At 39.5% G+C, this 144,179-nt stretch overlaps 1 protein-coding gene across 1 annotated transcript; it reads left to right on the top strand.

Moving 5' to 3' along the window:
- The first annotated feature begins 37,508 nt into the window (after window positions 1-37,508).
- Window positions 37,509-141,996, top strand: LOC135697752 (hyaluronidase Tab y 2.0101-like). The gene is made up of 7 exons (XM_065217556.1): window positions 37,509-37,671; window positions 91,897-92,189; window positions 92,257-92,396; window positions 111,593-111,777; window positions 112,388-112,595; window positions 141,573-141,661; window positions 141,725-141,996. Exons 1-7 carry the CDS (start codon window positions 37,511-37,513, stop codon window positions 141,837-141,839), a joined length of 1,191 nt encoding a protein of 396 aa, XP_065073628.1. The 5' UTR covers window positions 37,509-37,510; the 3' UTR covers window positions 141,840-141,996.
- The last annotated feature ends 2,183 nt before the right edge of the window (window positions 141,997-144,179 follow it).

The raw sequence follows: 144,179 nt of genomic DNA, 5'->3' as shown, positions 1-144,179 counted from the left end.
CCGAGCCGGAACTGATGGCGGTTCTCAATTTTTCTGGCCGCGGTATCGGTGCTGCTCGAACTTCAGCCAGAAGGGAGTTGATGATCGCCACCGGTCGTCCATCCAAAACCCGCAACGTGTTGATAATTTCAGGAACGTTCGACGGGTTAAGGAGAAAGCTGCTTACTGATTTCCTCGCGTCCCCTTTCAAGCATCGCTGCAGTCGCATCAGGTTCTCCGAATCGTCCACATCTGCGTGGACGTCTCGTAGCTGCTCCAGAAAATCGGTCGTTCTGTTGGATCCCCAACAAAGAACGGCAGGTTTTTGTGAACCACATGGCGTGCTGCCAACTGCTGCGCATTCGGACCGTACGATGGCTGTAACCACCCATACTGCAATATAGAATTTGGTACCGCTGGTATGGGTATTTGGTAACTCGAGACACTCACTACAGGAGTGTCCCATGTTTGCGATACAATTGGTATCTGCAGCGAGGGGAACATTCTGAGACACTATAGGGTTCGAAAACCTGGATTTATACTCAGGAAATAGCTATCGGAGGACACTTGCGGTTCGTATCTTGATATTTGGGGGTGCCCTAACTGCTCTAGTGTTGGCGGGAAAGAGGTTGATTGTTGGACCGAGTGCTGTTTGGCTGACTCAACAGTTCTTCTAGCATTGGCTTCTGGATTGGTAGTACTCACCATAGTCGACGTAGGTACTGTATACGGATTGTACGACCAACTCGAGGATCCATCCAATGACGTCGCTCGTCTCGTGGTTGATTGTATCCGCCATATGATACCGATACAGGAATCTGAGGAAACATCGTACTGCCACCAACTGTTTTTCCTAAACCCTGAACCAGCTGCTTGATTGCAGACGGAATCAGATTGGAATTCGCTTGCCACGTTACTGTCGGTTGCACAGCTGGAATACTCGCCAGCGATACAGGTGCTGCCCGGGGCGTTGATTGAAGCAATGTTGGAAGTGATAGGGCTGGATTTGATCGCTTCGTTGCTGGTATCTGCTGCGACTGGAACTACATTCGAGCTGTTTTGCGCTGTGCTTGCTACCGGCATCAATTCCGTTGGCACGATGTAGCCACCCGCTCGCAATATGAGCCCAGTGGAAATAACTTTTCCAGATTTGGCACTCAGGATCACTTGGTGGATGTCGATGCACTGTCACCGCGAAACACACTCGCTCTTGAACTTGCCTTAGCATCCTCATCCAATCACGCGTGAAGCAACTTGAATTTCCAACCCATAAACTCCTTCTCATCAGATCCTCCATCATCTTTTCTCTCCTGTCCTTATCCAATTGCAAAAGCTTTCTCCTGCATCTCCTGGTCCTGTTTCGCTTTTACCGCCATCAGCTTGGCTTGAAACTCCTTTCCAAGTGTAGTTTTGCCTCTTTTGCTCTTGCAGTCGTGTCGATCCTACCGCTGACGGTTCACGGGAACCCCTTGGTCGGCATAGCGTACATAGGTAGTTCTGATCCTCTGCCTCGATGCTATCACCGACACCAGGGCACGAAAAGTGGTACCATCGGCTGCATCCATAGCACTGGACCATCTTCGCATCCGCCGCATTCGGTCGCCTGCATAACATGCATTGAGCATAGGCTGGGACTTCATTCGGCATCGGTGGAACTCCAGGCATAGTAGTTCAGTGTTGAGAAGTCGAAATTACTTTCAAGAAATAATTCCTAAAGTTTTTTGATGCAGGAGTGGATTTTGTTTTTGGACCTCTTTAAGTCAAACTCGTAATTCTTGTTGTGAGTTAGCTTTAAGCTGAAATTCAATTTTATGTTTTACTTTTTTGAGGATAGATTTTACATTCTTAGGTTAAACTACAGTTATTGTACCTCTACTATAATGAATTCGTCGTGCTTAAACAGCTTTTGTTCCGATTTGTGCATCTGTTGTATATTTTAATATTTAGATGTTAGGCATGTTAATTTTTCTATGACAACTCAATTGCTTAAGCAGCTTAAAGATCCTTGTTGTTGGTTTGATATTGCAATAATTAATTTTGCTATTATTAAATTATAGTTATAGCTTTCCAGTTATTATTTTTGATGTTTTAACTATCATTTCGATCAAACCAAAAACAAATTAAGACGTTCTTATATTCTATTTTTAATAGTAAAACTTGCTAGTGGCTTGAAAGTGTCTTCTACTCGAGAAGTTCAGACCAACGTAAAACATTAAATTAGAAGTTCGGAACTAAGCTTTATAATGAAACGTAAAATAAAGCTATAGCAGAAAAAAATCCTCCTCAAGTCCCGGGAAAACTGATTCTCAATAGCACTAGTAAGACCAAAACTGAAATTATGGGAACTCTCGAATTGCTTAGCAAGTTTCTGAGCGTTTTCCAAATTTGCGATCAAAATTTTACCACCTTCTTTAAGCGCTGGAATAGGATTTTGAGTTGTTTTTTTCAAATTGTATGTGAATTTCCACAAGGGTTAAGACGGATCTAATTTCAAAACGTGATTTTCAAAATTGTTGTTCCTCAATCGCTTTTGAATTTGTTTTTGGAAATCACACCTGATAACTTTCATGGCAGGATCGCGTTTTTTTATATTGCCACCTACGGACATTTTTCAGACGGATCAAGAGCTGAAGATCTTCGTCTAATATAATTGAATCGAATGTAATCTCGCATATTCGTAATGAGGCAGTTCTTGCTTCAACTGTAGAAGAAGTCAGAGATTCAAGAGCATTATCAATATCATTGTTTTTTTAAAGAATATTTGGATCAAAGTTATATGTCATAACTGTTCGGTATTGCTCCCAATCAGCTCTATGATAATTGAAAGTAGAGCTGTTGGGATTAGAAATTATTTCTTGGGATGTTTCAAAAGTTACTGGAAGGTGATCAGAACCGAAGTCAGCATGGGTAACCGATTGGCTACAAATTTGACATGAATCAGTTAAGACCAAATCAATAGTTGATGGATTTCTTGCTGAAGAAAAGCATGTTGGGCTGTTTAGATATTGAGTAGTGTAATATCCTGCAGAACAATCATCAAACAGAATATTACCATTGGAATTGCTTTAAGCATTATTTCATGAGCGGTGTTTTGTATTAAAATCACCAATAATGAAGCATGTAGATCTATGTCGGGTAAATTTCTGGAGGTAGTTTTCTAAATTTAGTTTCGACAGAAACTCTCAAAGTTTCAAAAGCTTTGGTTTCAAATGAAGAAAGAATTTAATGTTTGATACGTCTATGAACAACGATGGCAACGCCACCACCGGCTCCATCAAGACGGTCATTTCGATAAATGAAATTGCGTCCCTTTGAACCTCATGGTCATGTTTAAGGAACGTTTCAGTTATAACGGCGATATGCAGGTTATGAGCTCTACAAATTAAAATATCGAGTATTCTAATTCAAAATTTGTATTGATTTAAAATCCATTACTCCATTACTGAATTTCAAAGTCATGAATATGTTATTAGAAAATGTTACTCCAGTTTGAATAGCATCAAATAAGGAATCAGTTTTTTGACATAACAGTAATCATGTCGATTAATGATTTCTGTAAAAATTCAATTTTAGGAACAGTACTGCTACGTATTCCCGGTAAAATAATGTTGGCTAGAATTTTTATTTCGATTTCAACCAGCTACAATAGAAGCATGGGTAGCTCCATTTACTTGCTGAACATTGTTAACAGCAGGTATAGATGAAGAATTTGAAGCTTGTGAGCTGTTTGTTCCTACTGGTACGAATGTAGAATGTGTTCCTTGTTGAAATAGTACCTGGTCGGGAACGTGGAGCGTTTCCTACCCACATTTAAATTTCTTAGGATCTTCCTTCACAGGACAGTTGTTCTTTGTGACGTGTAGCAATGTTTTGTCCCGTGACCTCATCCCTGGCGCTTACGGCTCTGGGTGAGGAAATTTCTTCCAGCCTTTCAGAAGTGTTTCCACTTCACTCGGACATGGAGCATAAGGATAGCTTTTTCTAATGCCTTAAGGTTGTTTAGCTCACTAGACATGAAGTGAACTAAATGAAAATTCTTAGAAACCCCGATGCACAAATCGCCAGGACGGGATTTCATTTTTATTTTGATTACTTGGACTGTCTCAACTTAAACTTATTTTGTAAATATTTCTTTGATCTGATCCAAAGATTCACCTCTGGGTAGATCTTTCAAGGCAAGTAAGATACTTGAGAAAATGTTTAAATCCGTCCAAGGTTTCAGCTCATACACGGCAACTTGAATTTAACAAAGGTCCGTGCGAAGAGCATGGCAATCGGAAGTGGTTACCACAATAGGGGGGACCTTTTCCTTCTTGGCATTAAACCGGGAAAGTTTAGTGGACTTTTGCCTAGATGATGGATCATTCTCATCATCCGTGATCATATCAAACTGAATGCTCAAAAAAAATTCATCATAACTAGAACAACATGTGAAAAGGGCATACAAGCTTTTTGTAAACAAACCTTCTTATGCCCTATTCTCGCCACCCATATGACACCAACGCAAACCTTTAACATCACCGGGTAGGGGAAACTTTCCCCTTCCCGATGATATTGCTGGTTTGCGTGGGCGACCCTCGGTTGACGAGAAAAGGGCCTACGTAGGTTTGTTTACAAAAAACTTGTATGCCCTTTTCACATGTGGCTCTTGATAAGGCGGAACAAGAGATTTCCCTTTTCTTATGCGTTTAGGCGGCATGGAGTTAGAAGAAACTTTCTTCAAATCGACTTCCAAGCAGATTACTATGAGAATCCAAAGGATTTAAGGGGAATTTTCCAAATCGATATCCAACCAGGATTACTTTGGGCATGGTCCAAACAAGGATCGAAGCGAAATAAGCAGAATATGGTAGAAAATGTGCAGTGAGAAGTGAGAAGTGCTGTTTAAATTTGTTGTGGCGTTAGGTAGCAGTAACATTTCCTTCAGCAAGAATCAAATAGATCCGCACGGCAAGAGAGCACGGCGAGTTGATGGCAAGTTGATTATAAACAAGCTTTGCACGTATGAAAATTCAACGAGTAACCAACTCTTAATTTACCATGACATCGCTGTCACTAGCGTGCAGAGGAATCTTGTTAAGGAGGGGCAATTTTTTTTCTATGGTGCATTTAATATGGGAATGAGGAGTACTCCAAAGTGTGTGGGAGATGGTGCTGTCCACCCACCACTGTTTCCCTACTGTGTTGCTCCGGTTCATCTTCTTCAATGCAAACTGCTTTCAGACAGCAATTTAATCCCATCCACGATGTCGATGATGAACCGTCCCAAAGTACCGCCAGTAAAGGACAAACCCAAATTTATTGCAATGCACACAAACAGCTGTAACATTTTAACCACGGTAACAAATGAGTTGAAATTTTCAGAGAAGATTCTTAGTGGATTTTTTAGTAAGACAACCATAAACCAAGGTTCAATGACAAACTAATACCCACTTGTCAATTAAGGAATCCAAAAGCTGTCTTTAAACTTTGTACAGTTGCGAAAAAGTTCGTCCACAGAATTCCCTGAGGTTCTTTTCAAAAATTTTAGAACTCTATGAGCTCTTTGGAAATTTTTCTCAGAAGTCCTCTGGAACTATTTTTAGAACTCTTCTTGACTTTTACTCAGAACACTTTGGAACTGAAATTCCCTTAGAGTTTCAGAAGAATTGCCTCAAAAAAAATATTTCCGGAATGAGCTAGAAATTATCGGTACTCCCTTGAAATTTTCCTCAAAATCCCTTTGGAATTTCACTCAATATTTAATATTCTCGGTATTCTTTTGGGAATTATCTTGGATTCACTAGAGATTATACGCAGAATTTTCTTGGAATACTCCCCAGAAATTGGAACTGTCATTGGAATTGAATATCCTTGAGGTTCTTCTCGGATTTTTTTAGAACTCTCAGAAGAGCTCTTTGGAAATTCTTCTCAGAAGTCCGCTGGAATTATATTTAGAATTCTTCATAATTTTTTTCTCAGAACACCTTGAAACTTAATGAGCTAGAAATTATCCTCGCAATATGCTTGAAATTTTGCTTAAAATCCCTTTGGAATTTCACTCAAAATTTGATTTTCTCGGTATTCTTTTCGAAATTATCTTGGAACTATCTGTAAGATGCACTGGAAATTATCCACAGAATTCTCCCCAGAAATATTTTGGAACTGTCATAAAAATTCAATATCGTTGAGATTCTTCTCGGAATATTTTAGAACTTTTTTTTTCTCAGAACACCCATTCCCCTAAAGTTTCAGAAGAATTTCTCTGCATTCTCCAGAAATTCTTCCCAGAATGAGCTTGAAATTATCCTCGGAATTCCCTTGAAATTTTTCTCAACATCCCTTTGGAATTTCATTCAAAATTTGATTCTCTCGGCATTCTTTTCGAAATTATCTTGGAAGTATCTGCAGGATTACCCCGTAACGTGGGTAGATCACCTTTTTGTGGTACGTTACGGGATGTAAGATCTACCACTGATTCCTAGTCCTGACTACTTCAAACTAGGGGAACAGGATTTTTCAGTAATCCAAGGAACACATCTTAGTCCTTATTACTTGTTATGCCTTGTTGATAGTGACAAGACTCGGTTTTGTCTACCGAGGATGATCTTGAAACAAGGAAAAAATGAGTTAGTTGTCTTCATCTATGTGATTCCTAATCTTCTATTCGTTGTTCCCTAGTTTGAAGTGGTTAAGACAAGGGTTCTGATGCATGGTCATTATCGGTGTCATACCTTAATTTTGTTGCTAAGGAATCCAATTTTGACTGACAAAGGGGCCCGCTTTTGGAGGGTGTTTCAACACTCCGAAGGGTATAAATAGCGGGACCTTTCAATTAGAGTCGGATCCTTGCGATAAATGCAAGAGTGGCAACTGTAAAAAAATCGAATACTTCATCATTTCTCAATAGTGATGGAATAATACGACATGCACTAAACTAAGGACACGGGATATACTACAATAGATCAATTTACTGGTCGCAGTAGTGTTTGGTCCCGAACAGAGGAAAAAAAATCATCCCTAGAAATCTTTTCTTTTAGAACTGTCCTCAGTATTCAATACCCTTGAGGTTCTTCTCGGAAGTCAAGTTTATGTTGCCCGTCCATTCACCAAAACGTTGTAGTTTTTCTACCAGAAATGTTCAATAAAGCTTGCCCCATCCATTCACCAGAACTGTGCCATTTTTACATTAGCAATTTTCAATTCAGCTTGTCTCTCCATGCAGCAGATTTTTGCAAATCTAACACCAGAAATTTTCAATAAAAACATGCCTCCAGAAAATTTTACACCAGAAAATTTCAATTGATCAGAACAATGCAAATTTTCCACCGTTAATGTGCAATAAAAATTGCTTATCCAATATTCTGATTGGCGCAGATTTCCTTTTTCCATTTTCCACCAGACATTTTCAATATAGCTTGCTTCTCGTATAATCAGAATGTTGCAGGTTTTCCACCAAATAAAGCTTGCCCCTATTTTCAGATTGTTCATCATAAAGTTTCAGCAAAGCAGCTTCCCTCCAATCATTAGAATGGTGAAAAATTTACACCAGAAAGTATTATTAAAGTTTGTTTCTCTATTCAGCAAAAGGATGCAAAGACCAAAAATTTTCCAAAAGAAACTTGCCCATCCGTTCACCAGAACGATGTAGATTTTCCACCAGACATTTTCAATATAGTTTAATTTTAAATAAAGTGTGTGCCTTCATTTACCAGATCAGTGCAAGTTTTCCACCAGAAATTTTCCGTTCATTTCATTAAGCAGAGTGATGTAAATTTTGCACCATACATTTTCAATAAAGCATGCTCTTCAATTCACCAGAACGGTGCACTATAATTGTAAGTGAAGTTTGTTTCACCATGCACCTTTGTGGTGCACTTTTCATGCTTTGCCTCTTCATGCACCAGAATGCTACAAATTTTCCACCATAAATTTTCAATGAAGCTTGCATTCATCAGAACGATGCAAATTATGTACCAGAAAAATGAATAAACCTTGTTCTACATTTACCACAGTGTTGCAAATTTACCACCTGAAATTTTCAGTTAAATGTGCACCCCCAAATTTTTAGCATGATTCAATTTTTCCAATTTTCATTTTGATTAGTCCCTCCATGAACCACCTTGATGTTATTTTTACACCAGAAATATTCAATCGAAAGCTTTTTCTTCGATTTACCACCACGAAGGTGAATTTTTTCAACCTTTAATTTACCCTCTTCTTTAAGCCCTCCATAAACGACTTTGAAAAAAAAAATACACCAGAATTTTTTTGTATGCACCACTGCACAGTGGTACAGAATGCAGATTTAGGTGGTATTTTATACGGGGATGAATCACGGGCGTAAATTTCGGGTTTGCACTTAACTGATACGGCGCGGTTACAAAAAAAAACCGATTTATTCACTTTTAAAACTAATTACTTTATTTCACTGTCGAATAATTTTTCTAGCTATGGGTGATGGTGACCGGTCCGCTCATGTGGCAATTTTGGAAGAAGGAAAACTGATAGAGTGATAACGGAACAAATGAAACGAGCTACACAATAGCGAGAGAATAACAACTGTTGGAGTGCGTTTTCATTCTAATCAATGCACTGCGTTTCTGACGCCAAAGGATGCACAGGAGATGGATTCCAATTTAAATTTAAATTGTTTTAGCTTCAAAGTGATCTAAACCTAACATAGACCGGCCACCGAAATGAATATTTCGTTGAGAATTACTGGTAATGCATAATACAAATTCAATTACATCAAGTTTGAGTTAAGCTACTGATCTGCTTTCTCCGTGACATCTCCTTCGATGTCGTCCTCCATCGTCGAGGGCAGCAGGCATAGCTTCGAAGTAGGTCGCTTGAAGACTCCAGCTACAGTACGTACGGTTGCAACACGTACTACGTCGTCTTGTCCTGGGTGAAGTTCCATAATGCGGGCCAAAGGCCAGCGTACCGGTGGAAGCTGATGATCTTGCAGGATGACTACTTGGCCAACTTGGAAGTCGACTTTTCGTGGGTTTATCGCCGTTTGACGTTGCAGCTCTTTCAGGTACTCGGTCCTCCATCGGTACCAAAAATGCTGCACTTTCTGCTGAGCTAGCTGGTAACGGTCCAATCGGTTGATCGGAATCTCTCTCAAATCCGGTTCCGGGAGAGTTTGCAGAGAAGAGCCAACCAAAAAGTGTCCGGGTGTTAGCGCTTGAAGGTCATTAGGGTCATCAGATAACACGACCAGAAGGCGAGAGTTCATGCAGCCCTCGATTTGCACCAACACTGTTTCGAGGTCCTCTTGCAGCAACGAAGTGGTTCCAACTTGACGAAGTAGGTGCTTTTTTGCTACTTTTACAGCAGCCTCCCAGAGCCCACCGAAGTTAAGAGCACGAGGTGGGATCATGTGCCACTTGATTCCATTCGTTGCGAGACAGGTAGCGATACGAGCATTTTCGGTTTGGTTGTTGACCATTTGGTAGAGATTATGGAGCTCGTGCTTTGCTCCGGCAAAGTTCGTGGCATTATCCGAATAGATGTGTTCGGGTAAGCCGCGACGAGCAATAAATCTCCGCAATGCAGAGATAAAGGATGATGTAGACAAATCTCCAACCAGTTCAATATGAACAGCTTTAGTGCTGAAACATACGAACAGTGCGATATAGGCCTTGGTAGGGGCACCTTTGCGGAGTTTAGCCTTTACGTACACTGGACCACAGTAATCTATGCCGGTTGAAGCAAATGGCCGGCTGGGAGTGATTCGCGCAGTAGGAATTTGTCCAACAGGTTGCTGGATCGAACGGGGATTTGTACGAGTACAGCGGTAGCAGTTCCAAATTATGCTACGAACGGCTCTTCTGCCGTTGGTTGGCCAGAAATCGTCGCGAACCACGGCAAGAGTGAGTGAAATGCCACCGTGTAATAATTTACGATGGTACGACACCAAGAGCATTCGTGTGAAGTGATGGAACCCAGGTAGAAGAATTGGGTGTTTGGTACCATAGGATTCTTCAGAGAGTCTAAACCGGCCACCAACGCGTATAATTCCAGAAGTGTCCACGAACGGGTTCAGCAGCTTCAACGTGGACTGGTTAGTAACCGGTTGACCTTTCTTGAGAGCACGCAGCTCTTTTTGGTAGCACTCAGCTTGAACCATTTTCAGCAGAGTGGCTTGTGAATGTTTTACTTCATCGACGGAAAGAAACATTGTGTTTTCTCGTTCTCCCTTACGAGCATTTTTAATAAACCGCAGACAATAGGCTATCGTCCGTACCATGCGGTGGTACGACGAAAATCGGGTAATCAAGGGGTTCGGTGGTGGTGGTGGGGTTTGAATTGCCAGGCACGTTGTCTTGCGCTCAAGTAAATCGTCGAATGGAGCAGTCAGATACTTGTTCTGGCCAGAGATCCTCTCCCTCCCGCAGCCAATCGGGTCCTTTTCTCCAAAGCTCACTCGTCGTGAACTGTCGAATTTCCATACCCCGCGATACCAAATCTGCGGGATTCTCCATTCCGGAAACATGCCGCCACCTGGAGCCGTGAGCTAGGATTTGAATGTCGGCCACACGATTTGAAACAAACGTTTTCCATGTTTGCGGTGGGGAGCGAAGCCAGTGCAAGACCACCGTCGAATCTGACCAAAACCAGATGGATCCAGGTTCAATTTCCAGCGCATTGCGGACTTTCGTAGCTAGATGAGCAGCGATTTGAGCAGCACATAATTCCAACCGTGGAGTACTACGCTTCTTCAGCGTGGCCACCCTCGATTTCGAAGTTAGCAGTTCAACCTTCACTTCTCCGTTGATTCCAATTGTACGCACGTACAGACACGCGCCATAAGCAACATCGGATGCATCGGCGAAACAATGTAGTTGCACATCCCCCTCCTCAAAAAAAGTCATCCATTTGGCTTGGATCTCGGTGGGTACCTCCTCGTCCCATTCCAAAGACAGCATCCACAACTGTTGCATCAATATCTTGGCCCGAACGATAATCGGTGCAATCAAACCAAGCGGATCATACAGGCGTGCGATCCCCGACAAAATTTTACGTTTGGTTATCGGTCCTTCCTTCATGCTCACGTTTATGCTGAATCGAAACTGGTCGGTCGATGGTTCCCAGCTGATTCCCAACGTTTTAATTGTCTCTTCGGGATCGAACGATCGACTGGATTGAGTGGCTAGGTCATCCTCCGGAATTCCTTCTAGGACCGCTTGGGAATTGGAACACCACTTTCTCAGTCGAAAACCTCCACGTTTGAGTAACTCAGTTATCTCTCGTCGTAATTTGATCGCCGACTCGACGCTATTCTCTCCTCGGCGCCTCTGCAGCGCGGGGAAACGAATCGCCTTCGTCTTCGGCAAGCTGATGAAGCGTGCGGGTTGCCAGAAATGATGACGGAGCCAATCCATACGTCACTGTCGTTAGAACGTATTTGGTGATAGGGTGAGCTTTGCCGAAACGGAAAAGAATGCATTGGAGGAACCACTCATCAGGATGCATGCTGATCATGCGGTACATCTTCTCGATATCTGCAAGTAAGACTATCCTGAATTTACGAAATCGGAGGACAATAACGTACAGTTCGTCTTGGATAACGGGGCCGACCAAGAGCGCATCATTCAGTGAATTTCCAGAACTGGTTTTCACGGATGCGTCGAACACACCACGGACCTTTGTGGTCGTGCTCGACTCCTTCACCACCGGGTGGTGGGGAAGATAGCAAACTATAGCGGGTTCTTCTTGATCTGGGGAGACTTCTCGCATATGTCCTAGATTTATGAATTCCCTCATGAATGCGCAATACCTCTCCTTCAATTCCTCGTTCTGATCCAGTTTCCTTTCGAGACTCTCCAATCGTTGCAAGGCATTGCAGTAGGAGTCATCAATCATACGGGAAAAGCCTTCCTTTTTGGGATATTTGACCACATATCGCCCAGTCGATTCCCGGGATACTGAGCGTTTGTAGAAATCCTCACAGCACTGCTCGGTTGGTGACAGAATTCTGGTATCTACTTCCTCTATTCGCCAAAATTTCTCGATGTTCCGATCGAGTGACTCCAAGGTAGAAATATGGCATAGCGGGGGGTGGGATATCGTTTCATAGGATGACTTTCCCGATACTAGCCAACCAAACACGCTCTCCACAAGCGTGGGTGATGATTTCCCCAAAGTGATCCGGCCACCCTTCAGGAACGTATAGAAATGTTCAGCACCAATTATCATATCTATTTTCCGTGAAACGTTGAATTCAGGGTCTGCAAGGTTAATGCCCTCGGGAATGGTCCAATTGTTCTTTGGAATTGATACCGCAGGCAGACTTGTGGTTGCGAAGAACCAAACAATCCAGAGAGACCGAAAATTCGTCGATTCTAGATCGAATTTCTGTGGAGACCGAACCAACAGCCCGAATTTGAGATTCACCGACGCCGAAGATGGGTTGGTTTATTCGTCGCCGAACCAATCGCAATTGTTGGCAGAGTCGTTCGCTCATCAAACAACATTGTGAGCCCGAATCCAATAGTGCTCGTGCAAGATGCTCTCTCCCATATCCATCCACAACGACGAGTACGACAGTTGATAGGAATACATTCACACTTCGCGGGTCGGATACAGAGTTGGAGGAAACCGTGTCTTCAGTAATAGTTTGTACCATTTCGACTTCACATCTAGCAACGTTGGAGACTGGATGGGATTGGGAACTTTGACCTTGACCGTGATTAATGTTTCCGTTGCCAGTTGCCGATGTTTCGAATCCAGGATGCAGCAAAGTGTGGTGTCGCTTTTGACAAGTACGACAGGAAAAATTGGAGGAACATTTGCGGACGAAGTGATCTCCGCGGAAGCAATTGCTGCAAATTGTCTTGGTGTTGACCACGTTCAGCCTATCCTTCAGTGACATTTTCTCGAATACAGGACACTTCACCAGGAGATGATGTTGATTGCATGCGTGACACATAGGTAGGTAATTTTCTGTTGCAGCGTAGCTACCAACCCGAGAAGAAAGAGGACCATGGGACGACTTTAATTGCTTTGAGAGGGGAATGTGTTTGCCTTGGAAGGATGGTGCAAATTTTTCTGCAGTGATTGACAGGGACTCCAGTGTGCGTATTTTCTTCGTGAGGAATTCGACAAGATTGGTGTACGTAGGATCTCCATCAGCGGATACGAACTCCTCCCAATCCTTAAGGGTTTGCTCGTCGACTCTTGAGCAAAGTAATTGAACCAACAAGCTGCTCCATTCTACTGTGGGTTCGCCCAGTTGACCCAAAATTTTGACGTGCCGTTGGAATTCTTCTACCACGGCGCGAAGTGTTGAAGCGGATTTACCCAGAACCTTGGGTTGGAATGTAATGGCCTGCAAGTGCTTCTTTTTCAGCAGGTATTTGTTGGAATACCGATTCAACAGAGACTCCCAAGCAACACCGTAATTGTTTGCAGTGATAGTCAGGGATTCAATCAGCTTGAGTGCATCACCTTTCAAAACTGACCGAAGGTATTGGAACTTTTGTATGCTTGGGATTTCTGCCGATGAGTGTATTAACGAATTGAACGAATCGTGAAACGTCAACCACTCGTTTAAATCTCCATCAAACTGCGGTAGAGAAATCATCGGAAGCTTTACGCCACTCAAATGGGAAATTGCTGGAACTGCCGGTGCTGGTTGAACTGGTACTGGTGTGGAGGGAGGGACCTAGCACATTAAACCACCTTTAACCCGATAGTATTGTTCTTCCACCTTTGCTCTATGCTCATATTTGCACCCACAAATTTGTCGGAATCATCGAATGCTTCATATTCACCTTGTATTGCCTCGAAAGTTTCTATCAGCATATCCAGTCTGCTCAATCGTATCGCTACCTCCTTAGAGTCTCGTTCGGAGTTGAAATTGTTCAGGAACTCGTCGATGCGGTTTATCGAATCCATGATGTTTCGTCGCTTCAGGTCCTTCTGCTTCATTTTCGCCTCCGACATGATGTGGGTTTGATCACTTCCGATGTATGGCTGGAATGATCGAAAGACCCAGGAAGTACCGAAAGGAGGGTTGGAAAAGTTTGGACAGACACTCACCTGTGCCCGTCCAAAGACAGGCCTTGTTTTATAATTAAACTGGAACCTCCGATACAAATCGAACTACTTCCGTGGATGAATGGCAGGAGGCGTTTGGGGCGCTTGGAGCACTAGCAATACAAGGTGCGGGCTGCACGCTATTGCTGGTTACGATTCGGCGATAATCCTTCTTCTTAGAAAAAAACAGTTTTTCTTATTTCGAATTTCTCAGCTTGTCAATATCTTTCGCCGATCAAGAGTTATTGACGTTTGTATACTAAAAATATACACTTTTCAAATGTTAATATCTCTAGTTGGGGCAAACAAAAAAAAAGTTTTTTTTGCAGCATTTGAAAGGGCGTATGTTATTCTAAATGAAATGAAAAAAATGGAGGAAAAAGTTCTTTTAGACAAAGTTGCTTGAAATTAGCTCAGCTATAACTTTGCCCAAGAATGTATTGTATACCTTAATTTATTCAAACAAAAAAGTTAGATTTTTGATTTAAATGATAATAGGAACCACCCTAGAATTCATTGTCATGAAAAGGAGGGCCTTACTATAAGGAACAACTTTGTAGAAGAGACTTTTAGTCTAAAGTTTCAATTTCAGGCTCAAAACATATCATTCCACCTAAATCTGCATTCTGTACCACTGTGCACTGTAGTGCAATTTTTGACCAAAAAATTTCATTGAAGTTTGTCTCTTCATGCATCTTTGTGGTGCATTTTTCATGCACCATATCAAAGGAATTGACGCAATAAAAGGTTTTCAGTGTCCTTATTTTATGAAATGAAGTTATTTTACCTTCAAATCAAGTTATCAAGAAATCCAGTTATTTTATATCATAATTTTGTAAATGTGAAAATAAAAATCTTATTTATAAAAGGGGGGCAATTGTCCCACCCTGTGCATGCCAGTGATTCACTGTCCAGGATTATCGGTTTTGATATGGACCAGAAACAGCTATTGATTTGCAGATTCAATTGTGCATCATTTCCATAATTAACTCATGTCTCATTACCCTCATTTATAAATTGAAGCAACAAGTGCGATAACAGCTCAAAGATCAATATTGATGCAGCTGGCTGCATTTAAATAAACACTTTTGGTTCCTTATTCCGAAGCACCAGTGTTTCACCCAAACGGAGGATAAAAAAACCGCCAACAGTCAACTTTCAATCAAGTACGCGTCACTTGTTTCGCTGCATCGGCAAGCTCTCGGTTTCGCTCTTCAACGATAATTGCAATAAAAACAAGCGCACTTGAATGTCGATTGCTAATGAATCGTTAATTTCTGACAATAGTGATCGCACTCGCGGCAAAACAAACATTTTCCATGCTCACGACGCCGCCGCCGGTTCCTCCTTCCATGGCCTTCATACAACTCGTATGCTCTACCGCTTTCATTCACTCAATTCATTGTCATTACCAACTAAGCAATTACGCCAAAACGATCAATGGGTGTCGCACGGAACCGGTGGTCCATCCGATGATGTAATTGCTGGAAATAAGTTGAATGGAAAATAAAGCCTAAAAAATTACATGATATTTTATTATAAAAATATCAAAATTTGTAAATTGTTAAAATTTGATTCAGCATTCGAATTTGCATGTTGCTCAAATGAAGCAACCCAAATTGTCCAGAAATCAACCACCAACGTAGCAATAGCACTACAACCGATGACAAACGACGAAATCGTTAATACTTTATTAAATTAATTAACTCAAAACGGTCCCGCACAATCACGAGACTCCCCTTGCAAAACGGAATGACGTTGGCGGCGGTGGTTGAACAGTATGAAGCAAAAAAGAACCACAGCATCAATTAATAAACTACAAGCGAGCAGATTCGTGAGTTGAATCAGAATCGAACGCTTTTCGGCGGGGAATGGGATGCGACAATGGCAGAACTCGGGGATGTTTTGTGAAATGTTTTGTCCAGTCAGGTAGAGCCATGCCCGATGAGAGATATTATACTGGGGGAGCAGAAAACATGAAAAGTGATTTATTTGCGGAACCAATATGTTATTAAAAGTGACACATCGCAAAAAATTGTTGACAGGGTAAAAAGTTCTGAAAAGAAAAAAAAATGTGTTTGTGACCTCAGCATGCAAAGCCTCTGGTAGCCTAGTCGGTACAGGCACGGTATTACCAAGTCGTAGGCGGTGGGTTCGATTCCTTGGTCCGGTCCGGCATGCTTGGCATGCACAAATGTACACACCCACTGCTCATTTGTTAATAACTTTTCATTCAGCTGTTGAAATTTCTTTTTCTTTAAAGTAATTGATAGATTATGATCATAGTTGTAAATCTTAACATTTGAATCAACACCAATTAATTTTTACACTTGAAGTCCGAGATATGCAGCGAACATTTCTCACTTTATTTTTACAACGCTAAAACAAAAACCAGTTTATTAAAAGAATTAAAATCTACTTATTTTAACGTATCTATAACAAGCTTAAACTATATTCTATCGACTGCTTCAAAAAGAACTATGTTTCGTCAACTGTGTGCAAAGTTATTAGCAAATAAGCGGTTCGTGACCAATACTGGGTATGCCAAGCATGCGGTCCGGTCGAGGAAATCGTTCAGTTCATGCATTGGTTGGCTTAGAACGCTCTCAATTAATAACTGTAGAAGTGCATCTAGAACACTCAGTTAAGAGCCGGCAAAACGCTCGCTACATGAGTGAGAAGCCGAGAAAATGAGAAAAATAAGAGTTTCTGATTCCGTCGTTCCTCTGGTTTCGAAGACATCGTTCTCGGACTGATGGCAAAAATCGCTAAGGGCTAATCTATTAGGTATGTCCAGAGTTGGAAAAGTTCGCAATATTTCATGAAATTCACCATGAAAACCGTTCGTGAGTTTTCGAGATCTTTTCCATTTGACCAATTCCACGCCAAATCGGTCAGTCACCAAACTTGACTATCTTCGATCTGGATGATACTTGGCACATATTTTCAGTATGATAGACCAAGTATTTTCCGCAGGAGAGGAGACCCTTTTGACTCAAGGGTAAGTTTTGAAAAGGGTGTATGTGTTTTTGCACACATACTTTAAAAAAATATATAGTTCGAAAACAGTTGGTTGTAGAAAAAAATTTACTAAGAAGGAGTTGTAGGAACCTAATAAGGCAGTTTTGGGCCTATCGAGCAGAAAACTTCAAATAAATCCATGATTTTAGAGTTAACAAGTCAATTATTCGTTTGGTACGATACTTTAGTTAATAAGCTATGTAACGAAGTCAATGAGAACGCGTGATGTAAAGGTTTGCACCGATTATTTCCAAAAACAAAAGAAGCGCTCCGACCGAATCCATTTTTATCTTCATCCGATAGGCCGAAGTGAATTCATTGGAGTTTCAATGCGTTAGGCCGAGTTTAGAATCCGTAGGCCGAGTTTGGCGTCAAGAAGCAGTGTTAGAATTTTGACAATATCTATGACGATTGGTTTCTCTTTATCAAATTTTACGGTACATACGGAGAGGCAAATAAATTTGGAAGCCATCAGTAATAATAACATTCCGTTTGGTGCTAAACTGCGCTAGACTAAGAAAGACTAAGTGCGGGTTGTGCTTATTAGGCCGAAAATGGGGTATTTAACCCTATACACGGATTTTTTTTTTCGTTCTTTTACAAAAAAAAATAAAAATAAACCTCAAAATTCAAATAACAAAAAAAAACGAATTTTTCATTTTTTTTTTATTTTTTTTTTTTAATAAAAACTTGAATAGAATTGAAGTTTGGAGTTTTGAAAACAACTCCAGCATGGACAAACTTTTAATAAAAAAGTTTTTCTAAGAGCATTGTTTAAGGCATTTTTGAAACTTTCATTATTAACGGCAAAATGTTCAGTTTGATGTCAGTATATGATTATAAAAATCATTTCAAACGATAGTGCTCATATCGATAAACTTCCTAAATGGAACCGTTTTCGAGATATTTAAAATTTACTTTCATCATAATCAATTTTTTGTAGAAAATATGCCCTTTTCGTAAGTTATACGTGATTGTCCATCAAATATGAAAAGTTTTGCAAGATATGCATGTACTTACCTTAAACTTACCCTTCCACCAATAGACTATTGGAAAATTGGTTTTAAACTTATAAGATAAATAAGATAAATAAATGAAATACCCATGCGTTTTTATTTGCATCTTACATTTATTACTTTCGATCGTCTTTAATAATAATAATTTGTACATAAACCTTTTCGTTGGATATATTTTTATTTGATGAACTTTTGATTGGCATGTTTTTATATGTTATGAATGGTGCGTTCTTCGTCATTCGAGAATAGTTTCGTTGATATTTTATTTTCGGAAATCGGAACAAGACAGTGATATTTTCTTGTACCTGGGATTGTTTTGGCCTTTTCAAAAATCCTTTTCCATTCTGCAGCCCCCTGTTCGTATTCCTTTTGTGGCACAAAACAAAATGACATTTTTGTTAAATAATCATTACTCTTCTGGTTAACCCATGCATATAACTCTGCTGCACTTGTGATTGGAGGTTCGTGTTCTACAGCCACACTTGCGTTCCTTGCCATTCGTTTTAATGTGCCACCAATCGCGTCACATGGTCCCTTGCCATGCGAAGTTGCAAAAAAAGTGCCATTCAACATCAATATTGTACTTCGTTTTAAATTTACAAAGACTTGCAAAATTTTTGCAAATTTTATATTGGGATGCAGCTCCATCAGACATAAACATCGCTTTTTTTACTTGTATTTTTGTTTGCAAAAAGGTCAGTAATTTTGAAATAAATAATTGCATCGCAATTGTATCGTGTTTTAAAACTTCAGAGATTACGATCAAACTGAAATTTGTAATTATACCTGATTCTGAATAATAAATGCAAAAAGGATGAATAGTAGCTTGTTGATTATTCCAGTAACTACTTTGGGCAGCATTTTGGAGAACAAATGAAAAAATTTCGGAAAAATCACAAATTATGACAACTTCTCCATTTGTAAGAGTATTTTTTGTATTTCTCAAGAAACTAGACTGCTGAGTTTTAATATAATCATGGGATACCAGTTTATCCAACTAAAAATAATAAAGGAACAAATCCATCTACTGGTTTTACAAGTTTCTCTAAACTACACCGATCAGTTGAAACCCATTGTTCAAAACATATTTCAGACATACCCTGTTCCTCGAATTTTTCTGAAAAACTTCTTTCAAAATCTGAGAGACCTGGACAACGTTCGCATTCGCGGAGATAACAATGTTTAGTTCTGGATGATGAGCTGCATAATATTTCTTCAAAATAATGGTTGACAACTTTTTCGAATGAATATTTTCTAAGACAATGAAGCATTAAATTAATATTTTCATGTATGGTACAAACACAAATATTGTGAGAACCTGAACTACCAAGTAATTTGCAATGCTTTGGTTTTAGTGCTGCAAATGAACTAAATCCAATGCTATTTATACTAACTTCTTGAAATGTAATAAAAGCTTCTCGCAATGTACAAACTAAAAGTCGCTTTTGAATATGAATCTTCTTACCTTCCTTCTTCGCTGAAACGTAATCGTTTAGTCCTGGCGTGGCTCTGCTTATCTGGTCGCTTTCGAAGAACTGCAATACCTCGTTTTTAATTTCGGGATCCAAACCGTGTCCTAACCTTTCGTTGGGGGTGGCCAATACTCCTTTCCCGTTTGCCAAGCATCGAGCTTGCAATACAATGTATTTATTTGTTTCAAACTCGTCCATTACCGTTTGCGTTGACCAAGATTTCGGCAAAATCGTCAGAATCCTTATACGATCGTCTCTCGATGAACCTGGATCAGAAAATCTCTCCTTCAGTTGTCCGATCATCTCATTGTGTTTCGCAGCTTTCAATTTTAGTTGATACAGGTCATCTTCTTCCGCTTGAAAACCGAAGATGCGTTTCTTAATGCCATTGGTAATGTCCATATACTTTCTCAGGAGATAGTTAACAGTCTGGATTTGTTATGCCCTTGTTGAATAGCTCAATATAATGCGTCCTGGAAAATTGTTGCTCTACACTATCCTGAGATGATGCTGTTGTTATTGACGTAGTTGATGGTATTTCTTCGAGGCCATGTCGAGATGTAGATGGCTGCGGCTCCACGATGTCCATGACGGACGGTTGCACTTCTAGTTCCAGATTTTCATCACATGGTTCGATTCTATTTAAATTCAAGCGACACGTATCACAGATTGATAGAGATGTATCCAAATTAAATTTCCACTCTAGGAACTTATGTTTTTCAATCAAATTTTCGGATAATTTACGAAGCTTTGACAAACACCGTTTATTAGGAAACGACCTTCTTGAATTCCATATTCAAATTATACTTGTTCACTCAAAAAGATTTTTTTAGTGATGTCTGTTTTCAAAAGGATGGTCATGCTTATATACAAACGTAGGTACCATTTGGATATTCAGGTATATATATTGTTTTGGTATTGAAGCTACTCTAACAGAGAAGCTCTTTTTTCCATGAAAAATACCATGGAAGACATTATAATGTACCTAAAATAATAAGATGGATAGGTAAATCAATATTAACAACTTAAATAGGATGAAACTACGCTTGATAATGAAAATAAGTGCAACTTAACTTGTGTTGGTTTCTATATTTAAAATAATAGTGATTTCATTTCCCCTGTAAATTCTAAACGGGTTGTCTGATCGTTCAATCGTCAAAAGACAAATTGAAGGTAAATATATGTGTATCTTGCTAAACTTATCAATGCTGATGGATAATTACGATTAACTTATGAAAATGGCTTATTTTCTACAAAAAAATTGATTTTGATGAAAGTAAATTTGAAATATCTCGAAAACGGTTATATTTAGGAAGTTTATTGATATTAGCACTATCGTTTGAAATAATTTTTATAATCATATACTGACATAAAACTGAACATTTTGCCGTTAGTAATGAAATTTTCAAAAATGCCTCAAAAGTTGCTCTTAGAAAAACGTTTTTATTGAAAGTTTGTCCATCCTAGAGTTGTTTTTAAAACTTCTGCTTCAAGTTTTTATAAAAAAAACTTCTATTCAAGTTTTTATAAAAAAAATATAAAAAAAATCAAATATATATTTTTTTGTTATTTGAATTTTGAGGTTTATTTTTATTTTTTTATGTAAAAAAACGAAAAACAAAATTCCGTGTATATTTTTTTTTATAATGCCTCAGTAGTTTCCTACAACTCCTTCTTAGTAAACTTTTTTCTACAACCAACTGTTTTCGAACTACATTTTTTTTAAGTATGTGTGCAAAAACACATAGGCCTTTTCAAAAATTACCCTTGAGTCAAAAGGGTCTCCTCTCCTGCGGAAAATACTTGGTCTATCATACTGAAAATATGGGCAAAGTATCATCCAAATCGAAGATGGTCGAGCACGATTTATGAGTACGTCACGCTAAAGGGCGAACACGAAATTATTGCGACACCGAAAATGTCATGCCAATTTTCTTATAATGTTTAGAATCAAACCAAAATTTTAGGGTAGTTTTATACATATATTTACTTCAAAAATCAAAAGAAAAGTTAATCGATGGAGCCTTGAGTGTAAAATTGAACGCATTTACGCTTGATGCCCTCCATCAAAGTCTTTACAGTGTCATCCGGTACCAGTCTCTCAGTTTTTTTTTTTCCATTTTCTTAACATGTCCTTCTCGTCTTTGACTGTCTTCTTGCTCTTCCGAAGTTCCCGCTTCATTATTGCCCAGTACTGCTCCACCGGGCGCAGCTCCGGACAGTTTGGCGGATTCATGTCCTTTGGAACAAAATGGACAGAATTGGCCTCATACCACTCCAGGACACTTTAAGAATAGTGGCATGATGCCAAATCTGGCCAAAATAGCGGAGCTTCGTCGTGTTGCTGCGAGAACGGCAAAAGGCGCTTCTCGAGGCACTCAGATTTGTAGATCTCGCCATTTACTGTGCCCTTTGTCACGAAAGGCTCACTCCTCAGTCCGCAAGAGCAGATGGCCTGCCAAATGAGATATTTGGAGGCGAGCTTCGACCTTTTCTTCTTCTTAAATTTGTCGTTCACATCGAACTTGCTCTTGCCGGTGAAAAACTCCAACCCCGGAATTTGCTTAAAATCGGCTTTTATATACGTTTCGTCGTCCATCACACAGCAGCCATATTTTGTCAGCATCTTCTCGTAGAGCTTCCGTGCCCGAGTTTTAGCCGTCGATTGTTGCCGCTCATCGCGGTTTGGGAAGTTCTGTACCTTGTATGTATGTAGTCCAGCTCTCTTCTTTGCATTCTGGACGTAGCTCTGCGACATGCCGATCTTTTTAGCCAAATCACGGCTTGAGACGTTGGGATTTGCTTTAATCATCCGCTTCACCTTTCCCTCCGTCTTTTTGTTCTCCGGTCCCGGTTTTCTTCCAGCTCCTTTGCCGTGGTCCAACGTCAACCGCTCCTGGAACCGCTTCAACACTCTGGAGACGGTTGAATGGTGAATGTTCAACATTTTTCCCAACTGCCGGTGCGACAGGTCAGGAAATTCCAGGTGTTTGGAAAGAATTTGTTCTCTCAACTCGCGTTAGTTCACCTCCATTTTCGTTGAATCGAAAAACACCACTTCGAGTTTGACAGCATGTACACAATACACATCAATGAGAAAGTGTGCAAAATTTGGTTGATTTTTACCCAATGGTAAAAAAGTTATGCCCTGTTGAATGTGTCGCAATAATTTCGTGTTCGCCCTTTAGTAGGGAGAGTTTAGAAATGTGTGACAATAATAGCGATAAGCTCCATCAAGGATAATACGCAATTTCATCCAGATTTTCGAAAATTTTACCACTATGCAACCGTGCGGGAAACTTCATGACGTAATTTTAAACTTGGTGGCTTAAGCGCCACTCTTCCGAAGAGAGACCACCGGTCGTGTTCAACTTGCCCGACTAATTGAGACTTTATCTCAGAGGATTCTCGAAATACCAAACGAAACAACACCAAATTTCCGCTAACGCCTGAGGTCAAACGAACACTTTTATCCGTACTTCCTTTTATCCCGAAAACCTGCAACCCCGATCGAAGGCTCAATAAGTATTAGACTGTTGCAAAATTTTAAATGTTCGCTCCACAGTGCTCATATGGTTCCAAATCGGGTCCTGATTAGCCTCCCAAAATTTAAACTCATTTAGGAAGTATTTGACTTGGCACAAACTAATTTGGAACCTTTTTTTTCTAGGACTGAGAAAGTTGACCATATTTGACTTTCTTGTAGACTTCTGAGTAAAAGTCCTGAACATACCTATACCCTAACATGTCCTAATTTTGTGGTACCACCCTCTTTATGAAGTTTGGTATGTTGTCTCGATGTCGGTCGTATACTGCCTAACTAAAGCATGTAGCATGAAGAGTTTTCTGTAGAAAATTACTTGAGGAACATTATTCCAGAACATTTAAAACCGATATCTTGTTGTCTCATCCCTCGTTTGGGTGATTTTTTTTAAATTGGGTACCCTCCCCCCCCCCCTAAAAATCTAGAATTCATGTAAAATTACTGTAAAACCCATAGAATGAGCTGGTATGTTGAGATTTCCATATAGTAATTATTTTAACAACCCAAAAGAATGAAAACATTCTTAATTCGAAAGCGGTGCCGGTGGTGTAGTGGTAAGCGTGATTACCTCTCAGCCTAGAAGGCCTGGGTTCAATCCCAGTCGGCGCCGCCGGGATGTTCTGAGGCATAACATCTCTGATCACGCCTTCCTTCGGATGGGAAGTAAAGCCGTTGGTCCCCGGTTCATGAGTTGATGGGTCGATAGGTAGGGTCCAGGTGTGGGAGATGCCTCCCTGGCGTCGGTAGCATTGGTGCTCAGCACGGAAAACAAGATCAACGGAAAACAAATCAAGGAAAAAAAACTCTAAATTCGATGATTTTAATCATACTTTATTGTTATTTTATTCAATTTAAAAATATGGTTGGACTTTCCTGATCATAAAAATAACACAACTTTCAAGGACTGATAAAATTGACCATATTTGACATTCTTGTTGTCCCTGAGAATAAGTCTAGAGCATACTTTCATCCTAACACGTCCTAATTTTTTGGTACCGCCATCTTTATGAACTTTGGTATGCTGTCCCGATGTCGGTCGTATACTGAAAACTGATTGGAAAATGCGTGGACAACACCAGCTAAGGAAATTTAATGTAATCTACCCACCACTCGTTCCCAGAGACTCCATATTGCTTCTTTCCCTTCATATCAGCTAGGGATAGTTAATTTTTTATTAATTCATTGGACAAGAAAATACCAGCGTTTCTATGTTTGCGTGACGTGTTTCAGAAACTAAGGCCAGCTAAACTTAAAGAAGGTAGCAAGTAAATATATATATGATAGAATAATCTTAATTTTATTCGTTCGGCAGGAATACTTAATGGCCCAGATTTCAGGAAGCTAGACAAGAGTACAGTCTTCGAAAACAATATTTTGCCAAAGGAACAAGTTGCTTGGAGATGCATTAAGGTATCGAATTTCGGGAGTTCGTTCACGATGAAAGGAGAACGCAGAATTTTCGGAAACCGGTACTGCACATAGATTCTGGTCCAATGAGCAACGCCTAGAGTCAGCTGAACCAAGCACCTCGCCTAACTAGCGTCTTGTGACCCTGCCAACATTCGCGGTGATTCGACCGTATATTATCAAAACGTCCGAGGCTTGAGGACAAAAACTAACGCTCTACTCCATTCGCTGCTTTCTTGTGATTTTGACATGGTGGTATTCACTGAAACCTGGCTTCATACCGACATTACGAATGCTGAACTCGCAAGCAACTACACAATCTACCGCTGTGACCGGAATTCTCGCACCAGCGCACTGCGACGTGGCGGTGGCGTCTTAATTGCCGTGAAATCCGAGCTGAAGTGTAAGGCTTGTGGGCGTTGAGAGCCAATCTTCAACTGGAACGTACTCACCAAATCAATACATCCGGGAGCACATTCCCGATGCTTATTTTTCTCTCGCATGCTCGTCGTCGTCGAACGGCAAAAAAAAAGGAACTCGGTGAGCAATTTTGTGGTACGGAATTTTCACTGAACATAAACCGCGAATTTACGAATTTCACCACTCCCAACCGCGAAGCACTTTTGGTACACTTTCGATCAATTTCTTTCGAAAACACAAAAAAAAAAGTTGCAAGCGAGCCAACATCAACACCCGAGTCAACACCGATTGTGCCGAACTCTTTCACGCACCTTGTAGCGCGTAAATAAACTCACATCAATCGATCTTCCTGTGCTGCATCTATATTCGACCAAACAGTCAGCTCGACATTTTCACCAAACACACTGAGTCCGTACAACAGCTCCTTGGTATGGCGAACCCTCACGATACAACAATAGTTGTGGGCGATTGCCAAATCTAGCTTAAGACTTCGATGAGGACGTCAGAGGATTTCTGCCTCTCAATGCTTCATCAGAACAGGAACTCGCTGTGGTGGAGTCCATACTGTCTGCTGGATTGAAGCAAATCAACGATCTGGTGAAAACGAATGGTAAGCTTCTTGACCTGGTTCTCGGCAGTGACTCCGATTGCATCGAGCTGTTTGAACCACCCTCTGCAATTATGAAAGTTGATTGTCACCACAAACCGTTGGTTCTAAAAGTTGACTCACATTCGAGAGATCATCCGCTCCCGTACCCAGCAGCCCGCAGTGAGTATAATTTTGCACAATGTGATTTCGATGTTGTTAACACGAGGATTGCCGCCTTGGATTGGGTACAAATACTTGACCAACCCACCATTGATGCCACCGTCTCCGTATTCTACGACAACATCTATAAAGTAATCCAAGATACTGTTCCGGTGAAGACACGAAAATCTTGTTTGCAATTCCAACAACCTTGGTGGAATCCGCAATTGCGTAATCTGCGTAACCGTCTGTGTAAAGCTTGAAAACTTTACTTTCGTTCCCGGACCGCAGCAAACAAGTATACGGTGCAGCTAGTAGAAGCAGAGTAAAATAGTTTGCAGGAAGCTCGCTTTCGTGAGTACGTCGACAACCTCCAGAGGGGTTTCAAGGAAAATCCATCGTCGTTCTGGTCCACGGGAATACCAGCTGATCTTTTCCGAGAGTTGATAAAAATCAACTCTCGGAAAAGATCAGCTGGTATTCCCGTGGACGTCACCTACGGTAGTAGAAGCTCCACCACCGACACCGCTTCTGCTGACGTTTTCGCTGGCTTTTTCCGAACCCGATCAAACTCCTCCACCGCAGCAATACATTGATCAGCTACCAAGATACGATATTCACTTGCAGCAGCTCATCTTCAGTCAAGACGCTATTCTCAAAGCCCTTTGCTCAGTCGATCCATCGAAAGGTCCAGGCCCGGACCGTATTCCACCGTCTTTCGTCAAGAACTGTGCAGCATCGTTGGCCACTCCCGCTATGTCTATTTTCAATCGATCGCTTAAGGATAGCGTTTTTCCGGATGCCTGGAAGCTCAACTCAAATACTTCTGCATGAAAGTCTTCTGCATGAAAAGTTGTATCCAGCTGTTCAACCCATAATCTCAGAGCTTCAGCATGGATTCATGAAAAAGCGCTCGACAGTCTCTAACTTGTAAGTCACGAACACTCTTATAGGTAGCATCGAGGAGCGTCAGCAAGTGGACTCCGTTTACATCGACTTCTCTAAGGCTTTTCACAAAGACCTAGCCATTATGAAGCTAAACTGCCTTGGTATATGCGGATGATCTTAAGCTGTACCGTGTGATCAAATCGATCGTGGATTGTTGCGCACTACAAGCTGATATAGAGCGATTGTCATCCTGATGTCAGATGAATGGAATGCAAGCCAATGCTGCCAAATGCAAAGTGATTACCCTTACCCGCTCTCACTCTCCGATCATTTTTGATTACTCTATGAATCAATCGCCGCTGGAAAGGGTTAATGCCATTAAGGATCTTGGGCTCATCTTGGACAGCAAACTACGGTTTAACGAGCACATATCCATGACAGTTGCAAAGGCCAACTCCATGCTAGGATTTTTGCGCCGCAATACTGCACAATTCGACGACGTGTACGCCCTGAAAGCGCTGTACTGCTCTATGGTCCGCAGTGTTGTTGAATATGGAGTACAAATTTAGGCTCCATATCATGTTGTTCATGTACTGCGCATCGAGAGAATCCAGGAACAGTTTATAAAGTTTGCATTACGACGTCTGCCATGGACAAATCCAGATAGCTTACCTCCGTACGAGCATAGATGTGCGCTTATTGGACTGCAAACACTAACAAATCGGCGAGTCTTTCTCCAGAGGATGTTCATATTTGACATGATTAGTAATCATATTGACTGCAGTTGTTTGCTCGGGAACATCAATTTCCACACTCCAGCTCGCCGTCTCCGCAACTATTACTTTCTGTGGACTACCGGACATTGTACTGCTTACGGATATAACAATCCTCTCGATAGATGTTGCAGACTGTTTAATGATGTGTGTGATGTTTTTGATTTTAATATAAGTAGACCAGTTTTTAAGAATAGGATTAAGTCACTTTAAACAGTCTGTATGGCTAAAATGTCAAAGATGGTGGTTAAATAAAAATAAAATAAAGATGTGATTCATATTTGTCCTGGAACAAATCGGTCTCCAAGATTCATATAGAGGGTGGTACCAAAAAATTAAATCGTGTTAGGGTATAAGTATGTTCTAGGCTATAAATCAGAGGACAACAAGAAAGTCAAATATGGTCCTAGAAAGTCTTGTTATTCTTATAATCAGGCAAGACTGGTAAAGTTATTAAAATGAATAAAATAACAATAAAGTATGCCATTTAATTCCACTTAATTAATTTTGGTATCCATGACAGATACGTATTTCGACTACAATGTGCAGTCTTCATCAGTGTCATTCCCACTAAAGAACTTATCAAAATCTAACCCCCTTAAGTACTCATCCCCTAGGTATAAAAGTCAAGATCACAGGTATATAAATGAAACTACAATGTGTTGAATCGGAACCTACCTAACTAATTAAAACCAAAGATTTAAGTAAGCTAAAGGAGAAAAATCTATTCAACTCTCTAATAAGGAAAATCCCAAAGGCTTGGTAGCCATCATAATGAAGTAATGAAATTGGGTTGTTAGCGGAATGCTTTAATAAAACAGCAAAAAAGGTTATCTTCCATTTAATTCCACTTAATTAATTTTGGTATCCATGACAGATACGTATTTCGACTACAATGTGCAGTCTTCATCAGTGTCATTCCCACTAAAGAACTTATCAAAATCTAACCCCCTTAAGTACTCATCCCCTAGGTATAAAAGTCAAGATCACAGGTATATAAATGAAACTACAATGTGTTGAATCGGAACCTACCTAACTAATTAAAACCAAAGATTTAAGTAAGCTAAAGGAGAAAAATCTATTCAACTCTCTAATAAGGAAAATCCCAATACAACCGACATCGGGACAACATACATTACCGATCATAAGTTTAAAGACACCCCCAAAAAACCATGCAAATATGTTTTGCTCAATAATCTCTCACTTTACGTTCAATTTTCGATCTCCAAAGGTTATTTGAATGGTATGAATGGTATGAATGGCATAGCATAAGTGTTCTACTACTACTTTTATTTCAAAATTTGGCCAACCAATTTCTGAGAAAATCAGTCACGATTCTTCAGAGTAAATTTTGAAAAATATTGTAACTTTGGGTAAACTTTTAGCACACAAAATTTGGAAGTTATATTAAACAATTTGCCTACGAGAAAAGTTCCATTCAATACCTTTCAAATGATCTAAAGAGAACGAAAATTGGACGTAACATGACAGAGATATGAACATAACAAATTTGTCATGTTTTTTTGGGGGTGTCCTTAAACTTATGATCGGGAGTGTACAAAAATTCAAAAATGAGGTGTCAAAACCAGTTTTGGAAAAATCATTTTAAAAAAAAAAGTTCTATCACAGCTCATTGCAGAAATAAATCCCAAAGGAACTTCTCACAAAAAGTTCGCGAACGAGAGATGGCAAAAAGTTCATGAAAGCGTAGAGCGAGAGAAATTTTCATTTCGTATCGCGAAAGATCTTTCGTCTCTCCATCTCACACCATTTCACACGTACTCGTGATTCGAACCAACCAAATATCTCCTCAGCTTTGTTCTTTTTTTCCAGCGAGTAAAGGTAGGCGATGATCACGCGAGAGTGTCTGTTTGTTTTCTTCTCTTTCTATGATATTTTTCGCATCCTTCACATTAAATACCATTTCCAAAGAACTTTGAGATTTGGGCGTAATTGCTTTTGTAAACAAACACGTCATTCAACGATTTCTCACGAATCAAAGCACAATCTAGCGAACTATACTATACCAAATGAATCATTCCTCTACCTGTCTGTGTTGTTAGTTTTTTAGATTGAACTTTAATTCACGAGAAATCATAATAAATTACGCCCTAATCTCAAAGTTTTCCGGATTTATTTATAGTGTTAGTTCTCAATGCAACCAGCTAATAGTGGATACCTGTAACTATTCACCAAGAGTCTAATCTTTGCTGACCAAATCATTATTTGTGGCTGTACTCTTCGACAAGAAGAACTATGCTATTAGTGCGAGGTACAGTTAGACCACTGAGATTGGCGCTTAGACATGATTAGTGTAAGCTAGCAAGCATTCTGTTGATTAGTCTTACTGCATTGAGAACATGCTTATTAGGGTGGTTCAAAATATCGGCTTTGCTTCACTAAGCTCAATCGATTTTTAATCAGGTCCAGATAATTCTCCCAAAATTTGAGCTTATTGGGTTGTGATCTCATTCTGCACTGGCCATCTAAAATTTATAAAGGTATTACTATGGGAAAAGTGATTATTTTGTTCACCTCGTCTTTAAATTTCGCCATAATGATCTACCAATACGTTAGCCTTGTGTACTCATAGGAAATTTTCTCAGCTACATCTTTTTCTAAAGACCACTTTTTAATTGAACGTTGAGGAAATTAGTTATTAATTGATTTCTAATCTGCTAACTTTCTGATTTGATCACTGGACTGCATTAAGTAGAGGGCAGCAATGTAACCCAGTAGCTTGAATTTCCACACAATCTTGAATGAAAATATTAAATTTGCTGGTCACTGGCTACTGTAACTTTTTTCATGGATCTCAAACTGCAAAAAAAAAATCTATTTAACATCGATTCTAAAGAAATAGTTAACTTGATAATTTTTATTCAGCATGTGTATTCACTTGGGAATCCATCACTTCGCAAGTTGAAAGTATTTTGAGATTGTCTGTTAATTTCAAGTCTTGCAATACTTGTGGATGAAAAATTTAGATCGTTCTCAATCTGTCACTATATCAAAAGCTCAAGGTACATGGTACTTTGATTAATTTTGTGTTCATTTCCAGCCAACTGGTAACAATTTTTCGTTTTCTTTTTTTTCTGCCTATATTTTTTGCAGTTTTAATGGACATTGAATAACCTGCTTAAATTTTTTATCATCCTAAAATGCACACTAAAAAGATGTTTTTGTCAGATCCTTGGTCAGCAAATAAAGCGTTTTGAAGTTCAGCAGTGCAGCAGTCCCGCATACCTTATGGTTTTACATAGGGAGGGTCTAGACCCTTTCTAGTTTTACATTGTTTTACAAGGATTCCCAGTCATGGGAGAGGACAGTAATAGCACAGTGAAAAAGTTCACCACCACCTATATTCCCAACCATCCCCCCCCCCCTGCATACACGGGAAAAAAAGAGTTCCCATATTCGTGAACCACAGCCGTGAACCATAGTTCACGGTGTATATTTGAGAAAATTTTGTTCTGGATAGCTGGCCGTGATTTTTAGTTCACGGTTCGTTCCCGTTTTTTTTTTTTCCGAGTATAATTATTGCATAAGAGCTTACAGGAACGATATTACGAACACTAGTGATGAGAGGAGCCATGCATTAACTGTATTTCACGAAACTGAAGATACATTAGGCACTCCTCCTTCCGCACTCCCCCCCCCCTCCTGAGGAACGGTTTTAATATAAAAATTGCTAGTCACAAAATCTTACACTACCCTCCCCGTTCCTCGCTAATGCCGCGTTGACACTTGTGCTGATTCATTCATTTTTTTTTTGCCAGAAACTAATGCACCAATCAATCAGCTGCACAAAACTGTTCACATCATCCTGATAACGGTTACTTTAAACAACAGGCGCCAGTAGACAGCCAGCTACCAGACTTATCAGGCTTTAGAGATTGTATTGATTTACTCGGGATAGCTTTCTGTCTAGAATCTTTCCCTTGTGAAATGTACGGTGCAATTTTCAAGAACGAATGTGGTGTAAAGAGATAGAGAGAAAAAATGATCTGATATTTTCCGTATCCTCGCGTTGGTGATTCGAGTTAAAAAAGTTCGCGATATCTCATTCTCTCATCCCAGAAAGTTCACTCAGGAAATATTGGAGTGTGAAACTAGTGAGGGAAAGTTCCCAGGAGAAAACGTATCGCAAGCGAAAATGATATTTTGGTGAGAATTCCATCACTGGTCAAAACATAAAATCACATGACCGAATACTGAAAAGTAAATTCATGAGTGATTTTTATGTCCAAATATATGTAAAATTACATGATGCCTAAGCTCGGCAACAACGAACCTGAAGGCAATAAGTAAAGTTTCAATCGTCATCGGCAACATTAGATCCGGATCGGACGCGTTGCGACAATGTGACAGCTAGATCTATTGTTTAACAGTCGAATTTACATCAACGCAAAATGAACAGATGAACTAGCCATATGGCTAAAAATCTCTATAATAGAGACAAAAAAAACGTCAACGCAACGCAAGCGGATTTAATGTGGGTGGCGGTACGGTACACACTTAGAAATACCTAATCTTACACGTGATGGAATCCATCTTACGTTTGATTGAGCTGAATTTCGCGTCTATTTGGACTCAATTTTATGTCAAAATTGAAGGTCATATATGTCAGTCTCAGAGCACCTAAATTTACATTATTATATTTTAAGTGTGTACGGTATAGAAAAAAATGAGTGTCCGGTGCAATGTATGTGGTTTGGACTGTGCGAATTCCACATTTTCTAAAAAAAAACACATCCGGCTACATAGGAATTCGCAAATCTTTAAGTGCGCGTGCAGATGTAAAGTGATGTTAAAGGTGATACGATACGTCACGACTTTTTGCTTTTTTTTTCTCTCGTTTCTATGTGTCAGTGAAATGATTATCATTGATGCTGTAGGAGTGTGAGTGTACATCATGCACTGTCGCAACTACCGTAAACATAGCTGCTAGAGTTCGTTATTAATAGGTCGAATGTCTATTTATCATCCACAATTGACACCATTACTACATTTCTATTCAATTTGCCAAAATTAACGATCTACCACCTCCCAAGGACATCCCTTTCTATACAGAAAAATATCATACGCCTAGCCACCAAGACCAACCAAGTCAAGTAATCATAGTAGTTGATTAATTCAAAGCCACACTTTGTTCACTTTGGTTACACACGACCGGTCCAAAAATGAGCACTCAAACCTCCAGGTACATGGTAAGAAAAAAGTACCCAAATGTAAGTTATTTTCACACATCTCGACTCTTTATTGCAGGAAACCAAAAGAAAGTAAAGTGAGTCAAAGTAGTTTTCATTCACTTGTGTTTAAATCTTATGGAATTGAAAATTCGCTTTCTACCCAAAATTAAGTCAGTTACACCCAAAAGTAGGCGAATATGATCGTGATTATACTCAAAGTCGAAAGTAGGTAAATGTGAACTGGCCGCTAGGATACGTTTTTTGTTATCGTGTATGCTTATGTTTTTACATCATTCTTTTCCCGCCTTTTTAATATCAGCTGATGGCTTCGACCAGTGCAACCAAAATGACAAATATTTTTTCTATAGAAGATTTGTAGGTTTATTTACTTGCATTTCTTTTCAGGAAAATCAAAATAAGAAATTGTTTTTAATTTGTATTAGTGATGGTTTCTAAATTGAACACAGTTGAAGAACCTTCAAAAGCAATAACTACATTGTTTTTAAACACTTTGTTTCAATTAAATTGACAAAACTGGATACGATGATAGATGGATTCGTACACACACCTTCGTAATGTGGTGTGTAGAAAAAAGGTAAACAAAACAGTTTCAGCTTACGAAATTATTCGCGGCTCGCGTTTTTAGCGATGCAAATGATATTGTTCAAGTAAATATCATCTTTAAAAGTGAATTAACTTGAAAGTGCTTGTAGAAGCACGTGTCGTAGTTGTTTTTAATGTGGTTCTAGGAAGTGAGAGCTAGTGAAAACAGTTATTTTAATTACATGCCCAGAGTAGAACAAAATCGACTGATCGTACTTTTTAATGCAAATATTACGAATGTGTGAATAAATTGGCAATATTTTGGTGAGAAAGTGTACAACTTAGTATCCAGATCTTGTTCATACAATTTTGGCCAATTATTTAAAGTATGTAATTAGTAATTTACTGTTTTGTAGGAAGATGTCTTTCGTACGCATACCAAAACACGTTTATTTAATGATTGTGGGGACAGCCATTGTTGCATGACGTGCCGTATCACCTTAAATCGTTTGTGGCATATCGGCAGCACTTGAGGCAGCGCCATATTGAACGACAGAGTGAAATTTTACGAATATCCAATAATGTTCTGCAGTGTCAAAACAAATGATTTAAATCAATCACTAAACATGCAATGTACCACATATCAGCAGGAGAGTCTATTTTTTGAATTGCCAGAGAACCAAACCATTCGCAACACCAAACAGATTGAGAATCCACAACAAGTGCTATAATCGAATGGGTTCCGAAAAGAAAAATTCTAATATTTGTGCAGAAAATCCACGTTTAGATGAATACCCCAGTACTCAAATAGTGAAAGACAGTTGTGATGAAAATGAAACAAACTGTGGTATCCGGCAGTCAATTGAAATTAAGTTTGACAATCTATTTTTGAAATTGGTCTCACAAAATCACGTAAATGAGAACATTGTGCAAGACAACAGACAGTTTTTGCTGTCTTTCTGAATATAGGTATAAGATGACTCATTACATTTAGGCTAGTAAAGGAAAATTATGTGTAAAAAGATGTAAATTGCAGGTTTTTTGAAATATTATCTAAATCAGTAAAAATAAGTACAGTGACTGAAATTTACGTCAGGACATGTAAAAATATGTCTTTAGTTTGTGGTTCGAGTAAATTTAAGAAAGGACGTAAATTTAGGTCAATTAAGCCACTTCTTTTGAGTACATCTAAACAGATTTAAATTTACATGATTTTTTTTTCAAGTGTGCGGGTAACACTGTATTCTGCAATGTGACATAGTAGGCTATTAGTAGCCATGATTTTTGTCCTCTATTTTACGCGCCAGAAACACCAAATTTCAAAATTTAACACTCTTACAATATAACCACAAACAAAATGACAGACGGAGCGGCTCGAAATTTGATTTGACGCACTTACGTTTGAAATTTTCGAGTGTACCTCACGACAACACTATTAACTCATATGTAATAGCCATTGGCGCAGCTAGAAAATTTATCTGGTGAGGGCCTAGGGAGGGCCTGTTGCATTTATGTTATTTTGCTGAACTACGGTTAAATAAAAAATCGCGAGATGTTATTCAATCAAATTGCGTCAAGGCAACTTTTTGTTGGGTGTGACCAACAATATGACATTGAGCCTCAATGTAAAATAACATTAAGGCTCAATGTCATATTGTTGAAACTATGGTGAAACAATAAACTTGATTATGTTTATTTCATAACAACAACCTCGATTGGGGGAGCCTTAAAAGCTTTCTGATGTTTGACACAGTATTTTTTAAGGGAAAATTCCTGTGGATAAGAAAGTAAAAAAAACTAAAATGCAAAGATTTCGAAAAATCTAGACATTTGACAAAATTATAAAAAATCAGGTTAAAATTTCAATTTAATCAGGTTTTTAAGATACCAGCCTTCGAATGTCATGCATTAGATTCAATTCGCTGAAAAACTTTCGTATACTTCCTGAACAATGTACAGTCTTGAAAGAATACTTGAATGTTTAAAAGTTGGAGATCCTCAGAACTTGATCAACCTGAAGTCTTGGAAAAATGTCCAGAGAACTTTACTAATATGTAGATTTTTTGAATATTTCCTGCTGTCTAGGAAGGATGGCTCGAAAAATATCCTGTAACTTATACAACGTTTCCTGACATCTACAAAACTCCCTTAAGATTTACACAATTTCGTCAACTGCTACGAAGTTCCCTGAAATTATTCCAAACATTATATTTTCTTTGCATCTCTCGTAATTCTACGAAGATCTATGAACAGATTTGCACTTCTGGAAAGACATCTATCATCTACAAATATTTTTGAACACCTGGAAAGTTCCTTGAAATTTAACGAAGTTCCCATAACCTCTAAGAAGTTCATGGAGCTTTTTTGAAGTAAGATCTCTGACAAACTGCAACGAAGTTCCCGAGGCAAGGATTCCTGAAGGTCTTAGAAGTTTATTGAAGTTCAGCAGAAGTTCAGAGTTGCACTTTATCATTACGTAAAATTTGATAATAACATACAACAACAACAAGTGCTCATTTTCCTCCATATCCGAGGGGCAATTGACCACATTTCCCTTCCTCAAATCTGGCCATTGATTTTTTTTTCTTTCAGAAATACCGTTTCCGTGCTACATTTTTTTGAAAAATTTCAACCATGCCATTTTGAAAATTTTACAAGATCTAAAATGGCAGGATTTTAGCAAAAATGTCAATCATTGCCCATAACAAAAAAATACGTAATGTTTCATACAAATCGGAACAGGTCGTTTAAAAAATGCAATGTTTTTCGTTATTTTACCTGTAACTGCTCCAGACAGAGATTTTTTTCCGAATCCTAAGTTCAAAATTTCACCTATTAAAATTCGGCCTTGTGGCTTTCGGCCTAATCACCCATTTGGCCTAATGGTCCTACACCCTATTCACTTCCTTTTTGTACAGAGAAAGAATTACATTCCACCTTTGGCGCGCAAAAACGTGTGCCTTCACCACGGTAGCCGGTATACATTCAATTCAAAGAGCCATGAAATGAGCGATTCTAGTTAATTAATTTAGTACCATTCTTGAAGCTTGAATAATTTTATTGAAGCCGCCCTGCTCCACCCTTCCAATAAATTTCATATCCATTGTTCTTCCGAACCAGGAAAAGCACCGCTGCTGGGTAAAAACCGACCGACAACAAGCGCCACACGGCTATAAAATGACCATGTAGAGTTATAGTAAGTCTAGCTGGCAGCAACCCATCATAGTTAGCAGCCTAGACAAAGCAGCATTCTCCTCTCTTCGCATCATCAGCGGATTCGAATGGGCCAGACCACCTTCCTATTTTCCCTGCTAGCGGCAGACCTTTTTTACTCAACGCAGAACAATGCGGTAGCAAAACATCATCCAACCACACCGCCACCCGACGCTCTTGGTACCTAAGTACACACTACTTATTAAGTCACAAAGCCTCATCCGAAACGGTAGCAACTACGACGACGACGACGAGTTCGACGGTGGCGGTCCAATTTGCATAAAGATAATTCCAAGAGTACGCTCGGATGGATAGGCTGGTGCGAACGTTGAATTTCCGATCCTATCGGAATCGATGAAGTGATCAAGATCCGAAAAGTTCTCCATTTGTACCAGCCTACCAACCAAGACTCGTCACTTGACGTGGGTCCACACGGTTGCTCTAATTGTTTTCATTGTAAATTGTGTGACCGACCACATTCTTCGAAGGGGCAAACTACTCATGCACGTTCCACACTCGCCCCAGACTGCATGGAGATTGTCCGCTCGGCCACTTGGGCCTAGATCTAAGATTGAATCAACGCCGCCGGGATGCGCCGTTCCAGCTGTGATGTGGCGGGAATTATTGGAAAAAATTCGAATCTCTTTGATCACTTCGTGTGACTCGATTCGGTTAACAGCGGATGACGGCCGTTTGAACATACACAGAAGCTGCGATGCGACCGACTGAGTGAGAACAAGACTTTTGTTTTTAATGGATTTTAAATATGTTCGGTGCCCGGTTCGGTGAACAGCGAGTGACGGCAGCGGCGGCGGCGGCGGTGGCGACGTCGTTGTCACGAGAGATTCACAGTTGACACAGTTGACAAATTTGCAGCATTCGTTGGTGGTGTGTCGTCGGGGTGGACGGATCCGTTGATGGAGAATCAGATTGTTTTTTTTTTTTTCGGGAAGTCATCGAATGAGGGCAGCGAGCGCGCGCGGTCAGTGACACGTGTACGGGGGTGATTTGAAGCCATTTTCGATTGGAATCAAGTGTTGTTGCAACTTTGATTAAAGTTGGAGTGTTTTGAAATGTTTACAGTAAAGTGGTCTACGGAGTGATTGTGTGAAAAGGTTATGAAAAAGAAGAGCGAAATTTCACATTTTAGCGTGAGAATAAATTACGCAAAGTGAACGCCAGCAAGCGAGGGAAGAAGTCATAAAAGTGTAATCGTAAATCTAGTTCAGAGCAAGTTTGTGGTCTATAAAAGTTTAACTTAGAATGATGCGGTGGATCAACGGTCCAAGACGACGACGCCCGGTACCTGATGGTGGTTGCGACAAAATGTTTGATAAGTGCAAAGGAACGACGATAACGGCGATTCACTGCAGCGGGTCGACTCTGCTGGCAATAGCAGTCGTGTGTCTCAACTTGACGGGATCCAGGTGAGTTGGAATTGAATGTCAATTGGCTATAACATTCTGCGTCCTTGAAGGTCGTCTGGCGTCTGTGTAGATACCGGTTGTATATTTATTCATCAGTGAGTGGATGGAGAGAATCGAAGCTTCGAGGTCAGCTTAAAGTGAATTAACACATGTGCCTAACGAGGTTACCGTGTGGTTGCGCTAGAAGTAAATCCAAGGGCGAATTAAGGGCAACGGATTAGAATCTTTCAGTCTCTGCTTTATTTTGAAAAAAATGGAAGATACTGAAAGCAAAGCACACATGATCGGCAACCATGTGCGTGTGTGAGAGAATTAGTGATAATTTCTACGGAAACCGGTGGGAGGATTTTGAATATAGTAAACCTACATGTATCAACGATCATAAGGATAGCATTGGTATTATCTGAAAATACCGTTTTGAATGTGAGATAGGGTAGGGGGCTCCATAGCCTAGTCGGTAACGGTACGGTTAGAGCTTCCATCCCGGGATGTCCCGGGATGAAAATCCCGGGATTGTGACATTTTTCGGGATTACCGAATCCCGGGAAATAAATTTTTAAATGCCGGGATCGCGTGAATTCCGGGATTTTTTTTTTCTATCTTGGAATATCTGTAGCAGAATTCAGAACTTTCACATCTTATGAAATATATTTCTTCCCTTCGTTTGTCATTCATTCTGATTTATCGAAAGTATGGCACACAGACATCACTTATTGTATATGATCGTTGCACAAGAAGCACTCGTGAAAAATACGATCTAGCAGTTGAACAAATCGTAAAAATTTTTATTAAATTTTATAATCGCGTATCTAGATGGTTCATAGACGAAAATCAGGTTGAGCGTTGTGAGATGTCCATCATTCAAAGTTGATCGAAAAACCATTGAAATGCATTGTTATGATGGTTGGAAGTTCGTAGTACTAGTCTCAACTGATGCAAAAATTCAGTATTTGCAGTTTTTAGAGACCTTCCTTAGATTAGCGAGCTGAATCTTGTAAAATGCTTACTCCTTCTGGATTAACTTCTATATGTCACCGTTTTCTATCCTGGCTTCCATAGCTCTCCATCGCTGTCATTTGTTACGCACAAAGGTATGCATTACCTTTACCAGTTAGTATGTAATCTATGTAATCCTAAAGCACGACAAAATAGGTTTTACAAACACATTCATGAGAGAAATCATCCACCATAATCACCATGATCTGTACGCACTATTGTGAAATTTGGCTGACAAACATAACATCACGTCACATTAGGGAAATTCTTAGATATCAAGAGACATTCATTTGATTTCAGAGAACTTCATAGAAGTTCGTGGAACTTCGTAAAACTTTAGGGACCATCATAGATCTTCAGGATACTTCGTTGAATGATAAACAACTTCGTGGACGATGATTACGGAACATCGCATGAATTATTTGAAAGTTCAGCAAGCTGGGCTGAAATTAAGTTGTACCTATCGAAAAATTAAAAGATGTAACCTATGGAAAAATCTTTGAAGTACTGGGAGCTTCGAAGAAGTTGACGGAATATCCCAGGATTTCGTCGAATATTCTACACATTCAGAGAACTTTATATAGGCTTTGAGTTCATGGAACTGAGTTTAGGTTCAAGAAACTTCTTAAAAGTACAGAAATCTTCGTATAACTGATATTCACGGATTTGCGATGATATCTCTCGATATTATTCAAGACTTTTCAACATAATCAAGTAATGTTCAAAAGATCTGCAATTGTTCAAAAATTCAAACGACATCTTTAAGACATCCTTCCAAGATGGAGGTTTGACTAGAGAGTATTTAAAGGATATGCAGTTGGTCCGAGATTTAAAGATATTTTTCAAGACTTCAGGTTGATCAATTGTTATTCTTAAGATATTCAACTGTTCATTAAATTCAAATAACGTCTCTCAAGATTGCTGGTTGGTCAGATATTAGTGAATTCAGGTTGATCAGGAAATCTAAAGATCTTAAACTAGTCAAACATTCAATTGGCTCTCTCAAGATGGCAGATCGTTTAGGTAGTACTTAAAGATCTCCAGCTGATCTAAGATCACAATAAAGTCCTCTGGATATTTTTCAAGGCTTCAGGTTGATCAAGTTGAGAAGATATTCTCCCAAAACTGTACGTGGATCAGGATGTATTCAAAAGATCTCCAGCTAATCGAATATTTCAGTGAAGTCCTGTGAATATTCAATTGGATCAAGTTTTATTCAGAAATATCCGATTTTGGTTACATTATTCATATTCAACATATTCAGGGAGAAGCTTAAAATATGAAGTCACAAACTTCATTTATTTAACCAAAAATCTTCATATGCCAGCTTAAAATTAAAAAAAAATCCATCGGAAGCTTGCTTCAGCTTCCGCATGTCTTGAAAAAACTTCACAAATCATTGGATGTCTTCAAAATGTCTGCATGAAAAAAATACCTTCACAGAATTTTCAATGTCTTCAAAATGAAGATATGTCTTTAAATCTGGTGTCCCTAATATTGAAGGAACCTTCATTTTTTAATCTTTCTTCGAAGGGATGAAACATACGAGTATTAAAACAATTTACTATCATTGTTCACTTCCCGGGATTCCGGGATTTCCCGGGATATCAAATAAATATTTTTTGAATCCCGGGATGGTGGAAACCACCGGGAAATGGAAGCTCTAGGTACGGTATTACCAAGCCTGATGTGGAAAACTTTCATGTTGGAAATTTTCTGGAGGCATTCGGCTTCCCTGGATATAGAGCATCATTGTCTTGCCAAACAATCTACAAATTCATGCAGTTAGCGTTAGCGCTGTTATGTTAGCGTAAATTGCATACTAGAGACACTCACTACTCATTTGAAACTCTCAGTTAGACTACTTTCAGCTAAGCTAATAATGGTAAGGAGTACACATTGATTCAAATTTAAACAAGAATACCCAGAAGCATGGCTGTCGCTATTCCCGGCCACGTTCATCTCTACCATAACTAGAGATAGGGATGGAAATGTTGATGTAGTACTTACTTAACGAGAGGCCACCGACTTAGCGACACCCTCATAAGTGCTACGGAGATAGAGGGTTTCGGTTTTCGCCTCAAGTTGGCGATGCAACCAAAAGTATGTAGGGGAAATGGATGTAATATCGGCCTAAATGTCCCTAATTTGGGCCAATTCATAAATTCAGCAATCGACTAAATTTTCAATAGCGACCTAAAATATCCATTAGTACAGTCCCAATGACGCGTTCATTAAGATAAAATTGATAAATAGCAAATTTTTAGCGATGGGCCCAATCTTAGATCCATAGGCAAATATAAGAGCCATTTCCCCTATTATCTATGTCTTGCTCATTTAATCTCTCGATAGCCGACTACCGAAAGAAAATATTAATTTTTTTTAGTCATCATAGATTTTAAGAGTTATGACGGATAGCTTGGGATTAGCAAAAACGATCCCTGCAGGGGATCATCGAGCATCTCAGAACCATAACGCTCCGCGACAAAACATCATTACGTTTTCGCTTGGTATGTAACGAACGACTGAAATACGCGATAAAGCAAATAGTTCCCGAGGGTGATGGGTAATATCAAATATACAAATGAAGATGGCAATTTATTGTGCTGTGGAAAAGCTTGGGGTTAAATCCATGATTTTCAGCAAGAACGATCTCTCCAGGGGTATTGATCATCTCACAATCCACAGCGCTTAGGGTCAAAGTACGATTATGTTCGCTTGAGGTATGTAACGAACGATTAAGATACGTGATAATTCATGTACTTTCTGCGGTCGATGGATAACTTAAAATATACGAATAGTACTGCCAACGACGACGATAATAGCGAATTTGGATCTAACCTTTTGCCAAGGATAAAAACACCTTGGCACTTCTACTGGATCCTCATGTGCATCTATCATTGCCATAATAATCCTCATGTGCATCTATCATTGCCATAATATCATTGCCATAATAGAGGTAACTCTAAGACCAGATGGTCCCGAAGAAACGTGCTCAACTTTTTGGCTCAGCTCTGGTACTATCTTCGGTCCCAAACTAATCTATGCACCCCTCGAAACATAAGAAAATCCACGAATATATGTCAAACTTTCATAGCCAATCAAAACAATTATAGTGTAGTACTAGAATGGGGTACGTTAATCGATTTGCTTGGGACCAATAGGCTAGTCAAGTAGTGACCCAATTTAAAATCGTTAGTTTCGAATTGATTGTTGATAATAATCCGTTACATCCTGCCTTTTCATGTATCAAAATCTTATGAATAAACGCTTTCACTTCCCGGATGGCGGTCCGCTTGATTCACTCCATCACGATGACCTTCAGTTTGCCTATCAGCATCTGCCACTTTTCGTCCTTCAGAAACAAAATGCAACACTTTCTTTTGTGTGATCTTTTTATTGATGAAATTGATGAAATTTTTAGTAAAACTAGTTAACAGTTTAATGTTTACAAGTGTAAAATCTCGTCACAATCTGTCAAGTAGTTATCGAGATGGCTTCCAAGCAAGAAGGGCTTCGACAAAAAATTATGGGAGCGGTCGTGGAAAATCCAGGCCAGTCCCACAGGTGCATCCACTGAAAATGTATTTTCGTTATTTCTCTGAAAACCGTTTCGTAAAAATGAATATCGTACATACAACACATCTTTCATAAATGGTACGAAACATTCGTTTTCCTGTCATCTGGCGCAATGTTAATATTACGCCTTATTCGTATAATATACAAATACATCTTCGTACAATCAAACCAACAACTGCGCTTATTGTCTCCTAAAGTGCTGATTGTGTGTTGGAGATGGGATCTTTTTTTTTTTGAAATATTGTCGGTTTGACCAATACATGCAAGCTACCACAATAAATCATCGCGGTGGTTTTATGTTAGAGAAAAAAATACATGCAAGCAGCAGAAAAAGCAAGAGAAATCGAAGTACCGCTTCATGAGTGCTTTTTATTTGCCTTTAGCTTTACCATTTTTCATAGCATAGATAGAGCAATGGATAAAGTACAGATCTAACGATTGCAAGGTTCATTAGTCGAGTCTGGTCGAAGCCTATTTTTATTTTTTTGTCATATTTATTTCTTCCAATGATGAAGTTATTTTTACCCATCCTCACAAACACACTCCGCATTTTTCGGTTTCCACAACCAACACTTGTGGACCGCTGGTTGGGTGTAGCGATCCATACAAATCCATTTCGTTGCAGAAAACAACGAATAAATTTGTAGAACAAACGAGCGATTTCGTTGTATAAACGAAATTTTATTTTCAGTGTCGCGAAACATTTTCGACATTTCGACCGTGTCCCGTGTGGTAAAATCGTTCAAGGAGACCCAGCCCAAGTAACCAAAAGTTCCGCATTCAACGATTCAAATCACTTCCAAGTTCCATAAAGTTCAAATAAAGTTCCGACAGAATTTTCAAGTTCCATAAAGTTAAAATAAAGTTCCGACAGAACTTTCAAGCGATATGAAATAATCCGCACAAGTCTTTATCAGCAACTAAATTTAATGTACGTAAATATGAAATGATCAGTGGCTCGAATAAATCATAATTCTTATATTTATGCAACATTCTATCCAAACATAAAAAAAATTAAAAAGTAATTTCCAGATCCAGAACCCGTGTTTTTTTGGGGCATGCGATCTACGAACGCTAACCATTGTGCCACAAATATGTTGGAACACAATGCGGGCCAACACCAATTTAAAATTCATCAAGGTGTTGTGTTTCGTATTCAAGTCAGTCAGCTGGCACTGAAAACTCCAACAGTAGTTGAGACAACAGCTCACTTTAATATATCTCAGATGCCGTATCGGTTCGTGCTGGGGCTCTCACGCAGAAGGATTGAGTTTAGTTCCTCAAACAGCTTCCAATTCTACTACTAATGCTTGATAAATCAATAAACATTAATACCTGCCTTTAGAAAAATAATTTTAATAAAATTGCGAACTTTTGATAGGGTTACGGTATGTAATGTGGGTCTAGTCCTTTCATTCGGCCTATCACGCAAATAAATAATTAATTAAGGAATATTACACAAAAAATAAGGAAAATATTGATCACTGATGGTTGATAAATGTGTACCACACACAAATCAATTTATATCACAACATTTCAATACATTTTCAGCTCTCGTAAGTAATAAAACTGGTTGAGAATATCACAATGTTCGGAGTTTTTAGCCGCCATGACTTATAAGGTTAAGATGGGAAGGTTGACTGACGATCATCAAATGGCCTGATTATGGCATTTATTGATTGGAATTACCTGATAATACACACTAGACGTAAAACTTACAGTTGCTGTTTGAATATTTTATGTTTATTTTAATTGTTTAACAACGTTTTCACAAGTAAAACATGGACCCAACTTTAGGGACACATTTCTTTTCTATGTTCCTAACTATGGCCCATGAAATTCATTTGACAGCATATAGCAATAAGAGTAACGTCAACAATGTTGTTTTGCATTTGGATGATAAGGAACGAACAGGAAGGGAGATTTTTTCTGCCAAACCTGTATAATGAACATCACAATGTTCTGATTTAGATATTCTGCGGTCAAAAGACGATAAGCGAAATTTTTAATTTTTAATTTTTAAATTGAGTGATTTAATGTAGTTTTCGTAAAATTTTCTCTAAGAAATGTTTTGAGGAATGAAGAGCATTAAGTTAACAGTGATAGTGATAAAAAAAATACATCAGAAAACGTTACCAAGAGCGTTTTTTTGAGGATCAAACAAGATAGGACGAAGTTGCATCCATAAATAGACCCAATTTGGGGACAATAGACCCATATTACATACATTTCCCTCGTGAGTTATTGTCTTAAAAAAAGTAAGTTTTTCAACTTTTCGTGGTTTCTGATAGCAAACGACATGATAAGCATATCTAAGCATACCATTTAGCAGTAGAATATCGTTTGCAGGTAAATTCATTGATGAGTTATGATTAAAAACGTAATCGATGGCTGCATATTAGACCGAGGTTAGGGACGTATACCCTATATAGAATTGGTGCAGAGGACAAAATCCTTTTTTTTTTAATTTATTTTCTAAAAATTCCGTTCAAGTTCCGCCAGAGGCTGCTTAGAATGCTCTTCAATTCTGGTATCGGAACCTTCAAGTTCTTATAACGACTTAAAAATGAGGCTGCTTAGAGTTCTATAGACCACCTTCAACCCAGCTGCTTAAGTCATAAATAGCCTTTTATCAGAACTTTTGGTTACTTGGGAGGCGACCCAGCGGTGAGCTGGAAGCGGAAAAAAAGCGAAGACGACCGACCCCGTGAACGCAAGTAAGGTGAGGGATTACTTCAAGCGCAATCCGATCCTTTCGATTCGGGACATGACCAAGAAGGTGAATTCTCCCGTCTGGTTCGTCCTGCAGACAATGAAGCGGGCCGGACTTCATGCCTTCAAGGTAAGGTGCCAAATCCTACGCCAGGAAGCTTTACCGCGAGTGGTTTGTGCAGCTGAAATGCATCGTAATGGATGACGAGACGTACATTAAAGCGGACGCCAAGCAGATCCCCGGCCTGGAGTTTTTCGTCGGCAAGTCCCGCCTGGATGTTCCGGAGAAGTTCCAGAAGATGAAGGTCGACAAATTTGCCAAGAAGTACTTAGTGTGACGTGCGATCTGTGGGTGCGGCAAATTCAACAAGCCGTACATAAGGACCGGCACCATCAACGGCCAAATACATACAGAAGAATGCCTCCAGAAGCGCCTGCTGTCCTTCCTCTGGTCCCACGAAGGTGACACTCTGTTTTTGCCGGATCTGGCCATTACGCAAAACCGGTGATGGAGTGGTACGAAGCCAACGATGTTGTTTTTGTGCCGAAGGAAGCAAATTTGCCAAACTCACCAGAACTTCGCCCAATATAAAAATTCTGGGCGGTTTATGAAAGTGCAAGCTCCGGAAAACAGGGAAGGCCTTCAAAAACTACATGGATTTGAAGAAAGGGTGGATGAAGGTGTGTGAGAAAGATGGCGCAAGTGTTGCACAGGATTTGATGGGTAGCGTTAAGTCCAAGGTGTGGGCATTTAGCCTAGAAGAGGAGGTTGAATAAACCAACTTTGCAAAAACATAGCTAAGATGTGTTTATATATGCTCTGAGAGCTTCAAAAATATCCGACTTAAAATGAATTTTTGGTGATCATTTTTATGTGTTGCATTTTTTTTTCTAGTACAGTCTTTATTGCTTGTGGATAAAGCAAATCATATTTGGTTCACAATTTTTGGTTTGTTTTCTTCTAGAATTTCATCTGAAATTCAAATTTATCGAGCAAACACAAAATTCATACATTCATTACATATGATTCGTAGTCCTAAACACATATGCTGGAAGAATTTATCTTTGATTGTCAAATCCAATTTGACATAAAATTTTGACAACCAGTTTCCCAACTAAAAAGCAGCCCAAGTATTAAAAGCCCAACCAGCAAATTTCGACTTTTTTTTAGGAGGTCGGCTAGTTGCAGATCATTCGAATGAGATCGTTTCCATTTATTTATTTAAATTTTATTCAATCTTTACCAAATAACATATCGAAAAAAATCATTGACGAGCTCGGCTAGCTTGATGGCTGCGCATTTTCTTACTGATTTGAAGATCGTCGGCTTAAAACGTGTTGATCGGAAATCTATATCAAATCCTTTTCAAGAGCAGATGGTGTCGTCTTCGGTGAGATTGCCTCCGGGACCAAGATCTAGTAACAGAAAATTGAACGGGAACTTGATCGTAATTGTTTTGTGATAAAAGGAGCTCGGTGGCCTAGTGGCAACCGATTTTGCTTACTGACCAGAACATTATGGGTTCGATCTCAAGCTCCTTCACATTATAGAGTTTAAGTGTAAATCAGATTTATTTTTAATATGAGATAAACCGTATTGGAGGAACGAGCACGTAAAATAAATAATATTTAACCTTTAGGCAAGACGTGTTCATCGGAAATCTATAACAAATCCTTCTCAAGAGCAGTTTTTATCGTCGTCCGTGAGGTAAACCGTAGCGTGAACCGCCAGGATCGAAATCTAGTAACAGCAAGTTCAACAGGAACTTGGGGTTCAACATCTTTAATCGCATTTATTCCCTTAACTAAGGCCTAAATCGCGAGCCAAAAATTTGAGGGGTGTTTAGAGGATTTGTATTTGTATTTAAAATAATTCCTCTGACAATTTAGTCTTAATGAATAAAATTAAAGCTAATTTAGCGCAGACCCAAACCGATTTGCAAAACGTCCAGTTGGTTCATTGATCTCGAAAAACTCTTCGACAGCCGTGAACGTACGAATACACGCTGAGATTGGTTCGTTGTTCCCATACATGGTTCGGTGATAACTTGATTGCAGAAACGTTGTATTCCGAAGAGATCTGCTCGGCACACGCGCGACCGTACCGAACAAATTCTATACAACAGAAGCTCAAAAAAAAACTTTTGGTGAACTCTACCGCATTGCGAATCACTTCTGCGTAAGCTCCGTAGACGTAGGCGCGTTGATTCCGACAGCCGCGAAAAGTTAAACATGCATCAATACCACATAGAAAAGATCCATTTTACGTAGCGCTTAGTTCATAGATTAAGGTACCATTTGGTAGTGATGAAAACGTCGCTAGAACTATTCCACAGCCGCAGTCAGTTTATGAGCAACAAGAGGGACGCACATTTTTGCCTGTGGACTTGGAGACATACTTCAAGTCCCCGCGTACATCGTACGGGCTAGGCAAAAATGTGCGTCTATCTTGAAAACTGTCGCTTTAATGGCCCTTCGCTCATTTTCAACTTCTATTCAATTTTCATACTGCCGTACTCTAACGGAACTATCCACCTACCCTCTTCTAAAGATCATTCTCTAGCTAATAAATCATCACACTAAAGCTTCATGTTAGCATTTCCAACCAACACTAAGAAATAAGTTAACTCAAATGCTTTAACCGCATATATAAGAGATTTCGCGTATTACAAGAATAATAAAGTAATCAAGTACAACAAACTCAGGGGAATACAAAAGCTCCAAAAGTTTAAAAGTTATTAATTGTCACATACCTCTACTTTTACTTATTTCCTAAACTATTCCTCTCCTTGTTAATCTGCTTAAGCATTGGTCTGCTTGCGTTTTCTTTTTAAAGTTCAAGACTAAATAAGTAGATTTATTCTACAACTTTAAAGGTTAGTTGCCTCCCTAAGCGGACCCCCCGCATCCTAATTCTTTTGTTAATCTACTTAATGTCATTAAACTTTCTGAAGTTTCTCATTTAAGATCATTTGATGATTATGATATCTCATTAGTCTAATTTAATAAATTATTAAAAGCTCTAATTCACCTAATAAATCATAACCCATGCTTTATTAAGTACCTGCACTTGTGCTTGTATTCAAAAATTAAACGTGTTTCAAGTACTTTTGATTTAAGCCTATACCTATTTATTATATCTTAGTTCGACCCAGGTAACATCTTCATGTGACTAAATGCTTCATTTTGAAGTTAGTTTCCTAGCTGATTTTTAAATTATATAGGGTATATGCTCCAAATACGTATGGGTATGTCACAATAGAAGCACGCCACAGTGGAAATCCCAAGCCATAGTTCAAACACTTATCCCAAATCAAAATGAAGCACATATAAGATTAGTTACAATACCATGTACAAAAATGATGTTTAACATTGTTTCCTGAACGGCGCCGGTGGTGTAGTGGTAAGCGTGATTATCTCTCACCCCAGCAGGCCTGGGTTCAATCCCAGTCGGCGCCGCCGGGATGTTCTGAGGCATAACATCTCTGATCACGCCTTCCTTCGGATGGGAAGTAAAACCGTTGGTCCCCGGTTCATGAGTTGATGGGTCGATAGGTAGGGTCCAGGTGTGGGAGCTGTCTTCCTGGCACGTCGGTAGCATTGGTGCTCAGCACGGAAAACAAGATCGATGGAAAAAACAAACCAAAGGAAAAAAAAAAATTGTTTCCTGAGTAACACTTCGATGAAAACAACAATGAAAGCTTGTCACGCAAATAGAAGGAGGACCGTTGGGCACTTTCTGAAATATTTCAATAGTATAATTCCCATGCAAACCCAAATAAATCTATATGCGTAAAAATAAATAAAATAAGAGTCATTTGCGGCAAAACCCGCCAGTATCACACCCAACGTCAGTGCCTATACATAAGCGTACTACGACGCGGCTCTCAATTAAAGGAGTAACAAGTGTGATACTATCACTGCTAGACTAGATCTTTGGTTCTCACATGCAGTGGTTTATCAGAGAGGGGAAGCTTAGTAATTCCCATTGCCTGCCCATGACGCCATTCTATCGCGGCATGAGCCAGTAACGCCTGCCATAAACCTACCGTCTCCAACACTCCACTATAAAGCATGAAATTAAACCCGCCCACCAACAGCAAGGTGCAAAAACTAGCCAAGGGGAGGGAAAATATTTGAACTTCGCTGAAGTTTTAAAACTTTTTCTGAAGATTTACGAATTTCTCTGAAGTTGTGCAAATACTTCTAAAGATCGGCGAACTTTCCCGAAGTTCTGTGAGTTTTGCTGAAGTTTTGCAAATTTTTCTAAAAACGTACAAACTTTCTGACATTCTATAGTCTTCTCTCAAGGTCTACGGTCTTCTCTGAAGTTCTTCAGATCTATTTATTTCCAACTTCCATGGAGTTCTGCAAAATCTTGTACTTTTGTACTTCGCTGTGATTTGTTTTTGGAATTGAGGTACGAATTTTTCTGAAGATCTCACATTTTTTTCCTGAAACTGTGAAACTTTCTAAAAAATTCCTTCAAATATCTTTAAAGTTCTGTAAAGTTGTCTGAAGCTCCGTTGTTCTATTCTCAAGATCTACGAAAAAAATCTTCAGGCTCAATAAAATTCTCAGTAGATCTGCAATCTTCTTTGAAGTTTTGTAAATTTCTCTGTAAGCTCTCAGGCTACCCTGAAGATCTTTTAAATTACCTAAAGTTCTCAAAATGTATCTGAAAATATTTGAACTTCCTTGAAGTTTTAAATGTCTCTCTCAAGATCTACAAATTTCCCTAAAATCTAATAAATATATATTGTCTTAAATCGCCGAGCTTCCCTGAAGTTCTTTAATTTTTTTTAAAGTTCTGTAGCTTTGTTTCGAAGATCTACGAACTTTTCTGATGCTGAAATTTTTTTCATTAGTTCTCCAAACTTCTGTGAAATACTTTATACTTCACTGTAGATTCTTGGAGTTGCCTGAAGCTATGCGAATTTTCCTGAAGATTTGCAAAATTTCGCTTAAAGTTTTACAAATTGATCTGAAAATATTTTAGCTTGCTTAAAGTTTTGAAACAGTGTTCACTCGGCTGTCGACAAAAGCAGGCCACTCTCGATGTGTGCTACGCGATCGTCTGTTTACTCGGCAGCAACCATTGTGTGGTCCTCCTCATTGTTCTTCATCAGCAGTTCTTTCGGTCGATGCGTCGTCGACTTTGGAAAGCAACCGTTTCGTGATGAGTGTGTGAGTGCTGACCACGTTTTGCGTCCATTGCTGCAATGGACGCGCTCTGACCCTCGTTGGCGTACAACAATTTGCCATACAATGAAACCACTGGAAGCGACTCCAGTTCTGATGGACGAGGCTTTTTGGATAGCGGAAGATAAAGTGTTTATTGTGTTGTACCTTTTGACTATAGCTTTAAGATGTATTGTATAGTGACCATGAATCCTCGGCTCTGTTAAGTTAATTCGGTTGAGCCTTATCAAATAAATTAATATACCACATAAAGTTTTGAAAATTTTCTTTGAACATTTATCTGAAGATCTTGTGATTTCTTTTTATGAATTTCTGCAAATTTCTTTTAATTTGTTTGTAGTTCTGTTCTCAAGATCTACGTTCTACCCTGAAGCTCAACGAATTTCTCAGTATATCTCTGAAGTTCTATAAAAATTCTTAGTTGGCTCTCAGACCTGCTGTCTAGCATGCTTATTCATATACAATACATGCTTCGTATTATATAAACACTGTTTTGTTGATAATGCCATGATCAAAGTCGTTACGGCATCTTTCTGCCAATCACACTAGAAAAAAAAAGTCAAACCATACACAGGACATTATTGAATAGTGAAATCGGTTTACCTTCCCTAATAAAAAATACCATACCCGAACGATAACCCATTTGATTGAACTATTACACAAATGATTTGGATGATACCCTGATCACGTCGTTAACCAAATAACCATACATATTTTATTAGGGTTGCTGCTGGAAGCCATCAAAACACAAATCAAGCGTTCTTTAGCGGTTCAAATCCGTGAAATCTAAGAAACAAATCAATATTTTCACCTAACTTGCGGCTACTTTGCTGGATGAGTCGAATGAAAATTAAACGCAAACCTATTTCGTTCGACAAATCAAAAATCAAATCTAATCATCTTGTTGAAAAAGTGTGAACGCATCCAAACATTGCATCCGACAAAATTATCGAGCAGTTCGCTCGAATCAGACCAACAAATCAGATAGTCTAAACGTACCTTAAGCCCAACAGTCGGCATCTATCAGGATACGGCGGCAAATTGTCAGGATCACTCCACAGCAAGTTTCTCAGTGCCAGACGAATGAACCATTTCTGAACCCGCTCGATCCTTATGCACCACGTGACATGGTGAGGATGCCAAACGACGGACGCATTTTCCAAAATTGGAGACGGACAGTACAATGACTTCCAACCATGTGGGTTCGAAAAATCCTTCGCAAGCCCAACTGTCGCGTTACTTTGGATATGATCGATAAACGGTGTAAATTAAAAGTCATTTTTGAGTCAAGTTGAACCCCCAGATCAGTTACACTGGTAACTCTGGTAAAAGTATCGCCGTCGATATGATAGTCAAACAAAATTGGATGTGCCATCGATGTCATCTTTGCAGAATCCTCTTGCGTGCGCACCACAATATACAGATTTAGATGATCTGAGCCATCCCGTAGGCATACTTCTCCGGCAGTATTACCGCTTATTTGTGGGAGCAATTCATTTTTTTGTTAATTGCTAACATAATAAGACTACCCGTTAATAATAATTCCATTACCACGTCGTCCGTCGCTAGTCTATTGACTTGTTCAATTAAAAATCGAGTGAAAATCAGAAGCAAAACAACACTCTCACAACGACCTAGATTCCGACAAATCACCTCCAGCACCATAACGCGGTAGAAGAAGCAGATCCGTTCGGCATTCATATTTCCCGATACAGAACACTCATTATAAGTACATCGATAGAGCAAACGAATGAACCCATTGATTTGGTTGATGAAGTGAATGTGTGTGGTTAGCTTCACTACTGATGGCCTCTGGTAGATCCAGAACCTCTACTCTGCTAGAACGAAGCTGATCGACCCCTGTCTAGCAGCATCATAAACTGTGGAATCACAGTGAAATTTTATGGATTGCATCGATAGCGGTAGAACACATGTGCTGTTCCATTTGTCTTATCCTACTCCTCTTCGATCTAAATGGACTGCAAACCGTTGGGGACAGGGAGAAAGGGAAATTTTCACATCATCAGTTTCAGTTTGCATTGAATTTGATTATAAATGCAAGCTCCACCATTCACACACTCACTGGCGTGGAGCTTTTGGGGAACATTTGTATTCATTTTTCGATAACTTCTTCCACATGTAGAACGCAATATAGATACACGTGCACTTTTTCTCTTCCTATCGCCTCAATGAATAATTTAGTGAGTGTAAAATTTGATCCTTGTAAAACATGCATCCAACGGAGCACAATTTTGTTATTGTTGCTAGTTCGAATATATCGCTGGTGTTTGCTCTTGTTGATTGGATTAATGGTAAATTGAATAAGGGATAGCATGCTCGTGGATGCTGATGCCGTTGCTGCTCGACATTGATAAAACTGGATAAGCTGAAGATGAGATCCGATGAAATAGTGCTACTGGAGGGTGGTCAAAGCTGATGGCCGCAAAAATATACTGTTTGATGAAACGTAAATTGACTCGGACGCCTAATGGGATACATGTGATGAAACAAATGCGTGAGTAACGGTGTCACAACATTGATTACAATATTTGGTGTTGGGTATGAAAAAGTAATATGACTTCGCATACTTGGTTTAAATTCAAACAGTAGCTGACTGACGATGACTCAAACATTTCCGATCGTTGATCGTTGAAGTTCATTGTAATTGTCTGAATGCCTCAGAATTTCGATACGTTCCCACACAATTTTCCTGAAATAAACAGAACTGCTTTGAAGTTTTTGAACGTACTCGAATGCTCATGGAACTCTTGTATGTACAATATTTAAACTTTCATGGACTTCTCTGGACATCCCAAGAGTTCCCACATTTTTCTGGAATTCAAAGAAGTCCCTGAAGTATAAACAATTTTCCATAAGCTCCTGAAACCTTTTTTCCTTGATTTGTTTTCCGTCGATCTTGTTTTCCGTCAGATCTTACACCTGGACTCTACCTATCGACCCATCAACTATCATGGACCGGGGACCAACGGCTTTACTTCCGAAAGAAGGTGGGATCAGAGATTTCATTTCGACGCCGACTGGGATCGAACCAAAGCCCTTTGGGATGAGAGCCAGCACCGATGGGTTCCTCAAACTTCTTTGAAATATCTGTAATTTTACTGAAGCTAATGGAACTGTCCTAAGATTCTCTGATCTTTCCTGAAGTTCGCGGTATTCTCCTAGAATTCCTAAAACTCTCATGAAGCTCTTATTACTGCCCTGATCATAATAAAACAGTCCTAAGAAACACTTAGCTTCATTGGTAACCTCTGAGCTTCGGTGGAGCTTTCAAAAGTTTTAATAAGTTTTCTGGGCTACTTGAAAATTTCGAAGTGTCTCTAAATTTTCCGATATGTTCCTGAAATTAATGGAACTGCAATCATTTGAAGTTGACGCATTTTCCTGGTGCTCTCATTGCTCATGGAACATTCATGAAGTTCTCGGCTCTAATTTTAAATGTTATGCCTTCGAACTATGAAGTTCCCGAGGTTCTCTGGACTCCTGTATTTTCGAAGTTTTCTTAAAGATTAACAACTTCGATTGAGTTCTTTGAAATTCCCTGAATTTTTTATAACTTCTTTAAGGATCCCTTGTTTTAAAAAAATACGAAGATCTCTAGACCACAGACAAACAGACCTAACACACACAATCACATTCTTCGCAAATAAGGTTTCAGTTCGGAATGTGCTCGCATTTGTCATGGTGGCGCCACTGAACCATTAAGCAAGGCAGCACATTTTGAACTTATCAGTGGTGCCAGTTCGTTTTCAGGATAATTTAGTAGATGTCAGCTCTTGAAATAAGAAGGCAACGCAGCAAATCCCCTTTTCATTGTTTCTTGGGAAGGCATGCTAATCTGACGAATACAGAAATAAAAGTTATTGATGGTGATGATGATAATTCCACCACTTACCCCTACAAAGATTTGAGCTATAACATTTAACCAGATTAGCAAACAAAAACAAACTGGTTACAGTTACAGATATAAATTACCTCAACACAGTTGCTTCACAGCGATTTAAATGTGAAAAGCTTCGGCGTTCACCTCTTTGTTTACTCTTTTGTCCACCTTAAATATTCACAAGCATTCCCAGCAATCAAGAGTTCATGAATAAAACACAAAGCATTATAATACACTAGCAACCCCGCAATCTGATGCAATCGTAATTTTCAACTGCTCATTTGCTAATAACTTTGCACACAGTTGACAAAACATAGTTCTGTTTGAAGCAGTAGATAGAATAAAGTTTAAGCTTGTAATAAGTACGTTCGAAAAAGTAGATTTTAATTCTAGCAATAAACTGTATTTGTTTTTGCGTTTTAAAAACCAAGTTAGAAATGCTTACTGCACATCTCGGACTCAAAGTCTAAAAATGCATTGGTGTTGATTCAAATGTTACGATTTACCTGCTCTTTGCATATCAGTTGTAAGCTATGATCCTAATCTATCAATTAAATTAAAGAAAAACAAATTTCAACAACTGAGTGAAAAGCTATTAGCAAATGAGCAGTTGGTGTGTACAGCTGTGCATGCCAAGCATGCACAGGAATGCATTGAATATAACATTCTAAATGCTGCGTATTGGTCTTTCCGCTTGTAGTGTAATATTACGCTATACGACACACACAGATTTTTACAATAAATCATTTTGATGAGTGTAATATTATATCCACTTTAACCATTACATATGTGTAATATCTATTGCTAACCCATCTCTGGTTCCATACCGTAGGAATTTAAGTAAAATTAACAATACCGATGGTTAAATTGTTGTAAATTAAAAAAAAAATCGACCATAAAAATATCTTTTATTTAACACTCAAATTTAAAATTGTCTACGGCTATAAAACCACTCTGAGATGCAAATAGTATCTTCATGATACTGAAGAATGTTGCAATAGAGAATGATAAGTATGGGTAATTATCAACGATGGTGTGTCGTTATGAAGAAAGGTCGTTATAGCGAAATGTCGCAATACAGAAGAGGATTTCTATGATAATTTTAAGGGACCTATGGAAATGTCGTTATAGAGAGATTTGTCACTATACAGATGGTCGTTATAAGGAGCTTCTACTGTAATTAGTTCAATACATCATCATGAATAACATTGATTAATACATCTGGCATAACATTTGATAACGGCACAAAAGCATTGTTAAACTAACTTTCTAATGGTCTTTACACACGAACGCAAATCAAAATACGTCCACGCAAACCAATACCACTTTCGGAAAGGTGATAGTTGCCCCTAGCTGATGATGTTGTTGGTTTGCGTGAGCGTACGTCGGTTCGCGTGTGAAGGGCCTTAAAAATTTTGTTTACAAATGCTTCTGTGCCATTATCAAACGTTACGCCTAACATTTTTTTTTTGCTGTGTAGATATTAAAGTGATGGGCGGTGCTAGAAAGGTGATACATTATCACGATCAGCGTTGGAAAAGATCGCGATATATCACGAAGTTCACGAGTCATAGTAAGTTTTGGTGAACTTTTCCAACACTGATCACGATTAAAAACTTGTTTCCAGCAAAATAAAATCACGCAAAACAAACAAAACAAATCCCTTGAAATATACTGAGCTTCTGTCATACGGGTCCGTATTTCTGATAAATTCAATGAATACTGAATATTTCGTAAAACTAGCATCACTGACTTGTATTTGTTTTGTTTTTATTCAACACAGCTGACGCGTTGACAGACCGAGGGAAAAGCAACTAGTGAAAAAATGCATGGACGAGGGATGCTTCGGTTGCAAATCAATGCTTCGGAATGTGCAAGATAGAGGGTGGTAGTGTGCACGCTTGACGATATTTTTCGAAGAATTATCTTCTAAGAGCTATGTCTGTTTGTCTGTGTCTAGACTATGCTTAAATTCCTGAAACTGCCAATAAATTATCGGATCTAATTATCTAATTCACATTAGAATCCGGATCTGATGCGTTGGGGTAAAGTGACAGCTAAATCTATTGCCTAGTTGTCAAATTTAGACCAACTCAACGTAAACGGATCTGATGTGGGTGAGTGGGTTATATTTTCAAATGATCCGGAAGTTATATTGGTATTCATATAACTTCATCAGCAATTTTCGGAACATTCCTGAAATTCACGGAGTATTCCATAATTCTTCGGAACTCCTTCGAAGTTTCTGGAATTTTCCTGAAGTTCAAAGGACTGCTCTAAGGATCTCTAATGATCCTCGAAGTGCTCGCAACTTCGCTGAATATAATTAAACATACTAAAAATCTATGATCTCCAATACTTTCTTTCGAAGATTTCAGAACTTCTTAAAAACTCTTCACTGAAGCCCCCGCAAATGTTGTTTTAAGTTCTCGTATCTGCCATTAAAAACAAGAAATTTCCCCTAAAATGTTGTCACATTTTTCTCATAAAATTCCAACAAATTTTATTAAATTAATTGAACAGCCCGAATAATTATTGAATGCAAGCTTCCTGTGCCAGCCAATGCATGTATTTGTAAATTGTGTAGCAAACACAATGATACTGTATGTCCAGGGAAGTCGAAAAAATTTCAAACCCGAAAAATTTCATCGCACAGACCGCACCCGCCGCCTCCGGAAGGAAATATCGCGCTTTTACTGAAAAGGCTATTTGAGCCTCTTAAGTTTTTGGTAATGTCCCGAAAACCTTCAGAAATCCCTGAAGTTCTCTGGGCAACTGTGAAGTTTCCGCAACATTTCTGATATTGTGCTAAGCTCTCGGCATTATCGGAATTTGCTGAAATTTCCCGAACGTCTTTAGAAAAATAACAGAAGTTAATGGAACTGTCTTGAATTTATCAGATATTACCCTAACAGCTAACACCTAAGAGTCCGGAATATCCTAATCATCTTGAAACATCACTAAAATTGCAAGCGGCACCAGTGGTGTAGTGGTAAGCATGATTGCCTCTCACCCCAACAGACCTGGGTTTAATCCCAGTCGGCACCGTCCTTCGTAAGGGAAGTAAAGCCGTTGGTCCCCAGTCCATTGAGTTGATGGATCGATAGGTGGGTTTAAGGTGTATAAGCTGGCTTCCTGGTGTCGGTAGCATTGGTACTCAGTACGGAAAACAAGATCGATGGAAAACAAACCAAGGAAAAAAAATCACTAAAATTATTAGCCTGCATCTCTGAAAATCCTTCTTTGTTACTTCTATAAAGTTAAAAAATGTCAAGTTCTCTTTTGATTTTTCAGAGCTTCTATGGATATCTCTTAACACTCCTAATACGATGCCTCCGAAAAACGTGTAACGGCAAGTTTGCAATGCAATAACTTAGCCATTTCTTAATGAATTTCAAAAATTGTGGTACCTTTAGAGTTCCTAAGGTTTGTAGATGATTTAATTGCAAAAAGATTGAAAATAGAGTCGTGTACTTTTTTTAAAAGCGAAAAGAGTTGTTACACGTTTTTTTGAAAAGTGTGTTTGTAGGGTTTTGCAAGTGGCGCAAGATCTGTAATTTAGATTAATGGGCACAAATGTTCACAATTAGTCAGAAAACAGTCATGGTTCCTATATATGGATCCTGGAGACAACGGAACGGTCCTCAAAAAATCCGGAACATCCATAAAGGTGGTCAATCCTTGAACCTGATCCTAGAGCCCTGCGGTTTTTTTTTGAAAACATTAGGAACTGTGATATAAAAAAAATGTTTGGTGTCGTGACATAAACATGTACTTGGATGGCCATGGGACCGTCCTCCGGAAGATCCGGAACATCCGTAAAAGTGGACAATCCATGAAACTAAATTACAGATCTTGCGCCACTTGCAAAACCCTACAAACACACTTTTCAAAAAAACGTGTAACAACTCTTTTCGCTTTTTAAAAAAGTAGACGACTCTATTTTTAATTTTTTTTTGCGATCAAAATCATCTACAAACCCTAGGAATTCTAAAAGTACCACAGTTTTTGAAATTCATTAAGAAATGGCTAAGTTATTGCATTGCAAACTTGCCGTTACACGTTTTTCGGAGGCTTCGTAGTCGGCGTAAAGTTTTTTACCCTCCGTATTCGGAGTGTTAAAATCTCAGAACTTCTTAAGGTCTGAAGTCAAGCTTCTAACGGTTCAATTTAAAATTACCACGTTTAACTGTTAAATAACCTCGTGCTGCCTCCTTCAGAGAGTGAGCGAGCGCTGGCAGTGTTGCCAATATAATGGTAAAAAGTCAACAAATATAATAATTACATTCAAAGAGAGATTAGAAAGCCAAGGATTTTATCCCAATTACGAAATGCACGTACATTTCAAGGAACTGTTTGAAACTTTGAAGTAAATAATTTCAAAGATTAAAACAAGTACACTATGCTACAATAATCCTTAGTGCATACACAACTTTTGTCAGGTGTAATTCTCGATCCTTCTCTAACAACGAAAAACTTTGAGAGAGAGGCATAAAGTCACTGAAATATGGTTCCAGAAATGGTGGCAAAACGTCTTTTTTTTTAGATTTGGAAAGTCCAAGGACTCAAACCATTTCACAAAAGCAGCATTCTTTGGAATAATTTGGAAATATTGTTAGTGGGATTTTTCTATCATCAACTAGTTTTTCAATGAACCAATAAAAATGGCGGACACGTGATCCAGCAGTTTCCCTGAAGTTGAAGTTCCCAAAATTCTCCAAAAGTTTTCGGAACTTCTCTTATGTTCCCGACGTATGTTTACGAAACTTCTGTGATATTCTCGGCCCTTTCCTTTCATTATTGAGAACATTTTTAAAGTTCCTACAATTGTTGAGAAGGTAATGGGACTGTCCTGAAGATCTCCTATCTTTCCTAAAGTTCATGCAACTTCCATGAAGTTCTCGCAGTTCTCCCGATCATGTTCCTGGAAATGCCCTGAAATCAATGGAACTGCCCTAAAGATCCTTAAACTTCCCGGAAGTGCAGACCATGAATATCTTGGAGCTTGCAAATTCTCGAAATGTTGCTTAAGTTCACTAAACTTCTTGGGAATACCCTTAAATTATTGGACCTTATCGAAGCTGCTGTTTTCCTGAATTCATGTTACTCCCCTGAAGTTTCTAGAACTGGCATGAAATTCACTAGAAGAATCATGCAGTTTCCCTGAAGTTGTTGGAAATTCTTAGAACGTTTTATAGGGTACCGAATTTTGCCTGATGCTTATGGATTTATCGTATGAAAACCAACCAATCATTCACAAGTTAAAATTGTTTATTTAAATTCTGATATGTAGGCAGTTCAATATGATCAAAAATGATTTAATCATTTAAAGCTCACGAGACTTATCTGAGAGCAAATGGAACATTCCTGGATGTGGCACTATCGCTCTGAGGGGTCTGGCTTTTAGTCTAGACTTAAATAAATGTTGTGCTTTCTTACACTGTTATGTTTTCAAGATTTCGATTTAAGCACTTAGATATTTGTTAAAACTATTCAGACTTATAGAACTTTTTGTGAGATCTCAGACAGTGTTGATTGTTTTTTTTTCTGGAATAGAAGAAATTTCATTCATCCTTTGAAATTTGAATGATTCAAGTTTGGCAAGCAATTACAATGCAGTGTTTGTTATTGAATTCCTTCTTTAAAAAAAAGAGCAGTTCAATCAAGTTTCGGAACAAACTGGACTCTGTTGTCACTGTACTATTGTTGTACTTCCCAGCTGTAGTGCCTCACACGATCCGGCCAGAATGTCGTCGGACTACCATGTGATTGAATGAAGGAGACCTCCGAGTTAATCATTATCTCAGTGACGAAAACCTCTGTCTTCTGACCGCAGATGCAAATTCCCTGCCAGATTATATATTTGCGTGTGAATTTATCCACAAAAACAAATTCTGCCAGGGACACCTCCTCGAGCCTTCGCCTGGTCCTAGAACTGGCGGAAGTCAGTCTGTACATAGGTTTCATCATCCATGAGTATATGCACCCACAAGACTTGGTCAGCATGTTGTCATACAGCTTTCGAGCACGGGTTCTAACTACGGTATTTTGCTTGAGTGATCGATTTGGTTGCTTACTGGTGCGGTATACTTGTAAGCCTTCACGGTAGCGAATTCGCTGCTCTGCACTACGGGCGGTATCATACTTTTTACTCAATTCGCGATCGGACATACCTGGGTTGCTTCTGATGGACCTCACGACCCTTCCATGGAGCTGACGGTTGGCAGTTCCACTCCGGCGTTTATTTTGAGGCTTCCGATTTGTCGTCAAAGTTTCCCTGTACGTTATGAGCAGCTTGAACGTAGACCACGATGGATTTTCCAGGTGACTGTGCACGATTTTTTTACTACGCTCCTCTTGCATGGTGACTATCTCCAAAACAAGAGCGTTTTATGAACTTAAAAAAATACACTGTTATTGTTATTACTGTTGTCAACAAATAGACGTCAAAAGCTTCCGAAAACATCCACTAGGAACGTTTTAATAAGTAAAAGAGTTTGTTCCATTACTAAGTGGGCCATGGTTTAAGAGTACAAAAATTCAATTTCTTAAAGTTTCGAATGCCACGTGAAAGATCTTGAAAATTATTAAAGCGTCACATTAAAAAAGTCAAATTAATTATTTAAAGTCCATAATCTTACAAACATACCAAAGCTTGGTAGTACAAATTCGTCTTTTAGTTTAGGAACTTGAAATCTTCACACGTTCCAGAATCTTGGAAATATCTCCATGTCCGGAATATTTTTAAAATCTTCCTGAAGGTTGAAGATTTTTCTTAGTTCAGGATCAAAAAAATGTCTTGGCATGAAATCACAAAATCTATTAATTTATACCATTCGTGCAAAGCCTGGATCTTGATCCTTTTTTTTTGTCGTCCAGAATTTCGAAAAAACAAATCTATGCTGGAATCATCCTGAAAACCTTGGAACTCTTTACAAGATTTCTTCAGTATTTTCAAAAGGGTTTCCTTAAAATCACCTCATAATACCCCCAAGAGTAAATCTTAGACCTCTTTCTGGAAGACCCTCAACATGCTCCACAACACTATTTAACATCATTTACAGTTTCATAAGAGTTCGCTTGCAGTGAATTATAACATTCATTTAATTTCTTGTTGAAAATTATTTCCCATTTAAACAAAACTCTGCTGGAATTATTTTTCAAGATCCTTTGAAGTTCTGCTGGAATTATTCTAAGATTTAATTGTTATCCTTAGTTTGACAAAGCCCCGAAGTACTATCCGAAAGTGCCCATGGAATAATGCTCCGGATATTATTTCCCCTTGAAACTTCTTGCAAGTATCTTCAAAATTCTTTTGGAGCTCTTCTTTGAATTTCCTTGGAGTCCTCTTCAGAATTTTTTATGAATTTTCATAAAAGTTTCCTACGAATCCTGTTGAGGTCTTACTTGGAATCCTTCTCAGAACTACCTTATTATTCTCCTCAGGTTTCACATAGAATTTGAAGTTCCTCATAACTACCATGAAAGCAGGTTGTACTTAATGTTTTCCTCACAGTTCTTCCCAAAACTCCCTTGGAATGAGTTCCTCATCAAGTTTCATGAGACTTGAAAATTATACAAGGTTCTTAATCTTGATGTTTTTCAAATATGTGATCTTGGAAAATACTCATTGTGAAAATTTGTCTTCGATCCAAGTTCTTGAAAATACGTGAAGTTAGCGATTTTCAGAGTTGGTTGGAAATGCTAATTTATTAGCTAGAGAATGATCTTTAGAAGAGGGTAGGTGGATAGTTCCGTTAGAGTACGGTAGTATGAAAATTGAATAGAATTTGATAATGAGCGAAGGGCCATTAATGCGACAGTAGAAAGACGAACGCACATCTATTTCCTAACCCGTACGATGTACGCGGAGAGTTGAAGTATGTCTTCAAGTCTACAGGCAAAAGATGTGCGTCCTCCTTTTGCTCATTACTGACTAGCGATGTTTCATCACTACCTAAATCCCCGGTCGTTGAAGGCTCGAATGGTGTTATATAAAACTGTTTATATTTCTCGGCTGACTCGTTGGCCGCAGGAGTAACTAGTTTTCGACTAGAGCTAGCCTTAACATGTTCAATAAAAAATGAGATACGTGTATTTCGTCTACTACCTGCAGACTTCATCAGTGCCAAGTACTCAACACCACTGTGTCAAAAGATAAGCAATTATAACGGAATTTAAAGGAAGAAAACCAACCCACTCAAAGCTCTTCATAAAAAAAAACATAATGTTTATTCTTCAAAAAAAACGTCAATGAATATTGGAGAAGGGGCCCTGGTCAGCCATACGACGCAACTTAGTCGCGATGCTCTCACAAGAGCGCTGGACGGTATTGAAATCATTCTCATTTTTTATTGAACACCCGTTACAACTGCCCATTTCGCATCAAGACTTAACTCAAGAAATCGTTTACACTGTCCTTTGCATGTGATGCATTCTATGATTGGAGCAGACGATGGTCCTTGAACAGCCCGTGTCTTGGCCGGTGTTGATCGGGAGCGTTCTACCTCTGTGTCAGCTCCACGACCCTTTTGAACGCTGTATTAAGATTGCATAACTGCACTAGCGTCTTCCGCAATCGAATACAGCCACTGACTGAATTGGAAAAGATTTGGCGCTGGGTTGTTCCTAGAATACTTCGCCCAAACCAGCGCCAAATATTTTACACTTCAGACTCATGCGATGTTCTTGGTGAGGGGTGAGCCGATGCGTTTTCACGCAACAAGCAGACTGCAGAAAAGTTTAGATACGAACGGAGTTCCAATTTCCTGGTCAAGTCAAGTTAAATATCTTGAATTAGTACTTGACCAAAAAATTACTTTTAAAAATTACATTGAGGGCATTCAAGCCAAACGTACTAAATATATAAAATGTGTGCATCCTCTTTTAAACAGGAAATCCAAACTCTGCCTGAAGAATCAACTTCTAATATTTAAACAACCAACATGGTGTGTCAACATGGTCTAGTTGTTGTCCAGGATCAATCTGGAACAGTCCCGCAGAAAAGTTCAGCTTGTAATTCATGATTTAAAATTGTCGCAAACTCATTTGACAAATTAGCTGCCGACTTCCGAAAACTAATTGAAAAATTGGATTATCCCGAACGAGCCATCAGACTGAACTGCGATCCATGCGCGTCCACTTCGATACAACTTTCCGTAATAATGTCATTATCCCATTGTAAATTGATAATTAAAATATAATTCCATCCACCATCCCGATTACACCGCAATTCCATTCGCATAACCTCTCTTTCCCTCTCCTTCTCCCTCTATCCGAAAACGATACCAATTTTCATGACGACGATGAAATAATAGCTCCCAAAAGTCGGCTTATGCCAAATTATTTTTTTTTACCTTTACCGAACGAACGCTTAGTCATTTGACTGCTCAACTTCTGCCGTGTCTGTGCTGCTATGTTTTCCCAGCATCGACAGTAAAAGTCGTAATTTAATTAAAACTATTCAACGTTGATTTTTGCCGAAAAGGTTCCTCTGACTCGGCAGGGGCTGCCATTCGTATTAGGAATAACTTTTCCTAGATGTATCAGCCGGTTTTGGTACTCTAATTTGTAATGGGAAACTTTTTCCCCATACGAGGTTGAGCAGGAAACCGGTATGACACGATGGGGAGGGGGAGGTGTGTTATTTTCTCAAGTCGATTCCGGAGAATGATATACATGATCCAATTACAGCAACGCTTCCATATATGCGGTGGGTGGCATCGTCCACCCACCGCTGTCCTTCAACCAATTACGCTGATTGTTTGTATGTGATTAGTTTCAACCACAGTCTACTGAAAATCAGCACAATATATGAAGGGTTACTGTATGTTTCGCTTTGATAGAAAAAAAAAACGATTCTCGATAACAAAAAGAAATGGAGACATCAGCTCCGATTCTGGTTAATTTCCTAGAGATACGTAGGTTAGTTAGCTACAACTATTTCATTTATGCCCAACATACTAGAAAGTACAAATTCAGAGAAATCTAGGAACATTCTCATTGAGATATTCCGAGAATTAGTTAGCACATCGGCAACACAAGCTTCTGAATAGGAAACCCTCCGTCCCCATCATCCTCGTCGAGAGTAACTTTTTCTCGTATTAATTAACTCTTCTAAAGTAAGTTCTATTTTTTTTACCATACCAAGGCTGCCATAATTCACAAAGTGACGGCGTGTGTGCGTCAGGAAACTATGTTCTCCGGAGTTCTAATGAACTTCTCCGGCAAAGTAACACCATCAGCGGTGACACATAGCATTATGCAAACGAATGCAACAATATTTCATCTCATTTCATTTATCATCGCCAGCCACGTTTCCCGTTTGCAATTTCTCTTAAGTTTAAGCTGCCTGCCAAGCCATCTTGGGCTGACAGCAAACAGCAATCTTCATTAGAAGTAAAACCACCATCAGCTCCCATAGACAGCGACGGATAGATACGGTAAAACTTGACAGAGTCACATATCTTATGCCGGTGTGTCTTGAACATGAAACTGCGAAAAGTGGTAGGTACGTGTGAATTGTTGGAACAGATGTTGCCTTCTCCGAACGGGAAAGCACAGGAAATGGAGATGTTTTCGGGGAAGTTTAGAATGAATTTAGATCAGCGTTTCGGGGCGAACAAAGGGATGTAAATTTGAATTCATACATAAACCCGATATAACTCTAGGAATCCACGAAAGGTTCACTGTTTACAAATGAGAACAGTCGGAATTCGGAATGTAAGCAAGTCAGAACTTTGTCTTCCAGCATAGGGATCCTGAGCAACTATATTTAGTTCCTACTCCTTAGGGCCCACGTGAAAAACTTCTATCCTGGGCAGTTTCTTGCTTTTTTCTTAAAGCCTCTGTCAACTGACTGCTTAAATTTCTTCGATGAGGCTCCACCACTATGAGCGTCTGCAAACTTTGTTTCCGCCATTTCGTAGTATGTTATGTTCAACAGCACAGGTTGAAAATTCAAATGTTAACACCTTAGGAACATAAAGGGACAAAACAAACGACAAAAGGTCGAATTGAACTTAGAAGGACAAATCATCTAATTGAACTTAGAGTAGGGTTACCATATGGTATCCTAAAGGAGGACATGTCCTCCTTTTTAAATAATTTTTCTACATCCTCCTTTTGCCCGAAAATGTCCTCCTCTGTACTTGGTGCTACACTTGGTGAATTTTAACTTATATTTGACACACGGAAAATTTTCAAATAATCCTGCTATTTTACCAGACTTATTTTCAGACAAACCAGGAATCAATTTTGGCAAACTATTTTTCGAAAATCGGACGATCAACAACAGTGGTATTTTCGAACAGCATAATTTATTTTCGAAGTCTCAGTGAAACAGCAGTGTTCCATTTGATGAATTATTACTTAAATTTGACATTTCGAAAATAAATTATAATGTTCGAAAATCTCTCTGCTATCGATCGTGTGATTTTCGAGGTGATCGTCAAAATCGATTCCTGGTCTGCCAAAAATAAGTTTGGTACAACAGCAGTTTTTTTTTTTTTTTGAAAATCTATTATTTGAAATCTATCTGTCAAATTTAAGTTATAATTCATCAAATGGAACACTGCCACACATATTGAATCCAACATGTGTTCGATTTTGACGTTCTGGTTCTATGGGATTTTAGGTATTTCAAGCATAACTATTAAAGTCGTAGGGTAAATTATGGCTTCACCCATTGACTGTTTTTGGCAACCGAAATTGAAACGTTTATTTTACTGTATTTTCCCATCAAAACTCTTCGCTGAATGTATTAAGCCGATTCCTTACCTTTTCAGCTTATAGCTGATTACATTTTTACGACTGTGAATTCCTGTTATACCATATTTTTCTTTAAATGAAATATACATACTACAAAATACGGCTGATTTCGAGTTGCCGATAATAGAACAGCTGGTTAACACGCAGTTCAAATGGAAAGGGTGCCGAAGAAAAAGAGACTGCCGACAATAGTCACTCTCACCTGAGAAGTTTGGAGCGTTGTAAAAACATGTTCAACCCGTTTTGATCAATTCTGTCGATTGGAATTGGTAGAACAGCAAGCAGCAGATAAATGTCAACAAACAAACCTGTCATGTATGTGTGTGACGCTGAGAAATCGCTAATAGAAGTTCGGACGCTGCTTAGATTGACGAGAATACGTAAATTCCCCTATCTGATTTTGCAAACAATCGACGATTTGTGGCAACTGCAAGATTACTCACGGAAACTAACAACACCAGCTAGTAGGCGAAAGTTTCCCCTACCTGATGATGGTGTTTGCTTGCGTGGGTGAGTTAGCAGTTAAGACAAATCGTCGATTGAAGAGATTGTTTACAAAAGCAGATACGTCGATTTGAATGGTTACGCTCGATTTGTTTAGGCTAGACCTGTGCGCCGATCTGCGGCGTCACGCCGTTCGCTTTCTGCGGCGTGGCGGCGTTGCTCGGCGTGAGTTTATTTTTAATGATTTAGAAAAAAAAAGATACTTTCCAAACCAATCGCACATGGACACAAAATTCTACCCATATTTGAGTTCAGATTACTCAAAATCGCTAAAACGTAGGTCACTCATAGTATGAGTAAATTTTCCGACACTTTCCCAGGAAAACTTCTCGACTATGGGGAAAATTCAAGAAAATTATACACAGGTTAGAAGTGTACTAGTAGACAGACAAAAACCACAATCAGTTTGCCTCGTATTCAAGAAGTTTTCCTCGGAATAGCTTCGAAAAAATTACTCATTCTATGAGTGACCTACGTTTTCGCGAATTTAAGTAACCTGAACTCAAATATGATTAACTGATACTCAATTTTGAGCATTTTCATTGGCCGTGCATGCGGAATTTGTTTAGAAAAGTATGTCAAGTGCTTGTTAAAATTACAGGGGGTGGAGTCATATGGCAAAGTGTTACAACCCTTTTATTAAGTATAAGAAAAGTACGTATGTAGGGGTGGATAGTATATAAAAGCAATCTGTTGCTTACGGCAAAACTCTATTTTTGCAAATGCTGCTATTTTCATGAATGAAGATTGTTTTATCCACATTTTAGGGTGGATACGTCGTGCAGATACGGTCAGTCCAGCTATGTTGAAAACTCATTCACTAGGCGTGCTGGTGACGGGCACACACAATACCTTGATGCGAACCAAGGGTACCAACCAAGGATACTTACTTACACCACCGGATGTGCAAAGGGCCAACGTGAACGACTTCCATCCTGGGCGGCTGTTCGCTCAGGTCAGATTCCTATCGACTTGCTTTATTTCCTTGTTGAGGGTCCGCCGCCATGAGCCCCTGGGTCTGCCTCTGCTGCGATGTCCTGGTGGATTCCAATCCAGCGCTTGCTTTCAGATTTCGTGTCCGCCCCGTCGAAGTGTGTGGCCGACCCACCTCCACTTTCGGTCTCGAATTTCTGTTGCTATCGGCTTCAGATGACATCGAGGATGGAGCTCGCTACCGTGAAATTGGAAGGGTTGCCCGTGTTGACATCCAACGATTTAGTCTTGTTGACGTTGATGGTGAGACCTGCCGCAGAGGAGCGTTCGCCTAGGTCATTGAGCTTACTCTGCATATCAAAGCGCTATTGTGATAGTAGAGCAACATCATCAGCCAAATTGAAGACGTTGAGATGCTCCATGATGATAGGCTGCCAAAGCAGCCCACGGTTCGGTACACGGTCAATTGCACCCACCATGATCTTGTCGATTACTATGAGGAACAGTAGCGGTGATAGTATACATCCTTCCCAAGTAACATTTAACACTTTATGAAATACTACAAGGCTACTATAAAACAACATTCATAAAACCCTGGTCAAAACAGCTTTGCCTTTATTTCATCCACCAAAATCTCATTAAGTCTATAATTTAGTTGGCCCACCCCGAAAAAGGTTTTGAAGGGCATATTTTCGAGGCACTTCAAGATTGATTTGCTGCAAAAAGGTTATACTGCGGAAGCATTGAAAACCATTTTAAATCCTTATTAAAACTACAATAAAAGCCATTTGGCATCAATATTTGTGTCATTGCCTTTGACGCTTGCTAACCGCACTGAAAATAAAGCATTAATCAAGATAAAAAGGGATGCATAAATATCATCAGATCTTGCCAAATTCATTGTTCAAAAATGAATCTTTCAAAAATCTTCTTAAATTTCCTCATCTAATGCGAAAGAATTACCAAAATTATCAAAGTAGTTCTCATTTGGTGGTCTATTTTTGGGAGATAGATTAAATCTAATGTGAAATATGCTTCGAAAGATCAAAAAAATAGGTCCGCCTTTGGAAATCGTTGGTTTTAATTATTATTTTTAATTTAGGAAACAACGTTTAGTTAATTTTTAAATGAATCATTACGTCCAGCTGAGATATAAAATGATTTCCGGAATCTCTATTGCTGATCAATGATGCATTTATGAGATTAAAGTTATTTTCATGGAAAAAACATCATGAAAAACGAAGATAGTAAAAAGATAATAGCATGTTTTCCATAGGCTAATTGTGAAAAAGCTATTTTGCTTTCATGAAATCGCTAACAAATACAAAACGTTTTAATTTGGCTTTAATGAAGATAATTTTCAGACTGAATTGTATTTATCTAAGGTCATTTTGCTTGATCCTATTCCGTTTAGTTTTATGACGGCATCAATGGTGCCTGGAAAGAGTTAAACGTCAAAATTTGTTTATATTTCGATAGTTCTGTTGCGCGACCATTGCACCGAGCTTCTACTCCTGCGTTGGATCAACAAGTTTCGTGGCATCCTCGATAAGGGCGATTATCATCCATTGGAAGCAGTTAATCAGAAAGTGTGTCTGCATAATTTGGAACAGGTGGAAGCTCAATCGTTCCCAAAAAGTTTCTCTTCTCCCGGATGATGCGAGAAAGTTAATGTGCACTTGCTTGGATTTTTTGTAACAGTTGACCCTTTCGCCGAATGAAACCACTGCTATTGTTCGGAAGGCAGTCAGTTTCATGCTGACTGACAGCTTCTGAAGTTACCTGTCAGCAGTCCCAGTTTGGCACTGATGCATCTTATTCGAATCATCATCGAAACGCGATTTCTGGAGAAGGTTGGTCTGTGTTTATTCACATCGCGATGCAAACGCCATTGACAATATTTTGGGTATTTCCATCAATTTTAAGCGTCTAATTTGACGGCTTCCAGTGCTTCGTAAACCACATTCACTCACTATTCTCAGTCGGCTGTTCTGTCATTGTTGATCGGTTCAGGCCATTTTGCAGAACTGTGCAGATGAAAGCCTGATACAATAGAGGTAACTCAAAGACCAGAAGGTCCCGAAGAAACGAGCTCAACTTTTTGGCTCATCTCTGGTACTATCTTCGGTCTTAAGCTAATCGATGCACCCCTCGAAACATGAGAAAATCCACGAACCCCTCATTTTATCTGTCAAACTTTCATAGTGAATCAAAACAAACATAGTATAGTACTAGACTTTCTACTAGAATGTGGTATGTTAATCGATTGGCTTGGGACCAATAGGCTAGTCAAGGAGTGAACCAATTTAAAATCGTTAGTTTCGTATTGAGTGTTGCTGATACTGCGCTTCGATGAGGTTGACGATTTTATCCGGGACTCCCTTGCGTCTCAGGGCGCCTCACAGATTCTCGAGATTGAGTCGGTCGAAAGCTTTTTCGTAGTCAATGAATACCAAATAAAGGGACTCTTGGAATTCATTGACCTGCTCCAGGATGATGCGGAGCGTGACAATATGGTCCACACAAGATCTTCCGGCACGGAATACTGCCTGCTGCCGTCGGAGAGTCGCGTCGATCTTCTCCTGTATCCGATTCAGGATAATCCCCCTTCTTTGGGACCTTCACTAAGACGCCCTGCATCCAGTCGGCCGGAAAAGTCGCGGTGTTCCAGATATTACAGAATAGTTGATGCAACATTTGAGCGGATAGCATGGAGACAGCTTAGAGGATCTCTGCTGCTATTTTGGATTTATGGGAATGAGTAGAAATAACTCATCAACAAAAACCTAGCCTATGTTAAATACTAAAAAGTCAAAATTCGGTGCTGGCTATGTTACTCAATTTAGAGTAGATCTGGTTTCAATTAAATTGAGTGGGATTTCACTCAATTTTAAGTAGCCACGAACGAGCGTGCACAAAAGTTCTAATTTCAACGCGTTCAAGATGCATTTTACCGATAAAAATTTCATCGGCGTGACATAAATTTATTCGGCGGCGTGAACCATTTTACTGCGGCGGCGCGCCAGCTCAATTTCATCGGCGGCAGCGGCGTATGGAAATCATCGGCGGCGGCGGCGTGGCGCGGTGGCGCACAGGTCTAGTTTAGGCCGCTGCCATACTGAGAGGTAAGAGGCACGCGAAACGTGAAATTGAATATAAGGAATAATATGAATAATAGGAATTCTTTTGTATAGAACGCTAAGCGCGCCTCTTCGCTCCCACGGCCTTAGAGTCCTATGCTGAATCAATGGTAAAATTAACAGGTTGCTTAGATGTTCCATCTTGGTTTCAATCAGCGATGACATGTATTCTGATTTTTGTACATGATAAAAGTTGGGATGGTTTTAAGGCTGTAAAGCTGTAGTTTTTATGCAAATCAGCTAGACTAGATTATTTCCAAGTATCAAAAATGAATTATGAAGGCTAGTTTGATGCATTTTTCAGAAGTATAACGAGAAGATGAATTGAATTGGTACCGACTACAAGTTATGAACAATCTCGAATGAACGTTTGCAAATCAAGAATTCTGTGATAGCTCACATATTATTAAAACATGTGATAAAAACTCATTGTCCTCCTTTAATATTAAGAAAAGGAATCATTGTCCTCCTTAATCTCGAAACCTCAAATGAAATGTCCTCTTTTTCAAGTTTTTAATATGGTAACCCTAACTTAGAGGAACTAAATGTCGAATGGTGAAAAGGTCGAATTGAACTTATAGGGACAAAAGGTCGAATTGAACATAGAAGGACTGTTGGGATGAGTTTACCAACTCTTTATAGCTACAATTTGTGGGTTGTGTGTGTGTGATAGCTTAAAGCTGCAATTTAGAGTTTATTTCAGAAAAGATGCGTAACTTATTAATTTTAAAACTTACAAATTTGGTATACTTGCTCTGGACTTGGTATGGCTCGATTGCCCACTCTTCATCTTCAATTTAGACCGCACTATAATTTTAATTTAATTCTAGTTCAATTTCCGTTATTTTCATCCGTATTTACAGTGTTGATAATTAATGATTAGATTACACTACACGGCAAATAATATAAATATTAGATAAGTGGAATAATAGAATAAAAAAATTTACAATAATACTAGAACTCTCCATCAACAACCATGTCCACCTTTGTTCATCGTTCTTGTTCTTCCTTTTTTTTTTCGTTTGACGTTATTCTAAATCCCACCGGTAACGATTCCCACTGTCATTTGATTCACCGTAAATGCAGGGCCGTAGCGTTTGCAGCACCGCTGCGATGAAGGGCCTCGTCGTGACAAGGACAAAAGGTCGTATGGACAAATGGTCGAATGCCACTTAGAGCAACTAAAGGTCGAATGGTCATAAAGTCGAATTTAACTTATAGGGACAAAATTTCGAATTGAACTTAGAAGGACAATTGACAGTTGGTCGAATGGAACTTAGAGCAACGAAAGGTCGAATGGTCGAAAGGTCAAATTTGACTTATAGCGACAAAAGGTCGACTTGAACTTAAACGGACAAAAAGTCAAATGGACAAATGGTCTAATGGAACTTCGAGCAACTAAAGGTCGAATGGTCAATTTAGCTTAGAAGGACCAAAGGTCGAATGGTCAAAAGCTTGAATTGAACTTAGAGGGGCAAAAGGTTGAATTGAACTCAGAAAGACAAAAGGTTGTATGGACAAATGGTTGAATTGAACTTAGAGGAACTAAACGTCGAATTAAACTTAGAGGGACAAAATATCGAATTGAACTTAGAGGTACAAAAGGTCGAATTGAACTTAAACGAACAAAAGGTCGAATTGAACTTAGAAGGACAAAAGGTCGCATGGACAAATGGTCTAATGGAACTTCGAGCAACTAAAGGTCGAATGGTCAAAAGGTCGAATTTAACTTAAAAGGACAAAAGGTCAAAGGGACAAAAGATTGAATCAAACTTAGAGGAACCAAAAGCCTAATTGAACTTAGACGGACAAACGTTCGAATTGAACTTAGAAGGACAAAAGGTCGAATTGAACTTAAACGGACAAAAGGTCAAATTGAACTCAGAAGGACAAAAGGTCGTATAAACAAATGGTCGAATGGAACTTAAAGCAACTAAAGGTCGAATTGAACTTCGAGTGACAAAAGATCAAAGGGACAAAAGATCGAATTGAACTTAGAGCAACTAAAATTCGAATTGAACTAAGACGGACAAAAGTCGAATGGACAAATCGTCGAATTTAACTAAGAAGGACTAAAGGTTGAATGGTTAAAAGGTTGAATTGAACTTAGAGGGGCAAAAGATCAAATTGAACTCAGTAGGACAAAAGGTCATATGGACAAATTATCGTATGGACAAATTGTCGTATGGACAAATTGTCATATGGACAAATTGTCGAAAATAAACTTAGAGTAACTAAAGGTCGTACTGACAATTAGTCGAATGGAACTTAGAGCAACTAAAGGTCGAATGGTCGAAAGGTCGAATTTAACTTATAGGGACAAAAGGTCGAATTGAACTTAGATGGACACAAGTCGAATGGACAAATCGTCGAATTTAACTTAGAAGGACTAAATGTCGAATCGTCAAAAGGTTGAATTGAACTTGAAGGGGCAAAAGGTTGAATTGAACTCAGAAGGATAAAAGGTCGTATGGACAAATGGTTGAATTGAACTTAGAAGGGTCTAATGGTCAAAAGGACGAATTTAAATTAATGGGGACAAAAGATCAAAGGGACAAAAGATAGAATTGAACTTAACTTAGACGGACAAAAGTTCTAATTGACCTTAGAAGGACAAAAGGTCGTATTGACAATTGGTCGAATGGAACTAAGAGCAACTAAAGGACGAATGGTCGACAGGTCGAATTTAACTTATAGGGACAAAAGGTCTAATTGAACTTAGATGGACACAAGTCGAATGGACAAATCGGCGAGTTTAACTAAGAAGGACTAAAGGTCGAATGGTCAAAAGGTCGAATAAAACTTAGACGGACAAAAGGTTGAATTGAACTTAGAAGGAAAAAAGGTCGTATGGACAAATGGTTGAATTGAACTTAGAGGAAGTAAAGGTCGAATGGTCACAAGGTCGAATTGAACTTAAAGGGACAAAATATCAAAGGGGCAAAGGTCGAATTGAACTTAGAGGGACAAAAGGTCGAATTGAACTTAGAAGGACAAAAGGTCGTATGGACAAATTGTCAAAGTGAGCTTAGGTCAACTAAAGGCCGAATGGTCAAAAGGTTGAATTGCAGTTTGAGAGACAAGAATTCACTTTAACAACTAGTACCTAATGAATTTCTGTATAAGCCGATCGCTCGTAAGTAGATAAGTTCAAATATAAGAAGGTTTGATATTAAGATAGTTTAATAATGTGTAAATAGCAGGATAAATTTTAGCACGCCGTTCGTCACGTCTTGCAATTTTTCACTCAGTCCACCTTTTTCTCCTTTACGTCTTTTGTTCCCTTGATGTTGGTTTTGGTTGTTTCTTCACTAGCTTCATATTCGTCCGAGTCGCTGTTGACGTGGGATGTTCAGCACCGTTACTATCGGGGCGCATCGGGTCCGACGGGCAATTCGACGTAGCGTAACCAACAAGAATGATATGAAGAAGGCATATATTCTAGAGATAGGCAGTTATTTGTAAATCTTTTAACTTTGTCGAACTTCTGAACGGAAACCCTATATGAAGAGCTTTTTGAGTATGTTAATTTACTTCCTTTTAATTCCGTTTTAATTGTTACAATTGAAACGGAATTTAAGGAAATAAATCAACACCCTCAAAAACCTCTTCAGTTATTTGTCTTTTAAATTGCCATGACATGCACTAATTAATTATTTGTTTTCGTAGTTTTCCAAACATATTTCAGAGTTAGACATCCATTTAATCCTTCAACAATTTTACCACATTACGCATTTCGACCCTTTATCCATTCGAAATTTTGTCCATTCCGACCATTTGTCCATTTCGACCTTTTGTCCGCTTCGACTTTTTGTGCACTTCAACATTTTGTTTATTCGACTTTTTGTTCATTCGTGCATTTCGACCTTTTTTCCATTCGAAATTTTGTCCACTTCGACCTCTTGTCTATTTCAACCATTTGTCCATTTCATCTTTTGTGCACTTCAACCTATAATCCTTTTGGACCATTTGTCCATCTAAGTTCAATTCGACCTTTTTTTTCCCTTCGACAATTTGTCCATTTCAACCACTTGTCGAAAAACAAATTAAGGACAAAAAGTCTAATTGAGCTTTGAGGGTAAAAAGATTGAATGAACAAAAGGTCGAACAGGAAAAAGGTCGAATGAACGAAAGTTCTATTTGACAAAAGGTCAAATGGATTGTTGGGATAGATTCGATGGAGTTTCTTCCAGCAAAAAACAACTCTTTTTTGTGAGTGTTTGTCAGCTTCAAGCTATAAATATATTTAATTTTAGGATTGGTTCCAGTACTAAACTTAGGATTTAACTTACAATTTTAGTCTCCAATTTCAATGTTATTTTTATCCACAACAGAGTTCACAATTCTAATATATGTATATATATAAGCCTGTAAGTTAGTTTTAAGTGTAATTTTTCATTATTATTATTAGTTCAATAAATTTACCGATTCAATGATAATAGATTACATCCAATTCACTATATAATCCGACTTGTTTTCCTTTCTATTATCAGTTTATCATTCTCTTACTCTCTCACAATTTCTCCCGTCATTCCGTTTGACGGATCATGCTTCCCGGAACCACCGCTGGGTGTAGTGGGTCGCGCGTTAGGTACCGTTTGTGTTACTCAGTACGAGGGGCTGTTGCGGCGAACATCCTCCCCCCCGTGTCGCCATAACTTCCGGTTGGGCGTCACCAGAACTTGTCACGTCCAGCACAGCCAACTTCGTAACAGGTCTCTTCAATATCCCTCCTGATGTCTGCACTTCCGCTCGACGAGTCACTCCATCCTTCCCCGGAATCGTTCGAATTACTCGTCCTCGTAACCACCGATTCCTAACGTTCTCGTCAACCACGAGCACAAGATCTCCTTCCTTGATCGGTTGTACGTCTCGAAACCACTTTGTCCGTCGAATGATGGTTGGTAGGTATTCAACCACCCATCGACGCCAGAAGTTGTCAAGAGTGTGTTTCACCAAGTTCCAACTATTCCTCAACGCCATTCCTGCATCCGTCGGGAACTTCTCCGGTTCTCGCACACCGTTTGAGCTCAGGAGCAAAAAATGATTGGGGGTCAAGGATTCATGATCAGCTGTTTCTAGAGGAACGAATGTAAGTGGTCTGGAATTGACCATACTTTCGGCTTCTGTTAGTACCGTAGCGAAAGACTCGTCATCTAACTTCCGCACTACTGGAACCGATCCTAGTGCTGATTTCACGGCGCGAACCATTCTTTCCCAACAGCCCCCCATGTGAGGAGCGGCCGGAGGGTTGAATCTCCACTGTGTGTGAGCGTTAGTGAAAGTACTGCCCAATTCGTTGTTTATCTTGTCGATTTCATCCATCAGCTCTCGGCTTGCTCCCACAAAATTCGTACCGTTGTCGGAGTAAATTACCAAGGGCGCACCCCGTCGTGCTATGAACCTCCTTACAGCCTTCTTGCACGCATCGGTTGATAGACTGGCAACCACCTCGAGGTGAATTGCCCTAATAGTTAGACAGGTGAAAAGGCAGACCCATCGTTTCGCCACGGTTCTTCCAACTTTCACCAAATATGGGCCGAAGAGGTCTACGCCCACATAGGTGAAGGGTCGTACAAAGGGTTCCAATCGCACCGCTGGTAATGGCCCCATTTTTGGAGTAACCGGTATCGCTTTGTGTATGCGGCACCACATACAGCGTTTCCTGGATAACCGTATCTCTACTCGCAGCCGAGGCACATAAAACTTCTGTCGCATCTCGTTGACTATGGTTTCGTCATTTGCGTGACCATATTTCCGGTGATAGTAATCCAACAGCAACTCCGTAATGCGATGGTTTCTTGGTAGGATGATGGGAAACTTCGTATCGTAGGATAGAACCTGCGCTTCTGCAGCCCGACTGCCTACTCGTAACACCCCGTACTCGTCAGCGAATGGAGACAGCTTCACAAGATGGCTTGATGTTCCTAACTGCTTCCCACGTGTATTATTTTCTTCTTGATTCTTCTTCAAGATCGCTACTTCATCCGGAAATGCCTCAGATTGCGCACTCGACCATAACGTTCTTTCTGCCTTCTGCAAATCTACACTGGTGATCCCTACAGTATCCGTAGATCTACTTCTCGAGGGATGCAGACTAGAGACGAAATGGTGAACATATGCTGTAGAACGCAACAGTCGTTCGAATTTTGAAAATCTGTCAGCGTCTATCACCAGTTGTCTGACCAGATGGCTGCATACGAACGCCTCCCGTAATTCCTTGTCACTTTCATCTGTGTCTTCTTCTGGAGCCACCGTCCATTCTGTTTCGACGTTGTACAGGATGTCAGGCCCCTGAAACCAGCGACTGTCAACATTGCAAGCGGGACCTTTACCCCACTTGGTGGCCTCGTCAGCCACATTGACCTTAGTCGAAATCCACTGCCATTCGTCAACGCTCGACAGGTTCAGTATTTCGTTAACCCTGAAGGCAACGAACTGGCGATATCGTCGAACATCCGATTTGATCCACGAACAGACGGTCGATGAGTCACTCCAAAAGCAGGTTTTCCGTATCTTCAACGAATGATTTTGCTCAATAGTTCTCCGCAAACGAGCTCCCAGCAACGCTGCCATCAATTCTAGTCGTGGTATCGACAGTTCTCGAAGTGGTGCCACTTTCGTCTTCGACGAGACTAAAGCGACTCTGATACGACCGTTGTCTATTATGCGGAAGTATCCAACCGCTGCAAAGGCTTGTTCACTAGCGTCCACAAACACGTGAAGCTCCAGAGATTTGAAACTATCCGGATCGTAGTTCGGAAAGTAGCAACGAGGAATATGCAGTTCTTCAAGCTTCTTGAGTACCGCTATCCAATCCATCCAGCGCGTAGCGATCTCCATTGGAATCCTGTCGTCCCAATCCGTGTCCGTCCGCCATACTTCTTGAATTAGGATTTTCCCGTGGATTACAAATGATGCCACCAATCCCAAAGGGTCAAATATACTCATGACGAGTCGTAGCATCTCCCGTTTTGTGGGAATCGTAGTACCGTCTACCAGCTTTCGCACTTTCTCACAAAATTGCAGCGAAAATACGAAGACGTCCTCTTCTTGCAACCACGCCATTCCCAGCACTCGCTCGAATCTAACCTCCTTATCCGGTAACATGACTTTCGATTTCTTCAGGTTCTCCTCTCCTAACTTGCTCAGTACGGTCCTGTTGCTTGACATCCAATTTCGGATATGGAATCCAGCTCTTCTGTGCACTTCGATCACTTCCTTGGCAACCTCGAACGCTTCTTCCGCTGTATCGAAACTGTCCACGTAGTCATCCACATAGTGTCTCTTCTTCACTGCCGCTGCTCCTCTTGGTAGGTCCAGTTCGTGCTCTGATGCGTTCATATTCTTAATGTACTGCGAGTGCGTTGGGGAGCAGGCCACTCCGAATATTGCTACATCGGAGACCATGATGCTCATCGGTACCTCGGGGGAGTCCCTGTAGGGGAACAGCAAAGCGCTGCGGTCCTGTTTTCTAATCAACATTTGCAGGAACATCTCCTTGACGTCTGCTGATACTGCGACTTGGCGTTCCCGGTACGGAAACATTACGGACAATAACGGCGTCAAAAGATCCGGACCTTTGAGCAGCATTGAGTTCAACGATACGCCTTCCACCTTCGCTGCTGCATCCCAGATTACTCTTATTTTACCAGGTTTCTTCTCGTTGACCACCACTCCAATCGGCAAGAACCATGTGCGCCGTAGGTCGAATTCTTCGAGTTCTTCCTTCGTTGCTTCGCGTATGTAGCCCTTGGCTTTGAAGTCGGATATTTGTCGACGGACGCTGTCGTACAGGTCTGGATTCCGTGCCAAACGTTTTTCAAGACACTTGAAGCGTCGTTCAGCCATAGACCTGCTATCTGGAAACTCTACATAGTCATGCTTCCAGAGCAGGCCTGTTTCGTACTTCCCACAGTCTAACCGTCTCGTAGTTTCTTCTAGAATCTTGTAAGCGCGTTGTTCTTCTACTCCTTTCACGGCTGGCACAACCGCTACACCAAGACTCTCGATGTCGAAGAAATGCCGAACGTACTCGTGAAGATCAGCGTTTATCGATTCAGCATTCATATGAAGTTGTCTATGCAACGTATTAGCTTCTGGCTTCCGCAGACTGCCGCATACTGCCCAGCCAATCCTGGTCTTCGTTGCAATCGGCTCGTTCGACTTGCCCTGCCGCAGTTTCAGTGTAGCTAGCAGATGAGCATTACTCAGTCCAATGAGTATTCCTGGCGCAGCGGATTCGAAACTCTTCACCGGAAGGTTGCTAAGATGAACGAACCGTGTTGCGAGTTCTTCAAAATCCACGGTTTGTCGTGGTAGTCCGAGATTCTCGACAGTGTATGCCTCGGATAGTTTGAACCGTTTGCTTTCACCCGTTTCTGAAATCTCCATTGTGACGACTTCTGTTCCAGTTATCTTCTTGTTGACGCCTCCAGTCCATTGAAGGTGCAAAGTCTCCACATCTCCGTAGGCTCCAAGAGCGTCTGCGATTGACCGCTCTACAAGTGTCACTGACGATCCGTCGTCGAGGAATGCGTAGGTGTCAAGTTGGCCTTTTTGTCCGAACAATGTAACTGGTAGGATTCGAAAGAGTGTTGATGAAGACAGCTGACGATGCACAGTTACTACCGCACTGGTGGATTTCGACTCCACTAGCGGTTCGAAATGTAGCAAACGGTGATGTCGCTTCGGGCAATCGTTGATCCCACAAACCTCTCCTTTGCAAGGCCAACGTGCATGTGAAGTGAGGCATCGTGCACACAGCTTGTTTGCTTTTACTGCTTTCCATCTGCCATCTAAGTCTAGACTTTTGAATGCCGTGCAAATTTCAATCTCGTGACTGTCTATGTTGCAAACTGAACATGATTTGCCGTAACGCGTAGCAGCATCTCTTGATTTCTGCATTGTTTCACTGGATCCACTATTCTTTGCATCCTCACGACGCTTCCCCTTCCGTTGATCCGTCGACATGTGCGTGTTCACGAACGATCTCTCTTTCGGCTTACTCCGTTCTTCTTTCGAAACCTTCTGAGAACAGCTCACAAGCTGTGTTACACCGCTCGCTGCTGAAGATATCTTTGCCATGTAGTCGCTGAAGACACTCAAATCTACCACTGGAGCCTGCTCTTGGTAAAGTGCCCAACTAAACTTCGCCGTTGCTGGCAACTTGTCAACCAGTTCTTGCAGAAGAATTGGATTCGACAGATGTCTTTCCAACCCGACAGCTTTTAAATGCCCGCAGAGATTTTGCACCACAAGTCCAAAACTCACAAGCGTTTCCAACCGATCCGCCTTTGGTGATGGAGTTCCTCGAACCTTCGCAATCATGTTATTGACGATTTGTTCCGGTCGTCCGTACAACTGCTGTAAGGTCGACATAATCTGGTGTACTGTTGACGGATGGAGTAAGAAACTGCTGACTGCTTCCTTGGCAGAACCCCTGAGGCTACGTTGCAACCGCAGAAGGTTTTCCGCGTTGGAGTAACCGCAAATCTCCGTCGAATTTTGGTAGCTGCTTATGAAAAGCGGCCAATCTACCGGATCCCCAGTGAAGACTGGTAGCTCCTTAGTAACTACTTGTCTAGCTGCTAACTGCTGATTAGATAGTCCGAAATTCCCGAATGCGTTATTTGATGCAAAACCCCGATTTGGAACCAACTGCGGGTGAATTTGTGGAACCCCTGATTCCCCGAAGTTCTCCCGTTGTCTACTAGGTGGAACTTCATTGTCCAAAAGTGAGGGAGGAGGTGGATAAGGATGACTAGGATGCTGATTGTTTCCTGACAAGCTATTTACATGAGAGTTTTCGGTTCTATTGTTTGAGAGACCTACTGGCGAAGGATTACAATCACTTACCAACGGTTGCCATTCGTTGCCTACCAAGTTAACGTCTTGTTGTACTTCCAGAACTTCGTCGCGCAGCGCCCAATAGTCCTTCTCCGCTTGCTTCCGCAATCGTACTGCTTCAAATTCTCGTTGTTTTGCGGCATCTAGTTCAGACTGCCACCTTTGTTCCATTCCTCGTAGACAGCTAATCTCGTTCTCCAGTTCTGCGACCTGGTGGTGCAGTGCTTCACAATCCTTATTACGCTGCTCGAGCTGCTTGCGCAAATCTACCTCCGAAGTACGCAGCCGCTCTATGTCTCCACCATTCCTTTTGTCCAGGAATTTGATCATATCCTGGAGTGCTGCTTGTTGAAGATTGTGACGACTTTCTTGCTGGATACGTAAACCTGCCTCCGATTTCCGTATCCGCTCTATTTCCTCGCCGTGTTGCGTTTCCAAGAGCTTGATCTGGGACTGCAAACCTTCTTCCGATTCACGAATCCGTTTCAATTCGCTGAAGTACTGCAACTCCAATGCCTTGATCTTGTTCACCAGCTCTACCTCTCGTTTACGCCTCGTGTCGATGTCCAATTCGTGTTTCGACATCAGATCCTTGAATATTCGGTTTTCAGCTTCTGGTCGTTCCAGCTCTAGTGCGTTCTGCTTGCGTAGCTCACCAGTTTCAACGCTCCATCGTTTGTAACAGTGGACATTTGACTTCCGAACCGCTCCAGTGCTCGAAGCTACTTCTTCAACCTTCAGAAACTTTGCATACGGCTGGAGATCCACGAGGGGCAAATCTGGCGGGTTCTTGATCTGATCCGGCTTGATTACGGAAGAGCCAACTACATCCTCAAGAGAATCCTCAGGTTCATCGATTGAAATGCTTCCCAAGGTCCGCGGGATTGATTCGACCTCTAATCCCGTACCTATCCTGTCATCACCGAAGGCTTGAGAAACAACGGGTGCAGTTGTCTTCAACGGCGTTGAAGAGGGATGTACTGCCTGCGTTTTGCCCGGACATGCATCTGCCAGTTGATCAGCATTCGCAGACGTTGACTCAGGTGTCTGTACAACGACAACCTTGCCGGAACTCTCGACTACGTCGGTCTGCTTTACCCAATCTTCTGTTCGCTTCGCACTCCTCTGACTGCTCCGCATACTGCGTACACTTCTTGCCTCGTCGTCATCTTGCCGGTTCAGCAACTCATGCTTCCGAGCGATATACTGTTTCCCTTGCTCCAGCTTTGCCCGAAGTTCTCGTTCGACCAAAGCTCGTTCCTTTTCGATCCGCTCTCGGTTCAAATCCTCCAGCAATTTCTGCTCTTCGTCCAGGCGCTGCATTTCACGATCCAGTCTAGCCTTACGAACACTGGAGGTGTCCGAAATCCCACTAATTAGACTCAGTGTTGGTCCGCGAACATTCGACACACAAGTCTCACATGAGAAACTGGCTGTACGTACCACTTCCGTGTTGACGTTGGCGCATGTAAAGTGGTACCAGCGATTACAAGTCTGACACTGTACCATGTACCGCTCTGCGTTGTTCGGCCGATCACATCCGATACATTCATGCAAATCTCCACCGTCGTTATCGACCATCGATGCAACGAACGAATCCTCCGATGAACAATTCGACACTTGATCGCCATCACCTTTGGTGAGGTTATTTTTTGTCTGTTGGATGACCCTCGTCCGCGAGCGGGTTTGCCGAACGATCGACTGTAGACTCATCACTTTGCGGGTAAAATTCTTGAAGAATCTGTTGGGATAGATTCGATGGAGTTTCTTCCAGCAAAAAACAACTCTTTTTTGTGAGTGTTTGTCAGCTTCAAGCTATAAATATATTTAATTTTAGGATTGGTTCCAGTACTAAACTTAGGATTTAACTTACAATTTTAGTCTCCAATTTCAATGTTATTTTTATCCACAACAGAGTTCACAATTCTAATATATGTATATATATAAGCCTGTAAGTTAGTTTTAAGTGTAATTTTTCATTATTATTATTAGTTCAATAAATTTACCGATTCAATGATAATAGATTACATCCAATTCACTATATAATCCGACTTGTTTTCCTTTCTATTATCAGTTTATCATTCTCTTACTCTCTCACAATTTCTCCCGTCATTCCGTTTGACGGATCATGCTTCCCGGAACCACCGCTGGGTGTAGTGGGTCGCGCGTTAGGTACCGTTTGTGTTACTCAGTACGAGGGGCTGTTGCGGCGAACATGGATAAAAGATCGAAGTGGACAAAAAGTCAAAATGAACAAAAAGTCTAAAAGAAGTGGATAAAGCTTTAAATTTACAACATAATGTTTAGAAAATTTACGCTTAGAGTCCGAACAATTTTTTTAATAATACTCTCATGATTGAAAAAAGAATATATTCTAGAGAACGGCAGTCATTTGTCTCTTAAAATGCCGTGGCACGCACAGTAACTATTTTTTATCTTAATTTTCCAAATAACTGCTCACAATCTAAAGAAGGAAAAATATTTGAGATTTAGCCACCCATTTTATCCTCCAACAATTCAACACATTATCCATTTCAACCTTTTTTTTCCATTTCGACCACTTTTCCATTTCGACTTTTTGTCAATTTCGACCTTTTGTCCCCTTCGACCTTTTGTCAACTACAACCTTTTGTGCAATTCAACCTTTTGTTCATTCAACCTTTTGTCCATGTTGACTTCGATGTTTTGTCAATTTCGACCTTTTTTCCCATTCGAAATTTTGTCCATTTTGACCTTTGGCTCATTCGACATTTTTTTCCACTTCGACCATTGGTTTATTTGACCTTTTGTCCCTTCGACCTTTTGTCCGTTCGACCTTTTGTCCGTTCAACCTTTTGTCCGTTCGACCTTTTGTTCCTTCGACTTTTTGTCCTACACCTCAGCAGAGATCTCTAGGGAATTTTGAAAAGCATCCTTAGCAATTCCGTTTCAAAGTGATTTTGAAAAGTATTCCATGGGCTTTGCAAATACAACTTCAGGCAAATTCTTTGGAGAATACCAAGGGTAGCTTGAATAGAAGTTTACGATAATTATGAGGAGAAATCAATTGATACTGTTAGTAGAAGCCCATTTCGACCATTTGTCCACTTCGACCTTTTGTCAACTACAACCTTTTGTCCAATTCAACCTTTTGTTCATTCGACCTTTTGTCCATTTTGACCTTTTGTCGACTTCGACGTTTTTGTCGACTTCGACGTTTTGTCCATTTCGACCTTTTTTCCCATTCGAAATTTTGTCCATTTTGACCTTTGGCTCATATCGACCTTTTTTCCACTTCGACCTTTTTTCCACTTCAACCTTCTCTCCACTTCGACCTTTGGTTCATTCAACCTTTTGTCCCTTCGACCTTTTGTCCTGCACCCCTGCAGAGACCTCTAGGGAATTCTGAAAAGAATCCTTAAGCAATTCCGTTTCAAGATGATTTTGAAAAGTATTCCATGGGCTTTGCAAATACAACTTCAGGCAAATTCTTCGGAGAATACCAAGGGTAGGTTGAATAGAAGCTCACGATAATTATGAGGAGAATTCAATCGGCACAGTTAGTAGAAGCCCAGGAAATGAGAAGTCATGGAACTCTGAGAAGTGACATGAATTATAAGAGAATTACGGTAATAATTCCAAGGTAAGCTTAATATGAAAGCAGATCAAAAGGAACTCTAAGGAGAACATCAATTATTGGACAGCATACCAAGGGCAGATAACAAAGCGATTACTAAGAAGAAATCTAAAGAAGTATTAATAGTAGTAGTTATGAACAGAAATCCAAGGTAGTTCTGATCTTCGAAGGATAATACCACGGAGTTTGTGAACAGGATTACAGTCTCCAAAATTTTGAGGAAAATTTCATCGGAATTTTAAGCAGTATTTCAAAGGAGATAATTCCAGAGCTGCGGAGCTGATAGGATCATGGGAATTTTTGGTAGGACCTAGGCCCGGAATCACAGCCAATGGCGTTGTATCGGAGGAATAATAACAAAACCTCTGATTTTGACTTCTGATACTTCAATATTGTCTCCGATTCCAACCCGACTCCTGGTCAACTTCACAGCCCAGAATAATTAAATCTGAGTTTTGGGTAGAATTCGAAGGAAATTTCGAGGAAAACAATTCTGATGTTAATTCCTGGCCTCTCATGGTCGTTACTCATCGTTACCCCATGAGTAACCAGCTCCGAAGACCGATTATTATTATTTTAACTACATTCGCTCCTGAAGGTGAACAATATTGATCCGCCCGAGGTAATTAACAATCATTTGAAAATAAATTCATCTAAAAGTGATCCTCGAAACAAGTTCCGATAATCTACACACTTAGAAAAATCATGTAAATGTAGGTGCTCTGAGAGTGACATATACGAGCGTCAATTTTGACGTAAATTTGAGAAATATAGCTCAATCAAACGTACTTTTCGTTGAGCAACAAACTTTTCAGTCTCGGAGCACTTAATATTACATGACATGTTTGTTTACGTCTCATCCTTTATGTCAAAGATGGATTCCGTCACGTGTAAAATAAGTTATTTCTAAGTGTATAAGGATAGTACAATGAACTTCAGGGAAGTTTGTTGACCTTAACCTTCCTAATGCGTTAGGAAAAAATCACACAGTATTTCCAGGTCAAAAATGGCCCCAATGCACTAGCAAGATACATTTCGGGAACTGCACAGAAGATCTAACATATTCACGGAAGTTCTGAGAATTTCAGGAAAGTTTAGGGATCATTGGAGCATTTGCATTAATTTCAGAGCAATTCCAGGAACATGATCCCAAGGACTGCAAGATCATCAGGGAAGTTCCGTGAACTTCAGGAAAGATTAAAGATCTTCACAAAAATTGTAGAAACTTTAAAGACATTCCGAGGATTTAAAGGAAATGCCGAAAAAATCATGGAAGCTGCATAAACAAACTGCGGGAAGCATCAAGAATATTAAAGTGGATCCATTAGGTTCGGGAAAATTGCAGAAAGATATTCTGTAAATTTCAGAGATTTTCTGAGAACTTCAGGGAAATCAACACAACTTGAAAGAAGAGAGAACTTGAGGAAATTTTTTGAAACATTAAAGAAGATCCATGTACCTCAGAGGAGCTAGCTCTTGAGACCTTTAGGGATTTTCAGAGATCTTAACGGCAGTTTCAATAACTTCAGGGATGTTCCAGACCTTCGGGTATGTTTAAAGATCCGTAAGAGTCAGTTCCGATAAATTCAAGACAGCTCCATTAACTACTGTTAAATTTCGTGAACCCCAAAGAAGTTCCAGGAATTTCAGGAAAGTTAAGAGAACTGCAGATAACTAATGAAAACATCAGAAATATTATGGAAATTTCGCAGAAGTTCACAAAACTTCAGGGATGTTCAAAGGTGTTCAGGACAGTTCCATTTATTTCTCGACAGATTTCAAAAACTTGGGGCATCCCTTAGCTCAGTCGGTAAAGGCGCAGCTACAAAGCAAGACCATGCTGGAGGTGGCTGGGTTCGATTCCCGGTTCGGTCTAAGATTTTTTCGGGTTGGAAAATTTCTCGACTTCCCTGGGCATAGAAGTATGATCAGACTTGCCATCGAACAGGCATCGAAAGCTCTCAATTTAATAACCCTAGTTGCACATTTGTCACTTAACAGTTGTGGTTACTTGTATGCACCTTATTTCAGTCACAATCAAGTTGCAGCAACTGTGGAAGTGCATCTAGAACACTAAGTTGAGAGCACGCAATAAGCTTGAAATGCGAAGAAGAAAAAGAAGAAAAAGAATAATAAGAAGAAGAATTTCAAAAACTTCAGGATATGTGAAGGACTAGAAATATTACGGAGACTACACTGAAGTCCAGAAGTACTTCAGAGATGTTTAAAGGTTTTCAGAAAAGTGCCATTTATTTCATGACAGCTGGAATAATTTAAAAAAATGCTGGAATTTTAAAGCAATACTCTAGCAATGTTGCGAGAGGTCCATGAAATTTATGGAAAGGATAGGGAAATTGCATGAACATCGAGATAATGTGAGAACATATGACTTCCCTTCAATGTTTTTAATGGTTGATTTAAGACCATATAAAATGCAAGGACTTCAGCGAATATTAGAGAACATCAAAACAGTTCCAATTAATTTCAAGAAAATGACGAAAACTTTTATGAAGTTCTAAAATCTCCATAAAAATCCAGAGGAAGATCTGAGATTTTTAGATGGTTTCATTTTATTCAGGAAAATTCCGAAGTACTTCGAGGATGATCAGAGAACTTCAGAGCAGTTCCATTAACTTCAGGTAAATTGCAACATTCAAGGAGAGAAATTATGGAATATTCCGAGAATTTTAGGAACGTTCGGAAAATTTCAATGACATTGCAGGATCTTCAGGGAAGCTATATGAATATCATAATATTATCTGGAACATTAAAAAATTTAGGGCTCTGCAGAATCACCAAAAACTTCCGGGAATTCCATAAATTTTGGAAAGATTAAGGGAAAGTTACGCGAGCTTCAAGGAGCTTTTCAAAACTTCTAGAAAACCATGGGAACTTCTAGGAAGATGTAGGAATTTCATAAAAATGTAATTAACTGCGATCTTTTCTAGAATACTGAAGTCAAGAGAACTTTGAAGAAGTCCAGTGATATTTCATGCAGTTTGAATAACATCATGAAAACCCGTAAACCATCAGGAAAGTCTAGACGTTTCGATAATTAATGGGCAGTTCCACGATCTTCTGGCAATGTTAGAGAACCTCATTGAAAATCCAAGATCAACATAAATTATTTCATTTTGAATTTGGGAAAATTAAGGGAACCTTAGAGAAGATCCGTAAATTTCAGGGAAGTTCAAAGAACTCCAGGGAAGTTACAAATTTTCAGGAAATCTAAGAGAACTTCACAGGAGTCCATAGAAAAGCAGGAAAACTTCGAGTACTTCATAAATTTCAGAAAATGTTAAGGAAATTCCATGAACTTTAAGAACGAACATCAGCGAAATGAAGGAACACTTTAAATGAAGTTCCGTAAGTTTGGGAAACTTCAGGAAAATACCGGAAAATTTGGAGGCGTAGTCCAGAAAACTTCAGAGCACCACCCTAGTCCAGTGGTTAACAATGAAGCTTAGGGATTCTTTGAACTATTGTATAAAGTTCAGGGCAATACCAAGGGCTGTAGGAGAATTTCAAGAACTTTATAGAAACTCCGAAAACTTCAAGGAAAAAGATCAGAGACCCTTAGGGCAGTTCCATTAGCTTCAGGTAAATTACAGAAATTTTAAAGAACTTTTATGAAATTGTCAAATCTTCATAATCTTCCTAGAATTCCAGGAAAAAACAGGTAAATATGAAATATCCAGAGTCAAAATATGTTACAGAAAGTTCCGTGAACATCCGGGTAGCTTCAAAAGCTTCGAAAAAACTTCAATACAGTTCCATTTACCTCAGGAAGGTTGTGGGAACATTAAGATGTTCCGAGAACTTCAGAAAAGTACGGTGAAATTCAGGGAAGTCAAGATAATATCAAGGAAGTTCAGAGAACTTCGAGGAAAACTTCATGATTTTCAGGGATGTTCTATGAACATTTGAAAAATTGCAGAAACTCTTTGGAATTTCCTTACGTCTTTTATCTGACTATAGAATATAACAGACACGTTCCAAGTTACCCTGTCTGCTGGTATTGTCGCTACAGCTGAAACCTGGAAAACCCAGCTAGCTCAAATTGATTTTATTCTCGTTTTATACGTTGGGAGAGGGACATTTTGCCGTAGGACGTTTCGCCGAAGGACGTTTCACCAAAGGACGTTTCGCCGAAGGACGTTTCGCCGAAGGACGTTTCGCCGAAGGACGTTTCGCCGAAGGACGTTTCGCCGAAGGACGTTTCGCCGAAGGACGTTTCGCCGAAGGACGTTTCGCCGAAGGACGTTTCGCCGAAGGACGTTTCACCGAAGGACGTTTCGCCGAAGGACGTTTTGCCGAATGACGTTTCGCCGAAGGACGTTTCGACGGAGGTCATTTCGACGAAGGTCATTTCGACGAAGGTTATTTTGCCAAAGAGGAAGCCATTTTCTAAGGTTTTGAATTTTTCTCAAGCCTTAGTAAATTTTGAAATCAGTTTCAAAAAAAGATTAAGATGGTTCGATATTTTCAACCTGGCAAGCTATTCAAATAATGCTTCCTTCTTCTTCTTTTGAACATGAGCAGTTCTGTTTTCAGAAATTTTTAAGCAATCCATGTATTACATTTTAGAAATGCCTATTCGGCAAAATTACCCATTTGGTGAAATGTTCTTCGGCGAAACGTTCTTCGGAAAAACTATCTTCGGCAAAATGACACAGCCCTTTAATTGTTATACTTAGAGTTGGAAGTAGTGCGCATTAGAACGAGAGTAAAATCAATTTTCGCTGTTGATTTCTGGTGGTGTAGCTAGAGACTGCAAACTTAACAACAATTTAATACATTGAAACCTCCGTTTACGAAGTCTTTTTTTACACAATATTCAATTTACGTCGCTCTTTTTACGAAGTAAATCCCAAATAACGTGGTTTTTTTTACGAAGAAAATCCCAAATAACGAGATTTTTTCCGATTTTTTGAAACTGAGTAATACCAACAATCAATACGAAACTAACGATTTTAAATTGGCTCACCACTTTAGTAGCCTATTAGTCCCAAGCAAACGATTAACGTACCCTATTCTAGTAGAAATTCTATTACTACACTATGTTTGTTTTGATTCGCTATGAAAGTTTGACAGATAACATCAGGGGTGTGTGGATTCATGCAGAACATGCAGGGGTGAGTGAAATAGCTTGGGACTGCTTGGGACCGTTGTTCTGGTACTGAGTGAGCCAAAAATAATAATGATTTTCTTCGGGACTCTATGGTAATACTGTGAAATAGCTCACAATGTGGGTATTTTTAGGATCGGAGTGACGTGCAGGGATCGGAAATCAATGTCTGACGCCATTTTCAAATCCAAGATGGCGGCTCCCGGTTACAGAAAACATGGAAATTCTGTCAAATACCCCACGGTATAAGTATTTTTTAAATCGGAGTGACATGTAGGAACTCAAAATCGATGTCTATCGCCATTTTGAAATCCAAGATGGTGGTTTCCATTTGCCGAAAAACTGGAAAATACTGTCGAACACCCCACAAAAGGGGTAGTTTTGGAATCGGGGTATCGTGTAGGGACCGCAAATGTCTGACGCCACTTTGAAATCCAAGATGGCAGCTTCCGGTAGCAGCAAAACTAGAGAATACATTCTAATACCCCTCAATATGGGTATTTTTGAAATCGGTGTGACATGAAGGAATCAGAAATCCATGTCTGATGCCATTTTTAAATCCAAGATGACGGCTTCCGATTAAAGGAAAACTTGGAAATTCTGTCAAATACCCCACAATGTGGTAATCTTTGAAATCAGATTGACGTGTAGGGACCGGAAATTCATGTCTGTCATCATTTTGATATCCAAGACAGTCACCATTTTGATATTTGACAGTATTTTCCAGTTTTTCTGTAACCTGGAGTCTTTGTCAAAATGGCTTCATACATGGGTTTCCGGTACTAACACTTCACCCGATTCCAAATATACCCATATTGTGGGTTGTTTAACAGTATTTTTTTCTGATTTTATGAAACCGGTAGTCGCCATATTGAATTTCAAAATGGCATCAGACATCGAGCTCCGGTCCTTGCACATCTCTCCGATTCCAAAAACACCCATATTGGGGGGTATTTGACAGTATATCCCAGTTACTCTGCAACCGGAAACCGCCATATTGGATTTGAAAATAACGTCAGTCATCGATTGTCAGTTCCTACACGTCACCCAGAATCCAAAAATACCCATATTGTGGGGTATTTAGTATTATTTTTTCTGATTTTCACATTTTGACAGTCTGGGTGACGTGTAGGGACCGGAACTTGATGCGGTCCCTAAACGTCACCCAGATTCCAAAAATACCCATATTGTGAGGTTTTTGGCAATATTTTCAAAAACCTCTTTTTAAGAAGCAAATCCCAAAAAACGAGGTTTCACGCACTAATTCGTGTTACGAACCCTCGGTTTGGTTCGTAAATGGAGGTTCCTGTGCAAAAGAACTGGACAATCCTCAGAGCTCCAGGAACATCAAAAACTTCAAAATGTATTGGTAACTATTTTGAAAACTTCTGAAACAAACAGGAACTTTCAGAACTTCTCGATCTCCAGCAACGTTTAGAGCTCTTAGGAATTATCACAAATTCTGGTAAGTAGCTATCGCCGACTTTATGGATTGAACAGCTCCTAGAACATTAAGAACTGCAAAAACTTTCAGGACTGATGGGACCTTACTTGATGTACCATGCACATAAAAGAAGCGTCAAATATCATACAGGTTTACATGATAGATCGTGAAAAGTTATGAGATGTTTCATGAAATATTCCAAATACTGTATGCAACTGTTCATCTTTGTAAGCAACATTTCATTCAAGGTGATAGTTCACGAGAAAAGAAAAACAAGATTACACGCTTGAATGTTTACATCACATACCAGTATAAGAACTCCGACACATTCATTTCTAGATAGAGCTAGAATTTGGGCTTAACAGCTTTTGTAAACATTGACTTCTCTCGATGATTACTTGGAATTCAAGGTACGCCCACCCAAACCAACATAACCGTCTTGAAGGGGAAGTCTTCCCATACTCGATAGTGTTGTTGATTTGCGTTGGCGAGCCTTGACTTTCTAGAAATCATAGAAAATAGTAACTGTTTACAAAAGCTGTTACCCTCTAATTCCAGCTCTATCTAGATTTGATATTAATGAAACGCTCTCCTTAATTAATCATTTTAAGAGATGAACTAGCCTATGGCTAAAAATCTCTATAATAAAGGGAAAAAAAAAAAAAAATTAATCATTTTGTCAAGCTTCTGCATTCATGTTCCATCTGATGTCACTGCTATTGTTTGCGGTGACATCTATCGGAAACTACACACAATCTGTTTTCCTATAATTGTTCACAGAGGACACTGCAGTGCAAAACATGTCTGGTACCTCTGTATATATGCATTTAGATTATTATTCGAAGTCCCTCCTTTTTTACACATTCTGCACACAAAATAGCTCACCCCTCACAGAATTGCTTGCCGATTTTTATTTATGGGGCGGGGCATAAAGTACATTTTGCGCAGAATATGTTAAAAAGAAGGGACTTCAAATGTTAAAGCAAATGCATATATAGAGGTACCAGACATGTTTTGTAGTGTCAGGTACTCTATTTTGTAATCTATGAAAGGGAAATCACAAATCGAGTGTCAACAAAATACATGGCATGTTGAGAGATTCAGGTCGTGAGAGCAAATTTACTCTCTCAAATTTGAATTTTTTGGCTCCCTGGGATCTGGTAGTAAAGCATATAAAACTGTATGGGGAACAATCATTTTTATTTAATTGTGGCTTGTTTAACAATAATTTTCGGGAAAAAACTGAACGACAAAGTCCCTGATTAATTTCTTTAGGTTGACATTCACTTTGTTTGACCTGAATATGCACCGAAAGCGAATTATTCCCACTTCTATCAATTTCTATATGGGGATTTTTATCACTTCCTACCAGCGGAGCTGCGCCATCTCTGTGGAAAATGATCGAACAAAATGATTAATTCAAATCAATCTCTTTCAAACTAATTTTTGCAGAGCCTTTGACGTCTACTGGAACATCCCGACGTTCATGTGCAACAAGTATCAGATGGACTTCTCCAGCATAGGACCCACTTACGGGGTGCAGCAAAACGGGAACGACAGCTTCCGCGGCGGTGCCATTTCTATTCTATACGATCCGGGCAAGTTCCCTGCCCTGCTGGAGAAAGCGTCCACCCGGGTGCTGTACAAGCGAAACGGCGGGGTGCCCCAGGAGGGAAACCTAACCGAGCATTTGGACATCTTCCGCAAGCACATGGATGAGCTGGTGGCGGATCCGGAGTTTTCCGGCAAGAATCTGCTCTGCATCTGCCGATTTTAAGCTGCTTACAGATTTTTTTTTGTACTTTGGCACAGGGGTAGGAGTCATCGATTTCGAGTCGTGGCGACCGATCTTTCGACAAAACTTTGGTTCGCTTCAACCGTACAAGGACCTCTCGATGAAGATCGAGAAACAGAGGCATCCGAATCTGCCCCCCAAGTGGCTGGAAGCTGAGGTAAGCATGACTTGAAATTTTGTGTATAACGTTTCCTTTCGATGGTTTACTAACGAGTTGCCAAAAAAGCTGTCCAGGCTTTGGGTTTCACTCAAAGGAAAGGGGTCATATTCTCCTACAGAATCAAGCATGCAATTCTTCATCGTTTGCGAATCGAGTCTTCAAACCCTGCTGCAGACTAATTTCGATAATATCTGAAGGGTAGAATGTTTGGAATAAGCAAAACGGATAGGATTGTTTACTCATGCTTTTTTTTTCATTCTGCAATTCTTCCACTGACTGTTTTTGCAATCTATCAGGACCAAAGCCATCCGCCTGGAAAATGGGTATAAATTTGAATTAATGGAGCGTCATCACTTGGCAGCAAAGTGGCTGTGGACAAATGAAATGCTAAATTGAAGGAAAACAGCAAACCAAAGCTAAGGGAATATTATGCTTGTTCGATCGAATCATACGAAGAATGAAATCTTATTAACTGATTGAATTCCAGTGATTTAAACTTCACCAATTTCTGTACCCTGTACGCCGAGTTGTGAACCCGGATTGTGTTTTCCTCGGCAAAATTTTCCACTATAGGAAAAAAATATACTCCATTAACAAATTGCCTCATCATCGGAAACCCATTCCCTACGAATGGACTCAGGCTTTCCCCCAATGTTTCACTTCCAAGAACTGATGAAAGTTTACAGTTCCTTTTAGATCATCCATTTCGGTCGAAGGGTTCAATTTATAGACATTAGTGTCGACACGTGGCTCTAAAAATCACCAAAAACTCTCACCCCGGCACGAGATCATAAAAAGCTTATCGGAAAAACGAAATCGCTTTTACGACTTGGCAACCAACCTCGCAAAGACCAGACGGGCTTGGATAGGGGAAAAAAGAGTGCCGCTCGACTGTGTTCCAATTAAGACGCGTGTTATCCTAATGGCAGACTTGTCACGATGAAGTGACGGAAATTGGCACAATAAACGTCCGCCTGCAGTTCGCCTGCAACGCGGGTTCATTTTTATGGCCCCGCCCCAAATTAACCCCTTGCTGGGTCAGCTTGTGCACCGAGGGCTAATGAAACTGCTGTTCAATTTGCGAAACACCATTAATCAAACTTATCGATTCTGCAAGCAGGAAGGCAATTTGAGCAATTAAACCGGAACCCAATAGAAGCCTCTTCGACATGCGATGATGATGATGATGATGATGACGATGATGATGATTTGCTAAGAGCTCACAACTGTTGCTTGCTTGTGGGTAAACTGGTACGGCTGCCGCTGAAGAGAACAGTGCAACAGCAGCGCCGCCGTATGTGTAGTGTGGTCTCTAAGCTAGCGTCACTAATTTCCTTTTATTGCCCTCTCAGCAGGAAACTAATTTACTTTTAGGAAGTTTGCTTCCTTGCGGTTTTGCAGAAACGAAAAATATACAACGCTCATGTACGATAGGTACAGGTTGCAGGATCTGCTTCGCTTTGGTTGGATAGTCAGTTGCTGGTTGAAGCGGAACATGCTCTACGGGCGGAAACGGAAAGTCAGCCAAAGCGAAGCCAAGAATTATACCCCTCTTAGTACGCTTGTCGAATATCGTTTCCTGACTCAGAGATTATGGAGACGATGTGGCAAATCTAGGATTAAAGCAAACAATTTAAAAAACTTCTACTGAGCAGTTCCACGCCAGATGACGAAAAAACTAGCCGTTCTACGATTTGCAAGAAACCTTGCATAATTGTGTTTTATAAAATTGGGCCATTTTGGATCCCGCACTTTTTTTTTTAAATTGGCGTCTGCTATTTTTCAATAAATTGTAGTAGAAAAACGTCACTTCTGATCGAAATGATGTCCGAGACAACGTTGTAGGGAAAATATACACGAATATAAATATTCGAATTCTCAAAGAATTAAAAACAAAACCGGTATTCTACACGGCGAATGAGAGCGACTCAAATTTGAGTTTAGTTAACTTATAATCGCCAAAAATGCAGGAACTCAGCGATGAGTAAATTTGTCTCATAGTTTCCTGTGGAAAACCTAAAAAATCTGTCAGAAAATGAGGACATTGACGAAAATTTTATTCAGTCTCGGAGTAGTACCAATAGACTGAGTGAATCAAATCTTTCCTTTTCTCAAATTCGGGAATTTTCCCCTGGAAAATCCTGGGAAAACCTGGGAAAACATGAGGCAAATTACTCATCGCTGAGTTCCTGCACTTTATGTGATTTATGAGTTGACAAAACTCAAATTTGGGTTGTTCTCGTTCGCCGTGTACACAAAAGCGGACAAAGGTGATGCAGAAGGGATTTTGGACAACGGGGGAATATGACAATTGGATGAAGGAAAAAAATACTAATGGCCCATACAGGCAGTTGAGGATTGACCACCTCCCATCTATGGTTAAACAGGTGGATAAAACGTTGAAAGAATGCAATGCATTTATTGGAAACACTACGAGTCTATTGAAAGGTTCAAACCCTATTCTACTTAGGACCAAAGGTTTGCCAAACATTCACAAACCAGGAAACGGAATGAGGGAGATTATCTCGGCTGACGGATCACCCACTCATAGGCCAGTGATGCAAAATATCATGACACTCACGTGACACTCGTCTACGCATCAACCGACTATCGCTGACAGAACTTTTTGTCACGCAGTGAGAGGTAGAGTAATGGCAAACAACAATCACCAGTAATGGTCGCTGCTCACAAGCAAAACGTTACACTCACTGCTGATGATGAAAAGCACAACGAAAACAGTGAAGACTTCTGCAGTACGATCATGAGAAAAAAGCGAAACGACAGAAGAAAATGAAAACAATGCCTACGCATTCCCTGTTTGTCTCGGCAGGCGCGACTGTGTGAGTTACAATCAAAGCAGGCAACATAGCAAGCAAAGCAGCAACTGCTTCAAAACGAGCACAGATGAGTGTCGTGATTGTCGGGAATGACCGGGTCGGTGATGGATCACAACAAAAGACGACATTCACCAGTTGCTTTTTACTTCTTTCGTCAACTTGATGGATGCTCATGGAGAGAGCTTTGACGAGCACATTGATAGGAATGTACAAATCGTTACTACCATCCGCTGTTTGGCAATCGTGACTGTGATAGGTCGCAACTCTGCTAATAGGCTAGTAAAGGAATGTCAAAATATGCCTAACCCCTTTGCCACTAGCTCAGGTAACAGCACACAGGAATTCACAAATGAACTTCAGGCATCAGGAGAGATTCGGGAAGATGAAGTCGTGGTTTCATTTGATGTCACAGCACTTTTTTTTCGAGTGTACCAGTAAAGGAAGCCATCTGGCTTTTAGAGGACTGGCTTCTGAAGCAACGTGAGAATTCTACTTGGAAAAACAAATTTCGGTTATATCTGAAGCACACTTGTCTTTGTATGTAAGAAAATTATTTAATTTTCAGAGGAAATTTTTTCTAGTAAAAACTAAAGGTGCTCCTATGAGCAATCTGCTTTCACCATTTTTATGTGAATTGTTCATTACTAACCTAGAGATCGCAGTAGGCTACGCTTGAAAGCTGACGTGTTATTCTTTTGCTGCGTATTTTTCGTAAGCGAATTAAACACATTTTGGCTTTAAATTTGTTAATTTGTCTGCTAAAATTTAGTTGCAAGAGTTCATAAAGTTATAATTTAGTGATATATCGTGTTTTGCCTGTGATTGCCTTGAGTGGCTCGGTTGAACTTGAATCTAACCTCCAAAATAAACAACTCATATCCAGTTCCATTGTTGGTGTCGATTTTCATTACCTCCCGGGAGCCCGGTTATCCGAGTTCGGATGCTACACTTTCGGCGTTTCTATGGAAAGATAGTTCCAGTTGGTGAATTAGCCCGGAACGTGTTGATAATGTGTTCGTGGCGAGTTTTTGTGGTGATTCGGTGGCCGACGTTGCCGTGAATCAGCAAGTTTTCCGCTTGCAAAAGTGCTCGGCTGCTTGGTCTCTCGCCGGTGTCAGAGATTGCGAGCGATATTAAAGATGCCTCGATGGATACGCCCAAGACTGGACGGGCGGGAGTTGGTGGCCGCGAACTGTTCCTTGGGAAAAGCACTACAGGCGAACCTCCTCCCAGATGGCCATGACAATGCAAGGAAATTTGTTTTCGTTAAAGTAAGTATTACGACAAAGGTGCATCACGAAATGAGATGCAAAGCTTAGAGAAAATCAAAATTACGGGACCAATGGATTGGAGGATCAATTTAACATGGTGAGACCAGTCCAAATACATTTTACAATTTAAAAAAACATAAACTAAATACGTCCCAGGTTTGAAAAGAATATTGTCGTGTATGTAGTGTCAATATCCATTTGATAACAATGATGCATACATGCGGGCCTTATTGTAAGTGGAAGTAACCTCGGAATAGGCGTGACTCTCCAGACATTCTGAAATGGGTTGCTGGATATGCAATCACTTTCTAACTCCCGGACTAAAGCTGTCTACAATGACCATAAATGCGACATTGTAGAGAGAGTTCTTCTATAATAACACTGCGGGCCAGTGGGGGTTAGAGGGAATACACACACACAATTGTTCATTAGTAACATAGAAAATGTTCTGGAGGATGGGAATTTGTTGCCCAAGTGTTGGTATAGATACATTTTTAGCATTTTTCAAAAGGGAAGATTTATCAAAAACTTTGGAGGTCATAAGCAAAGTTCACATGTACATCAAATTTACTCACGAAGAAGAGAAAGACGGCAAACTCCCCTTCTTAGATCTTATCATTATCAGGGAAACGACTTCATTCAATTGCGAAATCTATAGGAAACCAACAAATACAAAGAGAGTAATACCAACAATCAATACGAAACTAACGATTTTAAATTGGCTCACCACTTTAGTATCCTATTGGTCCCAAGCAAACGATTAACGTACCCTATTCTAGTTGAAATTCTATTACTACACTATGTTTGTTTTGATTCGCTATGAAAGTTTGACAGATAAAATGAGGGGTTCGTGAATTTTCCTATGTTTCAAGGGGTGCATCGATTAGCTTGGGACCGAAGATAGTACCAGAGCTGCAGCTTCGTGTTATTTTCGGTTTTGACAACACTTTCACCCTCATTATCATATCAAGCGTAACTCCCCAAATCGACTTATCTGATCCAGTAAACAATCACCTCACTCGCCACCCTATGGAAACTGCCTTCCCACCCACACAAGCCCACAAAACCGGCTGTCAGGGCAAAGATTTCTGATGGTGGTGTGAGTCTGCGGAGTCTGCTCGAGCGGGCCAGCAGCCAAGACAGTACGTCAACTGATGCAGCCGCTCACAAAACCAAACACGACGATCCTACAATTGATGCATGATATGGATTTACTAAACCAAAACCAACCCAACCCAATATCACCAATACACACAACAACGTCAACATGGGTGCAATCAAGGTCAACAATTGCAGCTTTTAAAACATAATCTCGCTAAACCTTTCAAAAGAACCTAAGAGGAGAGGTGACAATACGGGGGCGGAAATGAACCACTTTTCTGTCAAACGTGAACCAGCTCATGATTGGCCGATTTCATGTGCGTAAGATAGAGATAGAGATGGATAAAGATAGAGATATAGATAGAAATAAAAGAGTAAGAAGCCAATTGTCACCTCTTCCTCTTAGAAAAGAACCAACTTATAATATTAAATTTTTGAAGTGTATTTACACGAATACAGCAACATTTAAAAGGTTTGCGCTAAAGGTTTGCGCTGAATTTATAAAGACGACATGTCAAAATTGGAACAATCGATATCTGTCTAAACCATAGGAAAAGTTCTAGACTAACATTTGAAAAGGGCGGAACTCCAAAATTACCATATCGAGAAAATCGCTTCCGAATTTTGATGACCTAAAAATTAATCCTATTTCACGACTTTCCATTTTCTGGATGATTTTATAAGCTTGACATATAGTTAATAGTGTAATCTATCATCATCCATACTTTAAACTCAAAAAAAGATTTCTTTGTCGTGAAATTGAGAAGAAAACATCATACGCCCTGATAATTTCTTTCATGTTGTACCCCCCGGATCTTCCATCCTTTGAACTGCCAACACTGGTGATACGCCGTAGAAGTACACCATCGGGATTTTTTGTTTGTTGTTCCACCTTGGTTCTTCGTTCGCAAATTTTGTGAGAGTGGAATTACGCCCGGAGATTTTTTGGTCTTCTTTTTGTTCGTTGTTTACACATTAAATATCAATCGGATGCGTTTCAAATGAATCGGGCGTGACTAGATACTACAGAATCAATACGTTTGGCATATTAAAACAATATAATTCGTTGTTTTGGTGCAAGGCGTAACAACCAGTTGCATAGTCGAGTTGAAAGTTGGAAATACGCCATGTAAAAAGAAACGTTTTTGATGATTTGAAGTGATATTGTCTTCGACTTTTTCGTGTTTATCGAGCAGTTTGTGAACTGTTCTCTCTATATGAGCCAAAATATGGTTTGTTTACATTTTGGCTCTTCCGCCCCTTTCAAATGTTAGTCTAGAAATGCCCTTCTAAAGTGAGTGGCAAACAAATTGCACTTTTCCAAAGCGGAGGAGGCGACTTCAGCTTGAGCTTGAGCTTGAGCTTGATTGACCGCCCACGGTTGCTACTCTGTTACTGCCAGATCAGCTGTAATTACACAGAGAACCAATAGACGATGCTTGGGACTAGCAATCATCCTCAATGTGTAAAAACTGGTGATCTTAAATTAGGCAATACCAGCGCCGGCCGCGCCCGAACACAGGTCAAGAAAGGAATGGGAAGGATTGTGTTGACATGACACTCGCTTTGATGGAAGCCGAGAACACCTCTGCACTTCCACGAGGAATCACTGGGATGTTGGATAAGAGGGTTGCGTTTGCAGCAGGGTTCGTTTTGGTAAACGAAGCTGAATTGATGTCCTAACGATCATATAACGCGAAGGAGCTTGGGACTAAACCCACGGTCTTCTGCTCAGTAAGCAGAACGAGCACTTTTTTAATCACCGAGTTGCTGTTATTACCATGTAGTAATATTAACAAATAAAACGATTGACGAATCTTGAATGTGGATGGGCCTGAGATTAGACTCATGATGTTCTGCTCAGTAAGCAAAAACGGTTGCTCTAAGGCCACCGAGCCCCTCTTATCACATAATACCGTTGCTCAAATTTGTGTATCCATTCAAACCCGGAACCAACGACAACAACGAGTTTTGCAAAATACACGATACACAAGCGATTTTACCATAAATCTCTTTGATATGTAAGGACCTGGGACCGCGTTTTTCTGCTCAGTAAGCAGGCCACTGTAACCGACGTTCTTTCAAATCCGAAAACTAAAAACTACGAAAAAGTACTTAGGCCTTCATTAAGTTCCACTTTCACGCGACGTTCAATGACAGGGTCCTATCCAGGATTACATCTGAAAAATCCAAATCTGGCCAACGCCCACCTAAACCTGTTCTAATCCACCTGAAATGACTAACGAATGGAAGACTTTGACTACCCAGCCATGCAATAGTCCCATTCCGTGCCTTATGGCAACTGGATGATTCTATTGCGCTCATCTTTTGGCACCACCCAGGGGAGACTTGGTCCTGTACCTAATGCTTAACTTATCTCCATTTCACTCAGCTACTCGCAATTTCTTGTGATATAGTGGGCGGAATATTATTATATGAGACAATTCAATGCAGACGTCTTTCCAAATTTGGCAGATCGACAGGTAATCGGTGAGTTACCACGATAGTTGCTATCCAACAACTCGACAACGTCCCATCGTCAACGCCTGCTATGAGAATTTCCCATTGCAGACGCCAACGAAATGACGTAATCGAGCTATCGATCAACTACCCTGGTTATCATCTGGTACCTTATAGCACGATGCTAGGAGGCGAACCGGAAGAATCGATGAGCTACCTCTCCCCCCCAAAGCGGAGGAGGCGACTTCATCGCCCAGAAACATCTCAACGGGTAACCCATTCTCCTTCCGTTTAGAGTCGACAAATTTCCAAAAATGTCGTGGGTCTGCGTAGATTTTCCTGAGTTCGTTTGCAGTAGCGTTTGTACAGAGAACGGTTATACGTGCGATAATTGATACTAGCACGTGCGAAATGTTGCTTGGAAAAAGGACAACGAGACTGGCAGTAGGTTCGGAGTGCTTTGGATCTTAGACGTTTGAGTCGTCGTAAATGTATATTTCCCCAAGGTGGTTTCGAAGATGGCCTGCGCAGTGGAACAAAATCAATCAAGTAACTCTTCAACACACTGGTGAAGTACTCTACAGCAATGTCAATATCTTCAGCGGATTCAAGGATGTGCCAGTCAGTTTGGCGAAGCGCTTCAAGTAATCCTCCAAAATCAGCGCGGTGAAAGTCAAGTCCATGTTCGTCCGGGAAACACTCAAATTCAGTGGGCTGTGCGAGACTGATAGTTACTTCAAAAGCGGGATTTATTATCTTAAAGATAAATCGTCCAGCTCAAACCTTTTCAGGGGTAAGAGGGGGACCATCATCATCATGAAAACAATAAATAGAGTTTAGGAAAATTAGCAAGGCTTTTGACAGCCACCAGGACTTTGTAGTATGTTGGTGATATTTTTGAAGATGATTCATAAGATTTTTAAAGTACATGTGAATATTGAGTTACTTAAGCAGTCTGAATTACGTTAGAGTTCTGAATTGCCCTAGAATTCAGAATTTTAAGGTAGTTCTGAAAATAGTTTACAGTGAATTGTGAGGCGAATTCCCTGTGAAACCAAGGGAGAATTTCAGCTTAATTATGAGTACAGTTCCATCCATCTTTGTGGGCTTCGTCACCCGTCGTTCAGGCGTATTGTGAGTGCCACAAAGTGAGGGTTCGATTCCCGCTCCAGCCGGTGTAACTTTTTGCAACCTGAAAATTTACCTACTGACACAGAGAACCAGAGCTTAAAAATATTGACTGCTTAGGCTGAGTGTGAAAGCACTGCACTATTCAATCCATTGCTCTGTCCAGACCGTTTGTACCAAACGGTAGAGGACGAGGCAATGAAAGAGCCAACAAAAACATTCAGTCACTCGCACCGCTTGCCTTCGCTCACACAGCATGTAATTGAGGCATTTTTCCATAGAAAATGTACGCTCAGTCATTCAAAACAAGGATTGGGCATCACGGAAGAATAAACGTGTTCGGCTGTCAGTGACTCGTTTACATCTCAATCATTCAGACTCTCACGATGCAGGGAATGATGAGGCAGATGGCAGTTCATATTCATATGAAAATGACTCATTGGACCTGACTGTTTTGCGCACTGCAGAGAACAGACATCCAAGTCAAATTCCTAAAGTGTGTAAGAAATTTAACTCAACATGAATGTCAAAATTGTTGTGAGCAAAACATTGTTTGTTTAAAACCGATCAAAACATGGGCCACAAGTGCGAGTTTTATTGGTGCGCAAATAAACAAGGTCACAATTTTCCTAAGGATGCTGAATTGCCCGAACTACAGGAGATTTTCTTCTCACGTGGAGTCCAAGCGCTTGCAATGAAAAAGTTATTATCCGACCACTTCCACCGGAGGTTTTTCGAATTCCTTGAATAACGGATGCAGGTTAAGCAGTGTTCAAGTATTACCACATTTTTCTGAATTTAAATGAAGGTTAATTGGTGTTCACACCCTCACTGAATCATTTGAAGATACGCCGCAGTAAACTCAAGAAAAGTCAATTTTGCTCCTGACTATTGTAGATCTACAGGAAACTGTAAAAGACCTTAGTTTTTTATTCGATAATAATGGTTCCGCAGAACTCGATTAATTTCCGTTGTTTTGTCTTGTTTGTTTTGAACTTATTTGACCTTTCATTTGGATACACGGTCAAAAAATAAACTTAAATTTCAGTTCAGTTTACTCATTAATCGCAAAAAGTGATAACCAGGCATGGCAAAGCATTTACATTCATTTCGTTCATTCATTTACATTCATTTGCCTCTAACTTTTTTCATCAACAGAATTCCATGAAATGATGAATGAAGTTTTTGTAGGTTTTGATATTGGCTACAAGCTATTGGCTAACTCAAATCTATATATCTTATGCATGATGAACCGGGGTGAACAGAGCTTACCTATGTTTTTCAGTGAATGTAAATTACATTCACTGAAAAATAGTTACAAGTTCTGCCCGCTCTAGTTCATCATACATAAGAGGCACAGATTTGAGTTACCGACAAAAGTTGTAGTTAATATCAAAACCTACAAAAGTTTCATACATCATTTAACGGAATTCTGTTGATGGAAAAAGTAAGAGGCAAATAAATGTAAATGAATGAACGAAATGAATGTAAATGATTTGCCATGCCTGGTGATAACTCGAGTCGCAACATTCCATATGGCGCTAGTGTTTCTAACGTATTTTAATTTGAATTCTTACACATAATTTTTCGAAAAAATTGTTTAAGCTTGCGCTTCTCGAAACGAAAAACTTTTTTATACAAGCGTTCGTACAAAATATCTTTCGTTTCGAGATGCGCAATGTGCCCTTTGCTCTCTGTGCTACTGGTGTGTTGTTAGTTGTTCAGTGTTAAGTATGCAATCTGTGCAACCTCTGGTTGAAGACGTTGTCAATTGTCTTTAAAAAACTCTGATGACATTTGCATGGAGATTTTGTGATGAAAAGAAATAGTTGGAATTCGGAAGAGAAATCATAGAAAATTCTTAAGATGAAACTTAAGCAGTATGCTGATACGAATCGTGAGAATAATTTCAATGAAATTCTGTCCAATGTTACTGTAGAGATTCATTTTTATCATATTTTAAGTAATTTAAACAGAATTATGCGAAAAGAATATCTGGCAGTTTATGGAATACTTTCAAGGCCATTTTTCCAAAGCACTTGAGTACTTAGGACATACTGAAGAGGATTTCAAAACAATTCTAACATTACCTACAAAGTAGTTCAAATGGTATTATCGGATAAGTCTGAGAAGAGTGTGACGGTCATTCTGAAGAATGCAGCAAGGACATTATTAAGAATATTCCAAGGGAATTTCATAGAGAGAAAATGGAGTGAAAATTATGCAAATTCTTGGATATTATTACAGTTTGAGGGAATTTTGGAATCGGAGAGTGATTTATAAGATATTACAAGAGATAATGCTAAGAACTCTGAAAAAGTTTGGATATTATCAATATTATTTTAGGGGAATCCAGAAAGTCAAAGCAAACATTTCATTTGTTTGCTGAGATTCAGCTTAGCTTTATCCGAGACTCAGCAATCATATGTCACTTTTGCAGAAATCTCAGTGAAATTTATTTTTGTCGAGATTTGCACAGCCGAGCTCGGTAGAACAAACTAAGTGTGTATGATGGAATTCTAGCATGATTCAAATGGAACTCTAAAAAAAGGACGAAGATGCCCTGTGAAGAGTTCCAACTAAATTCAGACTAACAACAAATTTCATGATTCGGAACACAGAAAAATATAAATTCCAGAATTTAGAATCATTTGAAGATTCTGACTGCTTTCAAAAATAACTTCCATTTAATTTGTATCATAAAATTATTCATAATGGTCATACGAATATTGGAGTTACCCGTACACTGAACGAAAACTTCTTCGACTGATTATTTTATTGCTCGAGCCCTGCAAGCGATATGCTGTCGAATTTCGGATTATTTCCTTATGGTTGAATTCGTCATCAACTGACTATTTATGACTGTCCTCCAAATAAAAGGTGATATTATTTGAAAATTAACTGTAAAACATATAGGGCTCAGAGAACAATAATTTTAGGATAAGATGACTTGAAATGCTTTAGATTAAATTATTAATTCGATTGTATACATTTCCATATTGAATAGCCATGATCAGCCTTTCATAATGGATACAAAAATTCCATTTTGGTTGGTAGAGGAAACTTCCTCCACCACGAAATAGACAATTTACAGTTTCCACGGTTTACCAATGGCCGTACCACCTGTGATAGCGATGGTTATGCTTCCACCTCGTTTGTCTGCTCAGAGCAACAAATGTCGCTTGATCGAATTATTTACATAATCGTTTTGAATGATTTGCGTTAAGGGGCTGAGCCATTACCAAATTAATTTCAATTTAAGATGACTAACATTCTGCAGATAGCATTACGTATTCCAACTGAAGGCCGTATCCCCTTTCATAACAATATTCATGCTGTATTCGAGAGGAAAATCATTTGATTTCAAAACAACAGTCATCCGGGTTGCAGCTATCATTCGAAAAGGCGATTTCTATTTGAATGGTCTGAGGTTTCATTCGAACTGAGGACGGTGGTTTGGTTCAGTGTATCCGACAGAGCCGCCATTTTATTTAAAAAAAAAGTCAAACGCTGTCAAAATCAAAATCTGGAAAAGTATATTGTAAGACAATACGTCAACCAGCGTTGCCAGTATTCCGGATTTTTCTGGATTTTTCAGATTTTTAGTCGTCTTGCCAGATACACAGACATACCACGTATATTTCCAGATTTTTAAAATATGTTCTAGATTTTCCCAGATTTTTTAAACATGTTGCTTTAAAAATATCCTTGCAATTGATTTACCCTCTAATAAAAAAAATAAAAAGCCAAACTTGCTACTCTAATTATTACAGGCCATTAACGTTGAACATTATTGGAATTTTAAGGTAATTCTGAAAATAGTTCGCAGTTAAGTGTGAGGCGAATTCTTTGTGAAATCAAAGGAAAAATTCAAGCTACTTCTGAGTAGATTTACATCCATCTTTGTGGGCTTCGGGGTCTTGCGGTGTCACCCATCATTTAGGTTTATTGTTAGCGCCACGAAGTGTGGGTTCGATTCCCGCTCCAGCTTGCAAATTTTGGCAACCTGAAAATTTCCCTACTGGTCTAATGGGTGTGGTGTGTTGTCCGTTGTCTAGTGTTAAATATACAGTCTGTGCAACCTCTGGTTGAAGACGGTGTCAATTGGGTTGTCAACTCTGATGACAATTACATGGATATTTTGACAATAAAGGAAATACAATCCGGAAGAGAAATCATAGAATATTCTGATGATGAAACTTAAGGAGTATGCTGATACGAATAATGAGAATAATTTCAATTGAATTTTGTCCAATGTTTCTAAGGAGATTAATTTTAATAAAATTTTAAGAGCAATTTCTGGGAGACTTTCAAAACCATTTTGGTAAAGTACTTGCGTACTTAGGTAATACTGAAAAGGATTTAAAACAATTCTGACATAATCCTACAAAGCAGTTTAAAGGGAATTATCAGATAAGTCTGAGAAGAGTGTGACGGTCATTCTGAAGAGTATACCAAGGAAATTGTTAATAATATTTTAAGAATTGCATAGAGAAAAATGGATACAAAATTGAGCCAAGTCTTGGGAATTATTACCAATTTGAGGGAGTTGTGGAATTGGAGAGTTATTTATAAGAGATTACAAGAGGTAATGCTTAGAACTCTTAGAATGTTACTTGAAAAGTTTAGATATTATCAAGATTATTTTAGGGGAATATAGAATAAAAAATATGATGGAATTCTAGGATGATTCGAATTGAACTAAAAAAAGGCGAAGATATCCTGTGAAGAGTTCCAATTAAATTCAGACTAACAAAAAAAAAATCATGATCCATGACGCAGGAAAAATATTAATTCCGGAATTTAGAATGATTGCAAGGTCCTGAGACTTCAAAAATGAAGCTATCAGACTTTTAATTTAGTATTATAATAAAATTATTCTTTGGCATAATGGTCATGTGAATAGTGGAGTTACCCGTAGGTTAGGTAAACTGTGTGTGAGTTCCACGATGCAAGGCTTTGATTCCCACTTCAGCTCGGTGAATTTTACTTTAAAATTAAATTGCCTACTGGTCTGCTAGGTTTTGTGTGTTATATTAAAAATTTAAAGAATTAAACTGTAAATCTTATCAACCTCAGAGTAGTATTAGAATTATTTAGGACTAATAAAATCTTTAAATTCTGGTACTACATCAAATAGTAAGGTCTACATCGACTATTTGTTCAAAAGATCCATCCCATCAAATTTTCTTGATTCTTTGCTTCTCATTCTTTTTAAAAAAGTTACAGTTTAAAAAACAATTGTAACCATATTTTCTGTTGTTTTTTACCCACATTTAACTCAATTTTGGAAATGCTTCGTAATGAATATTTGAACTTTTTGTGCACACCGTGTCAATACTTTTCAACTTTTGGATGATTTTAGCAATGCTTACAAGTTATTTTCTTTATTTAATTTATTTAAACATGTAATTTATAACCATTCTAGTACTTTAAATAAATTCCAGATGATCATACTGACCTATTTTTACGAGATATTGGCACATCACTTTGATTTCAATAGCATTATGTTAAAAAGAGGATTTTTCGGAGCATTCCAGATTTTATATTTTACCTGGCAACGCTGACATCAACTACTGATGCAGGCGCTCACAAAACCAAACACGTCGATCCTACAAGTGATGCCCAGTGTTGCCAGTTTTCCAGATTTATCTGGATTTTACAGATTTTTCGTCGTCTAGCCAGATACACAGACAGATCACGTTTATATCCAGATTTTAATATGTTCGAGATTTTCCCAGGTTTTAAAAATATGTTGCTTTATAAATATCTTAAATGGACCCTCTAATCAAAAAAATAAAAAGCCAAACTAACGACTTTAACCGATAAAGGCCATCAACGTTGGACATTATTGCAACATCATACGTGGTATTGTTACAGCATGTTTGCAATGGGTTGCAGAATCATGAAAATTGAAACATTTTCTAAACATTATAGGCTGTATAAAATCTTCACGTTTTTTTAAATATCGAGCCAGGATTATTTTTTTGTTCTTGTTGAGATTCTGGCTACATTTAATTTTTTTTTAATCCTGGATTTATAAAAAATCATTATTTCTTAATTTTGGAATTTAGAAAAATCGAAAACTGTTCAGGATTGAAAACAATAAATTGAGCTATGGAAAATTAGCAAGGCTTTTGAATATAGACAACCACTAGGACTTTGAAGTATGTCCGTGACATGTTTGAGGATAATTAATTAGATTAATTTTAAAATAGAATTTTAAAGTACCTGTGAATATTGAGTTACCTTACCTTAGAATTCTGAATTGCCCTAGATTTCATAATTTTAAGGAAATTCTGAAAATAGTTTACAGTGAAGTGTAAGTATGCAGTCTTTGATTGAAGTGAAGATTGTGTTTGGCAAACTCTGATGAAGATTTCATGGAGATTTTGTGACGAAAGGAAACAGTTAGAATTAGGAAGAGAAATCATAGCAAATTCTTAACATGAAACTTAAGGAGAATGCTAATATGAATCGTGCAAATAATTTCAATGGAATTCTGTCCAATATTTGACAGACTTTCAATGTTATTTTGGCAAAGTACTTGAGTACTTAGAGTACACTGAAGAGGAATAGTCTGAGAAGAATGTGATAGTCATTCTGAAGAGCGTACCAAGGAAATTATGAAGAATATTCTAAGGGGATTTCATAGAGAAAAAATGAGACAAAATTATGTCAATTCTTGGAAATTATTACCAGTTTGACGGAATTGTGGAATCAGAGAGATTACAAGAGATAATGCTAAGAACTCTGATGTTACTGAAAAAGTTTGGATATTATCAAGATTAGTTTAGGGGAATCCAGAATAGAAATATGATGAAATTCTAGGATGATTCAAAGTGAACTCTGCAAATGAAGTAAATTTCATGATCTGGGACCCAGGAAAAATATCAATTCCAGGATTTTGAATCATTTCAAGATCCTGAAACTTCAAAAATGACGCTTTTAGACTTTAATTTTTGTTACCTAATAATATTATTCTTCGGCATAAAATTATTTGTAATGGTCACTTAGAGTAGTGTGTGAGTACCACGATGTTAGGCTTTGATTCTCACTTGAGCCAGGAGAATTTTAGTTTAAAATAAAATTGCCTACTGGTCTACCGAGTGTTGTGAGTTGTATGATGTCAAGAATGAAATTGGAAGTCTGATCAATCTCAGAGAAATATTACAATTATTTAAAACTAATAAAAAAATAAAGACATATTCTGTTACTGCATCAAATATTAAGGACTTAATCGACCATAGGTTTAAAAAAATCATCTCATCAAAGATGCTTGACTCTTTGCTGCTTCAGAATTCTAAAAATATTTTCTGCAGTATTTAACCAAAAATTTAAATCAATTTAGAAATGCTGCGTAATGGATTTTTAAACATGGATTTCATAAACATTCTGGTAGTCTTTGAATAAATTCCAGATGATCATATTGACCGATTTTTACGGGAAATCACTTGCACATCACTTTGATTTCAGTAGCATTATGTTAAAAACATGATTTTTTAAAGCATTCCAGATTTATCCAGATTTTATATTTAGACTGGTCCAGATTTTTCTGAAAATGACCTGGCAATGCTGGTGATGCCTGATATGGATTTCCTAAACCAAAAACAAACCAACTCAATATCACTAATACACACCACAACGTCAACATGTGTGCAATCAAGGTCAACACTTGCAGCTTTTAAAACAGAAGCTCGCTAATGGGGTGTTTACATCTGTGCGGATTTAGTCGCGCTAGTGGACTCGCCAACTAGCACGATTTTCAGTTGCTTCTGCAGGTAGACGCTGATGCCCTGTTATCATGATGCTTGTGAGCTTTTTAGCTAGCAGCTAGCTCATTAGCGCTAGTGAGAGAGCATAAGTGTAAACAACCCATAAACCTTTCAAAAGAACGTTGATCGGCTCGGCAAAGGTCAATCTCTCTTTCCAATGCCAACGTCTAGTTCCACACCGACGTTCACCGATCATCCGTTGTGGTTTCCATTCGATACGCCAGGCGTGCCTACTCATATTCATTCGTCTTGAGGTTGTATCCAAGACACGACCGTAGGTTTGACATAGCATTACGTGCTCGATATCAATATTCGGCGACTGTGTTAGGGAAACCACGATGATTTCAACGGCGTATCACCAGTGTTAGCAGTTCAGAGGGTGGAAGATCAAGGTGCAACGACTTGATTGGGCGCAAGATTTTTGGTTCTCAATTACACCGCAAAAAAACACTTTTCTCGTGTTCCTGTTCATGCTCATTCTTCTTCTTCGCATTTCAAACTTATTGCTTATCGCATATTTGCTTATTGCGTGCTATCAACTAAGTGTTCTAGATGTACTTCCACAGTTGTGCATTAATAGCTTTCGAAATCTGTACATTCAAACATTGTAACCTAATTGAAACCTCCGTTTACGAAGTCTTTTTTTTTACGCAATATTCAATTTACGTCCCTCTTTTTACGTCGTAGTAAATCCCAAATAACGAGTTTTCTTCTTACAAAGTTAATTCCAAATTACGAGTTTTTTGCGATTTTTGGAAACTGGGAAATACTATGAAATAGACCACAATATGGGTATTTTTGGAGTCGGAGTGACATGTAGGGACCGGAAATCAATGTCTGACACCATTTTGAAATCCAAGATGGTGGCTCCCGGTTACAGAAAACTTGGAAATTCTGTCAAATACCCCACAATATAAGTATTTTTGAAATCGGTTTTCTCGATATGGTGATTTAGGGAATTCGCCCTTTTCAAATGTTAGTCTAAAGGGTGTTCCACATCAAATTGCATCACGGAAAAAATGCTGTGAAAATTACCTAAGTGACCGATCCTTTTCAAACTTTCAGACAATAAAATATAACCCATTGGTAAGCTGTTGGCATATTTATTTCATTCAACTTCAATACCATAACCGTACGCTTGCACCTTACGCTTAACTCCACTCATTAGGTTCTGTACAACATCTGGCTGCAGCTTCTTCTGTACGGAATACCACTTTTTCTTCATGTCTTCCTCAGATTTGACCTCCTTGGGATGCTTCCGTAGTGCCTGCTCCATAATAGCCCAGTATTTTTCGATGGGCCTTAGTTCCGGTGCGTTGGTGGGGTTCATGTCCTTGGGTACGAAAGGGACCCCGGACAACATTTGGATAGTGGCACGAAGCTAGATCCGACCAGAAGATCGTGAGGCCCTTGTGTTGCTTTAACAGATGAAGCAGACGCTTCTGTAGACACTACGTGCGGTAGATCTCACAGTCCCGGTAGTCATGAACGGTGCACTCCGTTTGCCACATGAGCAGATCGCTTGCCAAATCATGTATTTCTTGGCAAACTTTGAAAGTTTCTGCTTCCCTACTTCCTCCGGAACATCAAACTTGTGCTGGGTGGTGAAGAACAGTAGCCCCGGAAGCTGCCGGAAGTCCGCCTTGACGTAAGTCTCATCATCCATGATGAGACAATGAGGCTTCGTCAGCATCTGGGTGTACAGTTTCCGGGCCCGTGACTTTCCCACCGTATTTTGCCGTTTGTCACGATTTGGAGCCTTCTGCACTTTGTACGTATGCAGCTCTCTGAATGAAAGACTTGGACAGATTCAACTTTTTGGCCACATCCCTGGCCGAAGCATTGAGATTCCACTTAAACGCTTTCACGACACGCTTGTGAACCTGATCACTAATAGAACATCCATTCTGACCGCATTTCTCCTTCCGTTCGATGCTCAGAGTTTCGTAGAAACGTTTAATCACACGACTCACCAGTGACTGCACGATTCCAAGTTTTTTTTTCCGATGTCCCAATGAGAGAGTTGCGGATTGTCCAGGTGCTTGTGCAAAATCAATTCGCGACGTTGCTTTTCGGGTGACGCCATTTTTTTCAACTTTCGAAAAACTGACAGCGATAAAAATACAGTGTAAACAATACACTCTAAACTACTTTTTCCCAAATTTTCAAGAGAAAATGCCCAATAGAGATCTCCAAGCGCAATTTCACGAACACTAAAATTCAGCATCCATTTAGTAAAATTAAGAAGAAGAAGAACCGAAAAGGTATCGCGATATCACAACTTCTTAAAAAGGTAGCGCGCGGTCTCACGCACACTTTTGTGCATTTGGAGAACTCTATGGGTAATTTTCTACAGCGTTTTTTCCGTGATGCAATTTGATGTGGGACACCCTTTAGAACTCTTCCCACTGCAATTAGAGCCCACGACCACGAAGTCTGCTAATCATGTTAAAAAGACATTTTCTCAACACGCTCAATCTTTATCCACCGCCAATCGCTAAGTTCACAAGAGCGCTCGGTTTTCCTTTATAAAAACTACAACACCTCACACACACCCACATCATTACCCACCATCACCATTTTTCACCATCGGTTTCTTTATACTTCTCCCTCTGTTTCAGGCAACCAGACGGTTCGAATCAACAGGCCGGGACTTCATGGCTCAAACGTTGCAGCTGGCCAAGCAGCTACGGCCCCGGGCAGCGTGGGGCTATTATGCCTTTCCGTACTGTTTCAACATGAACGGGGGCTCCGGGAATGGCCAGCGGGAGGACTGCTCCGCCGAAGTGCAACGGGAAAATGACCGGTAATAAACTGCAGCCAGATAGAGGCAGCCATCTATCTAGGAGGAACTCTCCTGGCCTATCTGTGTGTAGAATAAGTGCATGTTTTGGATTCAGCTGGCGTTGAAGCTGAGTTAACCCGAGTAAAAATTTTGTCCATTATCGGTTTTTTTTTTTTGGAAAATCGACTTTTCAACGCTAGAAATGTGACTAGGTATCTTCACGGTAATCATTCTTGATTCAAATGATTTTTGTAAACTCAATTCTCCTTTCGGGTCCCAAGAAAAAAAAGGCATCCTCATCCAACACCAGCATTCAACAACTGCTATCAAGCATGCCACAGAGAACTGAACCGAAATTAATAAATTATCATCCTGTAGTGTCGACGTTGCCTATCCTTCTATCCGAGAGCTGTGAACCAGTTCTTTCTCTAGGCCATTTTCCACACCAACTGTCGACAGCTCTCCCACCACATTCTCCGAAATGCATTCTCTAATCCCACTCCGCTTGGGTTTCAGAAATTCCCAAGATCCCAAACACATAGCCAACATTGCTCCATGGAAAAGTGACTCCCCCATTTGTGCTTTTGTTTACTTGCTAGAAACTCTCCTATTCTTTTTTTTTCTACTACAGCATCCAGTGGCTATTTGACGATTCGGACATTATCTTTCCGTCGGTTTATCTGAGGGAGAAGCTCGGTGCTGGCGATCGAGTCAAGCTGATCCGGGGGAGAGTGAAGGAAGCGGTCCGGGTGGCTGGCAGGGCCCAAGTGCAACCGAAGCCACGGGTGCTGACATACATTCGGTATGTCTATACGGACAGCATCAAGTTCTTGACCGAGGTAAGTTATGCTCTCGAGCGGGTGGTTAAAACTTCGGGTGTTGATTTGGTTCGTTGTGGAAGTAAATGTGGTTCTTTGGGGTTACACAAAAATTGATGTTTATGTTGGAAATCATTTGAAGCGCGGTTGGCATGAATAATGCACGAGGAAATATTTTACTGTTTGAGGGTGCACAGAGAGCTTAGTCAGTTTAGGCACGGTTTAACCAAGTTCGCATTGGAAATGTCCCATTCAAGCGTCATGTGTCAACGTTTAGACGCACTGCACGCATAATTTTGAGCGAGAAATCGTAAAATTTGAAAAAGACCTATCCAAGGGGTAAGTAATTGTGCCACCTTGTGTTAAACACAGCAAAAACACACATGGACACACTTCAAACACCCTTCCGCTACAAGAATGCTATTTTGACGTAGGATTACGTCTTTCGGCAAAATCAACCGCGTTACAAAACATGGTCAGGTTTTGACCACTTATAACTCTGTCAATATCAGATGGATTTTGATTCTAAACAAGCCAATCGATTTGAAAGTTTTCTACAAATCTACTAAAATAAACAGTTTATCAATTTTCAATAGGTCACTATTGAAAATTACACAAATGTCCAACTGTTGCAATGGTGATCACCGATTAAAGACTGGACTCGGAAAAAATGAGACACACAAAAATGATCACCAAAAATTCATCTTAAATCGGCTACTTCTCAAATTTTCAGGGATTAAATAACTATATATTAGCCATGTTTTGGCATAATTTATTTATTGAATTTCCTCCCCAAAGCTGAATGCTCGTACATTTCTCTTAACACTGCTCATGAGATCTTGGGCGAGGCTTTGCCCATCTTCCTTACACAATTTCTCCCAGTTTTTCTTCAAAGCTTCATCGGTTTTGAATGTTTTTGCGCTTTTCTTCAACTTCTTCTTCATTATCGCCCAAAACTTTTCGATCGGACGAAGCTCTGGTGTATTTGGCGGGTTCACCTCCTTCGGGACCACATTAACGCCCTTCGCTTCGTACCAATCCATTACAGGCTTGGCGTACTGGGACGAAGCGAGATCCGGCCAGAACAGCGTGGGACCACGGTGAGAGCGGAGGACGGGCAGCAAGCGCTTCTGCAAGCATTCCTCTCGATAAATCTGCCCGTTTATTGTGCCGGTTGTAACGAACGGCTTGCTGTACCGTCCGCACTCGCAGATCGCCTGCCACAACAGGTACTTCTTCGCGAATTTGTCCATCTTTCTCTTCCGGAACTTTTCCGGAACCTCCATGCGGGACGTACCGACAAAAAACTCGAGGCCGGGGATTTGTTTGGTGTCCGCCTTGATGTATGTCTCGTCGCCCATGTCGAGACAGCCTGGCTTGACCAGCCACTCACGGTACAGCTTCCGCGAGTTAATATTATACGGGTGTGATAAACTTTTTAAAAAATAACTTCTTAACTACTCGCTAGGTAAAACCGAACTGCACTTTATTTTTCAATTAAACCTAACTACAGTTCATATTGCCTACTCTGCATTTCCTCCGCTGGTGCCATCGTCCAAATTCCGTCCGTTGACATCGTCGATCAATTTGCCTTGCCTCGCATGTTGGTAGCTGCCCGTCCGGTGTGCCGTCATTGCCAAGTTCCAAAGTGCATGTTCAGCATCAGCATTCCAGCCGGGTGGCTTCGGTGCTAACTCGCGCACGCAATTTGGCCACCGTGATTTGCTTGTCAGTCCGGTTTGGCGCCTTCCTGACCTTAAAAACACGTAGCCCAGCCCGCTTCATTGTCTGCTGGACGAACCACTTCGACGAATTGACCTTTTTGGCCACGTCTCGGGTGGAAAGGTTCGGGTATTCTTAAAGTACTGCCTTATCTTCCGCGCCTTCTCTGGTTATTCCGTTTTCGGTTTTCGGCCGCTTCCAGCGCGCCACTCGGTGGTCTTCGTCTCCTGGAACATCTTCACAACGCAGGACACGGTGGAATGGTGGATTCCAAGCCTTTTGCCGATCCATCTGTGTGACTGACCAGGATTATAATCGATCACCGCGCCCAAGATTTGCTGGCGTATAACACTCTAAACTAGTAATACCCAAAATTTCATTAATTTTTACTTACGCAATAAAAAGTTACACCCAAAACAAAGTGTCGCATTTTTTCCGAGTCCAGTCTTTACCTGCAAAAAGTGTTTTTCCTAAGACAGATTTCAAAATCGAATTCCATCCGGCCTCGCCGAACGGTGCTTATTCAATCACCGTGTGTGGTGGTGTCCGGTCGGTTGTCATCATCGGCAGCAGCAGTAGCAGTGCTTTCGGTGCGTGGCATTGAACATTATTCTCCAGTACACAATGAAAGGCTGCCCGCAAGAAGCGAGCTGCAGCACACATGAGCGTCCATTCACTGAAGAAGGAGGAAGAAGCCGCACCGCTACTGTTCGGATTCAGTTGCTCGTCATGAGCCGCTTTGGACCATCTATGCCAAGCGCATCACCCTCGTTCCAAACAACATACAGCTCGCCAGCGTCAACCGTGTTGAACACCCTAATAGCTCAGCAATACTCAATCATCACGACAAAACAGTCCTTTTCACGACCACCATAAATTATTGAGGTTTAAGAGTCAATTTTCATTGCACGTTCACTCGCCTTGTTGCCAGCCACATCACCCTCAAAGCTCTTTGAAAATGTATCCAGCAATCAAACGTTTGTGGTCAAATGTGTAACAGCATAAAAATTCTCGCAATGACCGAATACCACATGACTTTGTCAATTAACCAGAAACACTTGGAATTAAGGTAAGGTTTTATATGATTTATATGAATATCCCGCGAATGGAAAATTATAGCAAGTAATTCCTCCGAGGCAGTTTCAGTGTAGACAAAAGTGGTTTCCCTAACAGTGGTTCACCGAATATTGATACCGAGCACGTAGTCCTACGTCAAATCTACAGTCGTAGCTTGGATACAACTTCTTTCTTTTTTATCCTATTTGGTCTGGAACTGGTTTCGTACAAGCTTTCGAAGTATACAGCATTTGTTGTATTTAAATTCCTGCAATTTTGGAAACAGCACATTTTAGTGGTATCCTATTGACATAATAACGGTGATATCCGTCACTGTGCATGGTTATCCAAAATCTTGCAACATCTGTGTAATCGTCTGCGGAAGACACGAAAACGTTACTTTTGCTCTAAGACTTCTGGAATAGGTTTGCCGTACAGCTAACAGAAGTCGAGTACGCTTTCGAAAGTACATTGACAACCTGCAGAATAGATTCAAGAGGTTCCGGGTCATTTGGCGGAATGCCGTTTTAACGAATGCCGTTTGACCGAACGCTGTTTGGTCGAATGCTATTCGGCCTAATGCCATTTGGCCAATTGGTTCGTTTGACTGAATGTAGTTTGGCCGAATTCTGTTTGGTCAAATGCCGTTTGACCGAATGTCGAACAACAAAATTCCAAAGAACTGCTCATATTTGAAGGAAGATTAAAATCTCAATTTTATGACAAGCTGCGTTTACTGTGAAAAAAATAATAAAATCTTCAAAACGCCAATGAGCTTCTCATGTTAAAAAGGGTGGCTAAAAAAAATACCAATTACAGGGCTGGTAGTGAGTCACTTTTTAGGGACTTGGTCACTTTTTTCAAGTCAGTTGTGGTGAAGAACGATGGTGAATAGCGCAGCCAGCACTCAATGACGTACAGCATGATCCGCGCATTCAGGTTCGCTGTTCTGGGTGTAGGAAAGGTAAATGAATAATTCTGTTTGTCAACGCTATGGTAGAAGTGAACGCTACTGACGTGAGTGCAATTGCATGATATGCATTTTTCTGTCTTATCGGCAAATTTAGTAAGTTCAATTCTTACAGTGGTGTAAATGATTTAAGCAACATATGACACCTCCCTTTTCAAAATGAATAATGTAATGTAATGAAATGGAATAAAGTTATTCAATCTGTTACAAAATTTTGATTTTTTTTTTCTTTTTTTTTTGTTTGTTTTTTGTTTTTGTTTTTGTTTTTTTTTTTGCATTCTAGCTTAAAATTATGCTTTATTAATTCGATTTTTGTGAACAATTGATTGTTTGTTTGATTTTTCATTTACTATTGTACAATTTGGATCGTTTATTTCCTTTATAATGTATGGTCCTATGTAGAATGGATCTAGTTTTTTCCTGTTTTCATTTGTTATGGAAATGTTATCACCTATATTCAAATGTATTGGGTTGAGTTTATCATCATTTGTATTTTGTCTTGCTTCTTTTTTGGATAACAAATTTTCTCTGGCAATTTCGTTTGCTTTATGAAGTTTAAATTTAACCTCGTTGTAGTATTGCTCGATGTTATAAATTGGTTCATGGTTTGTATTCTTCTGAAAATCATGTGGTAATTTTGCTTTGTGACCAAATATAAGTTCGAATGGTGTATAACTATGTTCTACGTGGGGTGTTGTATTGAAATTGAATGTGTAAAACTTAATTCAATCATCCCAGTCATTCTGATGTGCATTATTGAAACATCGCAGATACTCGTTTAAGCAACTGTGATTTCTCTCCAATGCTCCGATAGACTGTGGGTGATAAGCGGTCGAAAATGTTTGTTTGATTGATAAAAGTTGACAAATTTTTCCAAGGACTTCGTTATTGTACTCAGTACCTTGGTCTGTTCGAAGTTCTGTGAAATTTCCATAAATTAGTATGAAATTTTCAACAAGTGCTTTTGCTATTACGTGAGCTTCTTTTGTTGGTATCGGAATACAAATTACATACTTGGTTAAATTGCATTGTAGAGTAAGTATGTATCTATTGCCGTTACTTGTTCTCATAAAAGGTCCAACTGTATCGGCTGAAAGTACTTCGAAACATTTCGAAGGTGTAGTTGTAATTACTTGTTTTTCTCTAGTATGTCTGTGTACTTTGTTTATTTTGCATAGTTTACAAAGTTTTACAAAATTTTAAATATCTGTTTTCATATTCTTTCACTTGTACAGTTCTCGTATTTTAAGATACATTCTATGCTGACCAATATGACCTGACGTCGGGGTCATATGGAAATTTTCTATTACTTCTTTAATTTTTTTCTTTTGCTGTCAGTATCTTTGGAGGATTGAATAAAATGATTTCATACATGGAAATGGCTCTGTTAGCGATTTCCTTAAATGTATTAGCGCTTATTAGGTTGAAAATTTTATCCTCAAGTGACATGGCCAATTTATTTCTTTTATATTTTCGTAGCATTTCTTCGATTTTTAGAAGAGCATACTCTACGTTAAGGTGATCAATCTTATCGCTTGGTTCCTGTGTTTTTTTTGGTATTATTTGATTGCATATTGTGTTTTTTTCTGGTCATTGCCCTGGTATTTATAGCTAATATTGATAAACTTCTTAATTCTTCTGATTTTGTTGGAATGCGTGGTAGCGCATCTGCTCCTACATTACTTTTTCCAGGTAAGAATTCAAAATTAAAATCGAATTCCTCTAGATCAAGACGCATTCGAGTTAATTTACTTGTGGGATTTTTCATGCTAAATAGGTGGACTAATGGTTTATGATCCGTACGAACTGTGAATCTTTTTCCATATAGATAACTTTTAAAATGATTGATAGCCCAATGTATGGCTGTCAATTCTTTTTCAATGGTTGGTTTATTACGTTCACCTTTCGTGAAACTTTTGCTAGCGTAGGCGACAGGTAAATCATCATTTCCATATCGTTGTGATAAGATTGCTCCGGATGCTACGTCAGAAGCATCTGTAGTAACGATAAATTCTTGTGTGAAGTCGGGATATTGTAAAATAGTTGGAGATATCAGTATTTGTTTCAATTTGTTAAAAGCGGTTTGATGTATATCGGTCCAAATAAATTTCACATTTTTTCTCAGTAATTCGTTCAGAGGCTTTGCGATATGTGCAAAGTTTGGAACAAATTTCCTATAATAATTACAGAAGGCTACGAAACGTCGTACCTCATCTGCATTTGTGGGTACAGGGAAGTCCTTAATTACTTGGAATTTATTACTATCAGGTAAAATTCCTTTGTCTGTAATTCGATGCCCTAGGTAAACTACTTCTGTACGGAAAAATTTGCATTTAGCAGGGTTGAGCTTGAGATTATAGTATCTTAAGCGCTCCAACACTTTTTGTAAATTCTTTAAATGGTGATTGACGGAACATCCAATAATGATGATGTCGTCAATATATATAAAAGCACATTCAGGATTTAATCCTGCCATAGCGATGTTCATCATACGCTGGAAACTATTCGGACTTATATTTAAGCCAAATGGTAATCGTTTGAAGTGGAAATGTCCAAGTGATGTAGAAAAAGCTGTATATTTTCTTGCTTCTGGATCTAATGGAATCTGGTGAAATCCAGCCATCAGGTCCAAAGTTGAAAAATACTTTGCTCTTCCTAACTGATCCAGAATTGTATCTATTCTTGGCAAAGGAAATCTATCTGCCAAGATCTTTTTATTTAACTGGCGAAAGTCAACTACCAGTCTCCATTTTTTACTTCCGTCGTTAGATTTTTTCGGCACCAACAAAATTGGGCTGTTGTATGAAGATATTGATGGTTCTATTATATCATCATCCAACATCTTTTTTACTTGATTTTGAATTTCATTGTTTTGTGAGTGAATATTTTTATAGTTTGGGATATAAACTGGAATTTGGTCATTTAATTGAATATTTTGACTCTAAAAATTGTTAGTGGTTAACTTTTCATCTGGCATACAGAAAATATCTGCATTTTGTTCAATCAATTTTTGTAATGGTTTTTGTACATATGAAGCCATGCTAGAAAAATCGATTTGAGATAATAATTCTTGTTTACGTTTACAACTTCCGTTAGAATTATCATTATTTAATGGGATTTGCTGGTAATTTTCTAGTTCTTCCGTAGTAGGTTTGAAATTTTGTAATAAAACCTGACAATGTTTATGAATTTAACAAAGGTGTTTGATGGAGATACTATCGTATTTCCACAAAATATTCCAGGTTGAATCTCTTGCGAGAGCACGATAGAGTCTTTAGTTATATTAAAATTTGGTACTCTTCTAACTACTTCACATCGTGGTGGGAGAATTATTTTATTTTGAAGACTCTCTTCAATAGGTATTGTAATTGTATGGGTTTGAAAGTTGAAGTTTAGTAACCAATATTCGTAATTAATATTGCACTTATATTTAGTAAAAAAATCACGTCCCAATATACCATCTGTTGGTATTGGAAAATCATCATTAACAATTTAAAACGCATGACTGACATTTACGCAGTCGTTAAATCTTAAATCAGTGGTAGTCTCTGCAATAGTTTCAGTAAGACCATGAGTTATTCTTGAAATTCTATATCTTTTATTCATGTTTACAGGTTGATAATACGATATTTTTCCACATTTAAACAGTGAAATATCAGCTCCGCTGTCTATTATTAATGTACACTTAGAATTAGTCATATGTACATCTATGGTAATAAAATTTACAGCGTTTATATTTGTTAAGTAAATTAATGTTGATGGTGCTGATTTGGTGGCACCATTGCTTGATCTAAAAAATTGCTAGTATTATTGTTATTATTATTATTATTTTGTACAAATTGTTGCTGTGCTTGCTGGTGGAATGGATTTAGTTGTACAGGTACATACTCTGATGTATGCATTTGTGGAGGTACATTCTGTACTTGCACATCTCTATTTTGGTAATAATTATTCCTATTATGGGAAAAATTATTTCGCTGCTGAGAAAAGTTTCCATGTTGTGTATGATGGTTTGGATTTCTTTGGAGATTATTCCTACCATTATTTTGGAATCGGTCAGTACGGTTGTCATTGTTACGACTGAAGTGGTTTTGTTGGTATTGTTTATTTGGCTTCTTTCCTTTAAATGCCAATATTTGCGCATTTTGCGGGGGTACATTAGAAGCATTTTCTTGCACCTTTTGTGTAGCTTCCCTTATATCATTAAATGTACCTGCTTTTAAAATTATCTTTGTCTCGGCACAGTGGATGCCGCTTATTAATGTGTCTACTCCGGCTTTTGTTGCCATTGTTTTTGACACTGGTTCTGGTATTCCATTGTTTAGATAAACTGCTTTCAGTTTATTTGTGAGGTTTTCTACCTCGTCACAAAATTTATCTACAGTCTCTTTTTGCTTAATTGCTTTCAATTTAGCCATGATGTTTTCAGGTGTGGTTGTTGCTGCACACCTTGTTTTGACATTCTGTATAATTTCGTCAATTGTTGCTAACCCGTCTGGTAGGCATAATCTGGCTTTACCAGTAAGTCGTGTTTTCAAAAACCTAACTGCAATTAATTGTAGAGGTCCTACGGTCATATCTTTCAACAAGTTTCTGGCTCAGCTCTGGTACTCTCTTCGGTCCCAAGCTAATCGATTCACCCCTCGAAACATAGGAAAATCCACTAACCCCTCATTTTATCTGTCAAACTTTCATACACGGTAAGAAAAAATACTCAAAATTAAGTTAAAAAAAACTCAACGTTGGGTTCTATCATTTGAGGTCCGCCGTTGAGTGAATCAGAAAAGCGGCGTTGGTTAAAATTTACTCAACTATTGAGTAATAATAAATGAACTCAAATATAAGTTTATTTTCATTGAGGTTGCTTTTATGCGCCTTTAACCATTTCATTTTCACAAGCGTTGATAGACGAGTGGTCAACATACGGGCCCCGTAATCTCAACGTCCATGGTTCGGTTCCAGTCTGCTCCGTTTTATTATTTTTTTGTCAACTTGGTCAACGCCAGGATTACTCAAAATTGAGTTTTCTTCTTTAACTTAATTTTACCTAGCCCCACGGAAGCCACGTGATGAGTGAAAGGAACTCAATTTTGGGTACTTTTTTCTTACCGTGTAGCGAATCAAATCAAACACTGTGTAGTAGTAGAATTTCAACTAGAATAGGGTACGTTAATCGTTTGCTTGGGACCAATAGGCTAGTCAAGTAGTGAGCCAATTTAAAATCGTTAGTTTCTTATTGATTGTTGGTTTAATCGTCTTTCTCATATATATAGGATGTCTACTCATTTTTCTGGATAAAATTACCTGAGTTTTCCGAGGGGGACGACTCTATCTACGATGCAGGAAATATTGTGTTTGGTTGTGGCCAACTGCGCGTACGCTGAGTAGTTAGAAAGAAGATTTATCACGATTTTGAAGATTTCCTGCAAAAAGATGATGCGCGATGCAAGTAGATGTGAGAAATGAAAGAAGATTTTTCGAAGATTTATTCGCTAGTGTGAGATTTTTTGAGCATCTAGAATTGAGATTTAGATGTGTCGCCCCCCTCGGAGTTTTCCAAGTAAGTAAGTCCAAGATCTAAAAATATTCAATATCTTGAAGTTTCGTATTCCATGTACAAGTTCAAGATATTGAAAATATTCAAAGTGCCGGAATTAACTTTATGAAAGATAAGATATCTTCAATGCAGTCCCATTAACTTTACAACAATTGTAGGAACTTTGGAGAAGTTCTAAGGAAAGAAAGGAAATGCTAAGAATTTCAATGAAGCTCTATAAACAAACTGCAGTAACATAAGGGAAGTTAAAATGCTGAAAATATGGTTCAAAGTGGTTTTTTTAGCATCCGAGACTTTTCAGGAACTATTCTGAAGTTCCTAGAATTTCAAAGAACTTTACAGAAGTCAAGCGAAAGAAATTTGAAAAACTTGAGGGATATTGTGCAAATTTTTAAGAAGTTCTAAGCACCTCAGAAAAGCTAGACTTAGAGATCTTTGGGGAATTTCAGATCTTAAGAGCAGTTCCCGTAACTATAATCCAGATTTTTGGAGCATTTTAAAATCTACAATCGTAAATTTACATAAATTCAAGATAGTTTCATGATGTGCTGAAAAACAAATCGAGAACCCTTAAGATGTTCCGTGAATTTAAAGGAAGTACAGAGACCTTCAGAGAATTTATGAAAACTTCAGAAATATTTCAGAAACTTCACAGAAGTCCAGAGAATTTCAGGGAAATTCAAAGGTGTTTACGGGAATTCTATTTATTTCCGAGCAGAACCGAGATCTTCCATCGAACTAAGAGCTTTATGAAAGCTTCGAAAACATCAAGACAGGTCAGAGAATCAAAGAGCAGTTTAAATAATTTCAAGGATATATTAGAAACGTTAAAGAAGTTTCGAGAAACTCAGTGAATATCCGAAAACTTCAGCAAAGCTCCGAGAGAATTCCTGGAAATTTTATGAACAACCGGGAAAAACGAGAGTATTTTAAGGGTGTTGTATTAGACTGATGCAAAATTTGACTTTTTCGCTCCACAGTGCTTAAATGGTTTCAAATCGGGTCCTGATTAGCCTCTCAAAGTTACAACTCATTTGGTTAGAAACAGACTTCGCACAAGCCATTTTAAGTTTACATGTAAATTACTATGGGAAATCTCAACTTTTTGTTCATTGCCTTCTAGTCTTTTTCCATATTGAGCTGCGGAACAGTTCGATAGCCATTTTTATAGAAAATTTTCTCAACTACAACTTTGCTCAAAATTGTTTCTATGTAAAACGAGACAGGAAAAAGTTATTAATTAGTTATTAATTTTGAGAGGTTATTCAGGATCCGATTTGGAAAAGTTTGAGTACTGTGGAGCGAAAATTTCAAATTTTGCATCACTCTAGTGTTATATCATAGAGATTTCAAGAACTTAAAAAAATGCGAAAATTTAGCTAAGTTCATTAGAGAACGTCAATGAAATTCCATTACAAAAAAAAAGCGAGAACTTTTAGCAAGCAGCGATATATTCAAGAAATTCCAGAGCACTAAATTTAGAAATTTAAAGATAAAACAGCAAAAAAGGTTATCTTCCATTTAATTCCACTTAATTTTGGTATCCATGACAGATACGTATTTCGACTACAATGTGCAGGGGATGAGTACTCAAGGGGGTTAGATTTTGATAAGTTCTTTAGTGGGAATGACACTGATGAAGACTGCACATTGTAGTCGAAATACGTATCTGTCATGGATACCAAAATTAATTAAGTGGAATTAAATGGAAGATAACCTTTTTTGCTGTTTTATTTAGCATTCCGCTAACAACCCAATTTCATTACTTCATTTATAGATAGTTTAATGATATTCAGCGAAGTTCTGAGTACTTCGAGGACGATAAGATAGCTTTAGAATAACCCAATTAACTTAAGCAAATTTGCAGCGACTAACAAGGAGTTCTGTGGAATTATATGGTATTCCAAGAACTCTATGATTGATCCTAAAACGTCAGAAGCCTCTGGAAATTATGGATATAGGGGAAATGGATGTAATGTCAGCCTAAATGCCCCTAATTTGGGCCCATACATACATTCAGCAATCGACTAATTTTTCAATAGCGACCAAAAATATCCATTAGTACCGTCCAAATTACGCGTTCATCTAGATAAAATTGATAAATAGCATATTTTAAGCGATGGGCCCAATCTTAGATCCCAAGGCACACATTAGTACCATTTACCCTACATCAGAAAATTTACTGGATTATTAAACAAATTTAGAGAAATTCACGGAAAATTAGAGAGTGTTAATAATGGTTAAAATGCTTAAGGGACATTTTCAAAACTTAAAGGCAAATTAATTAATTTCAGTAAAGTTGCAGGTTCTTAAAAAATACTAATAAATGCAGGGCAGTCTAGAGACCTTTAAAGAAATTTAGTAATCGATTAGGCACCAGGAAAGTCTAGATTATTGAAGAAGTGTGAAATTAGTGTCGATAATCTAAGGGAATTTTTATGAACTTGAGAAAAATCTTAGAACTATATTAATTATTTCGTTCTAATTCCACGAAAATTGCGGGAGCACAAAAGTTCCAGAAATTTAGAAAAACTTCGGAAACTTCACAGACTGACAGTGGTCTTCAGAAACATTGCTTCATAGAAATCTATGAGATCCGCGAACTTCAGGAATTTTTATGAACATTAGCAAAATGTGGGAGCATTTGAAAGAAGTATAGTAAGCTCCGAAAATTAGTTTCATAAAATTAGTGGGGAATTTAAAGCAGTTCCTAGATTTTCAGATAACTTCAAAGACGTTAAAATGTTATTTGGGGCCTTCGCATAAATTCAAATGTTCACTGAAGCTTAACGTTTTTAGGACAATTTAATTAAATGCAGCGCAGTACATCAAGCTTCATGAACACTGAAAAAACTTTAGAGAAGTTTTGAAAATTTCAGAAAAGAACAGAGAACCTCAGAGCAGTTCCGTCAACATTAGAATAGTCACATAAATTTTAAAGAAGTTTAGAGAACTTCAGTGAATTGTTTAAAGGTTTAAGATCCATGATCGTTAGAAAAATTGAGGAAACATTAGGAAGTCCTATAATGTTCCGGATTTGAGAAGAAGTATTGTGAGCATCAGGCTAGTTTATCAAAATACAAAAGAACTTCACGGCAGTTTTTTAATTTCAGGAAAAATTTGAGAACTTTCAAGTGGCTCTAATGACCTCAAAATAGTCCATCCCATATTCAACGGAGATTTCCTCAAAATCTCGATGAAGCTATCGTCAGAATTAAATTTTCATTTAGTATTCCTTGGAAAAACCTTGCAATTCTCCACAATTCATTTCAGATTTCCTTTTCAATCTCACTCCTTCCATTGACATTTCTCCTCAGAAGTTCTTTGGATTTCTTGTCTTAATTTGTTTGGCAAACCCTCTTGAATTTATTTTCCAAATTCCTTTGAAGATGTTCTGGAGTTATTCTCATATTTAATTGCAATGTCCAAGGACTTGTACTCCGGATTCATTTTTTCCCACGAACTTTATGACATTTTCCTCAAAATTCCCTTGGAATTTTTCAGTGATGTTCACAAGGGTTGTGCTCCTCAGAAGTTCCTAAGATTTTTCATTAAAATTTACTTTTAACTCAATTCAGGATTTCTTGTAATTCTACTTAAAACTATGGCTTTACATGAAATAAGAAAATTACTCAGAACTACCACGAAAGCAGATTGCATTTGATGTTTTTCTGAATGATTTTTTTCCCAGACCTCCCTTGGAATGAGGTTCTTAGAAATAATAATAAAATTCCTCGAGTCTTTAAAACTGTGTATGGAATTTGACTCAAGATTCTTGAATTTTTTTTTGAAGTAGTGTAGCTTTTAAGCCCAGAACTAGTTCAAATTAATTTTGACGTAGGACTACGTCTGTGATTTCTATATGGGGATTCACTTTGTGAAAACCGAAAATGTAACATGTAACAAAATTACGAAAGATTTGAAACGTTAATAACTCAGCAGCCCCTGGACCAATTTCAATAATTTTATCACCAATCGATCAGAAATATTTTTGCGCATCTGTTAAAATGAAGGCTTTATCATTTTTCAAAATGTCACTATTGAAAATTGGACGAATGTGCAACTGTTGCTATGATACTTAAAATTATCACCAATTGCCTGCGAAAAGCGATTTCCCTAACACAGATTTCAAAATTGAATTCCATCCGGTCTTACCAAATCAAGACCAACAATTGAAATGACCTTAACTTCATTTTGTAAACAAACCTTGTAAGGTCATTCTCTCGCGAACCGAAGTCCACAAAGGCAAACCAACATAATGAACAGGTAGGGGAAATTCTCCTCTACCCGATTGTGGTTTAGGTTTGCGAATGAAGGTTTCGGTTCGCGAGAAATTGGCTTGTTTACAAAATGGAGTTAATGCCATTTCAATTGTTGGTCTTGAAATGGTGTTTATTCAATCACCGCGTGGTGAGTGGTGTTGTTCTCCAGTACACAACGAAAGGCACCCCGCAAGCAGATAGCTATCAAGGCTGGCCTCAACCGCTACTCGGTTTCAGTTCCAATCACCGTGTGTGGTGGTGTCTGGTCGTCAGCATCACCATCATCAGCAGCAGCAGTGCTTTCGGCACGTGGTGTTGAACATTGTTCTCCAGAACACAACGAAAGGCTGTCTGCAAGCAGCAAGCTGCAACCCACATGAGCATCCTTAGAAGGAGAAAGAAGCTGCACCGCTACTGATCGGAATCAGTAGCTCTTCGTGAGTCGCTGTGGTACATCTATGTCAAGCACGTCATACTAAACTAAGCAGAGAGAGCCACGCGCAAATTCCTATTCCTACACAAAACACAAGCTCCTGCTGCAGTTAACAAATAAGATTTATATATAAGACCACGTAGTCTTACGTCACCATTGCGTACAACCCCATAGGGCTGTCCCTTGTAGTTTTTCTTAGGAAATATGCTTGAACAAAAAAAATTAAATATATTCGTAGCTGAAGATTAATCCACTGTGAATCTATGAAGTTCAGAGTGAGAATGAAAATAACGAGAAAAACTAAAAGGTTGTATTTTAAAAATCACTATTTTCTTTAAAATATCCTAAGTAAGATTTTTTTTAATTCTTTGAGGTATTTCAAGAAACCCGAAAATTTCCTGAGGATTCCCGGTTTTCCAGATTTTTTTTTTAAGTTAGTAGACACCGTGACTAACACCGTGGGTTTTGGTTTAATCTTTCTATTGAATCTTTCGCTTTAAAGCATCATATCGCACATAATTGTTTGTGAGATAATAATTGAATCAGTCTAAAACATCAAACATTTATTTGATGCGCCTTCTCTTAGGTCACTTTCTAGTCACTATTTGTACAACTATAAGTCACTATTTGGACACTTATTTATTCAACATCGTCGCTAAAATCACTATTTCTGACAGCAGCGTTCGCTACCAGCCCAGCAATTACATAACTAAAAGCTTGTCTTTAAAAGAATAATGAATCCATCGGCAATATAAAATTTCAGTGTTCTGTGTTCTGTTAAACAAAAAATTCCATATTTATCATGCCAAGAAACCAGAATTGTGGAAAGTAAAAAAAGTCCACAGCCATTTCGGAATCTAGTAATGTTCAAAATTGTAAATCTCTTTTCAAGCATTCGGCCAAACGATATTCGGCAAAACGACCCATTCGGCTAAACGGCATTCGGTCAAATGGTGTTCCGTACAGGCTTGTTGGTCAAATCCAGTACAACAGCTTTGTCGAAGACAGTTTAGTTTTATTTATTGAAACAAATCCGGAGTGATTTTAGATTTGGGCGTAATTGCTTTTGTAAACAAACGCGTCAATCACCGATTTCTCACGAATAAAAGCTCAATCTCGTAAACATACTATACCAAATGACAGAGTAATCAATTCACTACCTGATAGTGTTATTAAATTTCGATATTGCGGTTTTATTCGCGAGAAATCGGCGATTGACGTGTTTGTTTACAAATGTAATTACGCCCAAATCTCAAATTACTCCGGAAATGAGATAATCCACCACAGCCCATATTAGTGAAAATCCCATAAGGTGTGGGTATCCTCGTTTGCGATTCCCTATTCACGTCCCCGTTTACCCGGCAATAGAGGATTTCAGACTGTATACGATGAAACATAAACATCATGCGATGAAAACGACTTCTGGTAAGCTGAGCAAACGTCCAGGCTCATGGTCATCCGAGTTATGAATGCGCATACAGCACCATCTCGTCGGAAGCAGTTTGCGTTATCGCCGGAATGATCCCTCTATAACGAAGAGCTTGAGCGTTCAAAACAAAAACAAAATTCCAATGCCTCCAAGATTGTGTCCCATGCCTCTTTTCTAGAAACGTGTGGTGGTGAGTCTGAATCCTCTCAGAGTCTAATTGTAAGATCCAGCAAAGCATGCTTTTAATTTCAACCATCATCCTCCAAAATTGCTGTTCAAAGGAAGAAAACATCTCTGGTATCTCCCTGCCAACCGGAACAAACAGCGTTGTTACTTTTTTTCTGACTTCCTCCCAAACACTCCAACCGACGATCATTCAACCGGCACTGGAAACCAAAGAGAAGTAACCAAAAAGCCGTTTAATTAAAAGTTACCATAATTAACGTTTTCGCTCGCCCACAACAACAACAACAACAACAACAAAAATGGCTAATGTCCGACGGTGACCTTTCAAACCGACCACGACCGATGACGAAGATGAAAGGATGGCCGGTTGGGCGAGTTTGACTACAACTTCCTTTCTTTTTTTTGTCTACTTGAGCTTCCAATCCTTTAGGAGCACGTGCTGCTTGCCGACACGGTGTTTGGTGTCCGTTTGTTCCGGGGCATCGGGAGAAAGGTTAATGGTTTCCTAAAACCTGTCAGTTTAGTTTCTAGCGAAAAAAAAGTCCTCGCAAACAGATGCTGTGCAAGGAAATACTACACTCTACTCAAGGATGTCAATGACAGAACTTTTTCTTAAAAGTCAATTATGTGTCACTCGTCCAGCTGCCGGTTTCAGATTCTGATTCACCCGCAGAATGCTGCGTCTTCTTCTTCCTGTCTGACGCTCTTACATGAGCTTTCAGCTGCTCTCAACTTAGTGTTCTTTAAAGCACTTCCACAGTTGCTTTCTAATGCATGAACTGTGGAAAATTTCCAAACCCGCCGTAATCGAACCCACCGCCTCCGGATTGGTAAAACCGTGCCTCAATAGATTAGACTATCGGAGGCCCCCGGCTGCGTAATTTTCAAAATGACGGGTTCACGCGGCTGGAAAAACAGACATTGAAACGTTTTCGAGAGGGACGAAAAGGAAAGTTTCCCTTTTTCTCATCAAGCAATGCTCTTCGGTTACGACGTTCGGTGGGTAGGATGAGAAAATGGACGCGACGACAAAATAATTAAAGAGTTTGCCTCCTCGCGCGACGATGAAAGAAGCTTAGCAAAGCTCTCAAGTTTACGTCGTCGTCGTCGGCCAAAGTTGGGGAAATTGAACCGAAAGGGTAATTACTTCGACCCTCTCCGGATCGTTAATGATGGACTTCAATCTGAGCCATTGGGGCGTAACTGCGTAGAAATTATCCGTTATCGAAGTTAGTTTGCGTTTCGGGATTCAATTTTACTTTCAAGTTCATGTTCCGCGTTTCAAATACAATTGCCCCGTTGGAAATTGATGACTCCTTTGCACAGTGGGGCGACTCCATACTGTGATCGGTCGTAAGGATTTTTTTTTTAAATCGTTAGCATCATACTTTTTAAGTTATGTGATGCTTCGGAATCCACATTTTGCGTTCAAAATAAGGAATTAAAAATTAAATATTCTAGGCTGCTTCTAAAATATTGATTTTGGATTTTAATTGCAAATATGTATCGTGAAAATCTGGAAACAACCCAAGTAACAATTCTGCAATCATTTGGAATTTACTCTGATGGTTTTATAATGGCAATGAACAATCCATTTAGTTTTAATACATCATTTCACAGTGTAAAACGTTCCTGCTTTGTAGTTCACCTTTTTGCTGTTTTAAAAAACCTTTTACAGTCTGGCAAGAAGTCAAAAACTGTCTTGTTTTAAAATTAAATTTAAAGTAGCTCTCAATCCCACCATAAAACTGTTCTATAAATTAATCATAAACTTCATTAGCGATTTTTTATTAATGTCTTGGTAAAATACTCTATAAACGTGTTCTATCATTATGTAATTAACCATAAAACCATAAGTTTTAAATGAGAGCAAAAGCATATATTTTTGCCTTTTAGGCTTTTTAAAGTGTATCATAAAATCTTCTCTGTTTACAAATTGAACTTTAGAGATGGATCCTCATAGTGAATAAAAGCCAAATTTAAGACAAGGATATCTCGAAGGATAAACGAAGTAGGATGAAAAATTCAAGCGATGCTAACGACGGGAAGTTGATTTCAGTACAATTTAGTTCTTTAGAAGAACCAGCACGTCCGGCTGAACGGGTACCATCAACGACTAAGCATCTGGTGGAGAAGACACTTCCAGAACCATCCGGAAGAAGGGGATCTTTTTCGGGAATGATTGAGGTTGCAGCTGTGCGAAATTCGAAATGTTGTAAAACAGTATCGCACACTTTCTGAGTAACTGCTTCCAAGCCATCATCGGGAGAGAGTCGTCTGGAAGAACGCTGGATCGCACAGCGCAACTATCGAAAGATAAACAAACTTTGACGTTCAACATTTTGTAGGCAACATTGCCGCCATAAATGCTGCCATAAATCTGAACGGGTTAGGATCAAGTATAATGGCTTAAGATAAATACAATTCAGTCTACAAGTTTTTACCCTTCTTACAAAGAAGGGTATAGATATCACTTGAAAAACCGACTATCGATCCGAGGCCCGGAGGGCCGAGTGTCATATACCATTCGACTCAGCTCGACGAGATAGGAACATGTCTGTGTGTGTGTGTGTGTACGTGTTTAATAAACACTGTTTATGCATGTATGTGTGTGTGTATGTAACGAAATGAATGCGCTCACGTTTCTCAGCAACCGCTCAACCGATTTGGATAAACTCGGCGCCAAATGATAGGTCTTGGGGTCCCATTGAACGATATTGAACGGTTTTGGAATCGATGAACCGGTTCCGGAGTTATGGCCGGAATATTATCCGGTGAATATGGGCCTGCACGCTGGATTTAACGGAAAACGTATCAAAACCATCATGCGACACATCAAATTACTACAGAATTCAAAAATAAGATCAATGCAAGTCGTGTTAAGTGTTCCAGACCACATTGGACACACTTGGACATGTTCCGGGTACCCCGGGGAAGTTGCTTGAATATGAATTGAATTAAAACCCATTAAATCACATTAAAATACGATGATAAGGTGATTGGTAGCCTCACCAAATAGACTACACCCGGAATATTCCGGGTACCCCCAGGCAGTGGCGTAGCGTCACTGGATGACACGGGGGTGGGGGGCTTGGTCACTGATAATGACAATAAAATAAATAAACTTGAATAAGTAAGAAGGGTCTGATCACACCATAGGTGGATAAATTCGGGTTTTTTTTTCATAAAAGCCATTTCAAAACCTTATGAATTTACTAGGGATTTCTTGAAAGCAAAATAACTTTTTCACAAATGGCCCATGAAAATCAACTTTTATGGCTCCGCCATAATACAATAATTTGTTTGTTTTTTACAATCTTCGATTTCCAATTTATATTTCCTTTGATATAACTTTATTTTAGTCAATTTAACAATGAGAAAATATTTAGAATGCAAAAATCATGAAAAACCACTTTTACGGATGTTCCGAAACTTCTAATGGACCATCCTGTAGTCTCTAGGGTCCCTATTCGGGTCACAACTCCGAATACATTCTGACAAGACGTTTATGAGTGGTTTCGAAAAATCCGCGGAGCTCTATGATCAGTTTCATTAAATTGACCAATTTTACGGATGTTCCGGATCTTCCGATGAACCATCCCGTGGTCCCCAGGGCCCATATTCCAGTCACAACTCTGAATTCATTCGGCTAAGGCTTGTACTCGAAAAAAATGCACCATTTTTATCCGTGTGTAACTTTTTATCCGTGGGTAAAAATTGATGAAAATCTGGGTATAACTAGTTTGGAGTGAATTGTTTACATGTGCAAAATTTCATAACAATCGGTTCAGTGGTTATTGAGATGTCATCGAAACAAGAATAAAATCGCCGGAGAATTTTGCGCGCCGTCATGGAAAATCCGACTGCGACCATGAGATGGGTCGGAGGACAACTGGGAATCACCCATACAACTGTGTCTCGGGTGGTAATCATTTAAGGAGTCCCAGACGACCGAGCGGCGGGCTGGAAGTGGAAGAAAATCCAAGACAGCTGACCCTGTGAAGGCCCGGAAGGTGTTGGATTATTTCAAGCGTAATCCGAACCTTTCGATTCGCGACGCGGCGCTGAAGGCAAAGTGTTCCGCCTGGTTCGTCCAGCAAACCATGAAACGAGCTGGGCTTCGTGTACTCAAGGTCCGGAAGGCACCGAACCGGCGTGATCAACAAAACACGGCGGCCAAATCCCGCGCAAGGAAGCTGTATCGAGAGTGGTTAACGAAACCGATGTGTGTGGTTATGGATGACGAAACCTACATCAAGCCAGACGCAAAGCAGATACCGGGGCTGCAGTTCTACGTTTCCAAATCATGGTTTGATGTTCCGGAAGACATAAGGAAGAAGAAAGTGGACAAATTCGCCAAAAAAAACTTGCTCTGGCAGGCCATATCCTAATGCGGTAAACTGAGTAAACCGTGATGCATGAGTACCATCAACAGCGAAATTTACCACACCGAGTGCCTCCAGAAGCGTCTGTTGCCCTTCCTGAGGTCCCACGGTGGCGAGACATTATTTTGGCCGGACCTGGCATCATGCCATTACGCGCGATCGACGTTGGACTGGTACAGAGACAATAACGTTGATTTTGTACCAAAAACCGCCAACCGCCCCAAATTCACCAGAGATTCGTCCGGTGGAAAGATTTTGGGCCATAATGAAGGCCAAAGTTCGAAAATCGTCCAAGATGTTTAAGAACGAGCTGGATTTGAAGAAAGAATGGATGAAAGTGACCAAAAAGGTCGGCTCCACCATTACACAACATGTAATTTTGGGTCTTAAGGGAAAGGTGCGGGCTTTCAGCGATGGAAAGGAAATGGAATAAAGTAATTATGCCGAAACATAAAACAAATATATATGTTCATTTCCTGAAAGTTTCAAGAAAATCCTACTTAAAATAAATTTTTGGCGAACACTTTTGTCTGGTGCATTTTTTCGAGTACAGGCCTTAAGACGTTTATGAGTGGTTTCAATAAGACCGCGGAGCTCTAGGATCAGTTTCATGAATTGACCACATTTATGGATGTTCCGGATCTTCTGGTGAACAACTCCGTGGTCCCCAGAGTCCATTTTCCGAACACAACTCCGAATAATTCTGATAAGACGTTTATGAGTGGTTTTGAAAAATCCGTAGAGCTCTAGGATCAGTTTCATGAATTGGCCACTTTTACGGATATTCCGGATCTTGACGAGCTCGTCAAAGATTAAAATTTCGGTGCATTGGTGAACGAAATGCAACGAGACAAAATTATCACCGGAATCCTCGACGTGAACTTGAAAAAGTGATTCATTGGAGAGCAAAACCTTACGTCAGCGGTGGTTATCAACCAGTGCCGAACAGAGGAAGCAACTAAAGCAGAGATGGAGCGCCAACAACCGGGCCCATCAATCCAATCCATAAACAAGGTGGGTGACATCAAGAAACGAATCAAAAAATGTTCATGTTGTGACGGACTGTCCGGCCCGTGGAGTGGTTTGTAATTACTGCAAGCAAGGAAACCATTAAGCCGTAGTGTGCCGGAAGAAGCAGGAGGATCAAAGCGAGCAGCGGTCAACCACAAAGTCGTCGGGCCGGAGGGAAAAGCAGGTACACATACTGTCAGCGAGAGGCAGAGTGTAAACGACGACAACAGCGACAACGAATCTGTAACCACCGTGCAAATTTCTGTACACATTTAAGCACAATGAAGAGCCAATGTTGAAGAGAAGCATTACTTTTTTCGATTTACAATGCATCATGAAACGTTATCGGGAAGAAGAACGCCATGAAAATTCTGGGAACGAATCTACTGCAACTGGACAATCAACGAGCATTTCTTAAAGCCTTTGGTGGCAGCTCCTTGAAGTCGCTGGGTCGAACAGCAGTCGCGTGCACGCACGGCGGTGGACAATACAAGCTAGTATTCCACGTTATCGATTTCGACCAACCTCCACTCCTGTCCAAGAACACGTGTATGCAGCTTAAGTTGATTCAAGTTTTCTACAGCGATTTTGAATGAATATCCGGCAGTATTTGAAGGCCTCGGCAGATTGGAGGGAGACGTGCATCTGGAGATCGACACCAGCATCAAGCCAGTGATTCAGCAGGTGATAAGAATTGCGGTAACACTTCGTGAGGAACTTAGTCAGGCTTTGGAGCAGATGGAACAGCAAGGTATAATCGCAGAGTAGAAGGAACACAGACTGGGTGAACAACCTAGTCCTAGTGAAGCGGAACAATAAACTTCGGGTATGCATCGACCAATCATCCTGAATATAGCATTGAAACGTACCCATTATCAAATGCCAACAATGGACGAGCTGTCGAAAGCCAAAGTGGTTACAACCGTGGAGTGAGTTTGGATGATGCTAGCTCTAGACTAACCACTTTTTGGACGCCATTTGGACGGTACAGATGGTTGCGTATGCCTTTCGGGATATCACCAGTGCCGGAAATATTCCAACAGAAACTTCACGAAGCGATTCACGGTCTACGCAAGGTTCGAGCACTTACAGATGATGTGCTAATCTACGGTTACGGCGAAACAGTTCAAGAAGCAATGCGTGATCACAATTATAACCTGAAAGCTTTCCTTCAGCGAATGCACGAGCGAGGAGTGAAATTGGATGGTTAAAAAGTTAAGTTGTGCCAAGAACATGTGAAATTTTTTTGGGCACATTCTTACCTCAGAAGAGGTAAAAGCGGATCCAGAAAAAGTTACCAGTATTTTGAAAATGGATCCTCCGAAAGACGTATCATCCCTTATTCGTTTCCTTGGGATGATTACATATTTGACCAACTATTTACCCAGTTAAGCTTCCTTTGCAGAACCTCTACGTCGTATAACTAACTAACAAGGATGAACCGTGGGATTGGACTCATGAACAAGATGAATCCTACCAACAACTGAAGCGTATGGTTACGTCCATGCCCATTCTACGATACTTTGATACGCAGTAAGACGTTGTTATCCAATGCGACAGCATTAGCGTTGGACTCGGCGCTGGACTCCTGCAAGTCGGACATCCATTAGTGTATGCCTCCAAGACTCTGAGTGCAACGGAGCGGAAGTATGCACAAATAGAGAAGGAGACGCTGGCCATTCTCTTCGCTTGTCGAAAATTTGAAATGTACATTATCGGGAAGCCAGTGATCGTTCAGACTGATCATCGACCACTGATCAGAATTTTTCAGAAGCCATTAGTTGAAGCTCCTCTTATAATCAACGACCAAATTCGTCAAAAGGTACAACAGTGTGACATTTGTACCAAGTTCTCGCATAGCCAACAGCAACAACCAATGCAAAGCCATCAGATACCAAGCTATCCGTTCCAGAAGTTGAGTATGGACATTTGTGAAGTTGCGTTAGGAGGAAAGATATATGTATATCTCATCATGGTTGACCATTACTCCGACTATTTTGACTTTGCCAGATTTGGAAGACCACAGATTGTTTCGACGGATAACGGAGTGCAGTTTATCAACGAAGAATGTCAGTGGTTTGCAGTAGACTGGGGATTCAAGCAAACTGTTTCAGCACCGTATCTCCAGCAAGCTAATGGCAAAGTTGAGTCCGCCGTCAAAACAGCAAAGCTGTTTACTCAAGAAAGCGCACGAGTCGAAGAAGGATTGTTGGGACCTGCTTCTACAATGGCGGAACACTCCGAACAAGTGTGACAGCTCTCCTGTCCAACGCTTACTGAACAGAAGAATACGATTTAGTGTACCCATGGCAGAAAAGAAGTATTTCCCGAGTATCGAAGAAGCTGTAGAGGAGAAGATAAAGAGAAACCGTCAGGAAGCAAAGCTGTATTACGATCGCAAAGTAAGGAAACTTCCACCGCTCGAAATTGGACAGCCAGTATATGTGAAGCTAATACCAGATGACAAGGAGTGGAAAAACGCAACAGTGATTGAACCTGTAACCGACCGTTCATCAATATTTGTTGTTGGAGACAGGGAGTATCACCGCGAAAATACATTGATTAAATGGAAGGTTCGTCGCATCGTATCAAGGAGGAATCATCTTTGAACCAGCAGTTATCACCAAGACCTCCACTAACCGTTGAGAGGTTCACACGGCCACGGCGCGTCATCCAGGTTCCGAAGAGATTTGAAGATTTCGAGATGTTCTATCTTTCTTAAAGAAGATGAAAAGGGAGATGTTATGGAAATGCTTACACCTATCATCCTATATACATCTTGGCTTTCATGAAATTATTCATAACAACATTCACTATGTATTTACCTTGCTCTTTGAATAAAATCAGTCTCTTTCACCCGTCCAACTGACTACTGCGTTACAGTAAAATTATGTTTATTTATGTTGATTATGATTGTACTTTCATTTAACATTTCACTTCATCTTTGGTTAATTGGATAGGGTAGAGCGCTACTTCGTCGTAATCGTTCATTTCCGTTCTATCGATCAGAAAAGATCAATAATATCAATGATTTCAACGTACACAAATCAATAATAGGTTTGTTCCGATGCGCTAGCTCATTAGCTACAACATAAATCCTGTTAGAGAGCATAGTATGAATATTTACGCTCATTGTTCTCAGAACAAAAGAAGCGCTCCTAGCGAATCCCCTTTTTCTACGTTTATCTGTAGGACGAAGAAAATCTAATGGCGTTTCAATGCGTTAGGACGGAATTGAAACTCGTAGAACGAATTTAGAATCAAGAAGCAGTGTTAGATTTTAGACAATATGTCATCAATTTGTGACTCTTTATCAAATCCATGGAAAGGTGTGTATGGAAAGGTGAATAAATTTGCAAGTCATATTTGACAGAAATATTATATTTTTTGTTTAAACTCGTTCAGCAAAGAGAGGTAAAGCACAGGTTGTGCTTAGTAGGACGGAAATTAGATCAAAAACCCTATTCTAATTTAATATTTGCGTTTTCAACTAGTTTACAAAAATACCCCTTTTGGGGGTGTTTGTTTGAATTTAAAAATTTAATAACCTACCTACGAGTATAACATAACCTAACGTGCTAGATCAACTATGATCTGATGATCTGATCTCAAACAGGTGTCTCTGAACCTTTCTAAGAAGACCGTTCTTCACTCTTCTAAAGTCTGAAGACCAGTCAAGCGGTGGACCTCAATTACGGGAAGGATGTTTCGCTTGTAGACAGCAAGCTTGCCTTTCAGGAACATAGTGGATCTCCTGTTGATGAGCGGATGCAGGAATCTCATCAGGATGTTGCATTTTGTTTCCGTTTCGTTGGACCATTCCACCACTGTGCCGTTTTAGTTGATCTTTTTATTCTCAAACGGAATAAATCTGGGAGATTTGGAATAAGGAAATATGATGACCTGGGTCTTCACCACGTTTATACGGTGCTTCCAGCTGTTGAATAATCAGACATGGCATCCAGTCCTCTCTGAGCTTTCGCAGTCAGAGCTCCGATGACCTTACCCTTATAGACGATGGATGTGTCATCTGCGAAAAGGAACAACGGTTCACCATCAGGGAGAGCCGGAATGTCGGAGGTGAACAAGTTGAAAAGGATAGGTCCAAGGATGTTTCCTTGTGGAACGCCCGCACCGATGTTGAAGGCATCCGATGTGATGCCATTCAGAGAGACTCGAAATATCCTGTCCGATAAATAGTTTTTTTATGATCTTCACAAGGAATATTGGAAGACCGTATAGCTGCAATTTGTAGACCAGACCATCGTGCCAGACATTATCGAACGCTTTTTCAACGTCCATCACTGCCATGGCAGATGTTTTGGATACAGACTTGTTCCGTCTGATAATGTTTGTCACTCGAGTCAACTGGTGAACAGTCGAGCGACCTTTACGGAAGCCAAACTGTAGACTGCCCTTTCGGTGGTAGACTGCCCTTTCGAACAGGTTAGACAACCCCGAGAAAAGGCTGATGGGTCGGTAGCTTGAAGGTGAGGACGGATCTTTCCCAGGCTTTCGGATGGTGATGACTTTAGCTGACTTCCAGCACAAGAGGAAGTAGCCAAGTCTGAGGCACTGATTTAAAATCAGTGCCAGTTGGTTGGATAATCTGAAACTCAAGTGTTTGAGCTCTAGATTCAGAATTTAGTCGAATCCTGGGGCCTTTATATTTTTAGATGATTTGATATAGGCCAACAGCTCGTCGGCCGTAACCTCGGATTCCACAGGAATATTTTTGGGAATTTGATGGAAGTTGACTGCATTTTCAACAACCGCAGTCGTATGGGCTTGCCATGTTCAGTTCGAGATTATGAGAGCTGACGAAGTGTATCATCAGCCTTCTCTTTAGAGGTTTCCTTATGGGCGACTGAATCATTGGGTTGATTCAACGGTACAAGAGGTGGAATGGGCCTTGGTCGGATCTTATTGGCAAAATCGTTATTTATGAGATCCACCATCGATGATCTTTGCCCAGAACGCTGGTATTGCCTACGAATGGTGCTACGGAGCCTAATGAGATCTTTGATAGGGCTGTCAAGGATCAGAGTGTTACTCAGTTGCCTGAATGCTGGCACGTGTTGTTCCCTGGCCCGGGATATTGTCTCCTCGATAGTTTTCAGACACCGGTCATCGTCTTCGGACGTCTCTGGTTCGATATCGTAGTCGATGGTTGTGTCGACGCAGTGTTGATATTGATCCCAGTTGACACGATGGTAGTTGCGCCGGGAAGCTTCGAATCGGTTCACCGAGGAACCAACTTCGGCCACCACCTGAGTTCCTGGTAGGTGATAGGTGATAGGTTGAGCGATGTTGGTGTCCATGTTGCTGATGAAGATATCGATGGTGTCGTGAACACCATACCGACTCAACCGTCCGGACTCAAGATGTTGTACTGCGCTTCTTGCAGGTCGATGTTCAGGATGGTGCCGTTTTGATTGCGTCAACGGTAGCACCAAACTTGATGTTTGGCGAGCAGGTCACCAGCGCGTTTCGGTGATGATGGCGATATCGATGTTTCGCTCGTTGAGGAATTCAACAAACTCGATGCTCTTGCTCCTGAGCGAGCAAGCGTTCCAATTGGCCATTTTGATGGCGTCACGGTCCTTACTTAATGATGGCAGCACAAAGCTGTTCTGTTCGGGTCCTACCTCTGTCACGAGCATAACAAGTTCCGCCGTTGAGAGCAGACTGTCTGCATTCTCGATCTATGGTGAAGGGGAAGCACCACGATAGTCCCCGAAGTGGAGAGGTGCTTCGGGATGCAGCGACGACTTGAGTTTACTGGAGTGTTATACACCCCAGCTGTTGGCGGGACCGAAGCAGCATTAGCAGCAGCAGCCAAACGGTTGTTGAGTGGAAGCGGCAGATGAACCGGAATCGGACGCCGTTGGGTAATGGCGGGGAAATTCTGCTCATTGCGTGCCGGAACCTTCTTCCGACTTAGCTGGTCTAGCGTGGAGGCCCTTTTGCGGATATCCATGAATTCCGCACGTTTTGGACAAGACTTTCTGGTAACCTGATGAGCTACACCACAATTGACGCATTGTGAATCAGCTCCCTCCATTCTTTCGCATGCTTCGGGTGCGTGTTGCTTGCCACAATTGTAACGTAAAATAACAGAAACGTGTTTGCATGTTTTTTTTGGGACCCCAAACTTATGATCGGGAGTGTATATATTAATTGTCCGGTAAAACATCCCGATGTAAACCAGGAATTAAATACCACGCATCAGTGCAATAGATATTGATGTTGATTTTCGTGCTAGTTAAGTAGTCAATTACTTCCCACGACCATGTAAAATCCCAGCACTGCCCATGACTTACTAAGAAATTAACTGTTTTTCAACGAATTTTCATCTTTACCTTTACATGTCATTACACAACATTTAATTCTTGTCGGATTATCACAAAATTATGCATTTTAGGCAAAATATAAAAATATTAATTTATAAAAGAAAAACTACAACCGGCTTCGTCCCACTGTGCCTTGGCGCCTTCTTCAGCAGAATTTCCAATCAACGAGCCCATCGTAAATCGAACAGGAATCAATTATTTAGTCCGATGGAGATGTTCTCCCTGTTCAATTTGCTTCCGTTTTGCTCGTAATTAATTGAACCATTTCATCTTGACTTCATTTGCCCAGTTCGAATCAGGTATCAGACTTTCCCGATTCCAAAGTTTCCTGGCAAAGTTAGTAAAAGTCATCTCGTCTCTAGAACTTTCCGATATCGTTTATTTTCGACTTTCAGCTTTGTAGTTACCCTCCTCCTAGCCCTGCACTCTATCAGGCAAACGAGAAGGGAGTGAAACTTTGAAAGAGGGTATCTTTCTCACTTGACTGCAAAACTACTGGGATCATGGTGAATATTTTGTATATTCCGTAAAAGTAAAAGGAAGTGAGAAAACTTGGATCACATTTCAAGAGAATTGTTTCGTTTGTACACACTTCAAACATGGGGTGGTTCTGGGTGCAACTTACCATAAGCAAAAAGGTTAATTCTCAAGCAAATAGTTAAATCGACGGATGCAAATACTTTTTATAAACAATGGCCTCAATCATTGCTAGATAGAGCTGGAATTAAGGCGTAACAGCTTTTGTACACAATGACTTCTCTCGACGATTTCTAGGAATTCAAGTCACGCCCACGCAAACCAACATAACCATCAGATAGGGGAAGTCTTCTCCTATCCGATAGTGATGTTGATTTGCGTGGACGAACCTTGACTTTCTAAAAATCATCGAGAGAAGTAATTGTTATCTAGATTTATTTATTAAAATTGGTAGCTCGACCATGCAAACTAACGCACCACCATCAGGAAGGTGAAGGTTTTCCCTATCAGTTGGCAGTGGTAGTTTGCGTGGACGAGCAATTAGTGGCTATAAATTGACGTTTGAATCCAATAATTACAAAAATACTCACTACGATTTACTTATTTGCTCGGAGGTCCCCTTTTTTCGGAAAATGCTTCCAAAACCATTGAAAGACTCTAGATTAATCCTCATACTGTACCTTGGGTTCAATTTGACCTCAGAGCACATTGACTGGCTGGAACTTTCTAATTTGGCAATCAATTTGTCACTATAGAATATGATTAGGTGTGTCCTTTCAAAATATGTAATACTAGATTAAAGGCTTTCGGTGAAATGGCGTTCGGTGAATTGGCATTCGGCCAAATTTTCCATAGTATTTTTTTTTGCCCCTCCCTAGCTCAAAACCTGGCTACCCCCTTGCCTTTTTAGTCTGTCTTTTTCGTATGATGTTTACTGTGTTGTTATACTAGCTGTTTATACTTTAGGTTAAGTAGATAATTAAATGTTGAAGCAGCATGATATTCAAGCAATGTTGCTGGGGAACCTGTTTTTAAGACTTTCTACGGCTAAAAATCTCCTAAATAAAGTACATAGAAAGCTCAGCTTCCCCATTCAACCAAGACTCACTTCTACCTTCCACTTCCAAACAGCTAAAAATTTGATTTCATTATTTCAGACTGACTGGATCAATGCCTTGAACGCAATGAAAAAGTTCGGCTCAGATGGAGTCATTCTTTGGGGCAGCTCGTATGATCTCAATAGCAAGTATGTATACCGATCGAACCGATGATTGCCAGATTTTCAATAAACTTATAATTTTTTTTTCAGGCAAAAATGCACATCCTTCAAAACCTACATGGACACAACGCTTGGACCCATCCTTCAATCCCTTCAGCAGCGATACTTCGTCGAAGGTCTCAAAATGAGGGATGATCCATTGTAGTAAACAAAGAACAACCGTCAGCGACTTTACAAACTGAAAACCAACGGCAGTATTCATTGCACCTTGCACCAAATAAAAAAAAAATGAAAACATCCATGTGATCGACAAATCCAAATCATACCATTCTAGAGTGTAGACTTCTTGTAGTAGCTAAGACCACGTATTAAATTCTTTTTATATGAGCAGCAGATATTTTAGGAATAAAATGTTCAAGTGAAGTATTTGCACTTCAAATCCCTAGCAATCGTCATTCGATCCTGGTAAAAAGTGGATCCAATTATTATCGACGTAAAAAAAACCCCCATTTTCTCCGGTGATTTATGTTGGCGAAGATGGTATACACTCATGCTCGAATTTCTCAACAGCAAGACACCGAAAACAAAACCCATCGTCGCTATTTCCAAACGAATGGGATATGTTCATTTCCCATAAATGGTTGAAAATTGATGCGCTTTTCACTTTTTGTCTCAGCCAGGGCTCCCTCCGTCAACATTCGTCACGGATGATACTCACTAGACTGATGCAGAATTTAAAATTTTCGCTACACGGTGCACAAATGGTTCTAAGGTCCTAAAAATTGAGCTCATTTGGTAACAAACTGACTTGGCACAAACCGTTTGAAGTTTATATGGGAATTCCTATGGGAAAATCATTTTATTTTCATTGTCTTCTAGCCTTTTTAACACTGCACCGATAAAAAGAGCTGTATCTATTCTCATGGGAAATTTTCTCAGCTACAATTTTGCGGAAAACTGTTTTTCAGCCAAACGTCAAATTAAATAGTTATTAGTTGTTTAAGAAATTCATAATCTTATGGCATAATCAAGCAGCTGTTTTGTGGGCAACACTGTATTCTGCACACACTATTCTACGCGCTAAAAACACCAATGTTGCCTACTGAGCATTTGATTGAGCATAATCATACTTGGCACTGATGAAGTCTGCAAGTAGTATAGGAAATACGCGTATCTGTCAAAAGATAAGCAATTATAACGGAATTTAAAGCATATAATCCAACACACTCAAATCTCTTCATAAAGGAATTCCGTTAAGAGGTTTGACAAATTTAAAGGATTCATAATCATAAGACATCAGCAACTTGAATCATACATAACTCTTGTTCTTTACATTTTATCGAAAGTGGTGTTCAACAAAGTTGTAGCTGAAAAAATCCGTGCTTGTTGTTATACTTTTTCAAATCAAAGTTATATGGTGAACTGTTAGGGGGGAGGTAGCTCATCGATTCTTCCGGTTCGCCTCCTAGCATCGTGCTATAAGGTACCAGGCGATAACCAGGGTAGTTGATCGATAGCTCGATGACGTCATTTCGTTGGCGTCTGTAATGGGAAATTCTCATAGCAGGCGTTGACGATGGGACGTTGTCGAGTTGTTGAACAGCAACTATCGTGGTAACTCACCGATTACCTGTCGATCTGCCAAATTTGGAAAGACGTCTGCATTGAATTGTCTCATATAATAATATTCCGCCCACTATATCACAAGAAATTGTGAGTAGCTGAGTGGAATGGAGATAAGTTAAGCATTGGGTATAGGACCTATAGGACCAAGTCTCTCCTGGGTGGTGCAAGAAGATGAGCGCAATAGAATCATCAAGTTGCCCTAAGGCACGGAATGAGACTATTGCATGGCGGGGTAGTCAAAGTCTTCCATCCGTTAGTCATTTCAGGTGGATTAGAACAGGTTTAGGTTTAGGGTGGGCGTTGGCCAGATTTGGATTTTTCAGATATAATCCTAAATAGGACCTAGATTATTTAATACACTAGTAACCTCAACTTCTGTCACAATGTTTCATTGTGACTAATCAACACTCAATGGGTAAAATATCAAATTTGCGGTAAATTTGAAAAAAAGGTAACTTGGAGTGTAGAGCGCACTGCCCACTGGACGATTCTGAAGCCTGACCAATATATATAGATACATTCATACCATTGGCATTTTGTATTTGAGATAAGACAGAGACAGGATGCGGAGGGCTCGCTTAGGGGGAGCGTAACCCATGTTATGGCTTCCATTTATTAAATAGTTCAGATAGGCTGGAAATGACAGGTTCATGTCGAGAAAATGTACCATATGGTGCCCGTTCACTGATCAAAATTAAATTAGATTCAAATATTCAGGCCCTGCCCTGTAATAATTTTGACGATGATTTGTCAAGTTTCATTTTGCATTTGCATATAACTGTAAGTTTCGGTTTGCTTTTGTAATTGTAAGATAGATAGTTTGGCTCAATTGAAACATTGAGTTGTATAAACTTGACGAATCATACCTCTAAAATAGTAGTAGTTACAGTGCCGCATTATCTAACAACAACTGCCTGCA

This window comes from Ochlerotatus camptorhynchus, unplaced genomic scaffold, assembly GCF_037179485.1.
Source record: "Ochlerotatus camptorhynchus isolate MF236.1 unplaced genomic scaffold, CSIRO-AGI_Acam_v1.1 ptg000077l, whole genome shotgun sequence".
NCBI lineage: Eukaryota > Metazoa > Arthropoda > Insecta > Diptera > Culicidae > Ochlerotatus > Ochlerotatus camptorhynchus.
This window is presented reverse-complemented; position numbering and strand designations above follow the sequence as displayed.

Excerpts from the sequence above, each read along its gene's own strand:
- LOC135697752 (XM_065217556.1), top strand. The coding sequence starts at position 37,511 with ATGCGGTGGATCAACGGTCCAAGACGACGACGCCCGGTACCTGATGGT. Across the intron at positions 92,190-92,256 it reads GGCGGATCCGGAGTTTTCCG|GGGTAGGAGTCATCGATTTC; the intron begins GCAAGAATCTGC and ends ACTTTGGCACAG. Across the intron at positions 92,397-111,592 it reads CCAAGTGGCTGGAAGCTGAG|GCAACCAGACGGTTCGAATC; the intron begins GTAAGCATGACT and ends CCTCTGTTTCAG.